Here is a 141,976-nt window from a genome sequence, read left to right on the forward strand (position 1 = left end):
GCAGAGCAGGTAGGCGAGGCGCAGGACACGGCTCCGGCTGTGTGCACTGAGTAGTTTGGGACTTGGCTAAGCCAGGGGTCAGCCAGGCTAATGCTAAACTTGTGTGAAGACGCACCCAGGCTCAAAGGCTGGGAGTGTTTCATCCGCTACCAAAAGATGACATCAACTGGACCAAAATTACAAACAAACACTCCAGTTTGCCAGAGCCACGGATTACTAACAGGTCCGTTTAATAGTCAGTTAAACTATCATCTGGAGTTTTACATAGTGTTACAATGACTTTTGTTGTTGCTGTTGTTTAAAATCTTTTTTTTTTTTTTTTAAGTAATCCAGAAGGATTTTGTGTTTCTTGCCATGTAGCTATCTCACCCTAAAGCACCCTACTTTCAACCTACAGTAGTAAAACGTCACATTAGAGTTTTAATAGAACATCAAGGAACATGAATTGTAGCCATCTTTGTAAAGAAAAGGACCAAACCATCTTTATATGTTAAATAACTCCACAACAAGTAAAAGGCAGTAATGCTATTACAGGGGTACGGGTGCAGCAAAGAAAAGATAATGACCCAGAGGTTCATCTCAGGTGAATGATCGCTCATTAATTCAGAAATAAAACAAGAAGAGAGGGCAGGGTGCCAAGGGAGGTTGCGGAAACAGACTGAAAACAGTGTCTTCTCCAGCTGTGGTTGGCAGCATGGAAGAACCCGGAGCCCAAGAGAGCAAATACTGTGCAGACCCAACAGGAGGACCCCGCAGCAGACATGGGAAGGTGTCACCTCTGCAGGGAAGGGCACACCTCAAGGCTTGCCCACAGCTGTTTTGGGTGAGCAAGCCCCACGCAACACATCTCACCACGGCCAGGACTGCAACCATGGTGCAGACCTCCGCTCCAGTCTGGGCCTAGTCACAGCAGGCTGCTGGCACTTATCTGAGATGGGCTCATGTGTTTATTGAGGGATTTTTGGCAAGAAAATCCAAGTTTGGGCAAAATTCTGAGTTGCAAAGCCACAGCAAGGAAACGAAGAAGGAAGCCTTCACAAAGCCAGGGCCATCATGAAAACAGCCCCACAGACAGGCCATGCTGGCAGGACCTGACGGCACAGTGAGCGCGGCAACGCCGCGGCAGTCAACCAAGCGGAGCACAGCCCCACCAGCAGACTGCGTGGTCCATCTCAGGACAGGGGTGCCAAGTTCTGTCCAGCTGTGCAAGAGTGCTGCCAAAGAACCTTGGATGGGTGGCTTTCCCCTCACCCTCCAGCACGGTCCATCTCCCAGCCCATGGGGAAGCTGGGGCTGAGGGAGTAGAGTCCGGCCCAGCCGGTTGATGCCGATGTGGGGTTTTGGTTGACCACACAAGGGCTTTGAAACATGAGTGCAGAAGCAGAACAAAAATATCTGCAGAGGCCCAGCACAAATCTTGGGGACGAATGAAAAAGTAACGTAGGCAGGTGTGAATGTGTGGGGCATCCGGGGTTTTCCTGGCAGCGCCACGGCGAGTGGCTGGCAGACTGCCCCACTCTCGTCCTTCCCACTGCAACTAGCAGGCAATAAGAGAGGAGTCTGCTACCCAAAGGAAAACAGTCTGCGTTTCATATAAAGGCCACGTAAGCGGTATTACTTGGCAAGCAACCAACTTGCGTCTGGGCCAGAGCAGCCTTCGTTCAAGCATCCCTCCGAGGTGTTGAGCGGAGGTGCCCTTTGCCCATCCCTGGATGGCTGCCCTGCTGGAAGTTAAAATTTGTCTTAGCATCTGCTGGGAGAAGCAAGACGATAAACCAAAGTGTCTTGGCCAAGACTGCCCATGGCTGAAAGGAAAAGGAGCAATGGCTCAGTAGGGATCACCAGCCTGCGTGTACCTGCGCACAGAGACAGCGCTGGTCTTGCTCTGAGCCCCAAGCACTTGGCAGCATCAGGCACACCAAAATATAAGCAGAAACATGTAAGAAAAAGCCAAAAGGATCCAGCAGACTTCCTTCTTGCAAAGAGCAGGTGTTTGCCTGGTGACCCCTGCGAGACACATTGATTAGAGAAACGACACAGGGATGCCCAGGTGATAGTGACTGCTGGTGGCTGCTTCCAGCAGCTCCCCGGTCCAGGCCAGCTGCCCCTGGAGGAGAGGTCTGCCCACGAGAAGGGAAGAGCAAAGCACTGTGTGGTCCTGCAGCAAGATACTGAACTGCTGATGAGTAAATACTGTATTGCAGCGCTGTCAGCTGTGACCGGCTGCGGACCACAGCCGCCTCCCTCTCAGCACCACGCAAACACTCGAGCCGTGTCCTTGGCAGGTAGGAGGAGAAATGAGGCAGAAAATCATAAGAGACAGGCTGAAGATTGCGCCTGCCAAGACTGAAAAAATGAAAAGGAAATTTCTCTCTGAAGAAGCCTTGTAAAAATCCCGCTGTGGGGCTCCTGGCTTGCCCAGATCAAAGGTGCACAGCTGGCACATCCAGAGATGCCTCCTCTGCAAACCAGGCCGGAAGCTGAAGCTGAAGCTGAATGGAAGCTGTTTGCTGCCTCCAGAACTGTCAGTGGTAACAGGGTTTTGGAGAACAGTTTGCTCTGAACCAAGCCCAGTGTCCCAGGACACCCCCAGTTCTCTGGTTTGAAAAAAAAAAAAAAAAAAAAAAAAAGTCACCCATGAGAGCTGCGGATGTGATCCTGAACACAGATAAGACACACCACATCACTGAGCCCTCTCTGGGACCAGGACCTCCGGGACCATCCTGCACCACTGCGTCGGGGTACACTACGCCCCGCTCCCCTTGCCACGCAGAGCCCGGGCTATGCCACAGCTACATGGCAGCTGGTGCAGAAGGCAGCCTCATCCGTGCCCTCTCGTGCTGCTCTCTTGGCTGGGGCTCTCCTCAGCAGTAGTTTGACATTGCTTCCAAGTCTTTATTTTGAAGGGATGTATAAGTTGACTTCCTAGGAATGTGGTCCCACAAGAAGAAAACTCACAATGTCCAACTGACCACTGGCCCTGAGGCCAAGCTGCCTTTGCTCTGGAGGACTCTGCATCTTGGAGCAGACGTGGGCTTTGGCCATGACAGAAGAACCTGAGGAGATGGGCTTTCACCAATGCTCCTCTCTCCTCAACCCAGCTGGTGACACCATGCCAGGCCTGCCCTGTACTGGCACCATCGCTCGGCCAGGTCTCATCCAGACCTCACACTTTACAATTGTGGGGAGAAAAAAAAAAAAAAAAAAAAAAAAAAAAAAAATCCCAACCCAGTGGCTGGTTTTGCTCAGCCATAACCATTAGCATCTCAACATGACCTGCATACCCTACTTCCATTTTCCCAACCCTGCATCACCTGCTCTCCTGTCCTAGCAATGTCAGCGTGTTTCTCCTGTGATCAGTGTCCCGCACCCTCAGGGACAGTTCTCAAAGCCAGGGCAGGGATGGGGCAGGAGAGGGCTGTGCCTTCCCAATCTGCTCTCTCCATCGATGCTGAGGAACCTCGTGGCAAAATGAATAAAACAAATCCAAGAAAACTGGGTCCCACAAGACTTCTAACTAGAAAGGCTTTTGGCCAAGTCAAAGGAGAAACTAATACTGAGTCAGTCCTGCACAGAGCAGCTGGTTTCACTCCCCGGTCCAAATTTTTGCCTCCAGAAACATCAGCGACACCCTTCCCTCCCCATGGGTCCATCTACAAAACCCTCACGAATGCTCGTGGGAAGGCCAGCGTGAGAGTGGGCGCCTGCAACCCTCAGTAGTCCTTGTCACCATAGTCATTGTAAAGGACACTCAGCGTCTGCTCCTCGCATGTCTTCTTGAGGTCCCGGCTGAGCTCCAACCAGTCGAGCCCATAGGGCTTGATCTCGCTGTAGCGGCAGGCGAGGTACTTGAGGGACGAGCGCTGGAGGCTGATCTTGGGCTCTTGCAGGAGGCCGTTGCACCAGCTGCTGAGGTCCCCCAGCTGTGAGAGGATGAGGCCAGCCTTCCTGCAGTGAGGGTGGGCAAGGGGAGATGCCGGGGCGGACAGACAGCAAGAGGGCGGCAGAGGTGATGGAGACACCATGGTGGGGATGGTGGGAAGGGCAGGAGGAGTGTATGAGAAGAGAAAAGCAAAGTTGGTTAAGGACACTGTGGGAGCTCCTGGAGGGAGAAGAGATAACGCAAGAGTCAGGCAGTGTAGAGAGCAGCTGAGTGGAGCCTGATGCTGTCAGGATGAGGAGGGACGGTGGGGCTGGGGGGACACATCAGCCCCATGGCAGCACTGCAAACCTAAATGCATGTGAGAACAGCCCCTACCTGGGTCAGAGAAGCCCATGAGGGCACCCAGAGGTGCTGGACCTGCTGCACTGGTCTTACGACTCACCTTGCACTTCCCTGCCCTGTTTCCCCCATCATCTTTCACTTCATATCATCCTCACAACAAAGCTAGGTTTTCTGAGGGTTTATTGAGGGTTTATTTATTATTTATAAATATTATTTATTACACAGTCACAGGTGTAGCCGTGAAGCCCCCAGTACCCCTTGGGATGGACATCATCAACGACTCAAATGGCATCACCGGTCACTGCTGCTACTGGACGTCAGGTATAACAGGATGGGAAAGTGGGAGCAAAGAGCACTGCAGGCAGCAATGGAGAAGAAACGCACCGTACTGGGAGCCAGCATGCCGAGATATCACTGAGCATGAAGGAGATTTAGGAAAAAAACCTGCTCAAAAAATCATGCCTGGCTTGTGGAAGGCTGAAGGTGAGATAAAAATTATGATCCTCATAAGATGCAATATCACAGGATATAAGTACAATGAGTGACACCCCGGTACATGGCTTGTAATGTTTAGTAACAGCTTAGGAAACGTGTCCCACGGGACAGCGTGCAAACGAGAGGGAATATACTGAGGCATACAAAGAACGTTCAATCCAAAAAGCTCTGAGAGAGCAGGGGATGTGATGGAGCTCCCCAGTTCTTTGCATGTGCATTTTGCATCTTCCAATTGCAGAGAGCAAACCAAGGAAAGGCACGTCGCGGCAGCAGCACTTCGTAAAGAGCCGCAACCCAGCTAAGGAAGCCAGGAGAGAAGGTCAGGCGGCAGAGGGAGAGGAGGTCCAGCAGGAAGCCATCTTCTGCAGGAGACAAACACGCAGCACCCCCAGCGCAACACAACCTCGGTGCACGCTTGTTCTGGTAAGGGGAAGGTGCTAAGTTACTGACCCCACATGTCGGATGAGATATTGGAAGAGCGCAGAGGATCCTGGCCAAATATGACCTAAATTGTGCTCTCTTCTTTTTACATTTTTCCTCTTAAAAGTGTGCTTCTAATGCTTTTATCAAGAAAAAACAGTTTGTTCAGATAAAGCACATTATGTTCATTTTAAACTTGTCTAGCACTTTGGGTGATCTCCAGGGAATCTGGAAATGCAGAGGTAATGGATTCAAATGAGGCGTCTTGAAGGTGAGTATCGCATGTGCCTGGAAACCCAGACAAAAGTTTAAGAGTCTCAAGAGTTGGGATAAGTTTCCTACCCAGCTTCAAGGTCAGCCGGTGGGTTAGTACAGACAGGGAAGAGAAGATACATCCCCTTGGTAGCTTTAACTCAGCATCTGTTCAGCACAGAACAGGCATCAGAGGCACAGATAGTGATGCCAGGGGGAAAAACCCCTCTGTCACATTCTTACTTGGATAAGCAGGGACTGTGTGTGGAACACATGGCTGGTCTGACAGCTGAAGGGTATGTGTACCAACCATGGAGGAATATCCACAGTCCTTCCACACCTTCCTCCAGGCCAAGTGCACCACGGAAGAGCTGCTTGGAGAGGAATTAATTTACGCTAGACTAAATCAGAGCCAACTTTGGCTTTCCTGGAGAGGAAACCCTCAAGAGGTCCATCACAGAGGTGACTGCAGCTGTAAGGGGTCAGTCTGGAGTCACCAAGAGGCTGTCCAGCTCTGCAGCCATGTGACACCTGTAGCCCTGAGGCTCACGTCCAGAGTACAGCAGGGAGGTGAGGGTGCTTAGCATGGTGCTGGCTCTGGAGATAGCCAGCCCAGCCGGCCAGGTCTTCCAGCCATGAGAAGGTAGCCAACCTCTCACTTGTCTTTGTCCCCACATCTAGACACCTAAGCAAGGTGCTGTGACTGCCTCTGTTCCTCCAGCACCACAGGTCCCCTAACAGGAATGTTGAATGTGATCCCACAGATTTTGGCTTAAAGCCCATAGACACCACCAGCCTTCACATCAAATCCTGTTTTCACTTAGTAGCTGCTAGAAAACGACTTGCCTTTCCCTCCATTTCTTCTCCCTATGCAAAGTCCAGGGCTCTCCGCAGCCCTTCTCAGACTGGGCAGCAGCGACGCGCTTTCATAACCCCAGACAAGTTATCTGCACACACCCCCGCTTCCCGCGGTCCAGCAGCCAGCATCGCCGGGAAGGGAGATGAGTGCGCCCCAGGCGAGCAGAGCCAGCAGTCGGCATGGCCGCATGGAGGAGGAGGGACGTGGTAGAGTCAGTCGCGTGGGTCCGCATCCAGGACTTCAAAGGAGCATCAGCAACACTCAAACACTCTGTCTGCTGGCTAAATAATGTCATCTGCAAGTGATTTGTCCTGTCACCACCAGTCTGGATGCTTCGCCCTCGCAGACGATCAAACAAGAGGTCTGCTTTCCAAGATTTGTCATCACCAGAACCCACTGCAGCTGCCTAAATGTCTCCTTCTAAGTAGATCACGCTGCAAACACTTCATCAGCAACTTGCGTCATCCCATCCTAAGCACTCCAGCATTTCCAGAGGCTGGAATTAACCCTCTGGCTCATAGATTCACGCAGCAAAATGGAAACAGTGGCATTTCTGGCTGCTCCATGCCAATGCACCCCTGCCTCGTGGGGCTCAAGGAGGCAGCTTCCACCCCACGTTCTGGCTGGTCCTTGGTCTCCTCACTGAGGCAGCGGGCAGTGACGGTAACATTCAGCCTTGGTGATGGCAGTGCCTGTGTGATGACTTCAGCCTGTCACGTAAGGAATTTTATGTACTCCTCATGCAAACCATCACAACGGATGTCAGATGGTCTGCACAAACCAGGGCTGGATTTCACATCTGGAAATGGAGACAAAGCGGCATCACCGCAGCTGGGCTCGACACGAAGGTGAGACGTAAGTCCAAGCCTGCTGATCCCACTCGGTGTCATGGGAACGAAGCAACCCTGGGCAGAGGAGGTGGTGGGAGCCTCAGCCTTAACAAGATTCCACGCGCTGGGATGTTGCTACTGCGCTTGGAGGCTGTGTCTCAAAGAGCTCACTTTTCTTAGAAGATAAATGGGAAAAGGAGAAAGAGGAAAGATCTCAGCTTTGCCCCAGGGGTGGAGGAAGTCTTAGAAATTTCCCACCAAAGCTGACCTAGGAGACATGCCTAAGTGCAAGACAGCCATCAGCTATTTGCTGAGCCTTTCTGACCACCTAGCAGAGGTCTGGAGCACAGAGAAGTACGTGGAGGATCCCCAGTCCTCTGCCAGAAATCGAAAAGTGATCACCTGGAGAAGCAGGGCTGGAAGACACCTAGTGGCGAGATGAGCTGGGAGGTGTGGGGCAAGGAGTAAGGTGCAGGCCACGCATTTCATAGATAGGAGCTGTTGCTGATGTGCATTTGAAGTAGTCCTGCTTTCTGGATGGGTTCAAGGCTCTGGCTCTTTGGAGGCCAGATGCTATGAAACACCACTGCAGCCCACACAATCTCCCAGCCCAGCTTGCTAAACTGACTGGAAACATCCATGTTACTGGGAAACCACACAGACAAAAGCAGATATAGAAGGACATGGGGAGAAGGGAACATCTGTCTGCCTCTGCAAGCCCAGGGCATGAGGCACCCCATCCCCAGGAAGCTGGAGGGGCTGCAGTGACCTGGAGGAGCCTGGGAAGAAGACATAGTGCTCACTCAGGCGTGAAGGAACTGTTTCAGCCAGGAAGAGCTCAGGGAAACATCCTCCAAAACCTGCTGTGGCAGCTTAGCACTGCCTGGGCACCAAAACCACTCAGATCCCTGAGATCACCCCACACAACCACAGACATGGATAAAAACGGAGGGAAAATGTGCAATTCAGACCCAAAGTCAATCCACTGCCTGCTTTGGACCACAAGTGACAGTGAGTTCAACACACAGAGATGCATTCAACTCAAGCCAAAGCCCAGGAAAAGGAAAAAAGCCAAGTCTGTGTGTTTGCACGCACTTCATCCATCAGCTTCCACAACCAAGATCTTCTGTGTCACCTTCTCCAGCAGGCTTGAAGGTACAACCACCTCCTTGCACCTTCTTCCCTCTATTAGTGCCCAGGGCCCTGCTCTAGCAACACGCTCCGATCACACTCCCTCTCCTTCTCACCCGCAACAACCTCCATTCCTCAAAGGCACATTATTTTTAGAAGATCTGCCTTTTCACCTGTGGCAGCAGCTACTGAGGGAAAAATAGAATCCCATCCCTTTCCCATCCTGCATAGCCTGAATGGACTAGGCTAAACTCCATAGGCATTACAGGGCTGGTGGGACAGACAAGGATGATGGGCTGACAGTGGTCTACCCCCTTCCACCTTGTCCTGTGTTCATGGTCCTTCAAGGGAGATGGCTAGACCCCAAACATATGCACAGCATCCAGCAAAATAGGAACCCCACTGTGAGACTCTAAGCTTTATCATCACATTCATGAGATTTGCCAGAGAGCCACCTTCCTGGTGACTAACATCTACGAGGGATAGGCCTGCCTGCCTAGTCAACCCAGCTCCCAAGCCTACCTGGGCCCCAGCTCATCTTCACAGCGCCAGGTGAACTCCCCAAAGCTCTCGTAGTGCTGGTTGTAGTGGTAAAGGACTCGGTGCAGGCTGGGGGAACCCAGGTCCAGCAGAGTGTTGTAGGCTGTTTGCTGCTCCTTGCCACTGGTGTAGCCATTGAAAAGGTTGTAGATCTTGTCTGCTATTTCTGGGCAGAAGGAGAGGGGGTATTCAGTGGGGTGCAAGGAAAACCATGAACAAAGCCCATCATGCTAAAGCTCAGCTCTAGGGAAACCAAGACCAGAGCCAAGATTTGTCCCCTGAGTTACGATTTACATCATATCATGATAAGGTCTCAATGGAGGAGCAATAGAGTAGATGGCATTCCCCAGATGCAGTCCAGGTTAGGTTCCTGTAGATTGCTCCAATTAGGAAAAGAAATGGGTGGTGTCATCAGTCCGGTTAGCGAAATACCATTCATTTACAAGAAGGCACACAATTGGGGTTTCTTAAGCACAGCCACCACTTACACTACCAGTTGTTATCCGGGCAGTACAGACAGTCTTCTTGGCTATTTTGATATGGCCTGAATGCCTGCCCCCGCACCATCCTCCCACCTGAGGAGGGAGGGAGTGCCTCTGCATTTGTCAGTGGAGAGGATGTGTGCCACCTACTGCCCTCCACACCAACCCTCAACACCACGTGGCAGCACCTGGCCCACTATGAGTGAAGGAGATGTTACAGCCATGACACAAGTCGTGTGTGGGGACACGCTAGAAGAGGGAACTCCTTGTTGCTGGTCCCAAGAATCAGAATCCAGCAGCTCCCTCCATCTCACCTTGAGCTTTCACATCATCTACCACAGGACAGGGGGTTTTGACCGTCACATCACTGGATCTGGAGCGTCTTCCTGTGTTATCGACTCCCCAGAGCGTGAACCTGGCCGAGAAGGAAAAAGGTGAAGCTCTGGACTCCCAAGACCTCATGCAAACACAGGCAGGAGCACCACAGTGAGGGCAACAGCACTGCCATGGGCATGGCATCAGGGAGACAACTCACATGTAGGTGGTGTCAGGCTCCAGGCAGCGAATGATGAGGGAGATGGTGGAGGAGAGCCTGTCGGGCACTTGGGCGGGCATGGCACAGGGTGACTTGGCACCGGAGATGATGTCGTCCACAAAGCTCAGCACCGTCTCTAGGGAGAAAGGGGAGGACGCGCCGCGGGTGATGACACAGGTGTCCCTGGGTCTGTGGAGAGCCGCTGAGGTCTGTGCCCGCTACCACTCTGCCTGGTGCCAAGGGAGGACCAAGGCTCGTGCATGAGGTTGGTTCAGAGATGGACCCATTGCTTTGCCAGCAAGGCTCATCACCATGGCGTGGAGCTGCCACTTCTGCGGCTTGGTGGGCAGGAGAGGGGGCTGCTTTGTCTTCCACAGGATACTGGATATGTTGCAGGGATCCCCTTGCAAAGAGGGAGAGAGAGGCTCTCCTCAAATGTTTCCATCCCACCCTTCCCAGCAAGAACCAGTGGAGTCCCCACTCACCTGTCTCCACCTTGGAGTGGTCCATTCTGTCGGTCACTTTCTCTTGACGGAGGAGGTAGTCGACGATCTGCACCCCGATGGGGGGCTCCGAGTGCTCCCACTCCAGCACCACCAGTGTGCTGCTGGGCTCGTGAACGGTGGAGAGCCGCAAGCTGTGGGGCAATGCCAGCTGGTTAGTACCTCAGGAGGGCAAGGTCTGCCAGCTGTCCTCACCACCCACCCACGCTCACCCTCACCCATGTCCATCACCTTCTCACTGCTCCTCTGTGCCTTAAAAAGGCAGCAAAACTGACAGTACGAGAGAGCTGCCAAGGACAACTCCACCCAGTCCCCATGACTGGTGCAAAAGGCAGCATGAGTGTGTTTGCTGCGCTGCTCACTCTGCTGTGCAGACCATGTGCAAATGCACTAGAAATTAGTTGGGTTTATGTAGGGACTGTTTTTGCCTTACTCTCTCACCGCAGAAGAGCTTCAAAGCCATAAGCCCATGGGAGAGAGCAACCTCAGGAGAGAAGTGACTCCCCCATTCCTCCACCTTCTGGCTCTGGGCACGCTGGTCCAAAAGGCTCCTTCCCTGGGGTTGCTCTACCAGGATGGATCCAAAACCAGCTCCCCAGTCCTCAGCTGAATTTAGAAGACACTGCACCTCTGCACCCTCTGCCTGATTTCCAAGTCCTCCATTCACTTGCAAACTTGTCCCATAAAGCCACCCCAGCCCCACCACCTCCTGCCACCACACTGTTTGCCATCGCTGCCTCCTCCCAGACCCATCACACCAAGAGGCCAGGCTGGGCACACGTGGAGACCTACATGGGGTGTGGGAGAGGTGCGCAGGTGGGCAGCCCATCAGCCCCAAAGGCACTTGAGTCGCAGCGGCACCAGTCCTCAATGACGTCCCCACTGCCCGAGCACCATAGCGAGCTCATGGTGGCCTCCTGCAAGAGCTGGGAGAGAAGAGAAGGGACTGAGCACCATGCAGGTGAGCTTCTAACCCACCCCACTCGAGCCAGTGCTCACCCATCCCCCAGTGGCTTCAGCATGGTCCATCCACCCTGCAGAGCAGGTCTGGCCAACAGGCAAGGGCTGCTATGGCTTGGCATGATGCTACCAGGGTAAGCTGCCTGCAAAGACCACCCCGATGCTGTCCTGCCCATGCCCACCCCACCACCCTCAGTAAGTGGCTCCTCACCCTCTGGGTCTGGTTATTGGTGACCAGCTCATAGATGGGGGCCGCTTTGGTGACCTCCAGCAGGATGGGCTCAGCCGGCACGTCAGGACTGGAGGCGACGTGGCAAAGTGGGCAAGAGGAGGGGCAGCGCCCACGGCTCTGGCACTCCATCCGCACGCCGGCTGCCATACGCTTGGTACCTGACTCGGAGAGGCTGGCAATGTACTCGGGGAAGGTGAGCACCTTGGGGTCCCGCTCGCGCTCCTCTGACTCGTCTGAGGGGGAGTTGCCTGCAGAAGGGGGAAAAGAGGGGCACCAAGGTGGGCTCCAAGCCATCAACAAGGGGATGAGAGGGGGACAGAGCCTTGCCTTTGACCCAGGAGAGAGACAGTGCTGCCCAGAGACTGTCCTGTATCCTTAAGAGCTCCCCATTTACTTTGTAGGGATGAAATTCTCACTGGTCTTCAGAGGAGGAATCAGGACTGAAAAGTCCACCCTGGCCTCTACCATCGCAAAGGCTTTTGTCTCCTTGTGCCTCAGTTTCTCCAGCCCCAGCCCTTTGCCTTGCACTGAGATGGACCACTCTTGCAGCAGGTCCCCACAAGAGGGAGCCTCCTTCATGTGGCTGGAGACTTACAAAGGGCTTGCCTGGGCACCTTCACCCCACGCTGACACCCCACCAAAGTCCCCTGCCAAACTGCTTCCCTCCAAAAGCCCTCCTGGCCCAACAGCTGATTTCTTCGCTCAAGTCCCTTGATTCCCAAGGACCCCATCAAAGCTGACGTGACAGAACATGTTGGAGACCAGAGAGGATGAGTGTCAGACCAGGGTGCACAGCAACAATGCTGGCTCAGTGTCCCCTCCAAAGTAGTCAGCAGCACCGAAAAACTCAGAATGAGCAGGGAAGACTTGCCAGTGCCTCATGATGCCCAGAAAGCACTGTCATGGGGCATGATGGAGGTGGGCAAAGTTGCAGCTGGACAAGGAAATAGGGTCTCTTCCTAAGGGCTTAGTTTACAAAGCAGTGTCACAAAGCAAAAGAAAGTGGTGAGATGGAGTCAGATATGCTCCTCGGGACCCCAGACCCCCAGCTGGACTGTGACGAAGCTGAAGGCTCGTTTACCCTCTGCCCTGTCCACACGCGGGAATATCTGCAGGTCCTACCCTGCCAACCCTCAGGCAACTCCAGCCCAGCAGGCTTGAAAAAAAGAGACTTGCAGCAGGAAAGCACCGCTACAACCTATGCTTTTCCCAGCTCGGTGCAAAGGTGCCTGATGCTGGGTGCCCCACTGCACAGGGCAGCAAGCCAGACCCTGCACTTGGTGGGCTTTTCTGCAGCGCTCCCATAGCAGGGAATATTCCGAGACAAGGGGAAAAGCCCTGGCGCAGTAGTCAAGAAGGCAGGATCTGCCCATCACCGCTGTGCCCTGGCTAGCACTGCCCTGCCGCTGCAAGCCTTGTCCTACAGGGGAACGATGTTTTTCACCCCAAATCCCTGCAGAAGGATGTCCCTGGCTCTGCACCCAAGAAAGAAAGGCCCAGAGGGACCACTAACAATGGTCGCTGGGGTCGGAGGAGGCTGAAGGATGCCCAGGCAAAGCCTCGCCCCTCGACTCAGGGCATCACCAGAGAGCACGTCCACGGCTCAGTAGGAAGATCTTCCTATTGCGAGAGTTTGCTGAGAAAAGGGCCAGTGCTAGCCCATCCTCGAGACTCCTGTGAAGAAAACAAGGCTGTCAAACAAAACCCGGGATACAAGAGCATCACTTGGCTCCCCCAGCGAGCCAGAAATGGATCGCTTTGGGCTGGCTGTGAATTGCAGCTTAGCAGGCTCCAAGGGAAAGCAGAGGAGCCAGGGAATGATTTGTCTCTTGCAATTTCTCAATCAATATCCAGCTCCTGACGTTTGCAAACAAAAAGCAAAGGAGGGAAACTGGCAGGTGCCAGAGCGAAACCTAAATGTGATATTGTGGGTGGAAAGAGACTGCCAGACCTGAAAAGACTCCAAGCAGGAAAATCAAAGAGGAGGAAATTGCAGGAGGAAAAAAAAAAAAAAGTACTTGTAATCAAAAGATGCTACATCTGGAGACAGCCCACAGCAAAACAGCATCGGGTCTGTACTCTCGCAGGTGGGCTTGGGAAGAAGTCCAGGCTCCAGGAGGTCTGAGCCCACAGGATCCAGACTCAGGCTCAGAAAGAAGCCTTTCCCACACAAGAGCCCTAGAGAGAGAACAAATGTCTCCGTGGCCGGGGCACAGCAAGAGCAGCATGGAAGGCTGGTGCCAATACTGAGAATTACGGAATTTCATGATGGAAATGATGCAGTGGTCACGGTGAGCTCCAAGCTCACGCTGCCTGCACCAGGGAGCTCCTGTGCAGGGAGCAGCAAGCCAAGGTCACCTAAAACACAGCTCGGCATCCCCCGTGTCTGGCCTCGGGGGCTGGCTCTCATTCGCTGCCCAAGCCTGGGTGGTGACACCCAACGTCCCCAGTGCAGGCAGCAAAACGCCGGCAGGCAGCTTTCCAAAGGCCAGCACAAGAGGAGATGCTGCGGTCCTGCTGACAGCCGGCAGCAGGCAGGTGTTAGGCTCCCTCAGCTTTTGGAAAGCTGGTGTCCAAACCAGCCATCGCCCGCCTGCAAAACTCCTTCCACGGGGAAACTGTCACACTTCGCTGTGGCGAGGGTTCCAGAGGGGATACAGCAGTGCTGGATGCTCTCTGTGCCATGGTGAACCTCCCAATTCATAACGGAGCTCCAGACATTAAAAGCACAGCGCTGACAGCCTGGGAGAAGAAAGCACATTAGAGGGAGAAAAGTCTGGCCACGGGATGCAAGTGGAAGGGAGCAGATATGGCGGAGACAAAAGGAAGGAAGGAACAGGATTAAAGGCAAATAACAGTTCAGTCCAGAATCAGGCAGGATGGTTCGGTGGGATTAGTGCACTCTTCTTTCATCTCCCTGGGGATGAGGGTATTTATCTTCCTTTCTGGCCCACACTGATGCCTGCTGCAGTCCACGGGAGACCTTCGGCCGGCTTCAAAGGGAGCAAGAGAAGGGTGTAAACAAGAGGACAAGACGGGACGCAGCCCTGGCATGGGCCGAGCGCTTTTCCTGCTACGCCGAAAGCAAACTCAGCTTCCCACTCCCATGGGGTGGCTTTGGGGACCCTTCCTGGGGACTAGGGGGGCTCCTACCTTTGCTGATGTCCTCGTACTCCAGCCAGAGCTGCCGCTGGACCTGCCTGTTGGGATACCAGATGGAGCAGGACTCCTCAAAGCCGTACACGGCCTCTTGGATGTAGTGGTTACCAAACTGGTCCAGGAGTGCCACAAAATCTCCACGGGAGGTGGCCCCATCCAGAGAGTGGAGCGCGTTGCTGAAGGCTGGGGAAGAGACAGGAGAAGATGCTCAAATCCCAAGGGACCCCGAGCCCTTGCCACCCCTCCAACATGCTTGCAATGGGCAACCAACCTCTGAGCCCACCACCTGCCTCTGTGTCCTCTTGCCAGCCCTTTTTTCCCCCCAAGGCCCACATGCTTACACTGGGAGATGGTCAGCTGGTTGAGGCGGACATGGTACATGACGGACTGCACCTTCCAGTGCTGCAAGAGGGGGTACCCGGACACCTCGCTGAAGTTCACCATCCCTGTCAGAGAAAGAACACGGGGGCTCAGCGCCACTGCCCAGGGATGTCCCGCCGTGGGGATGGCTGCAGCCCCTCGTGCTGTGCCTGGGGCAATGCAGCCAGCGGGATGGGTAGAAGATGGGGAAAAGGGCCATGCACACACAGTGAACCCCCGGGGAGGCAGCAAGGCATTCAGAGCTGAGGGTCAGCTGCTCCCTGGCAATTAAAATCACAGCTTTGAAGGAAAACACATAGGCTCATTTCATCCTATCATCTGGGGCTCTGCGTCGGAAGATAACGAGCCTCCTCCTGCACCCCCTCCTGCTTCCTTCACAGCACCCGCTCCCAAGACATGCCCAGGTGTGCTAATGATTTCACTAATGAGAGTTATGCTTTTTAATGAGCTGTTTGCAGGCCTGGGAACGGTCACTGTCACACCACACGTACCCCGGTGCGGCCAACCAAGAGGGCCTGGGTCCCCTTCGGCTGGAATTGAGCCGAGTGGGGCATGTGCCTACAGTGGAACTCGCACATCCATCAACGCTCATGCTCCCTCAGGACATTAAGGCAACGCTGGGGTTGAACAGGAGCTGGGGTTTCTCCTTCTCCAGGCAAAGATGTCCTGTTCTCCAGCCATTTAACTGTGCGTTACAAGAGCCAGAAATTCACAGAGACCAGGGCTGGGTGGCCACTTCGTCCTGCCTAAGGCAGAAGCCAAGGCGCATAGCAGCTCTGCTTCCACGAGCAGAGGGACAGAGAGGCCACTAAGCCTTGGACAAAGCTCCAAAAAGGAAACTGAAGGGTGTTCACGGCTCTGATTTTGGTGACCGGAGCATCCCTAAGCGTGCCACAGCAGGATGCCGGGACACAGCCACCTCCTCCCTTGCGGCTCGGCTGCCGTACAGCCAACGCAGTGTGCCTCCACTCAGCAGCGAAGTGGCAAACTCTGCTGCTAAACAGCCACTCAGTAGGAGCTCAGGCGGATAACAACAGGCATCCCTCTCTTTGGAACAAGAAATGAAGGCGGAGGACAAGATCCTTTGCCTTCCAGTGCCTCTCCCTCCCGAGCTGACTGCTACCAACAGCTTCAAAGCCTTACTCTTCCCTGCAAAGTGTTTATGCAAAAACAGCCCTTCCTTACTCAGCAGCTCTGCCTCTCATGTATTCACAGCAACATCCAGATCTGCTTGCTGACAAGTGGAGAAGGAAGATTTTACTTCTTTTCCTTTTATTTTTTCTTTTTTGCCTTAATCAGCCACAAAGAGCCAGCAGAGCAGTAGGAAATGAATAGGATAATTTACTTGGCTTCTGCCTCCCCAGCATAATTGCCAGCAGAGTCCCAGCCCCACCGACCCCGTCGTGATGCTGAGGCCAGGGCAACACTGCCTTCGCTACAGAGCGCCCTGCAGACACCTTCCAAAACACCCAACTGTCCACCCCTCGTTTAGCAGCTGCCCGGTGACCTCAGCCATTCCAGCCACCTGCAACAAGCATCGAGGAAACAAAGGCTATTTAGGGGTGCTGGCAACTTGGTGGAAGAAAGGTAAATCCTTGAAAGTTGTCTAGGAATCCATGATAACCCCATCGCTCATGGCCCACAATGCTCTGGCAGGACAAACCCAAACATTTCAGTTTGGTCCCCTGGGCAGGTGCCAAAGCTGGGCACACCGGCAGCTGCCCCTTTGGGAGAGGCGTGGGTCTGACCGGACTCACTCACCAGTGAGGAACTCTGGGTCGGGCGTGGGGTCAGAGAGCTCCTCTTGGCACTGGTTCTCCAGGGGCACCGTGGCCACCACCACCCCATCCGGCAGCTGCTGCTCCAGGCCCCGGGCAAAGTTGTTCTGCCTGGAAGTTAATTGCAGAGGAGGGCAGGGCTGGAGGACAGGGGAACTGCCTGGGATCACCCCCACCAGCCAGTGACCCATCCCAAAACGTTACCCAGCACCAAGCCTTTCCTTTGGGCACAGCTTACAAAAGTGTCTACTCTCAATGGAAAACTTCAGATGTGCCCTCCCCACCAACCCTCCACCTCCTGAAAAGCTTGTCCAGATGTGGATGAACTAGGCAGTCTGCTAAAACCCAGCCCCAGGCCGCTTCCCACGGCTTATTCTTGGAGAGAACAGCAAGGTCTGACCCTGCTGGGGTCACCTTTCCACATCTCCAACTCACCTGAACGTTCCTTTGAGCACCTGCCCTGCAGCCACCTCCTTGGAGTGGTTGTTATAGCCATAGAAGATCTCCCCGAAGAGCGTCTGGTTCATGGGCAGCTCACGGGGCTCACCACAGTCCCCTGCCTCGGGGCAGGACTCCGAGATGAGCTGGCACGACCGCCCGTCCGTGCCCAGCTTGTAGTCCTCGATGCACCTGGGGAGCCACCATGGTGTCCACCATCAGCTGCAGCCCCCATCAGTGGGGACTGGGGCCACCAGGCCACCCCAGCAGCAACACTGGGAAGAGAGGAGACTCTCCCTTTCAACCTGTGAGCTCAGGGTGGCAGCGGCAAGGTACAGCAGTGCCTTGGGGGTGTCCCCATGGCTGGGGGGGTGATGGGGAACTCACCCACAGAACATGAGGATGTTGTAGAGCAGGGGATCCTCAGGCAGGGGGACCATCTGCTGCAGGCACAGCTGCTCACAGCCCCCGTTGAAGCCATCTGAGCAGTCCACTCCGACATGACGGTCATAGCAGCCTGTGCCGTCCTTCATGGGGCTCAGTCCCATCGGGCACTGGTGGGGCGGATGTGAGAGGTGAAGTCCCCAAGGAAGAAATCTGGCCCGGGGGGGGGTGAGACGGAGGGGAGGGCTCTGGCACTGCTCTGCATTGGAAATCGAAGCCCGAGTAACGCTCAGGGGCACACCCTTTCCCTTCCCACAGAAAAGTAGCTGTGGCAGTGACTGGGGACACGCGTGAGCAATGGGAGACCTCCCAGAGAGCCAGCAAGCAGACAGGCTCTCACTCTCTCCTGCGTGCGTGCAGCAAGGGCAGGGACAGAGGAGCTGCCAGCCCGAAAACACTTCTTCCTGCTGCAAAATCAACCCAAAAATATCCATCCCGGGGTGACGGGAAGGGAGGAAGGGTGCAGCCCTTCCCCTTCTGCCCTCCTGCTCCTCGCTCACACCAAAGGAGATCTGCAGGTCCCTGGGGGGCCACGCACCACACAGCCTGTTGAGTCCAGCTTGCGGTCCGAGATGCAGCGGAAGTTCTTGCTGCAGCCCCCGTTGTCGTGGGAGCAGTCACGGACGGGGCCAAAGGAGTCAAGGAGGACCTCCAGGCTGTCGAAGGAGGAGGAGGTCATCAGCTCTTCCCTGCGAGGAGGAGGAGGAACATCACTGCTGTGATGAGACGTCTCGAACATGTGCACGACCACGGCTGCCACGTGGGTTTTTCCAGAGCTCAGGTTTCCCTCAGGCTGACAGTGAACTCAACAGCAGCCAATCTTTTAGAGGGATGCAGGAGCTACTGAGATGATAAGAGCTACCTCTGAAGGCTCAGCTTTGCAGGCACTAATGAGGGGAGGTTAATGGACATACTAATAAAGGGAAGTACCTCCCTTGAGGGAGGTAGATTTAGATTAGATATTAGGAAAAAATTTTTTACAATGATGGTAGTAGAACACTGGAACAGGTTGCCCAGAGAGGTGGTGGATGCCCCGTCCCTGGAAACATTCAAGGCCAGGTTGAACAGGGCTTTGAGCAACCTGATCTGGTTGGAGATGTCCCTGCTCCTTGCAGGGGGGTTGGACTGGATGCATTTAAAGGTCCCTTCCAACCCTAACGATTCTATGATTCTAATCTCCACCTGCAAAATATTGGGTGGGGGTCCCAGCTCTCATCAACCCCCACATGCTTTGAGTCGGTCCTCTTGCTCCAGAGATGCACCACCAGCGTATTTGCTGAAACACCTCCTAAACGCCCTCACTCCACCATCACACCTACCTGACCTCCACCGCATCCTCCATCACCGTCATGTCAGTCTTGCACTTGGCCGAGGGGTTGATGGCCAGCTCGGCTGGCGGGATGACGAAGCTCTTGCTCAGCGGCAGCCACATGCCTTCTCCCAGGGTGTAGGTGAACCTGCCAGGCAGAGTGGTCAGGGCTAGCACGGGGGGAAACACCAAGCCCTGAGGGATGCCCCCTGCCCAAAATCCAGCCCTTGAACCTCCCCCTGCCCTGCAGGGATGCCAGCCCAAGCAAAGGCAGATGGGCATGGTAAAGTGGAGTGGCTCCTCTGAAAAGCCCCAAAAAGCATACGTAATTTAGGTAATTTAAAAAAAAAAAAAAAAAAAAAAGAAAAGGTACTTCCCTTTTCAGCAGAAATCCTCCTTCAGAGTTCCTCCTCACTCTCATCACGGATGGAGAGGAGGAACTGGCTGCTGGGCATCCAGCATCTCATCTGGCAGCTGTGGTAGGACCTTCCCAGCCATGCTCACATGTCCCCAGGAGGTGGCACAGGACAGCCGTGCTCAGCCCTGCTGGTGCAGGGACCAGCCTGCCTGTATGCCCTAAGTCAGATTTTTGAGACCCAAAATGTGCAGACTTCGCCTTTATCACTTACCGAAAAATCTTGTCGGATGGCTGCTCGCCCAGCACCAAGTCAAAACCGCGCTGGAAGATGGTGTACGGCCAAGGCCTGCAAGAGAAACCCAAGACTATCACACCAGCATCATGCTCCCACTGCCTCTCACAGCCCGAAATGCTTCCCCTGCTTCACCCCAGCTCACATGCCGTGGGGTCCTGGGATGAGATGGCTCAAACTGTGCCAGGACAAGGTGGTAAACAGCCCCACATCCATAGACTTAATTTTGGGGTTCCTACAACATCAGATCCTCACCTCAGACCCAACCTGCCCACAGGCCAGTGGCATATCACCTGCTTCATTTTGGGGTACGACTCGTTCCAGAGCCCCCTGCCCACCTGGCATCCATGAGCCTCACGCTTCTGCATGCTCACGTACTGCCTGCCCAGCTCCTGTTTTAGGAATTTGCGTCACAGCCATCAAGTTGCAAAAAAAAAAAAAAACAAAAAAACAAAAAAACAAACAACCTTCAAAATGCAGCTGAATCCTCTCTCTGCGAGGCTTTTGCAAGGGAGCATGTCAGGTCGGGGCCGCAGCTTCACCACCTGCCTTATTCCCTTTGGGCTCCACCGCTTCAGGAGGGGAACTGAGGAAGCTTCAGCCCCCACAGGACTTTGCAAAAGGGTTTGGAAGAGAAATTGGAAGTTTGGAACCTAGCAGGAGGCTGGAGAGCTGATGGCCCCATCTCCTCCACTCCTGCTGCCCTAGATAGCACGCGACACCGCGACACCTCGGGATGAGCATCCCCCACAGCACGGTCCCACTGGCGAAGCATCGCTCACAGAGCAAGGCTGACGAGGCAGAGACCCGACCGCAGTGGGCTTTTGCATCAGGCAACATGCACCCCGCTTCCAAACCCTAAAGCTCCAAATCTCCTTTGCAAGAACTCAGAGCTGGGGAAAAGAAAGAGATTTTCCACCCCGTCACATTGCTGCTGTTAAAATTCAGGGTGAGAGCGTCGGGTGCCGCCATCAAGCCCAAGGATTTTCTCCAGAGGCAATTACAGCTCTCCTGCACAAGTACTTTAATTTCTAATCTGAAGTTATTTCTGTAAAGATTAAAAAAAAAAAAAAAAAGAAAAAAAAAAAAAGAAAGAAAAAAAAATCCTGATTGCAGGATTACAGCACGCCGTCTCGTTTCCTCGCTGGGACACAATGCCACGCTCCCGTCTGGTTGGCTGGGAGTGGAGGATTACATTCAGCCCGCAGATCGGATTGCCCTGAATGGGGTCAGCTTGGGCTAGAAAGCGACGTGCTCCTTGTGTCTCACCAACCTCTTGAATGCTTCGCGCCTCCGCCCTTCCATCGCTCCCGCAGATGGGTTTTATTCTTGCTTCTCCGGAGCGCACCGGGCAGGGAACAAAAGCAGAGGCAAGGTATTGTTCCCCATCGGCTCAGGTGGAAAAACCGTTGTGAAGAGCCGCTCTTGGCTTGCAGCGGAGCTCGGCCGCGGGGCCGGCACTGTGGAGGTGCGGTGGCTACCAGATGGCACATCTGGCAGCCCACGGGTGCCGACATGGCCCGGGATACACAGCCAGCGCGCTTGGACCTGCCTGCGAGATGGAAATCGGCACCCGGGCCAGGTTGCATCCACCCAGGGTGCAATTTCCAAGTGTGGCTAAAATTCGTGTGATGGTGACTTTGAGCCGGGAAAGAGGTTTCCGTACTCCAGGAAGGGACCGTGTGGCATCTCCCCAGCCTGCCTTACTTTGCCTCTACTCGGGGTCAAAAAAGGCCTGTTAAAAGGAACATTCAGCCTTTAGCCTCGTCCCTACGTGGCAGGGGACAACCAACACCACGGGACACAACTGAGTCTGCGAGGACGCGGTACCTTCTGCAGGGAAGCCCTGGGACGGTCTCCACACAAGATGTCCAGCTCAACTTATCCATCCTCATCTCTGAGGGAAGCTCTCCAGGAGCTCAGCACTGACATTTCCACCATGCACCCCAGCTGACTCGTCCCTTCTGCTGCAGAAGAATGGCCAAGATCTCCTCCCCCAGGCATACCTCACCTCCTCCATCACTGCCTTTTGCCCCCTGCGCCTCCGCCACTGTTTCAACCACTCTTTCGTCTCCCGTGCACACAAGCACGTGCCCACACGGCTGCCTCCCTCTCTACTTTCTGTGATCACCAGAGATGCCTTGCTGCTCTGGATTTTATTGCTCTTGGCAGCTATTTTGGTTGCACAGTCTTCAGAGCTCACAAAGGAAAGTGGGACTGATCAGAAGCAGCTCTGTGCCTGATCGGGTTGGATTAAAATGACAGCTCCTGGCTCCCTGCAAGCCGTCGTGCTCAGGTAGGCGTCTGAAACAATAGAACAGGGGATCACCAGAGCAGCTGAGAACCAGCAAACTCCCCACACTCAGTCAGCAAAGTCCCACAGCCAAAGAGCTGCCAGTGCATCCCCAGGACAACTTTCAAGCATCTTTGCTTTTCCCAGCTGGACCATCAGCTACACTTTGCTCCAGATCTTGGCTTGAGTGGCAGCTCCCGAAATACCTGCTAAGTCCTGCAGACCTGGTGCTGCTGGTGATGCTCTGACCCACTCCAAAAGGACCCTGGCCACACTCAAATTGCAGCCCCAAGGCGATGAAGCCACACTGACTTCCAACATCAAGAACTGTGCTCCTCCCAGTCCTCATTCCCTGTAAAGCTCTGCTAGACAAGATGGGTAGGGTGAGGAATCAAAGCCCAGCGCCGGCAGGATACGGCCGCGATGAGCTAAGCTGGAGCAGCCAGTTTGAGGGGAGCTGGCAGGGAGGTCGGAGGGGCTGCAGGAGAGGGTCTCTGCAGAAGGCGCTGAGAAGCCGCTGCACTGACAGTGGCTGAAATGCCACTAAAGGAGAAGACGGATGGCTGGCATGCACTAAAATAGGTGATTTGACGCCTGGTTCCCTGACCCCCAGTGCTCCTGGGGTTTTCCACCCAGCGAGCTGTGCCGAAACCTCGTCATGGCAGCAAAGCACCACCCCAATTACGTACTGGAAGCAAGTAGCACGGGCCAAGATGCTCACTGCATCCCTTCGCTGACAGCTCAGGAGTTCAAGCCCAGGGTGAATGGACCAGAAGCATCCTCACAGCACCCACACGCCTCCTGCAGCCACGGGACCCACTTCCCCACGACAACCAAAGTGAGAACCCACGAGGACCCAATAACACCCTGATCAGGGGCGAGCAGAGAGCAGATGCAACATGAACACCGAGCTGCCAACTTCTCCCACCCGTGATGCCCGTCCTGGCTCCTTCTCAACTTTGCTTTGCAACAGCTTTGCTCAGGCTTCAGCTGCTGATTCCTCTCCCCTTCCCACCTCCCGACTCCCTGCCATCCCTTCCAAGCAGCTCTTTATTAAAAATGCTAATGCTGGCACTTTCTCCCCGGGCTGCCCGTAAATCTGCGAGGAGAATGGGGCGGGAGGAGGAGGCGGATGGGTGGTTTGGTGAAAGGATCTGAAAGAAAGAGGAGCTTTTTATCTGGCCGTCCTTCAAGCTCGCAAAGCTGAGGCACACAGCAGGGGATGGAGAGAGGCAGAGGGGAAAAAAAAAGATATAAAAAGGAGTGGGGGGTGGGGGGGGAGATTTTAAGCAGGAAAAGTGTTATCCTTGTCACTTCAGCGTATCCCCAGCTCCTCTGTGGGGTGGGGAGAGGAGGATGCATGCAGATGGGACAGGAGGAGCAGGTCTATGGCCAGGGAGGGGGATAACTGCCCACAGATGAGAAGCAGCATCATGGGGAGAGGAGGGGGGTGAGCAGGGCACCGGTTGTTGCCCTAATTTGGGTCCTGTGCTGTCCTTTGCTGTCCTGTGCTGCTCCTGAAAAAACAGCTGCAAGGCTCCAGGGTGGAGAAAGGGGCAACGTGCCCTGCATGGGAGCGCGGTTGAGGTGGTCCCCGCTTGCCAACTGCTAGAAGAGGATCATAGAATCATAGAATGGTTAGGGTTGGAAGGGACCTTCAAAGGTCATCTAGTCCAACCCCCCTGCAAGGAGCAGGGACATCCCCGACTAGATCAGGTTGCTCAGAGCCTCATCCAGCCTGGCCTTGAACGTTTCCAGAGATGGGGCCTCCACCACCTTTCTGGGCAACCTGTTCCAGTGTTCTATAACTCGCATCGTAAAAATTTTTTTCCTAATTTCTAATCTAAATCTACCCCCCTCTATTTTAAAACCATTACCTCTCATCCTATTGCAACAGGCCCTACTAAACAGCACCCAGCCAGATGCGTTCACCAAATTACCTTAAACTGGCCTAAAACCTCCCTGTGCCGGGGCAAAGCCCACTACAGGTTGAAAGGGCACATCGATAAAGACCTCTTAGATGCAGACTCTCTTAAATCTCATTGAGGTGTCTGAAAAGGGCACCCAGGCAAGAACAGCACGTGGGGATGGGCCATCGCATGATGGATCTAAGGGATGAGATGAAGTACAAATGTGGGCAGGTAACTGCTTATTAACCAAAGGCAGAAGAAGCTGATTTGACTTTTGCTCAAGTCATACCACAAAGTAATGGCAGGAATTTGGTTTGATGAGCAAAGACAAGGTAGGGTTGGTTGGATTGCTGGAAACTGCATCTTACCCAGGAAACGTTAGAGTAGGAGCCAAAAAGCAGTTAATTAACAATGCATATCAAAGCAGGAAGACAGACTGTGAACACAAAAACAGCACCAGCCAGATTTGTTTAAAACAGCTGAAGAGCAGCACAAAAAAAAAAAGAAGAAGCTGATCAAATGTATCTACTACCCATGATCAAAAAGATCCTATTTTTTAAAAACCTGATGAAGATTTAGGTACTGGATGCATTGGGTAAAAGATGTACCGCAGAGGCATGGATCACAGCGTGGTATCCAAGATACACACAACACACAAAGCCTCGCTGCCATCGCCAATAAAGTTCAAAGACGAGCTCGCCTTCATGAGCAAAATTAGATGCTGCTGAGCGAACAGACACCAAGTCACCCCGTAATCACTGTAAATAAAAACAAACCGATGGCAAACCTATCTAAACCAAAGGGTTGAAATGAGTTTTCAGATAAAAATGCCACCCTAGGAAAACAACAGAGGTCATAGACCAGATCGCTCCCAAGCATACCGAGGGATTTGGCAGAGCCCCCAGGTCCTGCTTTGCTGACCTCCCCTTTGCCGAGAGCCAACGTGGCTTCTCCAGGGATTGACTGGCCGCCTGGCTTGTGCTACCCGCAGCTGCAGCGCATCGCTCCAATATTGGAGGCATTAGGAGCATATTAGACAAACAATGGTCAGGAACAACTCAGGCACAGTTGATCTCGCCTTGAGATGGGGGGAGAGAGCAGAGGATTTGTAGACATCTCTTTCAGGTGAGCCTTTGGGCAATCTTGTTAGGCTAGAGCTGAGAGCGAGCTGATGAGCACAACAAAAGACAGCATGGCCTGGCAGCTCAACCTCAACCCCAAAAAATGTAAATACCAGGTTAAAGTTAGAAATAATTCCATTAAACTGGCTCTGACAAGATGGTTCTGCTGGACCAAAGAGTTCATCACAGACATGGCCCTCTGGAGGTGCAGGGTTCATAGGGATAGGTAGGCTCTACCTTGGATAGGTAGAAGAGATCTCTACTGTCACAAGCCCTTGCAGACAGAGCTGCACCAAGCAGCACCTGGACACCAGGAACAGATTGCAGAGCAGAAAAAAAAATCTTCATTAAACACCAAGCTGGCCTCAGCATAATGATGCTTAGTGTGGACACGCTTTCAAGAGCCCTTACAGACAGTGGAAGCTATAGGCAGGGATGGTTAAGTGTGGTTTCAGCTGCTACCGTTTTCTGAAACAAAAAAAATCTGACAAGTTCAAGGAAGAAACACAAAATGACCCGGTCTAGGGCTGTGTTGCACGTTGGGGAAAAAGAGATCTGCTAAGTTTCACTGTCCCAGACAGAAGAGTATGTTGGAAATGCTGCATATAATTTGCCACAGCCAACTTTGGGATGTAAGAAGAGACCCAAGACAACATGTATCCTGGCCAGGGGTGAGCACTGCTGCAGGAGGAAAGGCAGACACTCAAGCACAAGCATGGTGAAGGCTCCCGTGGGGGCATCAGGATGCAACTGGGTCTGGAAAGCGGCCCCAAATTCCCCAGAGGAATGGAGCAGGTCCTAAGCACCTTTCGGGTTGGCATTGCTGAGACTAAAGCTGGGTCTGGAGCTGTGAGCAGGTCCGGAGGGCTGCAGGAATGGATTTGTCCCTCCTGCCCTTGGCTTCTCTCCTGCTTGTCACTATCCATATTTTTTCCCCAATTTGCCTGTAAGCAGCTTTTCCTCCCCTTTCCATTTAGACGATGGAGCAGCTAGGTCGGAAAGAAGCTAGAGAAGAACAATGTGCAAGGAAGGAAAAGTGTGAAGGTGCAGTTCCACGCCCAGAAGCAACAGAAAAGCAGAGGGGAAGGAAGCAAATGCTTCTGCGCCAGTGCTTATCTATTTTAACTACCTGCCTCAATGGGCAAAGTGATTTGCTCCCTTGGTTTCTGCAAGGCGGTGGGTCCAGCACAATGCTGGTAGCTCTGACCAATGGGACAGGCTGGCACCAAAGCCATGGGTGGTTGTGGGTTGCCATGGGCTCTTTCCAACCCACTGTGAGACACTCCTAAACCCAACACATCCCAAAACAGGCATGTCCCTGGCAGTGGGAATACCTCCTCCCACGCCCCGGTCCCTGTCACTCAGTGCCTTTTATTAGACGAGCACAGAGGAGCTGGGGACATCCCTGTCGGATACTTGTCCCCTGGGGATGAACAGGGCAAGGAGCTGTGTTTCTGCCTGTATTTTCCCACCCCAGCAGCAGTACCGCACGGTGGTTTGGGGACCCTGACTGCACCACTCAGCACATCCCCAGCTGTCTCATGAGCATCACCCTGTCCCCAGCCTGGCTCAGGGCACTCACAACGACAGCCACCCTTGTCTCCCATGGCCAGTGCTCCACACTGGGTTTAATTGCTAAATTGCTTTAAAATGCAAATAACAGAGGGGGTTGGAGACAGAGCTGTGGTGCTCTCCCCAGGCCCCAGTTCAAAGGGACACAGCCGGGGCCGGCCAGCGCGGGCAGCCCCCCACGGTTGCCATCCTCCGGCGCAGCGGCACGGTGGGGGTGCCGCCAAGTCCAGTCTTTGATGATTTTCTCTTCCTGCTGTGAAGACTAATGACTTCAGAGAGGGTGTCCTGCCACATGCAGGGACGCCGGCATGCGGATCCAGCTGCAGCACAAGATGAGGGGAGGAAAACGGGGGTTGGAGGTGCTGGTGCATGTGGGGCCTCTACTTTTGAGGGTGTCTTGGCTTTCTGCACACTAACTCCAGCCATCCCTGGAAGTGCCCACCTGTACGTCAGAGACCCATGAGTGTTAAGGACCTGATGGAACATTCCCCAAGGGCCATGAAAAGATGGGACTGTTTGGGATCCCCCACCAAATTGCTGCCGAATCACCAGGAATATTTCCCTTTGCACTTCCAGGGGTGCAAAGCTGTGGAGCAGGCAGCAGCTTCTCTCTTCCCTCAGGCCATCGCATACAAGTATCCAAATTGCCTAATTTTCAATGGGGCGCCCCATCCCACAGCCTCTCTCCTCCGCCAAGGACCGCAGCCCAAAGTCAGCCCTCCTCTCGTGCCTCCACACCCAAACCGAAAGCCTCACAAAGCGTAGGATGCCAAGGAAAGCGCTCACAAGGGGAACAGGAGCAGCCTCTTCTCCAGGGGCTGTTTACTCTGAAACCTAGCAATGGCCTCTTCTACATCATCTCTGATTATTTCAAAGAACAGAAATCCTCGCCTCCCACAGACCTGCTGCAGAGCCCAGCTGCGCACTGACCTTATGATTCACCGAGATGCCTCTAACTGCCACCTCAGAGAATTTGCCACGGCCCTGCTACACTGCTGCTGAAGGCCAGCAGCTCACGTGAGGACAGTCCAAGCCTGGGCACATCGCGGCAAGCGCACTCACCCCTGGTTCGTTCCCCACTCGTTCCGGATGCAAAGGTGCTTGTGCACAGGGTCCTTCATGTAACCTTCATAGCAGAGACACTCACCTACGGAGAGAGGAGGGGACATGAGGACAAGGCTTTCCACGTGCACCCTTGCCAAACCCAGCCTGCACCCACCCAAGGGATGCAGCAGCTCCATTCACGCACGTGGAACAAGGCAAGAGAGCATCTTCCCACCAAAGCTGGTTTGAGCAGACACAGGTGAGCTCCCAAACCCACCCCAATCACTTGATCGCCTACCAGTCTCAGGGTCACACTGGTGCTCGCAGGGGTCGAGGAGGCGCCGGGCACAGAGGTCCAGGGCCCAGGGCCCGCTGGAGTTTTGCTGGGAGAAGAGGACGACCTGCGCCGGGTTTAGCCAGTCGCTGGCATCCAGCTGGCTCCCCTCCAGCAGGATGAACCGGCTCCCTGCCACCGAGAGGGGAGTCAGTGGCTGTGACCCACTGCTGTCCCCTCCTTCCCATGATGGTCCCCTGCATCCCATAATGGACTCCTCCACGCCATGACAGTCCCCTCCATTCTGAGACAGTGCCCTCTGTCCCACAATGAATCCCTCTGTCCTGTGCCCATCCCCTCTGCCCTATTACAGCCCACTGCATCCCATGCTTGTCTCCTCCATGCCATGACAGCCTCCTCTATCCTGCACCTTTCCCCTCTGTCCCACAACAGCTATCTCCATCCCACACCCATCCCCTCAGTCCCACACCTGTCACCTCTGTCCTACACCGGTGTCCCTCATTCCATGGTGGGTTCCATCCCATACCCATCCCCTCCCTCCCATGCCTGTCCCCCTCAGTCCTATCCCCATCCTGCATCCATCCTCTGTGTCCCATACTGGTCCCCTCTATCCCACACCTGTCCCCTCCATCCTGCAACCCATCACTTCTGTCACATGACAGCCATCTCTGTCCTGCATCTGTCTCCTCTGTCCTGCACCTATTCCCTCCATCCCACAACAGCCACCTCTGTCCTCCACCCATCCCCTCTGTCCTGTACCCATCCCCTCCATCCCACACCCATTCCCTCTGTCCTGCACTGCTACCTTCCGTCCCACACCCATCCCCTCCATCCTGCACCCATCCTGTCTCTCCTCTCCATCACTCCTTCCTCCCCTCCATTACAGCTTACAGAATAGGGCAGGATGGGGTGCGTAAGACTGTGGGGTGCTCACCATCAGCAATGAGGTGCTCAGGGACGTGGAGGGTGATCTTGACGACAAGGGGGCAGCTCATGTGGGAAGAGCACACCAGGCTGATGACGCAGCTCGTCACACTGATGAGGGTCAGTGTGGTCTTGTTCACAGGGCTGCGGGGGGACCCCACTGCAAAACATGACAGTATAGTCAAACCTGAGACCTGGAGCACTCAGGAAGATACTGGGGTGCAATCAGGGGATCTCAAGGTGCAGAGACCCTGCCCAGTGTCCTGGAAATCCAGCACCAATCCAACCAAATGGAGTTGCTTTGGATTTGCAAGAGCAGGAAGCAGCCTCTGCCACGGACGCTCTCTCCCGCCTGCTGCCCCCGGGCTCCCCCCGAGCCCCCGCAGCCCCAGCTCTCCCGCACTCCTGCACCGCAGCGTGCCAAGACCTTCACAGCAGCAGAACTTTAAAGCAGAGCAGAGACACTGAGGAGAAGGAAGGTAAAGGCAATATCCTCTTTTTTTTCCCTCCTCCTTCTCTTCTCTCGGCTTAATTTTGCCATAACAACAGCCTCCTGGATGCCTGTGAAAAAGCACTGGCGAGCCCTAACTGCCCAGGGCACACAGGTCTGTGACTTTTAATCTCTCGGCTGAAGACACTGAGCAGAGAAAGCTGGCTGGGGGATGAGTCATCCCCTGCAGAGACAAAGCCTGGACCAGCCACCCAGCACAGCTTCTGGGGATGAAGGCGATGGCTCCCAGTCCCACTACTCCCAGAAAAACAAGGCACCATCCAGCAAACTAGGCTTAATGAGAGAAAACAGACACAAACTCTCCTCCCCAGAGGAGAAAACCTCACAAACGGATGGTGCAGGGCAGTGGGGCGAGACTCCTGCCTGGAGACCAAGCCTGAACCCATCCTCTGTTGCACACCCAGCTTGCACGTGCGTGGCGCTGGAGCAAACTCGTGGCAGCACCGTGCCGAGCGGCGGCATGGGAGCTCACGGGCAGCCTTTGAAGCGTGTTACTCATTAATACACACCACAGCCCAGCAGAAGCCTCCAGCAAAAAAAAAAAATCAGAATATATTTCATCCTCTGCTGAGAAACTCCACTGGAGAGCAGCAGCAGCCCACTGCGGGAGCAGGGATCGGTGCGTGCCCACGGCAGCCTGGATCGCACCTGCGTTTCCATCTTTGCCGATGGAAAGTCTCTGAACCCAGAGAAGCGACAGCAAACAAGGCAAGAGGGTCTACGGCTTGCTGCGTGCCTCCACACCCACACCCACCTCGGCTTCGCCTCCGGCTGCGCGAGGGGTCCGTGTAGAAGGTCAGCTGGGGATCGGTGTCCGCCTCTGTCCCCGAGTCCCCCTCAGGGTTGAGAAACGCTGAGCCAGCTGCAGAGGACACCAAGTGTGGTCATGGCGGGGCTGGCACCCCAAGCCGCCACATCCTACATCACACCCCTTCAGGGCAGGCCTTGCCTTGAAGACCAGGAGCCTCGTCTGCCGGGCACAGCAGGGACAGCATCTTCTCTGATTCCCACCATGCACAGCCATGCCCGCTGCCACAGCTCCCATTACTTTGCGACCTTTCCCCATGGCTGTGCCACTATCATAAAATATTTACTGTGGCCAACGCCCTCTGCATCTTTGCAACCAACCAACCCAACATCATTTGTGTCCTTGCAGACCCTCCATCCAAACCCTCCTTTCCATGCTCGCGCCCAGTGCTGGCTCTATTTCTCCACCCCAGAAGTTGCTGCAGAGTTGGTGGGTGGGTGGAAGCCCAGAGCATCTCACTCTCCCCAGGGACCCCCCCTACCTCGCGCTTTGTTGTTGATGCGCTTGCGCTGGCTGCTGGAGGTGTGGGACAGCAGCGTGGCCTGCTGGTGGTTCGAGTCCACAGGGCTGGTGGCAATGATGTTGTCCTTGTACTTGTTCATCAGGGACAGCTTGGCATTATCGCTCCCTGAACAGGCAGAATTGAAGGCAAAATCTTTCAGGGATAAAGATTTTAAAGAAGGAGGGAGGAGAGAAAGAGAGAGATTTCCTTGGATTCATCTCCAGCATCTGCCTGAGGCGACCAGGGTGCTGTGGCCAATGGGCCAAGCTGCCCCCAATGCTCTCTCACCAGCTCCTCACAGCCTGAAGGGGACTGACACCTCCATCAAGCTACCCAAAAGCAGAGATTTAACATTCAGCCTCTCAGGGCACTTCTGTGTACTCAGGTTTGTAAAGAAAACCCCTGGAGAGCTTTAGGAACCACATCATGGTCTTCCCAAACCATGTCTCAGTTGAGAAGGCTCCAGTTGGATGGCTCAGATGGTAATACGGCCATCAAGCAAGTGTGTGACAAGCCTCAGAGAATCCCTGCTGGTGATGAGACGACAGCGTTAACTCTGAATCATATTGATGGCAAGCATAATTTTGCTATTAAAAAACTTCAGCTGCAGAAGACATTGGAAATCCTGGGATGCAGAAGGGAATTTTGGGGTAGGTCGGAGGGGACATCATTCTGGTTCTCCATTAGGCCATGGGAACCACAGCCCCTCCCCTCCAACCTCCTGCTCTCAACTGGCTGCAAGGACTCCCAGCAATGGAAGGGCCTTCAGAGTACCACCAACATCTCACATGCAACAAAAACCCACAGAAACGGGAAAAATGCTCAGATGAAAATACGTGCATGGAATGATGGAGAGAAGATGAGTTGGAAAGGGCCCAGCTCAGCCCATGCCCTTCCCTGTCCCATCCTCACCTGGCGTGAGGTCCATGCTGGCCTTCTCATTGCAGCCCTGCAGCGAGTCCAGGGTGCGGGTGACCTGGCTGGCAAAGTCCTCCCCGCCATTCATGCACTCGCGCTGGAGGTGGTGCCGCAGGTCGGTGATGTCGTACTCGTAGCCATCCAGGATGGGGGTCTCGCGGATGCTGAGCGTCCCACTGGAGTTGTGTCCTTGGACGCGGGCGTTGCGCAGGCTCTCCCGCCCGTGGCCGCCGATCAGCACCGAGGGGATGTAGTGAATCTCGTTGGCTGCCTCGGCGCTGGCGCTCTTCTGGGGCTGTGGCACCCGGCGCCGCTTGCACCACCGCCGGCGGGTGTAGAGGATCATCACCAGGCAGAGGATGGAGAGCAGCAAGGCGATCATCCCTCCCTACAGACACAAACGTGAGCGGGACTCAGCCAGGGACCAGTGCCAGCCACCCCCTGAGGACGCAAACGCCCCAGGGATACTCCAGGATGCCCAAAGCGAAGGCAATGGTGAGAGGAGCCCGGTCGCACCGATAAGAGAGTGCTGGCACAAGGAGCACCCAGGGCTGGCCAAGTGCTCCCAGCTGAAGCCTGCCTCAAGCTGGACCAGCTTTGAAGTTTCCACCCAGGCATGAAAAATCAGCACTTAAAGCAGAGCGTGTTTTGTTTCACTCTCCCGCAACACGCCTTTGAAAGCAGAGATCAGATTTATTCCAGGCAAACGCTCCTACGGGCAACTTCTTCTGACCCATTTCCAACTGGTTTCAGTGTTGTCACTCTCAATCTTGGAAGATTTTCCCAGGATATCCTGCAGAAATTGCAGCACGGATTAAAGGAGATCAAGGCTCAACACAGCCAGACAACTGAAGCGTTGTTTGGGGAATGTCCGGGGGGGGAAGAGACTGGAAAAGCTACTGTCCCGCAGGAATGGACCCCGAAACCGCACCCAGCCCTGCCACCTCATCACCTGTCTCCAAGGTCACCCTCCTGCAGAGACGTCGTCACCACGTACAGATAGAGGCAGCGAGATGAAAGCCCAGGCTGGCCCCTGACGTCTGGTCCGCCAAGGAGAATAATAATAACAACAATAAAAAGCGCACGGAGCCAGCTAAGAGCTCCGTGTCCATCCACAGCTCCGGTCCCCCTCCTCTTTTCTGTGCAGTAGGTGATCTTGCTAAAATAAAATAATAGTAATAATCTGCTCCATTAGGACAAAACATTAGGGGAATTATTGAATGAGAAGCAGGAGAGACAGTTGGAAAAGGAGCTCTAATGGCCATTACGGTTCAACCCTCTTTCATTCCCAGGATAATGGAGCGGAGAGGCACCCTCCAAGCCCTCCTTCCAAACTTTCTTCAAAAAAAAAAAAAGAAAGAAAAAAGAAAGAAACTTGAGTGGTTAAGGAAACAAGCAGTCCAGCAGAGGAGGAGGTGGCTGGCACGCGGCGTCTCTCCGGCCAGGAGTCTGCAGCCAGGAGGATGGGAAATCTCCTGCCGGGGCTGAGAACTGGCACTGGATTCCTGCTCAGCCATGCTCATCCCGAGTTTTCAGCGGTAAAGTCAGGGCCCAACTCTCTATCACCACTTTCAAACGGCTTTGAGTTCCCTTGGTCCGTAAATAAGCGGGGGCCACTGGAGATGGGCTCCCATGCCATAGCTCTCCGTTACCCAGGGAAGTGTCCAACTGCAGACGGGTGACAAGTAGGCAGGAGCAATACCAGGGCACTCCTGCCTTTCCTTCCCAGCCCTCTGTACACACATTACATCCCAAAACACCACAGCTCTGCCCCACACCAGTGCTGGTGAACAAGGGAGACCAAGCTGGAGCTCAAGTCAGGTGGGCGCCCATTTGTTTAGGACCGTGGCTGTGGGTTCTCAAAAAAGACCTGTTATTTAATCAAAATGGAATTTCTTCTGCCCTGATAGTCTGAGATCTCACACTATCCCTGAGGAAAAGCAGCCTGTGGCCATCAGAGATGTCAAGAGGCTCTGAAGGGAGGATGAAAACCAGCGCTGGAGTCCTCTGCACCCACTGCTCATTGGACAGGGTCAGGGCACCACCTCAGAGCTCCCGTTCCTATCCACAGGAGCACAGAAATCCTGTTCTGCCTTCATCCTGCCCCAACCCAGCACTCATACGACGGCTGCGAGAGGAGCCCTGAGCTGGACAGGCACAGGAGCGCTTCTCGCACATCCACGTGTGGACCGCTGTCATGATGGATACAGCCTCTCGCTCACACTTCTCCTGGCAACCACACCAGAAAGAAAGAAAATCAGCCTTGAAAACTCCACGTGATCCTGACTCCTGGCACAAAAGCCAACCTCTATTTGTCAGGGTGTAAGGATGCCGCCGGAGCAGAGCTGAGAGAGATGGGTAAGAAGGGGGAGAGGGAGGATTCAATCTGTATTTACGCATTTTGGTACGAGCGCGATGAGTTGCAGACATCGTTTTCAGCAGCTCAATAATAGGCACTCCTGTCTCCATTTTGGTATTCAGGGGTGCCCGTGAAAACCAAGATGACAGTGGCAGAGGGAGGCCAGCCTCTCCGGAGGCAACACACCCTCTTGGGAGCAGCTGGGAATGGACAATTAAAAAAAAATTTAAAAAATAAAAAGAAACAGTCTGAAATGGTTTTTTGGGAGTGGGTTCGCCAGTGGTTTGTTTTCTTTTTTCCTCGAGACTAATCAAGCACAAATGATGGAGGAGAAACCTGGCCTGGGGCTGCAATCTGGAAGAGCTATTGAGGCTCTCATTAGGGTAGGCACCATTAAACAGCCTGTTTGCAGCCTCGCAACACATTGTCTCCGGCTAATTATCTTCCAGTAGCACAAAAATTGTCAGATTCTTCAGATTTTTTCCAACATAAGAGAAAAAAAAAACAACCAACAAACCTCAGATCCACCTCCAACACACAGATCCCTGTCTCACCCTCCTTTCTCTGCCATCAAAACCTCGTCCCCGGGTTTCTGCAGGGAGGAGAGCCGAGCAGCCCCCGCGCATGGGATGCTCTCGCTTCCTGCACGCTGCGAAACCGCAGCCGCGGGGCTGCTGCGTTGATAGAAGTGGCGGTGACAGTGCCCGGTGGCACCGTGACACCCGCCGCGTGCCGGAGCAGCGGGCGCTGGGCACCATCCACGGGGCAAAGGGCTTCTGACAGAGTCAATGTGAATTAACCCTGGGTTACGGTGGTTGAGACCTTCAAAGCCCAGCACTCCCCTGGGGATAAAGGCAAACATATTTGCAAAGCGATGCAAGCTAAGGGAGAGGATTAAAGCAGCATCGTTCAGAGAGGACATCTTAACTAGCCCCCAAAGGTGGGCTCAGTTCCCCATCCTAGGGCAGCTGGAGCCAAATGGGGAAATAAATGGCTTTTCAAAAAACATTTCCGAAAACCCGTATTTTCTATAAGCTTCTGGACACCTAAACGGGGGCTGCCCTCCCATCACATACCATGACAGAGATGTGGAGGATCCTCAGCTCCTCCTCTGCCGACTCGGTCTGGGGCTCTTCCGTGGGGTCGAAGCCGGGCAGGTTGGGGGCCCCGTCTTGGTGGTGGATGTGGAAGAGCAACGTGCCGTTCTCCAGCCACTGCTGCCGCCAGCGCACCAGTGGGATGTCGTCCGTGTTGCCCGAGATCTCTGCAAAAGCAAAGCCAGTCATGCAGGAAACGTGGAGGAGAGGGGTGATGGGGAACACTTCAGGCACTTCGGGCCTCTTCCCAAAAAATCAGTGGAGAGATCAAGGGATGTATGCAGCAGGCTCCCTCCGGTAACCTTCTGCCAGCACCATGGCTGCCCCTACACAACCTACAGCCTGAAGGGTTAAAGCAGAGTAAAATCATATTTGTGGGTAAAATCCAGATGCGAGCCCCTCCAAAAATCCAGACGTGGTGCAGGAACAGAACACTTACTGACAGCATCTCGAGGTCAGAGCCAGGGAACCCGGCAGCGTCCTTCCACCTCTAATTTGGACGGGTTTCACCCACGTGCTTCATGTTAAAAACAGCTCCAGCCGTGCAGAGCAGAGGATACAGGACAACTTCTCAGCGGCACTAATGGGATTACTGGGACCATGTCGCAAATTATTGTGGGCAGAAAATATTTCCTGTGCCTTGCGAATGGAGAAACACGCACACGGCTGTGATTGCACCTGCAGCTCTGGTTCGGATTGAGGTGCTTTCAGAGGTGTTCAGTCTTCAACCACTTTTTACAGCTCACATGATTCAGCCCTTCCTGCACCTTCTGCCCAAACACCCCAACTTTCCCTAAGTGCCTAAAACTTCAGGATTTAGGGGCAGTGGGACAAATGAGCAGAGCTGGGCTGAGGAGCGATGGCAGCAGAGGACACCCGAGCAGGAGGAGCAGCTGAGGACAGGGACAAGACACATGCTGCAGGGCACTAAACATCAAATCAAACCAAATTCACCTGGCTGACTTCAAAATTTCAGGGCGGGGTCTTAGCAAAACAGAGGGTGACACCAGCACATCCCTAGGAGAGATGGACGCTGTTTTAGCCACCACCTCCATCTCAGATGAGAGCACCTTGATCACCGTCTCAGATCACCTTGATCTCAGCCATCAGCTCAAGCCTGCCATTTGCCCATTAGTTATTTTTCCTGAAAATATAAACTTTAACTGCATTTGCTGGAACGACCATTTAAAACGTGATGAGCTTCCCAGCGAGACGCAGCTTTGCCCGCTGTCTCTGCCCCGTGGGAACGGTCCGGCCAGATCCATCCACTCCATCCCTTTTGTAGCCATGCGTTTGGATAGCAATGGGAAAAAGCCGGCTCACTTTTCAAATTGTCATCTTTATTTTGCTTGTTTCATGCTGCCTTCAAATGAAAACTGGAATTCAATTACAGTGCCGAAAAACAACATTTTAAATTTACCGTTAATTAATTTCATTAGGCTGCCTTAAGTGAGCTAGCTACCGGGGAAGGGGGGGCAAAACCTGCATCAGGAACCAGGTTCATCCTCCCAAACTGATTTGATTAATCAAAAGAAACATTAGCCGCGGTGAGTGAACTGGCAGATTGCTTCTGCTCAGCACCGGCCGCGTTGCTGGCAGTAATCAGCGCGCTTCGAGTGTCCCAAGCAGAGAGATGCTGAGCTCCCCTTGACACCACCAGGAAGCAAAACTGAGAGGAGTTAAAGCACCTCGGAAGCTAAAAGCACTTTTGAAATTCCCCCTATCCACTGAGCCGCGTGTTCAGGCACACAGAGCCCCTTTGAAAAGCCGGTGCCGGGAGGGTTTGGAAAAGCGCATCTCCTCCTCTCCCACCTGCTCTTTATTCATGGGCTGAAAGGGGAAAACAAGCCTTCCTGCTTCCCCAACTCCCCATGGCTTCTCAGCTTCACATGAACCAGCTCAAATGGAAGCAAATACTCTCCTTGCACCTGCCTGCTAACGTGAAATTAGTAGTAATTAAGGCAAGAGCTTTTATGCACAACAGGAACTCAAAGTACTGACATTTGGAAAAATGAAAATACTAGCATTTGTTCCATTGTAAAGAGTGAAAATAATAGATACCAAGCATATGACATTGTGACATTTAGAAAACTAGAGTTAAAGATGTTTTCCCCCAATCTGACACATAATTGAAAAAGCAGCACCCTTCAGCTCGTTAATATTTAAGGAGGACTCCTTGATGGAAGTTATTTAAATGATTAATAGATTATAGTAAATTTAAGCCTTAAAATAGGTTGTCATAACTTCAAATTTATTTAAACAGGCTTATTTTCAAAATGAAAAATATATTTCAATAAAAAATGGATTCTTGTTCAAAAAGAACACAATCCAGCCACAGAGCCTGAGCACGCTATCTTCTTCCATCAGACATCACGACGCGCCCCTGCGGCTGCGTCGCACACGAGTCCTAAGTGCTAGAAACAGATGAAAACATCCCAGAAATCAACCGCCATCCCCCCAAACCAGCAGGCTCTGACCCCTCCATCACACCACAGGACAAGGCTGCTCTGCTGCCTCTGCTCCCGCCCTGGGCAGAGGCTCTTGAGGCAGCGCCTGGATGAGAGAACTTCATCCTTGGACCTCCTCTCCTGGAGGGCCTCAGCAACACTCCAGCTGCCCCTATCCCATGCCATTTCTACTTGAAAAAATTATACATATAAATGCTTTTCAGTGCCTGTGAAGTTCTCTCAAAGTTTGGTTCAAACAGGACCAAGACCAAGACCAAGACCAAGCTTCTTCCATAACACAACATCTCTTCTCCCAGTCCAATGCATTCCATATTTATCTTTGTCTCGCTCTCCAAGCAGACACCTCATCACCTGATGGGAGACACTACAGTGACCCATGTAGCCAACCAGGGCCATTTATCTGGGTGCCATAGGGGCTCAGCTCTGCCGTGGAGCTGACAAGTGCCAACACTGCCAGCCAGCTTCTACCACAGGGCTGGGAGACCCCAGAGGAGGTGGGAAGGTGAGAAGAAAGCCAAAAAGAAAAGGCAAGGGGGAGAGGATAATTTCAAGTTCAAAGTTTGAAAGATATTGATGATAGGCCTGGTCCCTGCATGGCTTTCATTAAGGCCTTGGATATGAAGCCATTAGCACTGGTATTAACTTCTTGCACCTCTGTTAAAAAATAGCCTGCCTGAGTCAGGGGTTAATAACAGTAGGAGACCACTAATTAGGCTGTACCGCATTTGCCTGGTATCAAACGTGGCCCAGGTCCTTCATATCTACAGGAGCAGCCGCCTCCAAAGACCCCAGCTGATGCTTTCAACATAACGGCCGCGGCTGCTCCCCTCCCAGACCATCTGCGAGGGGAGAGAGGGTGAAAGGAAAGGTTGCAGAGGAGCAAACCAAGGAGAGGGGATGAGGAAAGTCCAGATGAAGTTGCTGGAGGTGAGTGGATTTATACCTGCTTCGCTATTGACCATCCCGAATAACTCCATTTCCCTGCGGATAGCCATCCAACTGAAAGCAAATCCAGTCCTTCTGAGGGCAACACCTCCGTCACAGCCCAATTCTGCACTCGAGCTGGTGCAATATCGAAACTGTGGCCCCCGATTTCAACGCCAACACGGACCCATTCTGGCGTCCTTATACTCCCACCAAGACCCAGCACCACGGCAGGAGGGAAAAAACACACAAAGAGAGCAACTCTGCTTAAAAATGCATGCCAACATTTTGATGGAAGAAAAAAAAAAAAGGGCAAAACAATTTTCCCTTCCATTTGGAAGCGTTTTGCACTAATAGACACCTCCGATTAGTCAAATGAACTCTGCCATAACGGCAGTCTCTGCAGACTCATTTCATACAGCAGAGCGCAGATTTTGACTTGGGCTTATATTTCCTCGTTAACATTTAAACCTGGCTTATTTTCCATCCGGAACCTGACTGTGTTTTTATTTAAGTTCCCCATTAGCTAAGGCTTTTGCTCTGTGTTTAAACCTCACTTTAAAGGGCTTTAAAAGGGCTCTGACGCAGCTAAGGCAAGCCCTGGCCTTGCACTCCTCCAAGGGTCTCCAACATCTGAAGTAACTCAGGAGACCTTCCCGCCATGAGCCACTCGCACTCTCCGTTGGGACCTCAGGACTCGATTGCTATCAATTCAGATGTCAAAATGCATATCCTGATATTTAACTTGTTTTTACTTCCAAGATTTTAGTGACACATCTTTCACAGGATAACATTCGTGGTTTTATGGGCCCGTTTAAAAAAAAAAAAAAATCACATTAATCACTCACTATCTATATTTTATTGGCAATTTTTTTTCTGTCTTACATCTGAGGTAGGAAAACCAGCTCATTCTCTAGGTCATTCTGCCTTTTCAAGACAATCCAGCTTTTCCATACCACCAAACACAAACCTCACTTTATCTATCAGGAACCCATTTCACGGGAGAGGGCGCCTCGTCCAAAATTTCCGAAAGACCCACAGACATGGGAGAGCCTAAAGGGCTCAAGGAAAAGGTGCCCGCTGTACCTGGAGCCACTCTCTGGCTAGGTCAGAGAAATCACCCCACCACGACATCTGCACGCAGGGCTGGTACACGTGAAGCCATTAGTTGTCATAGCAAGGCTGACAGCTAACGAGGTTTCTCCTTGAAATGTAGGGTGCCTTTGCTTTTGGGAAGGTCATCAAGGAGTTCATTTCAAAGCTGTAGCCACACTTTAGCCTTGAACAGGGATTTTTGTCTCAAATATGCCATGGCCCTAATTCATCCCTTCCTTTAACAACAAAACCCTCCACTACTCTGGGAGTGACATTGTGCCACGCAGCCATTTGCAGAGCGAAGGACACTGATTCATCATTAATGGGTCTGAGTTGACCGGTTTGCTCTGCAGCTGCTGACCTTACAACGTGACATGCCCCATTGCCCCGCTTCTCTCTGCAGACCCAAGGATGTGCCCAACTGCACCTGTGCAATGTCCCCTCCAGGGTTATTTTTCCATCACGTTTATCAATTTTGACCAAAAGCTAAGAAAAACAACACGCAGACCGGGACATTTGCTGGCGTTGCTCCCATCTGCCATAACCGTGGCAGAGGAGATGTGGGAAGAGAGACAAATCCACATTCTGGACCAACACTCAGGAGACATGGTCATGTGAAAAAAAAAAAAAAAAAAAAACAACCCCAAAGCCCCACATCACAATGGTGAGCAAAAGCAAAAATAAAGAGGATGTGTGACAACCTACAAAATGCAAGACTGATTTGGGTTATATAAGCCCCAGAAAGGACCACATCTGTAGCTAGTTAATATCCCACCCTGCAATGCCAGCACATCACCTCTTCCAGAGGAAAGCCCATGTCTCCACAGAAAGAGCCCAAATGATAGAGGAACTCGCAATCAGCCATGGAAAGTTACTGCCCTGGCTAAAGCACCTCCTAGCAAACTGGTGAGATGGAGAGCACGAACCCCTCAGCCCAGATGGTCCTCACCTATGAGCAGCGAAAGAGGTCAGCTGATAAACTCCACCAACACACCAGCCGTCACTCAGAAAGGGTCAGCAACTGGAGGAGCAAAACTTGGCAGAGGAGACCCCAATCTCTTAAAAAAGCTCTTGTGCATCATGGAAATTACAGATCAGTAAATCCTACTTCTGCCCTGGACAGCTTGTTAGAGGAACCGGTAGGTGTGTAGGTAAATATGGGTCACTCAACACTGTAAGCCAGTAGATAAGGGTGATCCAGTTTGATGGACTCGTTTCAAAGAGTTCTTGTCAAAATCCACCCTCAAAGTTTCCCAAAGTGCCGAAGCGGGGTTGGGATGAGATGGGAAGTCCTCTTGAAGCCCACCAGGAAGGGGAAGAATAAGAGGTTAGTCTTCACAATGAAAGGAAGTTACCAAGGAGGCCCACCGAGATCTTTGTCAGGACCTCGGTTGCTCAGAAACGCTCTGGAAGAGGAGGTGAATGACAAAGTTGGTCCCCAACGCTAAATTTAGTCTCCACACAGCCAAAGCTGCGAAGTGCTGGAGGAAAGTGGGCAAGAAAGTGGGCAGGTGAAATTTAACTTTGGTGAACACAAGCTGATCTCAAATCCTGCAAGTGGTATTCAGGTCAGCTGTCTTGTAACGGAGGAGGCAAAGCTTGGAAAGTTTGGAGGAGGGGTACAAGGAACACGAGATGTCGTGAACCGCTTTGTGGAGAGATGAAACCAACAGCATTAGGACTCCTCAGCAAGGAAAACAAACAACTGAACAGGGACATGATAAAAGCCTATAAAATCATGAAGCCAATGGAGCCGTGGGAAAGGCAATGATAATTCACTATTTCTGACTTTGCAAGAATTAAAGTGTAAAAACTAAACAAAAGGCTCTGATTCATCCACCGTAAAGTACAAAAGCACTGAGAAAGGAACCGAATTCAGGGAAGACAGAGCCACCAGCAGCAATCAAGTCAGAGAGGCCAGCGGCAAATCCCAGCTTGATAAATCCCTGTGGCACAGACCTCAGCAGCAGGGGAAGGACCACGATATGTATGTTGCTTTTTTTACATTTTTTTCCCCCAAGTATCAGCTACTTGCCATGGCTGGAGATACTGAGGGACCACAACTCCCCTCTTCCCTACACTTCCCAGTGTCTTGGGGATAGAGGGTGGCTGCAAAGCCAGCTAGGTGCTACCCAAGCCACCCTTCAAGGATGCAACCCATCCCAACGTGTCCCTTCAGGAGTGGCTGAGATGCTCTGCTCCTCCAGACACTGCCTTGTTGCGGGAAGGAGACTTCCAAGGCATGTCCCGTGCATTGAGACAGCCTCTGACCACCCAGCCAGCAACTCCCCCCCTCCAAACCCCAGCCCTCCGTGCCGTAAGATCCTACAGACCCGACACGCCTGCCAAGATTACCTTCAGCTTTCCAAGTCAGCCAGCGATTTTCGTGGCGAGGCAAAGGGCTATTTATATCCATCGCGGGCTGGCAGGGAACGTAATAGCCGGCCACTCCAGCCCATCTGCCAGGCACTTAGCAAGACATCGGAGCACATCGTACAGGAGAGGTCAGGCAGCGGCGGTGGTGGGACAGGCGGCCGGGCGGGGGGTGCATTACAGCGACGACGTGAACTTCACTTCAAGGGTAAACTTCAGCCCACTCCTGCAGACTAATTTGTTTAAGTGCTTATTGCACCGAGGCCAAGAGGTCGGGCAAATGAGATGTCATTTTGGCGTTCTCATCCTCGGCACAGGAAACAAGCACAGCCACTTGTTCCTCCTCTTCTGGGGAAAGCCAGGACCTGCCTGTCTCCTGGGGCATGTGAGAGATGAGGCGGCCCTCCCAGAGGGCAAAAGAACTGAAATAACTGTCCTGCCAACAGCGAGCCGAATAGTTTTTCCAAGAGGTGGTCTTCCTCTTCCTTCCACGTCCCCTGGAGGGATCAGTGCTGGTCTTGAGGGCAGGACAAATACTCACTGGTGGCCCCATACCAGGATGAAGAATGCAGGCATGGGCTACTGCCAACTGCAGCTTAATGTCATAAGATCTTCAGTGCTTAGGAGCTCTTGCCCAGTTTCAAGCTCCATTTTCAAGTTTGTGGAGAGGCTTTGAAAGATAATGGGGAGAAAGAAAAGAAAAAAAAAGAAGGAAGAAAGATGTAGAAGGGGAACAAGTTGACTGTGCATCTTGAATTTATCACTCTTGAAAGAAGAGCTTGTCAAGAGGGCCAGAGACCAGCCAGTGCACAGTGATCAATGGCAGGACTTTTGGGTCTAGTCAAGCTTGTTTCAGATTTACAGGAACTGAATAGAGGCATAAATCTGTCGCTGCCTGACGAAAATGGAGGTAATTAAATCTGCAGGTGTATATAATTGTCATATTGATGATCTATATAAATCAGTGGAGCCAGTAGAGGCACAAAGCACCGCGTTGAGCACGGAGCCTCGCTCACCTCACCCGCACGGATCTGCCCGTCACCGACCCCCAGCCACTTCCAATGGATGCAATTACCTGTGGTCTTGTCCTGGCTACTGCCAAATTTCCCTGTGACTTCAGGAGGATGAAGACGGGACCCCAGATGTTGAGATGCCCAACTGTGGTCATCATGGGGGGCTCTTTGCAGCCACTTTGAAGCTCCGAGCCTGAGTGCAAGTGGGGCACTGACTTGATCTTGTAGCAGCTTTCCTTTTTTTTTTTTAATTTATTTTAACCTTTGTTATTTCAGGAACTTTGAAGCCTAAGCTGCTCCGAGGCAGCTGCCTTTGTAGGAAAGACAGAAAGTGCAGAGCGGGGATTTGAAAGAGGGGGAGAAATAGGGAGGGGAAGAAACGGTGCTTCACAGCTGAGGTCTACAGCAGCTCCTTCATTGTTTTTCCCACATCCCAACAAACCCACCCCGGGAGGCACCCGGGGCTCTTTTACCAACAGCTACACGAAATCTGGATGCAAAACAACCACGGTGTCTTCCATTTATCTAACACTGCGACCCAGAGGAACCTCCAAGACCTTTGCAGACCTTCATGTCTTCTCTCACCGCCCAAGAGGACACCCCTTGGTCCCTGGGGTGGCTGCAGAGCATCCTTCCCAGCTGCTGCAGCTCAGCCCTGCTCCTGCCAGGCATGCCAGTGCCATGGGGAGACATTTCTTCCCATCATGCCAAGAGGGAGAGGAACACGAGGGAAGCCTTTCCCACCATCTCTGCCAGCCAGGCCCCCTCACACGTGCCCACAAGCCAACCTCACTTCCCAGGTCAAGCGCTACATACGTGCAGCAATTGGATAATTAAAAATTAAGCAAGCACTTCTGCATTGCAGTCCAAATTATGTAACGCCGCTCTTCGGTTTCAGCGCCCATCAGCTTTACTGTGATCACACATCAGCATGGCCCTGCCTGTATCTACTTGCCTGTCTTCTAGGGAGGGCTCACGCCCTCGGCAGGGAAAAGGGAACCTCAATGTCATAAATGCGAGTGGAAAGCTCCCTCGCATTTGCATGGGGGAGAAAAAAAGGAGGAAAATCAACTTATTTTCTTAGTCCAGTGCTGAAATCTCACATGGGCAGAAAAAGGGGATGGAGCTGGGATGCTCCAGCCCAGCAAAGTGCCGAGGTTTGCCTGGGCCAGCGCAGGTCCTCCATGACCAGGCAGGTTTCTGAGCGAGGAGCTGCCGCCTCTTGCTCTTCCCGCACCAAAGAGAAGCAGCATTCTGTGTTAGTAAATACGCAGCATTTCTGTAAGCAAACAAAATTACATCAAGACGAGGAGTGAGCTGCATTTTCAGTATCTCAGGAGCAAAGAGCCCTGCCACACTGAGCACCAGGTAACTGCAAACTCCTGCACCTGTGACCACATCTTTGCTTTATCCCCATGGGCTCTGGCCTTACTTGACAAGCAAGAAAGGGGGAAAACATGATAATAAAGAGCAGTGGAAGCCAGCCCAGGTCCCAGGTGGACTAAGCGGGCTCGACGCATGTGATGTGGCCCCCTCCCTGGCTCACAGGTATTTCTACCACCCACCGAGGGGGCTGCACTTCTTCTCCTGCCCACCCAGTCTGAGCGTGCCAGGAGCACCGCATACCTGGCAAGTGACCATCTCCTGCTGAAGAGTTAATAAAAGTGGTTTGATTTTTCCCTGGAAGGATGTTTCAGGCACTGTCTTGCTTTTGGATGCTCAGACACACATCCTAACCCAGCTAAAGCTGTGCCTTGGTGTGGGCTGGGATGAGATGCCTGTAGGTCCCATCTCACGGTTGGGGAGATGCAGCTCTGGGACGGGAAAACAGCTCTGCACCAGCACAACCACCACCGGGAAAGCAGCACCCAGAGGAGCTCGGGGCCAGCCTGGGGCAGTGGGAGGCACAGCGAGCTCTCCAGTCCAAACCTGACATTTCCAGACTTCCCAGCAGCTGCGGACACTAGGGACATCATTAGGGGAGAGGAAGGGCTGAAAACATGGCAGCAATTTAAAGTCTGCGCTGAGCCGGACTTAGCCCCCTTGGGACTCTGTGGCCACGTCTGCAAGGCAGACGTTGGCAAGAAAATTTGGGAGCGTGATGTCTCCTTTCCCAGGCATCTCCCCTTCCCCACTGAAGCTGGCCAGCGCAATCAATCCCCACAGAAGCCCCGCTGCCACAACGCTGCCCCTCTTAGCAGGAGGAAGGGCACCATCTCCTGATGCCACACAAGTAAAGACAAATCACCCCGACCTGTGCTGAGCCACCAACGCTGGAGCTGTGTCCCGCCATCATTTCCCATCTCCTCATCCTCCTGCAGCACCCTGAACCGTTCACTCGTACCAAAACTCCCCCAAACCCTACACCTACACAGCTAGGAAGGGATTTTTTTAAGCCTTGAGCCATCTTTTCTGAAAAAAAAAAAAACAACAAAACCACCCGGCTGCTTCATCCATGGTGGAGAAACCCCATTACAGGAGGACATGTGCTGGCTGCAGGGCGGTGGCACCGGGCAGGATTGGGAGCCCACCGGCCTGGGCAGCGGGTTCCCAGCACTGTGCCCTCCCTCTCACGCTCCCCTTGGGATGCTCAAATTAATTGCCTTGTCTCCGGGAGCTTTTAGCTGGAACAAATAAAAGGAAAAGGGGGGGTTGCCAAAACCCATAATAAGGTCTGCAGTTCCTCTGAGCTACAAGAGCTGCTTTAAATTTTGGGATTTTTTCCTTCTTTTTTTTTTTATTTGAAGGAGGTTTCCATGGTAACTGTCTCCCATCACACAAGAGCCTGTCCCTGGGATATTTCGGGTTTGCTAATATCTGCTTTCCCAGGCAGCCGCTGTGTTGTGACGGTGACATCGTGGCCAGGGTTTTTTGGCAGGGAAAGAGGGTAGGGGTGCAGGAGAGAGGAATACGAGGTGTCGCTCCCAAAAACCAAGGTCAAGGTCCTGCCTGTACCTGATTTCCCCTGCCCACCAGGCAGACCTCCATCCCAAAGGGCTCTGGCAGCCAGGCAATGGTTTCGCTTGGACCATGGACCTTATTCGGGGAGCACTCCTGAGGCAACACAGCCCTCGCCAGCCCAAGCAGAAGCAAGGGCACGGGCAGGCTGTCCTTAACATCTCCTGCCGCCTTCTCCAACCTCCTTCCTCTGCCAGGTTAGTTTTCAGCTGGATCAGCTCCCTGCGGGAGCAAAGCCAGCTCTCTGCATCCTCCATAGCTGCTTGCTCTGCTACGCTTGTTAGTCATCCTAATTACAGAAATGTCTCAGAGCCGGCTGCGAAAGGGACCGTGTCTCTCTTGCATCAGGGCCATGGACCTCAAACTTCTGTGATCGATGTGCCACCACCAGACAGGGAGTGTCTCAAGGACCCTTTATCCCCTCCTTCAATTATAAATGGTGAAAAAAAGCCCCTGCCCATTCCCCAGCAGATCTTAGGCTCTGCAGACAGCACACAGCGGAGGGGACAAGCTCAGATCCCTGCCTGCGCCCGTCACCAGCAAATGAGGCCCTGCAGCAAAGCAAAGCATGGGGTCAGTTTAGACCACGTCCTAAACCAGACCCCTAAAGAGCCCAGCACAGTGCTGCAGGGTGAGCATCCACCCCGAGCCTCCCCCCGGCTGGAAAGCAGCAAACCAGGATCAGAAATACCAACACGGCAGGAGGGAGCGGAGGATGCTCTCCTCTGGGCACATTCTTAGCACTAAACCGTAGCGGGGCAACCAAAACTTGGCAAACAAAAATCTTCCCTTATCTAGACAAATCCCCCAGTCTCCAGAGCGCTGCTGCTTGGGGTGAGCTGCTGGCCACAGCCAGGCTGGATGCAGAGAAGCCAGAACCCAGCAATTTGCAAGTAAAAGGACAACCAGGCTTAAATGACAGAGCCACCACCGTCCAGACGCTGCCTTAATCCCACCGGGCAAAAATTCCTTCATTTGAAGGACTGCTCTGCAGCAAGACTCCAAGACAGATGATTTCACAGCCTCTATTTAGCTGGCTAAGCAACCATTAAAAAAAAAAAAAAAAAAAAAAAAAAAAAAAAAAAAAAAGGTAGAAAACAGGATGTGGCCCAGGAGCAAATGCCATTGGCAAGGGGAGAGCAGGGCAGAGGTCAGACAGTGGCATCAGGGAGGCCTGCAGCTCCTGTGGGTCCCCTCCGCTGCGTGGACCACAGCCAGTTCCTGTGGGTAAATCACGCCTGCAAAGCTTTGGGGGCCTTCGAGGAGCACCCGTGCAGGCAGCCCGGACCCCAAAACTGGGACAGGTTTTGGTACAGGAACAGGAGAGAGCTTGAGCATCCCTGCCAGGATGCGGTCTGAGAAATTAAGGCTGGGGGTGATTAAAGGGAGCTGGGAGCACAGCTCTGCATATCGAGCCAAAACAGGGGGCCAGGCCCCCGCAGCCCCCTCGTCTGAGCGCTGGTCCCCCGCCAGGCCCTGATACCCCCCGGCAAAATGCCAAGAGCCCCACAGCCCGCTCCCACCACTGCTTTCTGGGTCAGCGAGATCCCCTCCCAGCCCCGCTGCCGCTGGAGCCGGCTGGATGCACGGTTGCTGTGGCAACGGGTTCCCAGAGATGAAATCCCTATTTCTTACTCTTTTTTTCCTTGGTTAAGAAAAAAATGTAAAAGAGGGCCTCTACATCCGCTGTGCCACCAAAACCTCTGTTCCCAGTACAAGAGCAGGTCAGTGATGGGCATGGCGCGGGGATGAGGCATCCGTAAGGATGGGGACACGCACCTATGCCTCCTTTCTGAGCTCCCATCACTCCCAGTTTGCCCATGGGGGACCTCCAGCTGAGACAGCCATGCTCCTCCCCGGGATACTGCCCACTTTCCTGTGGCGTTTTCCACCCCGGCCGCTGGGCTTTAAGGGCTGCCCCTGCTCGTAGCTGAAGCTGGTGCTGCGCTCCATCACCTGGAGGAGGGTGTCTGACCAGGCATGAGGGCACGCTTGGTGCTTCGGTGGCTCTGAGCAAGTCACCTCGCCCACTCTGGCCTCATCCTTCACCTGGAAAAGGGATATGCAGAGGTCAGGTTTACAACTGCACAGCCAAGAGCAAGGGAAGGAACTGGTTCTCACCAGCGGTTTGCACCCAAACCCTACTTAGATGAGCCCGTCCTGTACCACTGGGTGCTCCAGGGCAGGATGCATCCCCCCAGCAGGTCCCACTCTGCTTTGCCAAAAGCTCTGCAAGCCCCCAAGTCTTAGTGGCAAGCATTTCGCATAGCAGACCAGGCAGCCAGCAGCACTCTGGATGCTACGGACAACATCCCACCACCAGCTCCAACCACCCCAGGAGGGCATAGGAAGAAGGTGGCAGCCCTAGATTTGCTGGAGATGTAAATCCCACCTCAAATTCACCCCACGGCAATGGGAACCAGGGTTAGGACCCTAGCCAGGCAATCAATTGCTGGCAGCAGAAGGGAATTAAGCGCATCCTGCTGCCAGGGTGGGTTTTGCCAAGGGAGGGCTGCCAAAAAGGGGGCATTTCAGGGTCCCTTTCTCACCGCAGGTCCTGGGGTGGGTGGGTGGGTTGGGACCCCCCTCTCAGTGAACCCCCTGGCCACCCTCCAAGTCGGCCAGTGGGGAGGTGCCAGCAGCCACCCCCTCGGTTGGGCACGCGGGACCATAGATCATACCACCGGGTTTCAGTGCATGCGACAGTGTCCAGGATCAAAGCCAAGTTCAATTAATGGCTCACAATCTTATTAGAGAAATTATTTCAGGATCTTGAGTAAAAGTCCGATATATCCACTCCATTCCATTAGTCAGGCTCATTTAGTAATTCAATCAATCTAAGGAAGGCAATTGAGCTCCTCTGGTATAATTTAACTCGGTTATTCTCTAGGTACTTAAGAATTTCTTAATATTTTCTCCATTATTTCACCATTACACCTATTGCCAGGTGCAAGGTTCGCACCAGAGCAATGCTGTGGGTCCCGCAGTGGGATGGGGCTGTGTGATGAGGAATGGGAGCTCCAGTACTGATACGAGGGTGCTCTCACTTCCCCTAGAAATGAGTTGAGCTGGAGACCAGCACCGTGAGACCCTGAGACTTCCTTTCCCACTGGGGAGAGCTGGGAACAAAGAGCTGCCCTGCGTGCCACCAGCTTTGGGACCCATCACCAGGGCCCAGACCCAAGCGAGAGGAACGAGGCCAAGCAACCCCCAACCAAAACCCAACAGGATGCTCACCTCACTTGACAAAAAATTGAAGAGAAAAAAAAAAAAAAAGCATAACAGGATAACATAACCCTGCTGTCCCTTGGCTCCTGCTTCTCTCCTCCAGGGCCATTTAGGAGCCAGGGGTCGAGGGCAGATGTGGGGGTGACACCACCTCCTGCAGTCCGCTGCGGCAGGGAGACGGGTGGGATGCGGATGAGAGCCGACGGGTGTCACATCCCGCCGCCTCTCCGTGCGGCCTGGAAGGAGAGCCGGGGCGGGCAGGAGCACCGGCAGCCCGTCACCTCGATTAGCGACAGCCCGCATCCCTGCGGTGGTCTGTCTCGCATCCCCATGACCCCTCGTGCTATCCCTCCATCATTAACCCAGGGAAGTCATGGTCAGAGCATTCACCGGCACAGCCAAGAGCTTAGCAGAGATTTAACGAAAAAAATCGATTAGATATTTCGGGGAGATATTCAAGAGCAGTTAAATATGCCCAACTCATCGGTGCCTTTGAAAAATCTCACCCCTCTAAAAAATTAGAATTGATTTTGTATTTAAAAAGGAATCTATTTAATTTAAAAGTAAGATAATTTCAAATCATGACAGCTTGTATTAAGGCCTGAGTTTATGATAATCTATTAAAGTCATTGAAGTTAAGAACCTTCTCCCATCCTCCGCTGCCGAGGCTCCCGTGAGGGCAACAGGGAGCGGGGGAAGCCGGGGAGCGAGGGGCTGGGCTGGCCCCGTTTCAAAGCAGAGCAGCTGGGCTGGAAACCGAGGAGGCAGAAAAAGCTCCTTCAGCTCTTCCACACTCAGGAGAAAAAAAAAAAAAAAAAAAAGAAAAACAAAACCAGGACACAAGAAACCATCCACTGTTTCAAGATCTTGAATTATCCAGCATCCAGAAAGCACAGGTTCAACTCATCGGCTCTGCTTTCTCGTTCCTCAAGTCGATTTTACACAGAAAAAGGCATTTCAAGACTTCCCCTTTCAAATATCTAGTGCGTTACAGAGAAGGCAAAGGAGGCAAAGACGCCGTCTTTCACGCGTTTTTAATTGTGTTGCAAATCTCCGCTGAGCCCAAGGGGCCACGGAAAGCCAGGATGCAAATAAATATCCCGCTCACCGGTTTATAACCTGTGAAGGATAGGGCCCCAAAAAATTAGCAGCCCAGAGGGGTGTGAATCCGGTTAATGTTATATCACATGTGGCTGGATGCTGCCGAGCCAAGCGTCGAGGAAGAAAGGGGTGTGAAGGTTAGCGGAAAAGGAATATTGAGCTGCAAATTAGCATTTCTTAATGCCACCAACCAGCAAGGCTCAGCCTCCCTTCAGGAAAAAATACAACTAATCCAACAAACACAGAACGAGATGAAAGGCAACAATTTCAAATTGAGGTTTCCTTGATTTAAAGCAGGATGGAACCTCATGCTTGTAAATGCAGGCAGCCCAGTACAGACCAGTGAGCAGCCCCATCCCTGCTCCCACACCCTCGTGGCTTGCCAAAAATTCCGGAGGTGGGGAAAGAAAAAACCCTTGCAGCAAAACGGGCGGGAATGGTGTGGGAGTCCCTTTGAGGACGTGCATGTAAAACCATGCGGGGTTTTAACGGGTAGGAGCACGAACGGTGATGCACGTGGGGACCACGTGCTGCCGAGCTGCTGCTGAGCGGACGCGGGCAGCGAGGCCATACACGCACAAGCAGCCGGCCAGCGCAATTAAAACATGCTCTGTTCTTTAGCAAAGGGAGCTACAACGCAGCTGAAAACTCCGCTCAAGCGCCTCCCCTCCTCATAAACCAGGGGTAATAATTCCCAAACTATCCCTCTGCTTTTGCAGGAATGCGGGAGCAGCCACGGGGTCCCCAGGTTTGGGAGGGCTGAGAACCAATGCACTCGACACACCTATCTCTGGCACCTGAATGGCTGCAGTGGCGGGAAGAGACCCAAAAATCTGGCATGGAGAGCAGGCAGCAAGCGATGCCTCACCCTCTCAAGCAAAGACAAACTTAAAGTGAAAGCCGCGGGGCAGCAAAGCAAGCGCATCCTCCCAAGCCCCACGCCGAGCCACAGCTTGCCACTGCCCACAGCGGGGAGAAGCAAACGCAGGGAGGGGATGGATGCCAGTCCGCACGCACGACTTTCCCACTGCCCCCCTGCAGACTCCCCAGCTCAGGCAGACAGCCCCAGGGTCCCCATAGTCCCTGCTGGCACAGGCGAGCCCCAGCAGAGCTTGGCTTGGGAGAAGGGGGGTCCATCAAAGTCCCCGCCACACCACCCACCAGCAGCGAGGAGATGGCCACAATCTCCGCGTTCATTATTAAGCTGATCATGTTACCGGAGCATCTCGCCAGGAGTGACAGCCATTTTTGGGGTGTCCACGTCAACACAGACCCCTGGCACCTTTATTTTTAGCAAGCAATGTACATGGCTCTCCAAAGACCCCAGCACATCTCTCGCTGGGGGAAAAAATCTTGACCCATGTGCCCATCAGTGGGATGCCCAGTTGGGTCACCAAGGCAGGGGAAAGCCCGAACACCAGTATCCATGAACACCAGCCAAGCTTGAAAGCACTTGAGTTATTTAGGGAGGGGACAGCCAGGACCAGAGAGGGATGGCACCTGGCCACGCTTGGGCTGCTTGATCCTGATCCTTTTCTGGCTGCTCCCCCTCCCACAGCCCCACCCTGCCACAGCCACCTCCCTGCATGCTCCCATCTTCTTCGCCGGGAAAGTGAGACACAGAGCAACCGTGAAGGAGTTGCTCGAGAGCCCATGTGACAGAGCCCAGGTGAGCGACTGCCACTGCCAGGCTCACCTGTGCAGCATCACCTGCTCCAAGCCCGCCCTCAGGCCCTCCCTGGCCTGAGGGTAGCACCCTGGGGTCCGGCCCAAGCCCCTGACAGCTGGCAGGGCAGCTCCCCTCCCCTCGGGGACCCCTTCCCTGTGCACAGGCCCTGGATCCAAAAACCACCAAGAGGACAAGGAGCACTCGCCCAGCTCCCTTCCCAGTAGAGAAACCCCGAACCCGACCTGGCTCAGAGGCACAGAGGTGGGTGTGGGGATTATCCACCGCTCCGACACATCATTGTCCGTTCAAACGCAACAAGGTGGGGACAATTAACGGGTCTGGGGTTTGCCAGGGACGGCGCAGTCAGCCCTGCGTGAAGCCAGGTTCCCGAATGGGTGCTCAAACACACCCTCCAGCCCGTGCACGAGGGCTTGCGGAAACACAAACAGCCCCCGACATCGGTTCCACGTATCAACCCAACGCAGCCACCTCCCCACTGAGTGCACAGTGCCGGCAGCGATGCTCTGGGGTTTCCCAGGCTGGGGGCTCTCCAGCTCCAGAGGATGCAGCCTCTGAGTCACCCAGTCCTGGTCTTGCAAGACCTCTCCGCACTTCAGGACTTCTGCCACGCAAACCCAGTGCCCAGGCTAATAACAATAATAATAATAATAATAATGACAATAACAACGACAACACCCCCCACACATGGCAAAGCAGCACAACAATACCTACACACAGCAAAGTGGCCACGCCAGCTTCGAAACCAGCCCTTCTCTCCCGGGAGGGAGGGAGACGTCACATGGCATCTCCCAGGAGTCACCAAACCCTGGCAAACAGGGGGCCTGCGAGATGCCCCTCCTGCCAGCACAGTCCCAACACTCCAAGGGGGACCTGTACTGGGACCGCTTCTGCGTCTCCGTAGCCCCAAAGCCCTGCGTGCTGGGGGCTGTATTTGACTGGTGGCAGTAAGCCTGACATCAGACTCTTGCCTGGTATCACCAGTGCAAGCCCTAGGTGCAGCAGGACTATTAGGGCAGGTGGGTCTTGCCCTTCTCAGCGTGTGGCACCTCATGGATTTGAAAAATCCCAGTGGAAATCCCTGAAATACCAGCCAGGGGTCATGCCCAGGGACCTCTGCCCAATCCAAGCCACACATCCCTGTCCAGATGCTCTCCGCTGGCAGCATCCCAGCCCCCCGGGGCCCATCGGGGTGCAGCTCCCTGGGAGCAGGTCCAAGAGGGGCAGGGGACAAGCACCCGTGCAGCCTTTGGGGTGTGAAGGTGGCACGGGGCTGGCGGCCATGCCTGCGCATCCCCTGTATCCACTGTGCTGCTGCCTCGTTGCCACAGCAACGCTCTCCGGTCTCCGCCACAGCATCCCGCTGCACAGGGCTTGGACCAGGAACCAGGGAGGGTAGCACATCCCGCTGCCCCCTCCCTGAAGGACCTCCAGCCTCGGAAAAATCATCCCTGGGTGTCCCCACACACCCCCCCCGCCTCATGGCATCAACAGCCCCCCATTGGCCTCTGCCGTTCTCACGGAGAAGCAGGATGCCCATGCAGCGATGAGCATTGTCCTGAGCCCGCACAGCACCAGGACCGAGGGCTTTTTTGCACACAAAAAGGTCTGGGGGCCAGGGAGCTGATGAAGTGCTGGAGAGAAAAAAAAAACAGTTTGGAGCCACCGTTACGCTCTGCCTGCACACAAGGGTGGCACAGAGGAGCAATGCCATACAAAATGACACACCAGTGTCTCATTTTTGGGACAACATCCAGAAAGGGTGGCATTTTATAAATTTCACAGCGCACCATTTTATGAATTTCACAGGGCACCCAAGGTGCTGCTGGCGCAGCGACGGATGGACGAGGCTTGCAGGAGGCGCGCACGGCCCTAGGAAAGCAACGGCGGTGTTTGTCTGGTGCAGGGGGTTATGTGCAGGCAGCGGTCGGAAACTGCTATTCTGCACAAATATCACTAAAAATTAAAAATGTCGGTGACTTGTTCCCAGTGGCGCGAAGGGAAGCAGGTCCCTGCGCCCAAGTGGCAGAGGCCTTGTTCTCATCCCAGCATGAACGAAGGAGGGTTTTTTGGTGGATCAAAACTGAAGAAGCCCATCAGATTTGGGCAGGTGCGCCTCACGCAGCAGGCGAAGCACGGAGGCCGGGCTAGCACGGGCGGGACCACCCGGGCCACACGAGTAGGCCAAAGCCTAAAACCTGCGGGCAGGAGTACTGGAGACAGCACGCATAGGCGGGATGGGAAATGCTGGGCACCAGAGTATTTTTCCACCGGGCTGCAGGAAAGGTGACTCTGCTTGGGGGCAGACAAAGCAGAAACCCTCACCTCCAGCCAGCCATGCTGGAAGCACACTGCGGGCCTCCTGCCAGCGCAAGCCACGGGTGACTGTACACCGAGCTGGAGACAAGCCTTGCGGATGACAACCCGGGGATGCACTGAGCACCCCAGGCCTGCGGCATCTCCACAGCATCCAGCCCGGTGCCGAGATGCTGCAGTGGGGTGAACTGGTACTGGGGCTGGAATGCTGCAGCGAGGTGAACTGGTACCGGTGTTGGGATGCTGCAGTGGGGTGAACCGGTACCGGTGTCGGGATGTTGCAGCCGGCTGAAGCGGTACCGGGGCCGGGATGCTGCAGGGTACCCGCCCGCCGGTGCCGCAGGGAGGAGCCCCGCGGCCGGGGATGCTCGGGCCCCGCTGCCGGGAGGGGAGGGGACCCGCCGCGTACCGGCGCTGCCCGCGGGCTCACCCAGCACGAAGTACGGCAGCTCCGTGTTCTCCAGGTCATCCACCACCACCATCTCGCCGGGGAAATCGTTGCGTACGGAGAAGAGCAGCTTGGGCTCGGCGGCCGAAGGGCCGTGCATGATGCTGAGGTCGTTTTCCCGCAGGAAGGGCAGCGCCGACACCGTGATGCTCTTCAGCTTGCACTCCAGCTCCTTGGCCGCCGCCTCCGCCGCCGCCGCCGCCTCGCCGGTGCCGCCGCCCGCAGCCCAGCAGCAGCCGGCGAGGAGGGCGCAGAGCCCGGCCACAGCCATCCCGCAGCAGCCCCGCGCCATCCCGCAGCCCCGCGCCGCCATCCCAGCGCCGGGCGGGCGGCGGCGGCGAGGGGCGGGGACGCGGGGCCCGGCGCCTCCCCGTGCGGCTCGGGTCCGGTCGGATCGGATCGGCTCGGCTCGGTTTCCCCGGCCCCGCGCCTCCCCCCGCTCCTCCGCTTCCACCGTGGTGGGGTTGCTGGTTTTTTTTTTTAACCCGCATCCCTGGAAAACCGGGAGGGATGCAGGTGAGGCCCCGGCTGCCTTTGGCTCCTTCTGCACCGAGAATGACTTGCAGGTAACCCCTCCAACCCAGGAGAAATCCCAGACCGCTGAAATCTCAGACTTCCAAAATCCCAGCGGAAGCCCCAGGAAAAGTCACGAACCTCCAAAAAATACCAGAAGTCCCAAACCTCCAAAGCTCCAGTCCTCCAAAACCCCAGAAGAAATCATGGACCTCCAAAATCTCAGACATCTCAAACTTTCAAAGCTTCAGACCTCCAAAATCCCAGCAGAAGTTATGGACCTCCAAAAATCCCAGACCTCAAAAAATTTCAGGAGAATTCACAGACCTCCAAAGTCCCAGAAGTCTCAAACCTCCAAATCCCCAGACCTCCAAAATTCCAGAAGCCATGGACCTCCAAAGCCTCAGGAAAAGTCATGGACCTCCGAAAATCCCAGATCTCAAAAATCTCAGAAGTCCCAGAAGTCCCAAACTTCCAAAGCCCCACACCTCCAAAATCCCAGCAGTCATGGACCTCCAAAGCCCCCAAGGCTGTGTGCTTTGAAACAAACAAACAAACAAAATCTTGGGAGCATAAAGCCAACACCAAACCTGCCGGTTCTTTTTGTAGCAGATGCTTTTTATTTTTGCTCTCAAGAGAGCTCAGAGCAGCACCCAAGGCTTGCCTGGCCGTCAAACCTTCCTCCCAAACCAGGCACCCATGGTTCTGCAGCCAAAATGTCCTCCTCTCCCAGAGTGGGGTGAAAGGCTTGGGCCCCATACTGGTACCTGACAGAACCAGGAACGCACGGGCACGCAGATTTGGGTTTGTCCCTTGGAGGATGATGCCCACAGAGCAGAGGGGTGCGGAGGCATTGCTGCCCTGGAAGCGCAGCTCCCATCCCTCCGCCTTGGAGGCACAGCTCCATCCCACCTCCAAAGAAAACCACAAATGGCAGCTGTGTGTTACTCAAAAAAAAATATCTTGCACTTTTTTTTTTTTTTTTTGGCAGAGATTTCCCCCTCACCTTGCAGCAGCTGCAGGGATTTCCCCAAATTTCTCCTGCATTGATGCCAGCTATGAGCTTAATGTGCCCCAGCGTGGGCAGCGTGAGGGAACACCACTGTGCCCCAAAAACACCGGGCAGAGGAGCAACACTGGGCACTTTTCCCCAGACCAGTTTCTGATTTATAACAACCCTCTCAGTTACCCACTGCATTTTGGGGAGAAAAAGCCGCGCTCACCAGAAATGATCCGTTTTCCACACCGGCCTCATTAACGATCAGAGCCGAGCACTCAACTCCTAACGGCGAGGCTGTTTTCAGCAGCCAGCGCGTTCCCGCAGCACCGTCCCCCACCAACACCAGCCAGCCGCAGCTGTCAGCAGAAACAGCAAAAAAAAATGGGGAAAAAAAGCCTGGGAAAACGAGCAGCAGTGTTTTGTAGGAGGGGACATTGCCCTCCTTTTGGGGGAGGCACAGGGAAATTCCCTTGCAGGGCCTCTGCCAGGCCCCTTCACTGCTCCTTGTTCACCGGGCAGCACAAACTCCTTAAAAAGAGGGGTTTTCCTAAAAAAAAAATCAGTGCAATTGTGCTACTCAGCAGGGGCAGCTGAGAAGGTCCCTTCAGCCCCTGTTTGAAAGCGAGGCACAATCCAAAAGCAGTGCCCCTGTACCACCCAAAGGAGAAGCGAACCGGGGGCTTCGCAGGAGGCATGAATGACGCAGACAGAGCAATAAAACATTTTCTGAGAAAACACCAGAGAACGGCAAATCTGGCGTTGCCCACGGCGTCCTCCCAACGCCCCCACCCCAAAACCTCGCTAACGACTGTCTAGTACTGACGGCCTAACCTGGCACAACCCGGCTTCCTTCTCGGGCCGGACGAAGCCGGGGCCAGCGCGACACGGGCGGGGTCCTCGAGGCAGCGATCCCACCCTGCCACCTCCACCGTGGAGCACCCACGCACGCATCCTGCGGGGCCAGACGGCCTCGGGGCCGGTGGGGGGGAAGGGTGAGGGGCGCCCTCGAGAGCCCCCCACGGTCCGGTGACCGGGCTGAGCCCCCACCAGCCGCCCCCGCCTCGTCGCGCCGGCCCACGCGTGTCCCCTGCCGCCAGCGCCCCGCCCCGCAGGCACCGTTACCAATGGGAAGGCGCGGGGAGGCCGGCGGAGCCTTTTATTGGCTGCCGCCCTTGCCTATATTATCGCTCGGCGGCGGCGCCCGCGGAGCGCGGCGGGACCGGACACCGGCAGCCGCGACCGCCCCGGGATGGTGGCGGGGTCGCCGGGGGCCGCCTGCCCGCCGGGCCATGGGGCGGTGCGGGGGGGCCGGGACGTGGAGAAAGCGGTGGCGATGGCGGCGGCGGGACAAGGCCCGGGATCGCTGACGGGGAGCGGAGCGGGACGAAACGGGACGGAGAGGCGACCAGTGCCCCGCCGGCGCTGAGCTGGAGCGTGGGGTAAGTTTGTGGGGTCGGGAGTGGAGGCGAAGGGGAGGGGGTGAGCCAGCGTGGGACGGGATGGGGAGAGGGAGCGGTGCGGGAGGAGCCCCGGTACCACACGGCGGGGATCCCCGGTACCGCCGGGCTCGCTCGGTGACCTTGGCCAAGTTGCCCCCTTGCTCCGGGCAACGAGGGGGGGAGAGGAGGGGCACAGGAAGACGACCCAGCAGCTCCGGGGGTGGGGGGTGCTGGGTGAGCGAGATGCCCGGGGGGGCAGGAAACACCGCTACCGGTGGGAGACGCCCGCGGGGGCTGGGGGAGATGCCCCCTGAGATGCTCCAGCAAGGTGCCAGTGCCAACAGCCCCCAGGAGATGGGGGGGGGGGGGGTATCCCGGCTGCGAGGCTCATTTCCCTTCACTCGACCCCGATTTACTTATTTATTTCAATAGGAAACAAAACTCTGAATCTTTTCAGCACCCAGCTCGCAGCACAGCGATGCCCACCCTCCCCTGCCCCTTCTTGCGGGGGTGACACCCGCACGCCGCTGCCCTGGAGCAGGGCCGGTGGGTACCGAGGCCGCCCCCCACCCCGCACCCCCGTGGCCGGGCAGGGGGAGCCCGGGTGGGAGCTGCCGGCAGGTGTCAGTGTCCCCTCGCTGTCAGCAGCCCGGAGGGTCCCTGCACCCCGGAGATGCTGCAAGATGCCCCCTGCACTTTTTATTTTTCCTGGCTTTGGTGGAGGTTCAGTGACAGCTTTGAGACCTGGGGAGCAGCGGGGTGCTGAGAAAGGGGGGGGTGGCCCCACTCTGCCACCCCAAATCTCCTCCTGGTTCTCTGCCCAGCACCAGTCACCCACTGCCGCCTTTACCCTGTGCCGCTAACAGTGAGCTGCCGCCGTGCATCACTGCCCACCCGTGACACTTGTCACCAGTGCGAAGGCAAAGGAGGGATAAGAGGGAGTGGTCCTCACCTTGCACATCCCTCTGCATCGCATCAGACCGGTGCTTGGCTTGCTCTGACAGCGGGGTCCATCGCAGGGGAAGGAGCCATCCTCTCTGGGGAGGGGGCTGCAGGGATGCTCTTCCCCAGCCCCAAAACCCGCTCTGCAAGGATGCTTCGAGCTGAGAGCTCAGCACCAGGCAGGGGGAAGCCAGCACCGCTGCTGCTGTCATTACCACGCTGGGGTGAGGGGGAAGAGTGTTATTTTGCACATCACTCTTTCAAGAGGCTTTCTGCCTGGGGGTGTGGAAGTCTCGGGTGAGTGAAGCCAGAGGGCAGAACACATGGCACTGGAGCAACACGCTGCACGCAGCTGCCATCTCCCCTGACAGTAGCCCAGGCTTCATTGCATTTGATGTCTTATGCAAATCCTTAGCTCCCCGAGTCCTGGGATTTTCTGCTATTTTCCTTTACTCTCATCTTCAAGTGTCTTGCTCTGAAGAAAAGCTAATAAAAGGAACCCAACTCATTGAGTCTTGTGGATTTTTAAACCAGTCTCATGAGCTTGGAGGGGAAGCGGTGACTTAAAGTCACTTGGCAATAGCGACTGAACAGGCTACGCGGGGCGGTTGGTAGCAGCCTAGCGAGAATGGGTTTGCAGCCACTGTTGTGATCTTTAACGCCGCTGCTCGGGCAGGGATGGCAGGCTCCACGGTGGCTGTCCCTGTGCTCACTCCCCAGAGCAGCGTCTCCGCAGGCTGGCTGCCAGCATCCTGTTGTGCCCGCTTTGCCAGCGATTACTGGGCTGCTGTCACTCTGGCGGTGCCTGGCTCGCTCCCTTAATTACCCCAGCAGATCAATGAGGCCCCGGTGCTTCCTTGGGAGCGCGTGGATGCGAGCCTGGTGGCTGCAGCTCATTTTAAACCGCGGCGGAGGCAGCGGTGCAGGCAGGGCTGGGTGCAAGGCAGCTGGGTCCCACGAAGCCCCGAGCGAGCTCGGTGGCTCTGGAGCAATGGGCTGAGCACCCTGCAGCACTGGGTCCTTTGGAGTCAAAGGTGCCCTGGGTGCCCCTGTGAACTCACACAGGCGCAGCTCAGCTGAGTCAATCCATTTCAGAAACTAAACCGCACTTAGCCTCTGCCCAGGCTCTCTTAAGTGGCCTTAATTTGATAAAGCTTTCACATGTTTAATGAGAAGGTGACTCAGTCACTATGTTTGACATTCATTCCCACTAAAAAGCATCTGCAGAGAGCTCAGGACCCGTCCCGGTCATTCCCTGCTCCCGCATGGATGCACCTTTGCTCCTGCCATGCCCCTGTGCCTGGGCACATCCCACAGCTCTGCCACCACCACGTATCGCTCTGCCTGGCACAGACATCGCGCGCTGCTTTCGCGCCGGGCTTCGGCTCGGCACTTCCAGGGGGTAGTGCCGGAGTCTGTCCCGTGCTGCCCCACAGCACCCAGCAAATTCCACCGCAGCCTCTCCCCAGCATGCGCTTCCCAGCTCGTGTATCTCCAGATCCGCTCCTGCGGCATGAAAGGGCAGAAATCAATGTTAATGTCCCTGACAATTAGCTCACATCTTAATTATCGAACTCGGCCTGATTAGCAGTGGAGCGCACGGCTCTGGAGATACCGTCGGCACGGAAGCAAGCAGGACCTTGGCATAACTCTGCAGGATGCTGCCGCTGTCCCCGTCAGCTCCAAGGACGGGAGAGAACGGCTTTTGCAGCTCACCCGTCCCCACCCACACCTCACACCATCCTGCCCTGCTCTCTCGAGCCATTTTGGAGAGAGGCACCCACCCTAGAAGCGATGCTGTTGCCATCTCAAGCCTAAGCCTAAGGGTGGGAGGGCACCTCAAGAAATTGCAACAAGCCTTTTTTTTAAGAAGCAGTTCATGATGAGCGAGAGTGTGGGCCTTGTGTCGGCCATCGTCAGAGGGACACGAGGGTGTTCTGCTGCCAGCAGCGGGGACACAGAGGGCTGCAACGAGAGCAGGAGGACTTGGCCAGGAAGGTTGTGGTCCTGGGAAAGTTTGCCAAGAGTGTTTGCATTGGCACTCTCTTCTTCCTTCGCTTTAAGGTTTTTATGGAAGGGAGAGAGAAGGAAAAAAAAAAATTATCAAGCTGGAAGTTTTCCAACTTTTGTGATGCAAAACCCTACATAAGAGAAAAAAAAAAAAAAGTAGTCAGATGCTTCTCATCAAATCTTCATTCTTTGGGATCAAGGAATAGTGATTAGAAAGTTATTTCCAGCTCTAAGAGTAAGGTCAAGGGGGTTGCTCATTTCCAAAAGAGCGTCACTCTCCCCGGCATCCCAGGAGGATGCTGGTGTGAGTGGGCGGAGGGGCACCCCGATAAGCATTGCCCCCAGCCCTGCAGCAGCAGCAGCCCCCCAGCAAAACCAGAGCCCCCCACAAGCTGCATGGACTAGGGACTATACAGAGCTGTAGCAATTTCTGCATGTACTTATTTCAGATGATCCCTGACTGAGAAGAGCAAATAAATTAGCCCAGCCAAGGATGGTGCGGAAACGCTGCTCCTCAGGGATAAGCTTGCTGCGTAACCTGGTACGGCCCCCGTGCCGGCTCTCCTGCCCGCTGTGGCTCGCCCGTTCCTGCCTGACTTGGTTGGGGCTTCAGGTTTCTGTTGGCAAGGATACTCACGTGCGTCAGCGCCCGTCCCCGAGCAAGAGCTGGGCTCAGAGGTGCCAGCACGCACGGTGTAAATGAGACCTCGTTTGGCAAGGCTGGAAAGTTTGCTGCGTTTAAGGGACTCTGCACACCAGGAGGGGACCTTTGCTGGATTTGCACCAACCAAGCGCTAGAAATACCCAATTCTGACTATTTTTGCTGTTCTGCAGTAAAACATGAGATGGCCATGGGGAAACACCCCGTGCTCAGCCTTGAGTCCCAGAACAAGCTCCCCAGGGAAGGCAGCAGAGCAAGCTGAAATGGTTTCTAGCTGGTCTGGGGACATGAGCGCAAGAGAAGAGGTGGCCCAAGGTGGCTCAGTCCCTAATATCTGTGCCCCCCCGCAATCAAAAGAGGTTTGCTGCTTTGAGCTGTGGTGCTGAGAGGGTTTTGGAGGGGAAGGGCAGCACAGGGAGCCACTCTCAGGGAAGGCGTGGGGACCACGCCCATGGTGGTGGTGGGAAGGGGCTGGTCAGTGCTGGTGGGAAGCGGTGAGCACCCAGGATGGTTTACTGGAAGAGACAGTGCTCTGCCTGGTACCCTCAAAAAAAAAAATGCCCTCTGTGCTTTCAAATCCAAGGGAGGATGCTCCCACATCCTCCTGATTTACACCAAGACTTGGGGAGGGCAGTGGGGTGACCCATGCGTGATGGTCCGTACCAGTTTGTGGTGCTGTGAAGTGGCGATGGATGAGGCCAGTCTCACACAGTGCTCGTGGAAAGGCATCCCTTTGGCTGTACGGACCCAGGCAGAGGGAGAGGGGAGCAGGAGCCACCTAAAACCACAGGCAATGACAGAGGCCAAGGAGATGGGCAGTGCCAAGCCCGTTTGTGGTGCGACAGGCAGGCTACCCAGCACGCCGGCTATTTCAGCAAGGTGTTTTGCTGGCACAGCCGTATTTAGTTCTACAAGCAGAGCGTTTCCATGAGCAGGGTTTAGAAAGATGCTGCTCGCAGGAGTGCTCTCGCCTCGGGAGCGCTGCTTTCCTCCCTGTCACTGCATCCACAGGTTTTGCTGCCAGTCCCTGGCTCCCACCATGCTGACCCGGGCACGGCAGCTTGTCCCGGCTTCCCAGGTCACCCCACACAGTGCGGCAGGGGGCCGAGAGGGTTTAATCCCGAGCCTCACATGCTCCTTCAGTCCCCAGGCCACCTCAGTTTTAATGGCATCTGCAGATACTGCTGGCGAGGGGGGCAAAGCAGCATCCCTGCTTCGGACTGCCATGGCATCCCAGCTGCCTGCTTCCCCCCAGCCCAGCTTTGGTTGTGGGCAGGGAAGCAGGCAGGGAGGATTTCTGAGCAGCCGAAGCGCCTCAGCAGCTCAGCCATCACCCACACGTGGCAGCACACGAGCAGCTCCGTGAGCAGCCAGCGTCGGGTCCTGCCATGTTTCGGGAGGGGATGCTCACCCCAGCCCTCGAGGCGTGAAGCGACGAAACCAGCCTGATGTTACCGGTCTCAAAACCCTTGCCCACCCCGGCATGGGGGCCCAGGATTTGGCCACATTATGGCCCTGGAGGACTCCACATACCGGGAGGAGGAGGCGATGACCAGGGCGTTGTGCAGTTGCCTGCAAGGCTGGGAGAAACCATGGTGACACGTGGAAAGATAGCGTAGGTGGGACAGTAAAAAAAACCCTGCCTGCTCCTGCCCACCCCGCTGCCCCAGCACCCATGATCTGGTGATGTGAAAATCTCAGCTTTTGTTTAAAATTAACAGGGTCCTGGCCTCAAGGGCTGAGCGAGAAGCTGAGAAAGCGTAATCAAAGTGTACCCTCAAGGGTTTAAAAATAGAAGAGAGGGAGGAAAAAAAATTTTTAAAAATAATAATACATGTTAAAGCGCAGTGATTCATCCAGCAAAGCCCTGTTTGGGAGAGCGTGGGGCTGATGTTTGGGTGCTGGGCTCCCACCAGCCATCTTCCCCACAGCCTAGGGGAATAAAATCACCTCCCCTGGAAGGACTGCAGTGATGGGGACCCTACTTTTAGGCAAACAGCTCTTGCTGCCCGGCAGGACACCTTGCCTTCCCCCAAGCTCTGCCCAACCTTTCAGCTCCCCATCTCCCACCTTCACCTGCAAATTCGGGCTCTGGCTGCAGGGCCGCTGCTCCCAGCGAAGCTCCCTTGGTGCTCCTGCAGATAGAGCCACACTGAGCTGAGACCAGAAGGGTCTTGTCTTGAGATACGTGCTGATTGTGTTCAAAACACCACTGTGGTCAGCCCAGCCAGCCTTGGGGTGGACCTCATCCATCCATCCCTCATCTCAGCCACTGGCAGGATGCAAAGGACAATCCAACATCAACTGCACGCAACCCCACCCAAACCTGGAGAAGCTCATTTTTTTCCAGTTCCCTATGCTTACTATTTTTCACTCCCCACCCCAAAACAAGCTGCACATGCTAATGATGAGCATCCCCAAAGTGGGGAGCACAGAGGCTCCCCACCACACAGGCACCCTGTAGCAGCAGGCTTGGCTTACTGGGCTGATGCACAGCAGAGAAAAACATACAGAGAAAGCCAGAAATGTCTCAAACAGCCACAAGTTTTAATTTAACTTCAGCAGCACCCCTAAACCCATCAACTCTTACCTCCTGCAGCACGACCAGTCCATGCCCAACACGTGGCTTTCCCCAGAGCATGGCCTTCCCTTCACCAGTGGCGTCCCCAGAGCAAACCCCACTTTCTCTCACCCCATGGTCGCACCTGGTTTATATCCATGCCAAATCCGCCCCACCTGGCACCTCGCCCGGTGCTGCCAGCCTCACAGGCTCCCTGCTTTGTGCGGTGCCGTTGCAGGGCAGGGCCATCCCAGAGGATCGCTGCGAGGTGAGAGAATGAAGAAGCCGGCCGGGCAGCAGCAGGATGGGGCAGCAGGACCTCCCACGCGCTGACGGGCCCTCGCCAATGCTCCCGTGGCCACTGGCCCTCCTGGCCCTGAGCGCGTGCTGCCGCTGGGGGGTGGCCGGTGGGGCGGGTGGCACGGCGCCCCAGCAGCATGCCGCTCCCGCGACCCCTTCCTCTTCCTCCTCATCCTCCTCTTCCTCCGGCCGGGCACCCCTCGACTGGCTCCTCACCGACCGGGGTCCCTTCTACCGAGCCCAGGAGTACGTGGACTTCATGGAGCGCTACCGGCAAGGTTTCACCACCAGGTACAGGATCTACAGGTGAGAGGCAGCGCCGGGGGACAGCCCTTTGGCGGGCTCCCTGGGAGTGGGCTGTGGTGCGGGGGGGTGTGGGGGGCACAGCGGAGCAAAGTGGGACCCACTTGAACCTGCACGAGCGGACCCCTGCCTACGGGAGGAGTCTGCCCATCGGCAGAGACAGCGGGTGGATGTACGTGACATGCTGCTTTCCTGGGGAATATAACAGCAGCTCCCCCCAGGATGCTCATGGCATGGCTGGGATGGGCTCCGGGCAGGATTTGCCCCGAGCTGGCAGTGATTTGGTGCGCAGGCTGAGCTGGGATCAGCCCTTAGGGTGGGAGGTGCAGGGGGATGCTCCTGTGTCCCTTTGCCATGCACAAAGACATCTCTGTGCCGAATTACTGAGCCTGTCTGGACCGCCAGCCAACTGGGGCAGGGATGCTGCTGGGGCTCACGAAAAGCCGACCCAACTGACCCCCTGGCACGTCCCCGGTACCATTGCCCCATAGGCGGCAGTGGGATGCTGCATGCACGGAGACCAATGCTGGAGGGGGGGTCTTGCCAGTAGAGAACCAGATTTGGCAGCAGTGGGGTCCAGTGACCCCAGCAAAGCCCAATCCCAGTGTTGGAAACCCACTCCACCGCCTCCTGGCACTACCTGGGGCTGTCACCTCCTGCTAATGAGCCTTTTTCCCTTCCTGTCCTTGCTGGTACCCAGCCCCGGGGGTTTCCAGCAGCGGAGCAAAGCCCGGCTGCTGCCTCCCGGGAGAGCTGACGTGGGAGCCTTGTTACGCAGCCCAGCACCCCCAGAGAGCTCCTCTCCCCCCTCGCCCCTTTCCTACACGCTGACGCTGCCATGCCCGGGGACCCGTGTCCTCCAGGGATGCTGCTGGTGACGGTGGTGGGACGGGAAGTTGCAGCCGGAGGAACGGCGGCCAACTTACGCGTCCTCCGAGGCAGAGAACAGCAGTCTTCAGGGCTCGCTTTGCTTGCGGGACGGGATGGGGGGACCCAGCGCAGGGCTCCTGGCGCCCCAGCATCAAATGCCCCAGCACCCAGGGACCATGCGTGCAAGGGGAGAGGCAGCATCCCTCCTCCCCTCCCTCACCTGTAGCTCCACTCCTGGCCCCGACATCCCACTTTCTGGGCCCAAAAGTCATGGTGGGAGGCAACCTGGTGTCCGCTGAACCCTTTGGCTGCTTTGCACCCATCCACCCTTCCCTTGTCCTCCCTCTCCCTCCTTTCCCACCAGCCCTAATTAAACTGTCTGAAAGCAGTTTAATTAGAGCAAAATGCCGAACATTAGGCTGGAATCGGCTGCTGGTTGGTTACAGGGCCGTTGGAAGTTCAAGGGGCAGCAGGCTGGTGGCTCCCCACCGGGGCCGGGCGACGCTGAGGGGCCGGTGTGGCCATGGGAGGGCACGTTCACAGCCTCCAGGGCTACGAGGGGACCCACCGCCAACCCCACCACCTCCCGACGCCTCCAGCTTCCTACAAAATGCTGCCGATACTTAAAACCGTTAAACCCCCAGATGTCGGATTTTCACCTAGATCCGTAGGGATGGGGATGGATGAGGCCCATCCAGCCCGGTGGGCTGGAAAAGGCTCTGGCCCTGCCCTGGGCTGTCATTAATGCCTGCCAGAGGTGCCTGATTAATCAATGTCAGACATCTCCACTGCTTGTAGCTCGTTATCGCCGTCGATGGCTTAGGGAGGGGACGACACTGGATCTATAGCTGGCGAGCGTGCGCTGTGGGTCCTTCACCTCCACCACGGTGACGGGGAGGTTGGGATGGTCCCAATGGGATTTTTCCCACCTGCTGATGCCCTGCCCCAAGGTGAGCATCGGGGACAACGTGCACATGGCACACACGGACCAGCTTCAAACCTATAGCTGCTCTCCTCCTGCAGAGAGTTTGCTCGCTGGAAGGTGAATAATTTGGCCTTGGAGAGGAAAGACTTCTTCAGCCTGCCGCTCCCTCTGGCCCCCGAGTTCATCCGCAACATCCGGCTGCTGGGACGCCGGCCCAGCCCCCAGCAGATCACCGACAACCTCATCAAAAAGTATGGGACCCACTTCTTGCTCGCTGCCACACTGGGAGGTGAGTGCTGGTGGGCACTTGCTCCCCGCCCGTTTCCCGTGCGCAAAGCGGCGCACGGAGGAGGGAGAGTGGGGAAATAAGCACCGCAGTAAAAGATGACCGAGAAGGGGAACGGGGGGAGCTCATCAGCCCCGCTAAGTATTGTCTGTCCCCCCCCCCAGGAGAAGAGTCCCTGACCATTTTTGTGGACAAGCGCAAGCTGAGCCGGAGGGCAGAGCCCACCGGGGGGGCTGGGAACAGCTCGGGGGTCTCGCTGGAGACCCTGCACCAGCTGGCAGCCTCCTACTTCATCGACCGGGAGAGCACGCTGCGCCGGCTCCACCACATCCAGATCGCCACGGCTGCCATCAAGGTAGGCAAGGGTGTGAGGGAGAGGGCAGCGCGGGGAGACAGCAGCCCACCAAAGCTGGCCAAATCCCTAAAGCAGCATCACACCCCGGGGAGGGGAGACAGAGGGGAGAGCAGGCAAAGTTAGCACATTCCTGTTATTTATGGGAAATTGGGCACGCTAATGAAGGCACATTTTTCAGCGGGCTGCAGGCAGGGCTGTCGCCTGTCAACGCACCAATTAGCAGGCAATTAGTTATCCTTTCCAAGAATCACCTTGCTCAAGCCTGGCCAGGGGTTATTTGCAGCACTTTTGGCGGGGTGGCATGTGTCCCGGGTCCCCTCCTGTGCCTCTGACAGCCTGCGGGTCCCCCGCTTAGGTGACCGAAACGCGGACGGGGCCGCTCGGCTGCAGCAACTACGACAACCTGGACTCGGTGAGCTCGGTCCTGGTGCAGAGCCCTGAGAACAAAGTGCAGCTCCAAGGTAGGACCGGGCTGGTGAGGACGTGGTGACGGACGAGTGCCACCACGGGATGCTGGTGGGCGCACAGGGGGCCGCAGGGGAGAATGCTGGCTCGAGATGCTGCTTTTAATTTAAGGGCTGGGGAGGAGGGAGGATGAAAATAATCAAAGTTGGGCAGGATGAGGTTGTTCCTTGTCTGCCAAGAGGAGCCAAGATCGATGAAGAGCCCAGACAAGCGGCTCCACAGCAAATTGATATGAAAATCACGCAAGGGCGGGAGCCCGGGGAGGGAGAAGGCTTGCTCCCTCCTCTCTCGGGTGATGTTTTCGAGGAGCTTTGCGCATGCCCTGACGCTCTCGGGGCTGCCTCCCGCTCGCAGGGCTGCAGACGGTGCTCCCCTCCTACCTGCGGGAGCGGTTCGTGGCGGCCGCCCTCAGCTACATCGCCTGCGGCTCGGCCGGGGAGCTGGTGTGCCGCCGGAGCGACTGCCGCTGCCAGTGCCAGCCCGCCTTCCCTCGCTGCAACTGCCCCGAGGCCGACATCCAGGCGCTGGAGAGCAGCCTGGCCCAGCTCCGACGAGCCTGGGAGAGCCACCACGGCCAGTTCGAGGAGTCAGGTGAGATTAGAGAGACCCCACCAAGCGTCTCCTTCCCTGCAACCCCTCCTTTGGGAACAGCCCGGGCTGGGCGGAGGGGCTCCAGGGCAGGATCCAGGGTGGTCATCTCACCGTGAAGACCTGAGAGCCCAGGTGGAAGGAGGCTGCCTCCAGCCCTACCTTCACCGCTTGCTCTCCTGTGTCTGCTGACGCCACCTCTCTCCCCCCACAGAGGAGTTTCAGGCCCTGGTGAAGAGGCTCCCTGGGGACCGTTTCCTAAACAGGACGGCCATCTCCCACTTCTGGGCCATGGACCTGGATGTCCAGCATCGCTACCAGCAGCTGGGCACCAGCCTGAAGCTGCTTTCCAGGAAAACCCACCGACTCATCCGGCGGCTCTTCAACCTCAGCAAACGCTGCCACCGACAACCTCGATTCAAGCTGCCGAAGGAGAGGTAGGGTGCCATGGCATGCCCATCCCACACTGGGGACACTGCTCAGAGCCCTGAGTGGGGCTCAGACCCATGGCCCACCTCCCCGTGGCTGGGACTGGAGGAGCTCCTGCCTTGCTGGAGGGATGCCCAGGGGTGAGCAGACAGCGGGGGCAGCCATGCTACCCTGGGATGTGGCCCTGAGAGGTTGGGTCCAAGCCTGGAGATGGAAAATAGGGCTTGGTTCATGGGAGGCCACCAGCCGTGCAGAATAATAAACACAAGGTGGGCAGCTCTTCCATTCCAAGGGAAGGTTGGTCGGATGCCTAAAGATGCCATGTAAGCATCTCTCCTCCTGCATCTCTTCTCCACCAGGTCCCTCCCTTACTGGTGGAGCCGTGCGCAGTCGCTCCTGTACTGCAGCGAGACCACCGTACCTGGGACCTTCCTGGAAGAAAGCCACAGCTGCACGTGTCCCTCCGACCAGCCCTCCTGCCAGGGGTCCATACCATGTGCCTTGGGCGAAGGGCAAGCCTGCGCCAGCTGTGCCGAGGACAACAGCACCCGCTGCGGGACCTGCAACCACGGCTACGTGCTCACCCAGGGCTTCTGCCGCCCCGAGGTGGCCGACTCACTGGAGCACTACCTGGGGTTGGAGACAGACCTGCAGGACTTGGAGCTCAAGTATCTCCTACAGAAACGGGACAGCCGCATCGAGGTGCACTCCATCTTCATCAGCAACGACATGCGCCTGGGGAGCTGGTTCGACCCCTCCTGGAGAAAGCGCATGCTCTTGACCCTGAAGAGCAACAAGTACAAGCCTGGGCTGGTTCACGTGATGCTGGCTCTCTCCCTGCAGATCTGCCTCACCAAGAACAGCACGCTGGAGCCTGTCATGGCCATCTACGTCAACCCCTTTGGGGGAAGCCACTCAGAGAGCTGGTTCATGCCCGTCAATGAGGGCAACTTCCCAGATTGGGAAAGGACTAACGTAGATGCTTCTGCCCAGTGCCAAAACTGGACACTCACCTTGGGCAACAAGTGGAAAACTTTCTTCGAAACGGTCCACGTCTACTTGCGGAGCCGCATCAAGTCTCTGGATGACAGCTCCAACGAGACAATCTACTACGAACCCTTGGAGATGACAGATCCCTCCAAGAACCTGGGGTACATGAAAATCAACAGCTTGCAAGTCTTTGGCTACAGCCTGCCCTTTGAACCGGACTCTATCCGTGACCTGATCCTTCAGCTGGACTACCCCTATACCCAGGGCTCACAGGACTCAGCCATGCTCCAGCTGTTGGAGATCAGGGACCGGGTGAACCAGTTGTCACCCCCTGGCAAAACCCGCCTTGACCTCTTCACTTGCTTGCTGCGCCACAGGCTCAAATTGGCCAACAACGAGGTGGCAAGGATCCAGTCCTCCCTGAGGGCCTTCAATGCCAAGCTGCCCAACGCAGTGGAGCAGGAGACAGGCAAGCTGTGCAGCTAATGGCTGGGGCTGCTCACATCTTGGAGCAAGGGGGCCAGGAGAAAGGACTCCCTGGGATGGGGGGAAAATATAACCACCCTAAAAAGTTAAATCAAGGCCTTACCTTAGTGCCAACCACGTGCTTCCATGGTACACTCAGCAACTGGCCAAAGAGACGCAGGGCTTGAGCAGACGGAGTACACCAGCGGGACTACGGAGGAGGGATGGCCGACACAGAGCAGACCGGCTTCGAGTGTGGGGATGATGCCAGTACAGCTGCCCCATCGGGGGCCGGAGGGACATGCTGGTGGCCAGAGGGGAATGTGGCTCGGCCAGAGGCAGCTGCTGGTCCTGCCAGAGCAGATGCGCAACCCGCCATGAGGATCCTCCAGTGGTGGCCTTCTCAGCGCCTCAACTTTTGTAGTCTTTTTAAAGAGAAGCACCTACCAGCGCCTTCACTTCCGCGTCCCCCCGATCCTTCCTGCAGCTGTGCCCTCGCACACGGCGCAGGGAGGGGGAACCAGACCGCAGGCCCCCGAGACCCAGCAGATCTCCCCTGGGGCCTTTCCATGAGCATCTCACACCTGCTGCGGTACCGAGGCATCGTCACCCTTTGCGTGGGAAGGACCTGGCACCTGCCCTGTGGACACTGCCATCACAGACACTGGTGGAGTCCTCTGGGCCACGATTCCGTACAAAAAAAAAAAGAAAGAAACGTAAAACAAAAGAAAGGAAGAACAAGAAAAAAACCAAGTTTTATTTATGTATTTATTTATTTGTTTTGTTTGGGAGGAGTTTTTTTAAGCCTCTTTATTTGGAGAGTGTAATTTCTTGTCGGTGGCTCCAGCCCAGAGACATCTTAGTAAAATGTATCTGTTTAATATATTTTTTAAATAATGCCTTTTTTGAGCAAAAGAACCACCAAAACCAACTGAGATTAAAAAAAGAAAAAGAGAACAGTTACTGTCATCTCTGGCCCTGGGTTTTCCCTTGCTGCGTGGCAGAAGGGGATGGCGAGGAGTCTCCCGTGCGTGTCCAGCTGCCGTGTCTGCCCCGTGCCTCCACACCGTCCTGCTCTCTGGATTGTAGCCGAGCCTCCTGAGGAGGGGAGATGCCACCACATGGGCTGGCCATCTGTCTCCTGTCCATGTCTTCATTAACTCACAGGGACAGGGCTCTGAGGTGGCCCATTAAGACCATCGGACGTGCCTGGAGGCAGGGAGGGATCCTGCTCACACCCGGAGCCGGCAGCTCCTGCCTTTTCCCCGCTGGCTCTCGCCTTTGCTCCCAGCAAGGTGCCTGGAGCAGATGCTCCCCGAGCTGGTGGGACAGGCCTGTGTGGCATCAGCCACATCTCATGTCCCACCTCCGCCTGGTCCCATGTAAACATCCACCCAGCCTCTGGGTGAGCAATGCTGCGGCTCAATTGCCCGCTATGGCACATGCCACCTCTTTGGGCATGTCAAACGTGGCACTTGGGAGCTGCACTTGGTGACCCTTAGCTCTTGTATGGGAAGAGATGGGGGATGTCTGACCCTCGGCCACCCTCTCTGGCCAGTGACAATTGTACAGACACAGGCATGACAGTCATCTCTGTGTCCTACCTCTGTTGCTTGGTCCATATACGTAGGTTGCTCCATACTTCTGGTATCTTCATTGACCTGCTCAAGGCCTTCTCATTTATCACCTCCTTAGAAAGGACCCCAAATCAGGCACAACCCATCCTGGACACCTCCCTCTGCTACACCTCGTGCAGGCATCAAGGGGCAGCGGGTTTCCCAGAAACCAGCAGCCCCACTGCCGGGGAGCCAGTGGCATCTCCAGCGCCTGCCACCTCAGCCCAGCGAGCCGGGGTGAAGAGCCAGCCAGCGAGGGCAGGCGAGCTGGCGGCTGACGGCTCAGTGGAGCTGGGCTCCCCTCCCTCCTTCCCCGGCGCTGCCACACTCGGTGCCTGACCAGAATATCAAGCAGCAGCACTGCCCGGCTGTCAGATGGAAACGCTGGGTATCCAGACAAGCGGAGCTCACCGCTTCGGTGGCTGCCCTAATTTCTTGGCCGAGGACAGGCTAGAGAGACGAAGGAGCCCACCCTGCGACCCACAGCGTCCCCAAAGCAGGGGATGCAGGCAGAGGGGATGGGCAGGGTGCGGGGACGAGGAGAGGGAGGGGGAAGAAAGTGTATCAGTGTGCAGATCTGAGTCTGCTTCCTAATCCTCCCCAGCTGGCAAAACTTGCCTGCTTGGATGCTGCAAAAGCGGCGGTAACCCAAACTCATCCATCCTGCTTCTGTCACCCGCCGGTTGGTTCTCCCCTTTCCTCCATCCTCGGGCTGGACAGATAAAGAGATAAGCGGGAGGAAAATAACACCAGGAGAGATAAAGAGATAGGTAAGAGGAAAATAAAATGGAGGGTAGATAAACCGTGATTGCTATTTATATTCCCTGTCTAATCTATCAATCCATCAGGCAGGCTACTGCGGTTATAGCATCCCTCAATCTGTCACCTGGACTTCTGCGTACATCTGTCTTCCTTTGCCCACATCTCCTCCTTGTCTCCCAGTCCTAAAGGAAAAAAAAAATAATCAAGCAATTAAAAACACCAGGAGGAAACGAGAAGTCAAAGCCATCATCTCAGCTCCCCGGGGGGAGCCAGCAGACATCTGCCTGGGGATGAGGAGGATACAGGCGGGAGTGCCGGCAGGGCTGCTGGCTCCTGAGCAGGGCTGCCAGGAGGATTCCCAGCTAGAAAGGCCATTTCAACTTCTGCTGCACATCTTCCTGGGCCGTCACATCACCACTTCTCCCCATCATTAAGTGGGCCGTGCACCAGGCTAACGTTCCTCAGCTCCATCCTCTGTCTCCCCCAGACAGAGCATTTCCTACTGTGCTTTTCAGTGCCTTTAACCAGTCACACATCCTAAAGCCACCCAAACATGAATGCAAGAGTTGTCGGGTCGTCTGGCAGTATCTTGAGGAGCCGCTGGCGAAGACGTGTTGCAGCAGCTTCCACCTGGCAGGGTGGGTTCTCCACCCCAGTGCTGGCTCCAGAGGTGCGCAGGTGATGCCCTGAGAGTGCTGGTCCCACATGCGGGGACGGAGGCGGATGAAGGCTGTTTACTTTCAATTTAACGCAAAAAAAGGCAAAAAGGGGCAGACAGGCATCTGGAGAGACATGCCATCCACTCTTTGCATCCTCGGTGGTTGCCCCCCAGGTTGGCAGCACTGCAGCCCCCCAGAAAGATTTCATCCAGTATTGCCCAAAAGCACCAAGTTTGGCCCAAATCACTGATTCCCATCAGGAATGAGGCTGGTGTGAGGCATTCCTGGCCTGGCAGCCAGCACGGCACCTTCTCAGCAGAGCACCCCATCGGGCAACACCGGGGCCGGCTGACACGGAGTGACAGCAATGCTGAGCGCATCCCTGGCCACCGGCCCCCCACGCCGTGGAGCTGCTCCACCTCTTTAACTGAGTGCAGGAAAAAAATAAGGGTGGTAGTTCCCTGAATTTTGCTGATAAATTGCTGTATTTTGGGAGAGAACCACTTCCACCAGTGAGTTAAGGGAAGATGGGTCCCAGGAGGGGACTGCCAGGCTGCACATTAATCGCAGGTGGAAGCAGCCAGGTCCTCCCATCCCTGTTCAGCAATTAAGCAGCTCAGTGGAGGTCATTAAGAAGACGAGGTTAATAACTGGAGGTCAGCATTTGATTACCTTGCAGCGCTTTCGCCTGCAAAGCGCGCCGACAGCAGCACAGCTGGCCGGAGAGCTGCTGCCATGCGGCACTGGCAGAATCTGGCCTCTGGATGCAAAAATGCCACCCCAAACCAGGGACTCAGTGTCAAACCCATTTGCTTTTAAAAACCAGTATGTTTGGGGTTATCCTTACCTGGGCTATGGTTTGCAAGCCCCTGCATTTATACAACATTTTTTGCAGCGTGAAAGCCAGAAAGCTGCCTCTTAAATAACGAGCTGAGCTCCGCGCTCGCTTGATTGCAGACACTCCGGTTCCCTCCGGTCACGTTTCTTTAGCAGCTCTGCCAGGGAAAAGGCTGTTTTGCCCCCAGCCCCGGCAGCAGGACAGGATTATCCACAGCTCTCTCCCCCAGCATCCCTGCTCAGGGCTCCCAGGTGCAGGCTGGTCCCACCTCCATTTCCCAGCCCTGAGACCACCGGTGATGGGCTGTGATCAGCTTCACCTGAACTGAGCAGCTCGCAGCTCCCACTATCTAACCTATGCTCTTTTTCCCCTCCTGTGTATTCACCCATTTCCCGCAGCACTGGCTGAGCCTCCAGCCCTGCGTGCCTTTTGCCTCATGGCCAACAGCATTCCCACGTCAAGCTGTGCCGAAATAGCAAGGACAGTTTTGGCATGAAGAGCCAGCATGGAGAGAGGCGGTAGGGCTAAATCTGCATCCCTGCCTCAGTTTCCCCCCTCAGAACTCCCAGCTGATGCTGCGCCAGCCATGGGGAAGCACGTGGGATGCACAGGGGGTGAAATATCTCCAAGGGGAGGAGGGAGGGCTGAGGGGGGGCTCCAGAAAACACACTTTGCTGGCAGATACTTTTTCTTTGCATGCAAACAGCATGCTGGTGCAGATTTCGCTTGAAACTCCTCCCCACGGTCTCTGCCCTCCTGGTTTGGGCTGCAGGACGGGCAAGAAGTGGAAAACAGCCATTTCGCTTGGCGGGAGGCTTCACGCCGTGCATTTTGCTCAGGGCTCCTCCGGCTTCGTTAGCCGCACGTAACCACCAGGCAGCTGCCAACAGAGCTGTTTTGCTGTTTGACAGCGTTTCTGGGGGAGGCAGGCGATGGCAAGCTGCCTGCGGACATCTCCGCCCCAGCACCGGGCTGCTCCGGCTTCTTCCGTACAACACGGTTTCGCCGCAGGTACCAGAGATGCTCCAGAGCGCGCGTGGGATCACCATTTACTCTCCCAACCAACCACACAGACCGTGGGATGTGATCCCTGGGAAACCAGGATCCCCAGGACAAGTAGCGCTGTGGCCTGGAGCTGCTCTGCCAACACGAGCCCATGGAGACTTGTCATTGTCCTCTTCCCACTCCAGGCACGTGGGTGGGGAGGTTCACCACCGGCCCCCCTTGCTCCCCACTGCCTCTCCAAAGCCCAGCAATATCTGCGTAGCCAAGAGGCAAGCTGAAACCTCGCAGTCTCTTTTTCAGCCTCGGCTTTTTCATTTTTTTTTTCCCCCTCCTTCTTCTGACAAGCTCAGAAGTGCAGTCAAGGTGGCAAATTAGCACCAGAGCCTCATTAATTGGCAGGCAGGAACCTTCTCCTGCTGTTTGGGTTGTCATCAGCTGCTTCAGCACATTTTCAGTTTCTCTCTGTTTTGGTCTGTTTTCTCCCTTCGCCAACGGCTGGCTGGGTTTCTCTCTGCACTAGCTTTCTGCTGTCTCTCTCAAAGCCACTGAGGGCTCTCATCCTCCCATGCCGCGCACCCTGGGGTTCGCTCTCCAGAGAGGATTTACAGGGCCTGCGGTAAATGGCCACTTCTTAGGGAGCATGGGAGGACGATGAACAGGCTCTTGAAACAATGACGACCTCGGCTTCTTCCTCCTTCCTCCTCCTCAGCTCCTGCTGTGGCCTCTGGAGAAGGCAGAAGAAGCTGCCAAGAGGAGGCAGGGTGAGGTTGCTGGCAGCCCAGCCACCCTCCTGTGTCCCCACGAAGAGGAAGCAATTTGCCATCACCGTCCCCGGTCCCCTTGGTGAGGAGCTGGGATGACCCAAGCTGGTGGGGACCTCGGGAGGCTCCAGTCCCAGCTCCTCAGGTCCCTGCTTCCCTCCCCACCAACCCCCTCCATAAGCAAAGATGGAAAATCATAACCTCACCCAGCCCTTAGCTCCCACCCAACCCCAGCGCCTGCACCTACCCTTGACCTCCCTGAGAGCCCCTGAGCTGCTCCCAGCTCTCAAGGAAAACTTGACAACCTCTTTAGGCACCGCCAAATAACGTCTCTTCACAGAGTCCCATTCCGGCAGCGGAGAAACTCACAGTGGACCAGGGATGCTGATGGCAAATCGCTTTCTCCTCCCTGATCTCAGGGCTGTGAGCTCCTGCCAGCAGCGCTACCCTCATGTGTTAAATACGGGTGCCCTGCCCTGTCGTGCCCCCGCAGCCAGCGTAAATCAGCAGCGCGAGGGCCAGGGGCATCACTGATTCATGGCCAGGAGCCCGGCCAGAGGACTTACCTCATCGGGCCAGACCCTGACCCCCCCGACCCGGCTGCCCCCAGGACAGGGCTCCCAGGGGACCTCTTGGCTCTGCTCCTGGGCCCAGTGGGGTTGAGATGGTTGGTGAATTTTGGAGGGATCACCCTGGAGGGCAAAGATCTGGGGGGGGGTGAAACAAAAACAACAAAAAAACCCAGACAAAGCTGTGAGCCAGATCTTTCTTTCCCACTTCGCGTGCTGGGAGCAGAGCCCAGCTGGATGGAAAGAAAGGAGAGAAATCAGTCAAATTATTTTTAAAAATGCTCTCCCAGCGTACAGGCAGCCTCTGCTCCCTGTGAGGATACACAAACCCTCCCGGCCACCCTGCCTCAGAATCAGCGGTGGTTACTACATCAGCCGCCACCTTCCAGCTTTTCCTTTAATATGATTCCCCACGGCAGTTCCTTGCCTTTTCCTTGCCCCTGGCATTATCGATCCATGCAGGGAGATGGGAACTGAAGGAGAAAAGGATCTCAGGGACCTATTTCTCCACCAGTAGCCCATTTCATTCCGGAGAGAGCCCACGCCACCAAGGATTTATCTCCTGCATTGCTTTCCCAAATTAGTTCCTATGGTTGTTTCACCAAAATAACAGTAAAAAAATACAGCGTATAAACCACCCCAAAGAGTGCCCAGGAATGTGAAATACTATAAATCCCAGGAGGCTGCTGGGAGAAGAGTGATGTCTGCTCCATCCAGGCAATCACCTCATTGGCCATAAATCAGGGGGCTCCCCTGAAGCCCACGAAACTCAGTTAAAAAGAGATTTCCTTCTCTCCTGAGCCTCGGCAGTGGTGTTGGGAGCAGTGCTCTCAGAAAGGCTCCTGGGGGAACAGAATCAGCGATTATTCGAATTAGTTTCTAATAGCTTTTATCTCCTAATTTCTACTTTGTCAAGTACTAAAATCCATTAATAATCAAGAGACCATGTGGAAAAACATTTAACATCCCAGCTGCCAAGAGCTCCCACCCTGTCACACTCCAAGCAAAGTTAAAGGAGAGGGGAAAAAAACGTCGCCCCTCTCTTAATCACGCGTTTGAGCAGTTTAATAGGCTTCTACCAAAATACTGCATTTCTAAAGCCCCCCCAACCCCATGATGGAATGGGGAATGGCCCACTGGATGGCCAGAGAAGCCAGAGGGGTGCATGCAACGGCTGCATGGCAGCGCCCGTGGCTTTCTCTCCGTGACCGGGCTGCTTCCCCAGCAGCAGCAGCTTGGAGAGAGGAGAGAAGTAAAACCCCGCATCCAACCCAGAGGTTGTTGCCCGAGCAACGGCAGAGGTGGGCGCAGGGATCCAGGCAGCGCAGCCAGAGGTGAGCTTCAGACAGCGTTGCCAGTGGGTCTGGGAAAAAAAAAGCAGGAGTAAGGAAGGAATGGGGATGCTGCAGCTTGAATCAACGGCTGTGGTATTTGCTGGGAGCTGGGGGGAGGACGGGAGAGGACGGGCAGGTGGAGCGGGGGTCAGTGGCTGCGGCATCCTGCATCCCAGCTGGGCTGCTATGGGGGCTGCGATGGGTGGGCACTTTCCCGGTATTGGGGTGGATGTGGGACAGCCCTGTGTAAAGAACACTCTTGTCCAAGGTGTCCTCACCTCCCCGCACATTTCTCCTTTCCCCTCTTGCCAAGGGGATGGCAGTCTGGAGAAAGCGACTGAGATTTTTTTCTTTTCAGTTTAACCATTGCCCCAAGGCAGGATCGAGAGCTAATGTCCCAGTACAGCAAACCCAGTATCCCCATAGAACCAGCAAGTTCTCAACCCCACATGACTGGGAGTCCATCAGTCTGTCCAAGGCTAGCGGGTCACAGGCAAATCCTGCTCTCAGCGAGGCTCCAAGTCTGATTATGGATTTATTTACAAGTTGCTGTTGGCTCAAACATCGCTAAAAAGCTGCTGTGATGCTGGCGCGGGAGCCTCAGGCTTCGGGCGCTCGCAAGCCATAAATTGACTGACACGCTATGTGCAAACCCGTACAGGGGGTTAACGGACGCGGCTCCCACCGGATGCCAGGCACCATGGCAATCCCTGCCCCTGGGGACGTGACAGGCGGGTGTCCCTGGGGATGCTCAGCATCCTCCCAGAGCAAACCCCTGGGCAGGCTTTCTGCAGCCAACGCGTGTCAGGGGCTGCTCCAGCATCCACGCCACCTCCTAATCGCAGGGAGACGGGATGCTGGGATGGGATTCAGTGCCGCGGATGCTTTCCAGGGTTTTGCTCCTAACCAAGAGAGATTTAGTTGCTGAGGGGGGTGTAAGTAAGGTCACAAACCAAAATATATCCAGATATATACAGTACATAAAACTACAGTCTGTTCCCCTCTAATTGGTAATAAATGTAAATGTTTAGTTATGCCTGGCTTGGGAGCTATGAAAAACACATCTGGCTGGCTGGTTTTTCTGCCTGCCATCTGTAGCCGAAACTAAAGGCGAGAGTGTGCGCACCTGAGGAAGGCGACAGCAGGAGAAGAGGGAGCCGGAGCAGGATCGGATGGGGAGGAGGAGGATTGCTGGAGAGAGGAAGGTCGGTGCTGGAGGGCGCTTTTTGGCCAGAGCTTTCGCCCTCTCATGGGGACCTCCAGGTTCTGCATCTCTGCTCTGCCCTCTGCTCCCATCCCTCAACCCGCAGAGGAAGGGCCCGTGCCGGCTGGAGCTGCTGACGCAGTATTCCTGCGTGCACCAGTGGGGGAAACAAAGCCGATGAGCCCCTGGAGGTCTCCTCCTGGCCATTAATTAGCATTAACCAAAAGCTCTGATCTGATCAAACCTAGAGCTTTGTCTACACCTCCCTTCATCGAGCACAAAGAGCTCACTGCTGGCAAGGAGGGGATGCTGTTTCCCCGAGGTGGGAAACCCCTCTGCTCCTGTCCCAGAGCTGTCCTGTCCTCCCCTCCTCCGTGCCTGCCCTGCAGCAGCATCCCCACCAGTTAAAGACTGGGAGGAAACCACCGACCCAGGGAAGCAAATATGGCCCCTTCTCAGCTCAGGAAACTTTCTTGGCCCCGGGTCCCCGGGGCTAGGGAAGGAGGGGAAGCCAAAAAGCCAATGCTCAGAGAAAACCAGGTTTGCAGCAGAATTAAGGGTAGGAGGAGGCGTAGGCTGGCCCTCCCCACCATGCCTCCCAAGCTGTGGTTTCCTGCCCTCACCCAGCAGCACCTCCAGCCCCACGGCAATGCCACCATCACCATCCCTGCCGGACCCACACCTGTCCCAGCCCAGCCATGGCCATGGAAACCAGGTAGCCTTCCTCCTGCTCCTCCTCCTCCACCCGCCTCGTTCACTCTTATTCTGACAGCACCGCCTCTTACTTTGAAGCAGTTTTTTTCTTGGAGAATGAGCTTCATTTTCCAGACCGTCCCCAAAGAGCCTGCGAGTCCTCGCTCTCGTCCCTCCCCCTGCCTTGATCAAGGCTGAGGGCTGCAATCCAAGTGCGTTGATCAAAGCAGTTTCCTTGGGTGAGATTTACTGGTGAGGAAAAGCAACAGTCATTGGGGAGCTGGTCCAAGGGGCCGGCGGTTCCTCACCAGGGACAAGATGGTAGCTGCGGGTAGGAGGTGTGACGGACCTCACAGTGCCCAGGGCAGCAAAGAAAAGTGATTTTCAGCAACCGGTGAGGTTGTAGGTGCCACAGGTGAGAGGGATGCTGCCTGCTCCTGAACCATTCGGGTGCCAGCAGCAGCCAGGTGCCCTGCTCCTGAGCTCTCCTAGGGAAAGATGCAGCTTCACGCACGACTGGAACAGAGACCAGCGACGCCTGGGCACCATGTGCCGTGTCCAAGGTCTTTTGCCTTCAGACAACAGCCTCCTGTTCCTAGAGGGCAGCTTTAAACCAGCCCAGGCTCCACCAAACCCCTTGAAGAGCTGTGGGCTGGCAAGCCCAGGCAGCAGCCCCCTGGCTCGGTGCTGAGCGATGGGGCCGGGTGCCAGCTGCTCATGCCAAGGTGAAAGCGGAAAAAGCGGGCAGCCAGATGGCATCTTCCCACAGAAACATCCCATCGCTCATCTGCAAGTCGGGGCTAACGCTAAAGCCGGGCCCCATGCGCCCAGCGGCTGCCCCGAGGGGAAACACGCTGCTGCCCAGGCGGAGAGGGGGCAGCAGGAGAAAGGGTAGAGCCAGCAGCAGGGGTAGGCAGGGAGCCGGTGCCATCGCCCATGTTTCTCACGATCATCCGGAGTCTGGCTGGCTACACTTTTAAGCGCGAGCCATGCCCTTACACCTGGCTTAAAGCGTAACCCAGCCGAGCCCAGCTGCACCCTTCGAGATACCGGGGGGCAGGCCGCCCCAGAAGTCACACAGCTGCTGGGGGCGCTCGTCTTGCCCACCCCTGCCAAGCCAGCCGAGATCAGCCCCAGGGCCACCCTACCTTATTCCCGCTGGAGGTGACCCCCGCTAGCTCACGCTTTCAGAGCTAGTGAGTCCGGATCTGCGAGGTCGGGCCATCGGCTGGTGCAAAAGCTCAGTGACCTTGGGGAGAGTGACACCAGCTGCCAGGTCCGGCCATCCCAGGGAGAGGGTGAGATGCGGCCGGCGCAGGAGGAAAGGCCAGCAGCGACATTTGCATGCCGCTCCTGGCAGCCTCCAAGCAGCCGCACCAGCTGCCTTTGAGCACTTTTCATCTAATTCAATGAAAATGAGATGTTCGAGTGAATGAAGATAATTTAATAATGAATAGCTCCAACTTATCCGAGAAGCTTTCCATCCCTGCCTGACAGTCACAACCTCTAAGTGCAGTTTAATAAGGGAATCACCATCACTCAGCCCTGTGGTAGGAAATCAACACTTTGCTACCCAGGGAAAAGGCTCTGCGCCTTCCTAAGAGCTGAAGCTATTTCTCAAGGAGCATAAGATCTGCTGGTTTTTAAAAGGGAAAAAAAAAAAAAAAAAAAGAGCAAGGGGGAAAAAACAGAAAGAACTAGCAAAGCAGCCCATCTTCAGAGGCAAAATGTAATTAAAAATAAAAGCCAGCTTGAAGAAGGCTGTACGTCCTCACAAGCAGCAGCCGAAGCTGCAAGCGAAAGCGATGAGGCAGGAGGACATCTCAGCGCGGTGTGTCAATGCACTAAAGTGCTCCACCGCATGCCACCAGCCCCAGCCGGGGGATGTGCTGCCTGGGATCAGAGCGAGCCCTCTCCTTTGCTGGGATGGGGCATTATCGCTCAGTCACCCGCGCCCAGCCACCCGGGGCACCCCTGTAGTGGCTGTGCCAGCCCCGGCGGGGAACGCGCTCCCAGTGTTCCACACTGCAGAGACGCGCTGACGAGCCGTTTCCACCCAAAATGCCTCCCTGTACGGCGAGGATGGGAAACGCCTGCAGAACATCCTTGGCAGGGATCGGTAGAGCCGGGAAGTGCCATTGTGATGCTAACCAGGGACAATCACAGGTCCCCATGGCCGGGCAGGCAGCATGCAGCCACCACCCCGCGGTCCCAGCAGCAGGCAGCCGTCATCCACGCTGTGGAAACACCACCAGCAAGTTATTTCTTCACGGCGTGAATCTGCATCCTGGATCCCAGTATTGATCCAGGCAGCGATGGGCTGCATCCTGCCCGGCGCTGCCGGCTCCCACACAGGCAGAGGGAGGTGTTGAAGCGGGGGATGCCAAGCCCCACGGATTCCTGCTGACACCTGCCAGCACCAGGTGCTTAATTATTAATTGCATTTCCAGTAGCAATTGTTGCTTGTGCCGAAGGAGTCGGACTAGACATCACAAGCAATTAGCAGACCCCTCCGCTGGCGTTCGGTCGGTACTTGCTTAATGCTCCGCTCACGTCCTCTGCGAGTGGCTGCAGAGGGAAGGAGGAACCCATCTACATCTTCTCTGCTCGTAGCCGCTGGCAGGGTCTGCTGTACGCCTGGCCCATGCGTGGTGGCCGTGGGCAGTGACGCCGCCTCCGACTGCGGGCCAGCACTGCCGCGGCACTGGAATTGTCCCCTCCCGTGTCCGTGTGGTGGATGTGGGGCAGGACACATGGGGCACCAGCTGCTGTCCATCCTCGTGCAGCCCTTGGAGGCACTGGGGTCTCAGGCGGGTCCCTTGGGCCGGCAAAGCCACGAGCAGGAGCGGTGGGAGCTGCGGCAGAGGAGGCAGCCCCGAGCCCCGTCCCGAGCAGTGCTATCTCAAGGGCCAAACGTCTACTCTGCCACAGCTCAGGTGTTTGACCAAATTAATTTTTATCATAACCAAAGTGACTGGTCAGTGGAATCCAACCGGGCTTTTCCTAGTCATCGAGACCGTTTCATAGTGAGAGCAATTTTGGGAGCTTATTTTCCACTTCATTGAGTGCCATGTTACTGCAAATGAATATATTCCTTGGTTGGTGTGATGGAAAATACAGCTGTAAATGCTTTCTGCTTCATTTGGGTAAAGAGCTCCAGATAGGACTAAATATAAAGAGAATTTAAATGCTCTCCTTCATTAAAAAAGTTGTTTCCCATTCTCTTTCTTCCTGAAAATACAGGGCTGCTAGCAGAGAGAGCAAAAGAAGGATTTAAATTTACATCAGTGTCACGCTAACCCAGCTGATCAATCCTCACCCATGACTGATGGTGAACGTCTGCCAGCAGCGTGCTCTCTGGAGGTTCAGAGAGGTGGGAAGCTGCAGGCTGAGGACAGGATGCCCAACACCGGAGCCCAGGGCGATGGCATGTCCATCTGCTTACCTCTGCGCCAGCGTACATAATCACCTTCAGCTGGTGGCTCAGCCTTGCAGGGCAGCAGGACAAGTTAGCAAAGGCACAAACAGGATGCCCGAGAGGCGGTGGGTGCCCCACCCCTGGAAACAGGGCCAGGTGGTTAGTAGCACTGGTGCTACTTCCTGCAGCCATAAGGAAATCTCCTGGCTTCTTGTCTCTCCTGGTTTACCCTCTCCAGGAGGGCAATAAACCCCCGGGACAGTGTTTCATTTCCTGATCCAGTTCTCAACAAGGAGACAACGATCCTTACTGACTTCATGGTGGTTAAGATCATGTCCACACTCTGACATCAGCTCCAAGGCAGCTCCAAGATCCAGCCTTGGTGGAAGGCTGCTCTGAACCAGCTCATCACTGCTTCTGGGAGAAGACTAAAATCCCATCTTTGAAAGGAGGGGCACAGCCAGATTGGGTTGCCATGTCCTTCTGGGGCTCCTTCTTAACATTCAAGAGTCACAACCTTCTCTGCATAGCACCAGATGCTACCACACAGCTCCCTCCCCACCACACGCATCCAGGAGAGGTGGGATCCCTCTCCAAGCTACGCAGCAGCCTCGCAGACCCCCCTCCACTATCTCACTGAGGCCTCCTGCTCTGGCTGGGGCTGGAAACCAAAGTCACCCAGAGCAATCCCATTTCATGCAACATGTAAACTGATTTCTTCACCAGAAGTAAAGGGTCACTGCAGTTCAGGGAGGCACCTTCCTCATCTTTAGCCTTACAAATCCCCTTGGACCAGGATGTCAGGTTGCGCTTCACTCTTACTCGATATCGACAAAGTGAGGGGAAGCTTTCATCTCTGCTAAATCCAATTACAACCCAGGAAGCAATACGTTCTAGGCTCACGGGGCTTACAGATAAACTGATCATCTCCGAAGGGCCACGGCAGAATGGGGTGGGATGAGTGATAGGCAGCGGGCTCACGTTTGACTGGAGGGTAAATAGGGTTCACTTGACTCTAAAATAACCACCTATTGCAATTTTGCTAAATTTTAAATTGCAACTTCTCCCGGCCTCAAAGATTTAAGTGGAATTGATAGGAGTGAGTCCCATAGAACACATAATCTTCATAGAAATAATTGAAGCTAATTCAGCCTTACATTTGAGTGGAGGAGCCAGGAGCAAAGTGACACCCATGGCTCTGTCCCTTACCTCCAGCACAGGGGTTTGGCCATTCAGCTGCTTTTTGTAGACCCGACAAACCAGAGGGACCCAGACCTAACAATACCATGGATATGAAGAATGAGCTGCAGCAGTCTCTTTTCAAAGACTTCCCTTCCCTTTCTCCTCCACTGAGCATGAAGTTTCATGAAGTTCATCACTCAGTTTGCCAGCAAAGGCAGTTTATGAAGGTGTTAAATGGCACTATCTCGATCTTCAAGGCATGGGGACAACCCAGATGTGCAAGGGCAGGACAGGGAACCTCCCATCCATCATCCAGCCCCAGACAGAGGCACTGATTCACATGTGGCCAGGAGGGTCCTCCACCAGAGAACGGGTGCCAGAGAGGTGTCCCAGGTCCCATCTCCACACAGCCCTATACCTTCTCCCCCTTTTTCAGACCATCCCAATGGAGAAGCTGAAGGAGCTCTGGGGTGGCCTGGGAATGGTGCTGGGACTGGGACTAGCACAACAGCAAAGAGCAGTGACAAAACTACACCAGGGGGCCAGCACCAGTCTCCCACGCCCAGCACGTTACCCAGCTGGGACCACACCACCCACCATGCCACCACCCTTCCCTTACATCTACTTAAATGGCTGGCAGCAGGTTTGAACAATTACCACTCAAAACCTGGATCAAGGACAACGTGATGTAATTATTACCTTAATGGCATTTCAAGGCTATCACCACCGGCTGGAAGTAAAACTTCTGTTGAGCGAGTTTAATAAGCGTATCTCCTAATACAATAGGCGCATGGAGGGGCAGGGTGGCTTTAGGAAGGATTACGGTAGCTTTGCAGCTTTGCGTAGCTTTACATGGGATATTTCACATACAACAGATAAAGCAGGATGAGCCCACGATAACTGAAAACCCAGATAGCAGCAGCAGCCTGTAATGCTACCTCCCATCTTCTGTTAAGTAGGAGATTACAAGCTTACCACGTGCACAGAGACTGGGCGGCACTGGATCCGTGCTCTGGTGGCCTCCACCACGATGGTGGCAACCAGCAGGGTCTCCACCCTCATGGCCACTGCCAGCTACTACCTGGGCATTTCCCAGGTGGCCAGCTGAGTCCTGATGAAGGTATCACACCAGTGCATTGATCTCCATCAGCCCACAGCAGGCTCTGGACCTGCCTGGGTAAAGCCCCACAGGGAGCAGATCCAATCTCCTTGGCAATGCTCTCACCATCCTTGTCCACACTCTGCAGAAGCCGGACAGGAGCTGGTCCCACAGGGGTCTGGGACTGGGTTAACTGGGCTAGGGAGAGCCCAGCTCTATGTGCGTCAGCTCCACATGGCACGGTGCGTCCACATTCCCCCTCCGCCTGGTGCCCTCCCCAGCCCAGGAGCCTTCACACCCTCAGACCGAATGGCTTGCACCTCCAGAAGCAAACGGGCACCTCAAGGCTCTTGTTTCCAGCATGAATTATTGCCAAGGGAGCCACGGGCAAGGAGTCACCAGGGATTTCCAGCTAGCCCCGCTGGCTAACACACCCACAGGGACGTAAATCAAAGCAAAGGGAGGGTGCGCGACTGCACCACAGCTCAAGGGATATATTGCACACGTCTAACCCCCGCAACTCCACACAAGGCACCAGGAATGTTAAGTTGGCTTTTTTTCAGGTTCAGAGACTTTCCTAATCCTAACAGATAGCCACAACTATTCTTTATGAAGGACTAAAAAACAGACAAGAGCTCTGCAAGAGCAAGAGGTGCGTGTCCTCTGAAATTCCGGACGGGTTCTCCGACACAGCAGGTGCTCCAGCCAGCCCACCGGGCCTTAGGGAATGTCCTACGTACAGCACTCGCATCCGCACGCTGCCCTGGCAGCCTAACGCACGCGTCGGGTTTTGCTCAGCTTTTGAACCATCGGGTTGCCTTGTTGTTAATTAATGCATCGCTAAAATTATGTTTGGGGGCTACTAAGGTTTATTGGGTAGAAAATTATTTCAAATACAGAGAGCAGGCAGTAAAGATGGGAAATATGTTTTCAAGTATAAAGCTAATTGCTACAGGGAATCCCTCTGGGATCCATTTGGAGCCCTTGCTTTTTTATTTCCTTCCTCCATTAATGACCCAGCCAAGGTTTGTAAAACAGCAAATGCACAACTGCGTGCTGACGATGTGACACCCTGCACGCCAGCAGCTGGCGTGAGGTGGGATCCCCTATGTCTTCACAGTGGTAGTGGCCAGAGTGGTCCTCAGCCACACGCCCTGTCACAGCAAACTGGGGCAGCCTGGCAATGGCGGTGACCGCACTGGGTCCAGCTTTAGTCTCAGCTGTGGGGCTGCTCACCATCCTTCCACCATCTGCAGGAGTCCTCTGAGCCAGAGGAGAAGACCATGCCATCTCCACCCTCCTGCTGATGTGGGCAATTCTGGAGAGGAACATCAAGAGAGGGCTCTGCTGCTCCCAGGAGAGCCTTGTGCACGTCCCACAGCCGCACCGGTGTTGGCAACCATGCTGGAGGTCACCATGGGTCCAGGAGCAAGGCTGTGTACATGTAGCCGTGAAATTAAGACTGGCCTAAGGCTAGGCCTGTGACCAAAGGACTTTGCTTTTACATCCCAGCAACCCAAAAGTACCTGTAGTTCTGAGAAAAGATGTCCTGCCTCAGGGTGACATCCTGCCGGCCTCCAGTCATACCAGTAGGAAGGAGCAAGTCCTCACTTCCAGCAAGGTTTTGATTTCTCACAGCAGGGTCTCTTGATTAAGGAACAAAAATTAAAATACAGTAACTTCCCAGCCCAGGCTCAGACACGATCAGATCAGGAATCACTTGCAGAGGATCTCATGAGGATGCTGTGAAGGCAGGGGTTAAGAGCAAGGTCCTCCCTGGCTCCACGCCGTGACGCCTGGCTCCCGATGCTGACAGCAGAGCCGCTGCTGACCTGCCCCGGGCGAGGATGCCACACGCTGCCGCCCGGGGAGGCGTTCATGCACGCTTAAGTGCTTTTCTGGACCACAGCCCATGTGAACTGAGGTGTTTTGAGTGGCACAGATGGGATTTTTCTTCTTGCTCTTTTTTTTTTTTTTTTTTTTTTTTTTGCCCTGACAGTGCTCTCCGAGATGTAAATAACTGCACACTGGTGACCCCGACAGGTGACTGACCTGGACAAACACAGGAGAACAGTTTTCTTCATAAAACCTATCTTGCTCCCCACTCAGGTTGGTGATGGGGGGAACATTAAGCTGTCTAATTTGCTATTTCCAGCCACCACCTTGCTCTAGTTTATTTTGCATCCTGGAGGAAGCGTCTCCCCCTACAACTGCTCCTCCTTCCAGCCCCTTTGAGGCATGTAAGGTTTCAACACAAGCCAGGCACCAGGATCCTGCTCCCGGTCTCGGCTCTGAGGGTCTGGATGTCAGCAGGGCTGCCGAGGAATCCAGAGGTCTGCTCGCCCATTGCCTGGGGACACGTGCAAACCAAGCTGGTCACAACCCCATGCCGGGCAGGACAGGCTGGAGTTACTCAGAAATTGGGATTTGCTGACATTCCCTCTTGCCCCAGTGAAACAGATGCCCTGGAAGCACGACAGCAGCCAGCAGTGCTGGGGAGAAGATGCTCCATCTCCCACTGAGTTGGCCAATGCAGAAAAATGAAAATTGTGCCACGTTGCCCGAAATCACCCACCCTCTGCAATTTCTCCTTCCAGAAAATACAAAAAAAAAAATCACAACCAAAAACAACTCCCCCTCCCCTTTTTTTTTTTTTAAAGAATCTGTATTCAGTGAAGGCGACCACCTTGTCCAGTGACCGTGGCCAGGCTGGAGCTCTGGCCACATCCAGTTGTTCCTGCCTCAATCCTTGCTATAACTGGAAGACAAACCAAATCATTTCATCACTGACAGATTTTCTTTCACATCCTACTCCTACGGCTGCCTCTCCTGCCTGGACCAAAGGCTTTTTAAGGTAGGACCTGGCTGTCCATAGGAGGACCTCCTAGCGCTGGCATGGCCAGCCCTGCTCCAGCAGCAGGGACATTTCTGTCATTAGCAGCCAGGTGAGGGACCAAAGCCTGGTTTCAAGACATCATCACCTGACGCAGCGTGTGTTAAGCAGGCATCACCTCCTATGCTCAGCACCGCGCAATTAGCGTGGGGTTATAAAGCTTTCCCTTAACCATGCCCCGAATGTGGAGCTGGCAGTTAGGGGCTCCCAGAGACCGTAGTTCAAATAGCTTCATCTCTCCGCCTCGGCAGCAGGCGGGCACACACATCCGCTCCCTGCACGCTTACAGAAACAACGCTCTTTGAAATGCAGATCCTGCCCTGCTTTGTTCCCCCGAATCTTTGTAGGTGCTGGATTTACAACACCCTCGGGCCTTGATCACTGGCCTTACACCAAGGCCCGCTGTACCGGCTGCGTATGCAGAGCTCTTGTTAGCATTCGGGACTGCGCAAACCCTGGGAGCCTTTTACCTCCCTCGGCTTCTCCTAACGGATGCTCGGGCAGGGAGATGCGGCGGTGCAAAGCCCAGGGTCAACGACAGCCGGCCAGATCACAGGATGCTTTTCAAGATCAAGTCCTTGGTTCAGAAAGCTGCTCAGAGGAGCAGTTATTCATGTGTCTGTCCTGGTGCCAACAAGGGGGAGACCACGAATGCATGAGCAGTAATTTGCTCTCAACGGCAGCTGGAAACACCAGTTCCCCTCTTGGCATGGGCAACCACTGTGCAACAGGGAGCTGCCTCCAGAGAGCTTCAGATGGAGATGGATTTGGGATCCCCACGATGCTGAGGCTGCTCGCGTCCCGCCAGCGCAGGTGTCCGCCTCAGCCTGTCTCCCCTGTCCTCCACCAGCGAGCTCAAGCTGCCAAGGGGAAGGTGGCTCACAGTCTGCTGGCAGCCGCCCCATCCTTTTCAATTACACGCAGTCCAATTCCCATCACGAGGAGGCGAGCCAGGAGGAAATGCCACCGAAGTCAGCGGAGTCGTGCTGCATAGTCTGGAGCAAACGGGAGGAGACGCTGAGCCTGGCCTACACGCATCATCTGGACTTCTTATGCCTGTCCCATGCTGGCTCAAATCTTCGTTTAAATTTATGACATCCATTGCCAAACTGGCAAGACATGTTTACAATTAATAAGAAGGACATGGGGACATATGTCCTTTTTTTCTTCAAAGACAAATATCAGACACTGTACCAGCCACTGCTCCCTGCCAACGGAAAGCCTGCTCTGAGATCCAGTCCCCTGCGGTGAGCCAAAAAGCCAAACCACACAGCCTGGTCCCTGTCCCCAGATGTGTTTCCAGCTGCGGCCACTTTCCAGTGCCTCAGAGAAACAGGAGTTCCACCAAACTCAGGAGCCAAATTAGGCATTAGTGCAGACAAGGATTCTACTCTGGACCCCATGGAGGACAGCAGATGCCCTGAGGCACGAGATTAACATAAGCTAAAGACAAAGATCAATCCAGTCTCACTTCAACACACCAGGGACTCTCCCCTCTGGAAAGGCTGTGAATGAATAATCCTTCCCATGAACACTGGGAGCTGTCTTGAAACAGTGGCTGTCCCTTCCCACCCACCATCCTGTTTGAAGGCCACTCCAGAATGATCTCTTTCAAGCCTCAGAAATTGCTTCTAAAATCCCATCTAAATTTATTTATGACTAGCTTACCACACAGGGATGCATCTTTCTCAGAGTCCTTACAAAAGCCACCACATTAACAACTGGATGTCTTTTAAACCCTACTGGGAGTTAAATCTAATCCCACTTACTACAGAAAGTCTGCGATGCAGCCAGAGCATTCACCCTGTCCTGAGGCAAGGACCCTTCGTAGGACCCCCAGCCCTCTCCTTCCTCCATCTTCTTGGGAGGAGCAGGGAGGGAGAGTGACTGAACTTCTTGAAGTCTGCTTCAATGCCTCAAAAGATGTATTTATAGACTCTGTGGCCAGAACGCCATAAATTTTTACTTCTGCTCTGCAAAGGCTATTTTGGGCTCATCTGCCATGGAGACCAGGTCAGCAGCAAGCAGAACCTGGCCATTCCCTTGCACAGCAGTTGATACCAAGCAAGGAGAAACATGCCCATCCAGACACCTGGGGTGGGAGGAGGTCCCAGTCATCAGCGGGACTATGTCGCAGCCTTTCCAGCCTGTAGTCCAGGGGCTAAGGCCGTTCTCCAAACTCCTTGCCACTTTCTAAGTGATTGCTACCTCCCATTTCACACCAGCAGGGACCATCATGCTGCTGAGACCTTTTGGAAACTTAAAGAGTCAGAAACTATCAAAAGATTTGCAGCTGTGAGAGCCAGTGCTGGAGGCAAACACTAACCATCTCCAGGAGTAGACACTGAGGGGCTGAAAACCAGTGTCAAACCTCTGGGACCTCCTGGAGATACGCTGAGTGCCAGGGCTGGCTGGGGACCTGGCCTCCAGAAGAACACCGCAGACAAGCAGCACGCCTGGACCATCTTTTATAAAGCCATGGGCATTCAGAGGGTCCTTCCACCTCAGTAAAAGTTCGGGATTTAGATGCTCAGCGATACGGTTGGAACAATTTCTTTGATCTTTTATTGCCCTGGTAAATAATTTATTGGGACAGCCATTTTTAAAAATCCCATAAAAGACCCATAAAACATATTTATCACACAAAACCCCCCGCTCCTTGGCTCCAACCAACAAACTGAAAACTTGTTTGTATACTTCACTGCACATAAACTAACCAATGCTTTGTGACAGCTCTAAGCTTTTTAACAGCTCTCTCCCTGCTGCTCTTTATTTCCATTTTTTTCTATGTGACTTCAGAAGGAAAAATAAAAGAACTCGCTGCAACAGGAGAGCTTTCTGCTTTTGGACAAGATGTTGACAATCGGGAACTGCCCCCCAGTCTTCCCGACACCCGGTAACTTTACCAAATGATGCTGCTTTTGTCTGGAAAGCACAACTCTGTGGTTATTCGTGGCACATGGGGACACCGGGGCTGGCAGCCATACAGAGGGATGGATGCACATGTAACCGAGGTGCCAGCAGTACAGGCATCAACCAACATCTCTGTGCCTTAGTTTCCCTCCTGAGATCAGCAGCACCCATAAGGCACTTCTGTCTTCTGCTGCCAGAGGGCAGGGTCCTTTTTTCATCCAAGACTGAAACGGAGAATCTAAAAAGAGGGCTGAAGAATGTGTTTTCCCACCCAAAACATGCACGAGCCATGAGCACCAAAGGCTTTTGTCTCTCCCTTGGACTCCAGAGGACCTGGTCGGATGAAGCCTGGCCAGCAGGATGAGACCTCAGCCCGCTGTCAAAGCAGAAAACCAGAACCCAAACCACATTTATTGCTGCGAGCGGGATGTCTGGTGCCAGGCAGTCGCCCAGCCTCCAAAATCAGACTAACTCACATCCCCCTGCACTGTGCCCACAAACCCAGATGTCATCAAGGACAGCTTTGCCCAGCAAAATGCCAAGAGATGCAGATGACCTGGCGCAGGGCAACCAACCTTCACAGGCAGGGATAGGCTGAGGTGGGCTTCTCCTTCTCACAGGAGCAAGGGGAGATGTGGGAACAGCCATGAGGCTGGATCGAGCCTGGAGCCTCTCTGCCATGATGCAGAGTGGACCTACCAACCATGCAGAGAAGGACTCTGAGGGGGAGCACAGCCCTCCCACGCTGGGTCAGCAGAGCCGGCCATCGGAGGGCTGCCAAAGCACAGACACCCAGGTGTGCACAAAGCCTCCTCCAGATGGCATCTGCCAGAGACAGCCAGGAGCTGTCTCAGTCAGAGCGCTCCTCATGCACAATTTGGCTCTCCCCCATTCCCAAACATCTCCAAACCCCCTCATCTCAGTCCTGGTTCCAAGACAGGAGTGATGTCATCCACTAAAACACCTTTCAGGACTTTCAACACTTTTCAGCTTCCCCTCTGTCTTCACAAAGCCCACAGCAGGTACTTGAGCTACAGTTGCTTTCATACCCACATGAGCCAAAACGCTCCAGTCCACACTGGCTGGTTCTCCATAACAGCTGCTGTCTGCCTCCACCACTTGCTCTACAGAGAGATCAGAAGTTCAGAGGGAATTCAAGTGGCCACTGTGGCCCTATGATGAAGAACAAACTATGAAAAGAAGGTCAGTGGTTAAAGTAAGCTAGGGCTGGGGTCTCTGCATACTGGGATCACTTCTAGGTACCCTTCAGGGAACTATAAGCCAATCTCAGAGCAGGTTAAAGCCTAGCAGAGCGTCATGGAGGCTGGGATGGAGAGTGTGGATGCAGGAAGAACCTTTATCAAATCCCCAGTGTTGTCACTTCTCTCTCTCACTTCATCCCCTTCTCCTTCAACTGCTCCCTTGTTATTTCTCCTTAATATCTCCTCCCAGTCCTGTAATGACCTCCCTCTAGCTCCAGCAAGACCTCAGAGGATCCCAGTTGGTCTGGTCAACCCATATGCCCACCACCCTGTGCATCTCAGCCCTGGTCCCAGCAGCACATGCTGTCCTGGGTTGAGGCCAGCAAGGATGCATCGCCCACAGCAGCCGAGCAGGGCCAGCAGGTTTCCATCCCTCCTTGGGGGAGCTTCGTCATTACCATCAAAGGAAGGAAGCAAAATGGACACTATGAGCTACAGTATGGGTTAGATCTCCTGGAACAGAGATGCAGCCCACTGCTGAAGACCTGAACAGATCTTTATGGCCAGGGACCAGACCCCAGGCTCAACTCTGGGGCTTCTCCCACCTTCACCAAGTCCCACAGCTTCTTCAGTTGCCGCATCCAAACTGATGAGCACATTAGCAGTTAACTCCATTTGCAGATTTAAAAGTCAAACCCTGCCACAGGAAATTAAAAGATAATGCAAGGAATTATTTAAAAAATTAATCTTTATTACTCTCCACTCCCAAGATGCTAATAAAAAAGTGTGTTCCTCATGCAGTCTCTATAAAAACAGGTTATAAAGCAGAGGAAGAGAAGAAAGCAGATGCTTTAAAAAGCCATCTTTCATCCCTCCGCCCTGCCTGCCTGTCATAGCCGTTCATCTGCACCTGCGTGTCAGCTCCCAGCAGTTCCCAACCCAGTCAGCCCCTTTTTGCCTTGCTAGGTAATTATTCCCTGTTTCAATCTCATCCCCTTTGTCCTCCCTGTTTTACGTCTCCAGGAGATCAGCAACCCCGGCCCAGAGAGCAGCGTAGAAGGTGGTTTAATAGCGCACCTTCCTTGCTCCAGGTATCTCTGCGCGCTGTAGACACCAGGATGAATTATAGCTCATTACAGAAGGGCAGGCATTTGGGAAGTAAACAAAGCAGCTATTACAGAAGCCAGCAATAGCTCCACAACACCGCAGCACGGCTGATACATGCAGAAAACCATGCCTGAAAGAGAGGTCAAGGATCCTTGGCAGCTCTGAGAAGCCAGTAGAAGAGGCTGAGAGGCAGGTGGCAATTGCACGGGTTTATGCAGAAGATGCTTCTGTCTAAGGATGTGCTCAAGCAAGAAGCACAGTCCTTGGTTCTAGCTGGTGCTTGAGCCCATGGAGCCAGAAATGGGACAGCACACCACTTCTGTGTCATGACAGCCGCCATCAGTTAGCCAGGCTTTGGTAAGTCCAAGAGCCACCACAACTGAGCAAGAGCACCCAATCTAGCACACCAGAGAGATGGAGAAGCAAGAGGCATCAAACCCAGCAGCTGCATCCACGCTGCAGGAGAAGAAACAGCCAGAAGCACAGATCCATGTCCTACCAGAACTGCTGGCCAGCTTAGGGGTATATCTGGCCTGGGCCTGCTCAGGAGGACACCCACCAGTAGTGCTCCCACCAAAGAGATGTCTCTGGGTCTAGTGGAAACACAGCCAGGCCTAGAAGGAGCAGAGGACTTCAGAAAAGGAGAAACTGAGAGACCAAGCTGCTTCGCACCACCAGCCCGGCATGCAAGACGGCTCCCTTAGCTGCACCACACCCAGAGCTGGGGCTGGAGTGATGGTACCAGCAATCCCCACTACTACAGAAGCAGCCTCAAGAGAGCTGTAAAGTCTGACATCCACATCCCCAGATGAGCACTACAGGCACCAAAACCACCCCTGTCCCTCCCCCAGGCAGCATGCAAGGGTTTTTATCCCAGGACAGGCAGCTCCACACCTTCTCCTCATCAGGCAAAACTGTAATTGGCCTTTTTCGACTCCAAGAATGGGAGACGCAGCCTGGAAATAAAGCATCAGCGAGGAACAGGTGCCAGGGGTGGAGGAAGGCGAAAGACAAACACAAGCAGGCTCAAACACAATGAAGAGGAAACCCCCCGGGAGAGAACGCGCCTGCGGACGCTGCTGGCCAGACACCTGCGGTCCCCAGCCAGAGGCAGCAGCGGAGGGGAGACATCGCAGTATGGCAAGGCAGGAGGTGGCTTTCGGAGAGGAGGCTGACGATGATTGATGGCACTGCTCTGTTCTCAGTGATGTAGAAAATTGGAGAGAGATCGCTTCAGATATCGGCCCATCCAAGACACTTGTTGCGTCCATCTCCTGTACACAGGCACCTCTCCCAGGAGGCCTCCCTCCAGCTTGTAGGCTCATTATTCAGAGTGTTGAACTGGGAAAAGCAATGTTATTTTATTTTATTTTTTCCCCCTCCCAACTACTTGATTTTATTATTCTTGGAAATGCGTAAGGCACTGATTTCCTCACTCAGCTACTTGAGGGAAAGTTTGTTTGATTCTCCTCAGCTAGGAAAAAGTAGCCCTTCACTTTTTTCTTTCTCTCCTCAACCAAGATGGGGAAGAGGCTATAGAAAAGATAGGAGCCATTTTTTTTCAGATGGAAATAGCTCCCTAAAAAACAGTGAGTCATGCTCCACCCCAGGATGGATCTGATAGTTGGGAACCACAGTGAGCAACACTGATGTGCTAACGTAACCTTGTGCTAATGTCCCCCTGGCAGGATGGTCCCCTCCTGGCTTCCTATCCCTTTGCCATTTAACCAGCTGCTGTTCACTTTATCATGGCTGTTTTTGTCCCTTCACTGCCTCTCTGCTAGATGGCAAAATGGTTTTAAATGGCCTTTAAGCAGTCTTAAAAAAATCCATGTATGCTTCCATATGAATTTATGAAGCCAACAGTCTAGATCAGCACAGTAGCAGGCAACCAATTTCTTCCCAGCCAGGCACGGGATCCAAGCTCACGCCCTTTTAGTCCCAAAGTTTCCAAGCAGGTCTAGGAATTGTAGAGGAACCACTCTGACTGTTGCCAACACAATCCCAAACAGGCCCTACACTCCCACCACAACCAGTCACCTCCGTTCAAACTCCCCAGGAGCTCCCAGGCAACTCCCAGTCTGGGGAGCAGCGCAGGTTGCTCCGCTTGGTGAGCATGGCTAGAGGAGACGACCAAGAGGTCGGATGTGGGATCTCCCACCTCTGCAAAGGGCAGGGAGATGGCTCAGTTTCCTTCATGACTCCAAATTCAGCCACTGGTTTCTCCTGACAGCTCTCCAGCTTGGGGCAGCTGAGCTTGTTCCCATGCCAAAGGGCAAGTTTCTTTTTTTGCTCTTGGGTATCCCAAGAATGACTTCAAAATTTCCCTGCTTTGAAAGTCCATTGCCCAATATGGATATCCAGGCTCCTTTGTTAAAAGGATGACCGTGCCACCAGCTGCAGCCTTGCCAGTGCTCTAAGCATCCCCTGGGTCACAACACACCAAGGGCTGGCAACAAGCAGCAGACACCAAATTCAAGCCAAAGCCTGAAGCACTTCAGAAATCCCTACAGGAAGACAACCTGGAACAAAGCATCCCTCTCCCTCCCTCCCACATCCACCAGAGACGGACCCCAGCACCTGCTCCCAGTTTTCCCAGTGGTGGTTAATCATCTGCCCTCTGGAAGTCCCTTCTGGAGGTGCAGAACAATCCCCTTCTCCATCTGCTGACAGCTCCCCTCCACCCATGCTGAGCTTCCCCCAGCCTGAGCCAATGGTAGGAAATCAGCACTAAACCGAAAGCTTGCTATTAGCGGTGCCTCAGCTCCCTGTCATGCTCCAGGAACAGCAAATGACAGACTGCGATTTCCCTGCCGCGACGCAAGGGAAAGGGAGCAACGGCAGCCAGAAGCGCTGAAGTTGCCCAAAGAAAGTTTTAGGCTCATCTCTTCCACCCCAGCAGCCCCTTCCCTTCGCCATCCCCGTCGTGCTCATCCACCGCACAAGCAATCCTGCGAACAGATGGCACCTGGGCAGGAAAGCAGACAAATTGGCTCCCACCTGCAGGAGCACTAAGAGCTTTCAAAGCAGACGAGTGCTTGCTCGCCAAGAGCCCTGCGGTGTGGAGACACCAGAGGAATCTGCCATCGCTCGCCTTCCTCTCTCCTCGCTGCTCAACGGCTCCTGCTCCACCCTTGCCTGGTTGCAAGCACGGGTTGCCTCCCAGGAGCAGGTGGCAGGAGGGGATGGTCACTGGTCCCCAAATCAGGCACCTGAAAGAGGTAATTCAGGCTGAGCATCAATGGAGTGATGCTTTTTTTCGTGTCAGCACAACACTTTGGTTTGGAGGGCTCACAGCTAGCCTGAAGCGAGAGAGTTTTCTTGGGCCCCCACTGAACATCCATCTGCTTATCAAAAAAACAGCTCAGCTCAAGCTGCCTGCTCACTCCTCCTGCCAAAGCGGGGGTCCACCCTCCCAGAAACTTCCCTTCCTTGACCAGAGAGCTGTGGTGAGAGCATGGAGTCTCATTTCATTTTCCGCCTGCCTGCTCCTCTGAGCCCACCTGGCTGAAAGCTTCTTAGTACATTGAAGCCAGGGAAGCAGCTCGTGTACCAGACTGCAGGAAACCAAGAGGCAGGAGGAAGGTGAAGAAATCCATGGGCGTCAAGGCAGGCTGTCATCTCCTTTTGGATGGCCCTGCAGAGTTACAGCATCTGAGCATCTCATCGCTGGTGCATTCCTCCTTGCAGAGCCCCATAGCTCTGGTCACCTACAGCAGGGAAAGGGGACAGAGAGGCTGAGACGCACAGGAGCAGCTTGGGTGCTTTCAGCACATCTTAGGTGCAGTCACACACAACTTCCATTCAAAATTACAGTTTAAGCCTCTTGGGTAAGGTCAAACAAGCTCCTCCCCTCTACCTCATCCTTACATCTCTTAAAAATTACCTGCACCAGGAAATGAAAGCAAAAGTCCTCAAGCCCCAGCCTGCTGACTGCCTTGTAAAGGGCCTGGGATGTAGGATGGAAAAGGAGGGTAGGAAAAAGCAGGGTAAAGCAGTTACCCCTTCCTCAGCATTCCCATCAGCAGCTGAGATGTGAGAGCGAGCAGAGGACTTGTCTGATGATGGATGGCAGAGAACTGATCCTTGGCAGGGCGGAACAGGAGCAGAAGGAAGCACTGCTCCCAAAGGTGATTCTCACTCCTCCTTGGGATAAGAAAAACCACCATCAGAGGCAGCAGCAGCGGAGGAAGGGAACACACACTTCTCCCTGCACGTTTGGTGTTCGTCTCTGGCCTGTCAGAGGGGGCCACGATCCAACCATATATTTGTATATTCACTGAGCTGTACACCCGGCTCGGCGGACTCCTGACAGATGCAGATGGCAAAGACATTTTTCATAAGGTGAGGGAAAAAGGGAAAAGGGAAAAAAAAAAAAAAAAAAACGAAAGGCAAAGACAGGCTAAGGCATCAGCTGGAAAAGATGCAAGACAGGATCAGGGCTAATAGACAACCAGAATCAGATTAAACTCTTGGATCTTTAGGTGCACAAAGAGGCCCATCCCCTGCCGCTGTTTTCTAGCACAGCCTGGCAGCAGCAGCTGCCTTCATTCTCTCCTCCGTAACCAGCTGGAAAACAAAAGCTGGACCCAGAACAGCACTAAGGCTTTGCTGAACTGGCCCTCGAGGACAAAATGCTGGCAAGAAGGGCTGCTGGAGCTGTGTGGGCACAGGCTCTCTTCTATGAGATTAGCTCCCGTTCAGAGGAGGCGAGAGACAGCCTGCAGAGAACATGAACCACTAACACATGTCTGCCCCTCAGACCCTGACTTAGTTCAGGCCTGGCCGCCGGGGCTCTGAAGGGACATCCTTTGGCAGACCTCCTGCTACTACGAGGGTGCCAGACGGCAAAGGACCACTCTGTGCTGTGCTCCCCACGACAGCAAACATGGCAGCTCCCAATGGCCCTGATTTGACTCAGGCAGCGACAAGGGTTCACCCTCTGCACAAGGGTCATCACGCAGCAAAGAGGCATCAGTGACACAGAGCTGCTTATCGACACAGCAAAAGCGATGCTCAGCACAGTACACATCATCCCTTGGGCAGCATGTATGCACACCCTGCTTGGCACTGGGAGCCAGTGGTTCTTGATGTAAGCCAAGGGGAAGGGAAAGGAAGAAGTATTCTCATGGAGGGAAAGATTTCACCTCTGCCAGTGGCATTCTGTTATTGTCACCGCCAGCCACAACATCACCCTCTAGATGTGAAATCTAAGTTGACAGTGATACAGGAAAGGACCGGAGAGGGTGGAAAACTCTGCCCAGCCCTCTTTGCAACCTGAAATCTCCCCTGGTTTCCAGCCTCCACATGAAGCAGAGCCAGTACCTCATCACCAGGTTACTAAGCAAGTAGATCTTCCTTTTCCAAGCCTTCCTCGCAGTTATCCATCCTTCTGGGCAACTCCGAGGAGGATTTCATTTTGATCTCTGTTGTACCCTCTTCATTTCTGAAATGAGAAACAGATGCAGAAGCCAACACCACCCTCGCAAAACAACACACACATCCATAAGCTGAAGTCACCGAAGCCTGAAGAGTTTCTGGTGTGAAAGTCCATGTGCTTTCAGACTCATCGGAGGTGCATCGAGCACCATCGAGCCCCGCTGCCTGCAGCATTTCCAGCTGACATTTGCTCCCCTTGCCCCGGGAACAGGCAAGTGCAGGGCTGGGCAGCGAGGCTTGGCGAAGGTTACTGCTGGGACCTGGTAGAAATGTCATCCAGCAACACACGCTTCAAGAAAGATTCATTTCCAAGCAGCCTGGCTCCATAATAAAAGTGTCAGAACAGCTGACTTGCCTCTCCCCCAATCTCATTGCCTGCAGATTTATCCTGTCTCAGGTCTCTCTCCCTCTGTAAGCCAGCACGTGCCTTTCCTTTCAATAGGCCGGCACTGAAACTCAGCCAGCTGAGATTGTAGAAGAAAAAGGAAAATAAGGCAGCTGAAGGGTTCAGGAGAGAAAAACTCAGGAGCCAGGCTTTCCTGTAATTCTGGTTGCTCTCAGTTCTGAAAGGGAGGACGGGTAAGTGAGAGATACCTTAACGTGAGAATGTTCCACAACCAGAAGGCACCTGATTTTGCGTCCCAAACCAATGCCCTACCTGCCAGGCTGCGTCACCTCCTCCTCAGGAAGCTCAAATCACATTCCTGACAAAACCCACCCCAGAAGACAGGAACATCTCTAAGCCTGTCATCCTCCCGGCCTGGGAGCCTCTTCTCAGAGGGCTGTGCAGGTGGTGGGCACCCAGAGAGCAAGGAGAGGAGATGAGGCTCTCTGCCAGTCAGAGCCTTGTGGGGTGCTGAGCAGCAGCTTACCTTCACCCCAGAGATGTGACATTAACGCAGTAAAGCAGGAAGCGCCAAAGGGAGAAGTGTCTTCAGGAAGATGGGGAGAAAAAGGAAAAAAAAAGAAAAAAGAGAGAAAGAGATGTTAATGGCCCTTTGCAAAGAGCTAAAAATACCCAGAATGGCCACAGTTTCCTGGATTTTCTTTTGTTTGTTTTTTTTTTTTCACCCTTCACAAAGGAATGTGCACACAAATTAAAACAATTTTCCTCCAACCTGCAAGACAGGACCAGGCAAGGCATCCTTCAGCTCTGAGTGAAAGCCACTGCGCCTGCCTTTGTCAGGAGCACACCAGCCCCAGGGAGATGAGATGGGGGACGGCAGATGCCGACTGCAGGGATCCTGCTGGCTAATTCCCAGTAACCGGGACAGACAGGTCCGTGCCAGGCGCCCAGCTGGGGTGCAGGGTGTGTTTCTCTAATACAACGGAGAGAGATCCTGGGCATCTCGATTGCTCTGGGGGCATGCAGACTACGAGCAGGTGCCTTCGACAGTGGGCTGGGGGTTGTGGAACAGCTTTCCATGGAGCAGAGAAAGCCTCCACTAGCAGAAAGGCAATCCTGTTACGTTTGCAAAATGTGTTGCAGGAGGCAGAACCCATGATAACTCCTGGACCTATGGCCCTTACCACCCAAGGACATCTTTTTCTGGCCCATTCAGGTAGGCGGCTCACAACCTAGCACCCATTTCCTCCATTCAATTAATGGCATGGAGAGTGCTGGTTTGCTTCCAGCAGTGAGCGCTCATCAATAGGCAGGAGAAAAACCAGCACCACACTTACCTTAGGCCCCCCCTCCCTAAACAAAACCACAACATTGGCTATAAAAACACTGCTTGGCTGTGTCACAGCTGTTTCTCACATCTGGATGCAGACAGCTCTTGAAGTGTGGCAGCTGGCACCAGCTCCTTGGTTAGCATTCCCCCGTCCTGTTAACGCCAGGCAGGGGAGAGGTCCGACAGTCGAGGTGAAGGGGCACTTCATCTCTGTCAGGTTCTCCCCTGCTAATGAAAATGTTTCTCCAGTGTATCCTCAGGAAGGTTTCCTTCAGCTCCAGCCCCCGTGTGATTGAAGGCTAATCTCTGTTACTCTTGGCTGAATGGCAGCCCACAAGGAAGGTGATGTATTGTTTCCCTTCAACTCAACATTAAACAGTGCTGGTAAAAGAAGAAAAAACACCACGTTTCCAGATTGTTAGTGAAATCCTCCCATAACGTGGACAGAGGTCAGGGCAGGAACAGGGGCCTCAAGGACTGGGACCAGAGCACAGCTCTATAAATGCAATGCCACTTCAAAGGGCCACTTCACATGCCAGCCTGCCTCTCTCCCAGAGGCAGCCCAGCTGGTCACACATGAGCACAGGAGGCAACATGTCCTGCAGCTACTCTGGGGAAAAATGACCGGCCTCCAACGAGCGCCCCATCATCAGTCTGGTCAGTGTGGGGGCCTGGGAGAAAGGCCAAGGTCTGGAGTGCAGAATATTTGAGGCCAGGGAGGAGAACATGTGACAGGGGTTTGGCACTCACAGGTGGTGGTCTTGGCTCCTCTGGCTGGCTTTGAACTCGTCTCTGAAGCCTCAATATGTGAAGTTTTCTAATCCACGGTGTTAGCTTCCTTTTAAAATGCTTGGATACTATAGATAAAGAATGCAGAGAAAAAATTAGGACTACAGTCCTCTTGCTGGTGTGCTGCTCATGCTCAAGGAGATGCCTGGCTCCATAAGACATCAATCATTCTCCTCTGCTCCAGAGCCACAGCTCTGCAAACACACTCCAGACCATCCCTGCCAACTGTTGCTCTCCTGCTGTTTCTGCCCTCACTGGAACAACCCAATCTCCCATCATGGCACTCTCTGCACCTTCCACCTGCAAAGCTTTGTAACTTTTCTCCTCTTTTTTCCCCCTACAAAACCACCAGCATTGTTAAGGACACCACAACACAACCTCTCTTGTTTGCTTTGCTTTCTCCTCCTCCTCCTCTTCCTATCTTCCCCCAGCCCTGCCTTCCACTGGTACTGGACGTGGGGTGCTTACCACGGACCAGACCAAATGCATCCTCCAACAGCTAAACCTAGAGGAGAAGAAGAAGAAATTAAGAAAACAGACAGAAGGAAAAAGAAAAAAAAACCCCTCCAATTACTGGCAATTAGCTCTACTTAATGCTCACCCACTGTGTGCCAGACACAATCACTCTAGTAGGTGAGCACCCGGAGTGGCACACCACGTACCTGCACACACAGTGCACAGGTGAGCACACAGGGGCTTATTGAAGATATTTTAACCTGTTGGGTCACCTGTTTGGGCACAAACGGCCACAACCCTTTTGGGGGCCTCTTGTATGACAGTCAAATCAAGGACGGTGCTTATCTCTGCTCCCACGAGCTGCGGCCCAAGGCCTGGTGCAGAGGCAAAGGCACTTGCTCAGAGCTGAAGCCCAGCACGAGAAATTACCCAAGGGGTGTCCATCCTCATTCCCAGACCCATCTGCCTGGGTCATCTGGCTGGTTTTTCTTCCCAGGAGGGATGCCAGCTCCAGACAGCACCACAGACTGCCTGTTGACGCAGCTGCAGACGGCGCAGCTCTTGCCGGCAGAGGCGCCTTCCCCTGCACAGGACACACTTTGCTCCCAGCCAGAGGGAAGGCAGCGGCACCCAGCACACGGCTGCAGTGGAGGAGGCACTCAGCCAGCCACTAATGCTTCCTCCTGTCTTGCAGCAACAGGATGAATTAGCTTTTATTAGCTCTTACGAAGAGCACATCACTCTCGCAAGGCTCATCCACAGACTCAGCTGCGCTGCAAGTGAAGCAGAACCAACTCGCCTCCATGCCAGCGGCCACAGACTCCTATTGGGTCTTGTATAAATCTTAAATTTTAGACAAGCTGGGAGTTCAGAGAGAGCAATCCTCTTAAGAGTGCTGCAGGCCCCTGGCTGCCCAAAAGTACTTTAAAAAAGACGAATGCTTGGCTTTTACGTCCAAATCTCTCATGTGACACCACACATGGCCCCAAGGAGGGGATGGTCTCCAAGCCAGCAAAGCCAGAGCCACTGCGCAGTCCCTACTGCTGACACCTGAACTCAGGACTCGTATTTGGGGGGGTGGTCTGTTGTTTCCTGCTGAGTGCTCCTGCCACATGATGTATCCCTGATGCCCAGCACCCAGCCATCAGCATGGCTGAGGGATGGTGCTGCTCCAGAGAAGTCTCTCTCAAGTCGCTCTGGGGCTTGTTAGTGGGGTGATAAAGGGGATGAATGGTCTCAGAGAAACGCTCTGTCTCCTGCTGTGGCATTCATTATCCTTTAGCCTTAGCGGGCAATTCTTCACACCAGCCAGGAGCTCTGGGCTTGCTCATTTATCGTCCTCAGGGGCTGCTTTCCACAAGAGGCCAGGCTCTGCACTTGCACTCATCGTCCCAGGCAGCTCAAACACGTCTGAAGAGCCAGCAGCCCGCTCAAGATGACTCCGGGCAGAGCAGTTCCTCTCCTGGGTAGTCTCTGAGCTCATCGCCTTCCTCCCACACAACCAGCTTGCTTTCCCACACTCATAATTCGGTGATCTGAGCCACAGCTATCCCCCTTAGATCTGCAGGAAACAGAGCTGGGCACATCTTCAGCCTAATTTCCTAAGGTAGTACAAAGCATATGCAATCCTGCTGCAGCAATCTGTCCTCTGCCCGCTCCTCAGCAACTTCTGACACTGCAAACAGATTTCAACCTGATCTGACAGAGAGACAGAGGTCTTGGAGACAGTCAGAGTCTATAAATTTCACAGGAACAGACTGTCAAACAGAGGAGAGACATTATTAGCACCTTCCAAACTGTAGTGTATCATCCCTTATTAGACATCAGACAATCTGCGTGGGAGAGAGAGATGCTATAAATATCCCAGTAAGGGGAGATGCTCCCTTCAGCACAAGCAGCTTACTAGACACCAAAGAATCCAAAACCAAGCTATATATCCACAGGAGACAAGACTTCATGGATCTCAATGCACACAGTACTAATAAAAGAAGGGTTCAAGTGTACTTGGCTGACAGGAGAGCCAGCCAGCTAAGATGGCACACTAGCCTTTGGAAAGCCTCTGAAAATGGACTGTGTGCTCTTCCCTTGCTGTTCTTCCAGTGACCAAGCTGAAGTCCCACTTACATGTCCAGCCTGAACTGCCATCCCAGGGTATGGATGAGTTCACCTGCTCCCTGAAATGGAAGAGAGATGCCCAGCTCCAAGGGGGAACACTGATGGGCAGAGCAGCTCCCTTGCCCTGCAACCCTCCCATCGTCTCTCCGCCACATGGACGGAGATTCCACCTTCCAGCAAGATGTTTCGTCCATAGGCTGCTGCCAGCAAACACCAGGAAAGTAGTCTGGAATCTGAGCAGCCACCTAGGGAGCTCACAGCAGTATCACTTACACATCAAGCTACCCATTAGCAGGTTCACTGATTAGTGGCACTGGTTGTTGTAAGCAAGAGCGAGCCCATGCCTCTACACACAGACCCTTCCTGCAGCCCAGACCCACTCACTAGCTTCAGTATAGACCTGCAAGATGGTGTCAGCATGAAGCTGGGAGGCACCAGCACAGGTGCAAATCTCAGCCTTCCTCTGGCAGGACAGAGGGAGTGCCAGTGACTCTTCCTCTTCAAGGCTGAAGGGGACACAACAGCCTCTTGGTTCTCCTTCAGAGTCAATTAAACAGTTCACGTGTTGCACAGTGCGATATGGCCTTCGGAGAGCAGCACCAAGAAGCCATTTACTAGAGCCGCTGGCTGGCCTTCCTTGCTCACCTCCTTTCAGTGACCCAATTAGGACATCCTCATTAGGCTGTTCCAGGGTGGCACCTGGAGTCGCTTTTGCCAGGAACTGCCGTCACTCATCACCGCTCTCCAGTAAGGGAACAATTAGCTGGAAGCATACGGTACAGGGCAAGGCAGTGAAGGTGATCGGAGCTTGATAAGGCTGAGCCCAGCATTTCAGTGCCGCCTGACCTCTCTGCAAGAATGCCAAACCCCATATGCAGTTTGGGGACAGAGCGAAGCAACCCCTGCCCTCATTCAGGGTCTGCACCAACCCGGTCGCTATCTGTTCAGTGTCACTTCCAGTCTCAGGCATCACTGGAAATAATTGAGAAGTGGGAAATAGCCTTTTTCCCCTCCAGCTCGTATGTGACGATGGCCCAGACGCATTTTGAGATTTCTCCGATTCACCCGGTAAAGGCCAAGTCCCAGAAGGTGCCGTCAGCCTGGTGGATCACATATCACATGTACCTATGGGGCTTCAGCTTCACAAAAAGATAATTTAAGCGTGTGCTACAGCACCTCCTTTATTCCAAAAAAGGATTTGCACTTCAGGGGTGCTTGACTCCCCGTTCTGCCCAACAAAAGGCGTGATGGGGACTGAATCCAGGCTTGTGTTCATTAAAAAGATAATAATAAACCAGAAATCCAGTCACGCTATCCTAATTGTTCTGATCCAACATTTCACAGCATTGCATTGAGCTAAAGGGCTGCACCTGAAAGTATGCCAAGAGCGGCATGAAATGTTAATGTTGCAATTAAAACAATATGAATATTGCAGCACTGCTCTGCCGCTCCCCATCCACTGAGCAATTCTCATTCAATGGAAGTCAAGTTACATTTGAGGAAATAATGAGGTCTGCTAATTAAGTCTGGCCTAGGAAGACAGCAGTCTTAAAAGGAAAAAAAAAAAATTCAGATCTCCCCAAAATGTGTACATTTGCTGCTTATTACCTGCAAAGGGAAATCATTAATGCTGCACAATGCCAGGATCACAGGTCAGTGGCATTGTCTTATTGCACATATCTAGAGGAAATTATCTTTTTAATGATAAAACGCGTAAGTCATGACCTGCTTGGTCCCTAGGACCTGAGCAGAAAATGCCGGGCTGACACTTTCCACGAATGCAGAAACCGGGCACTGGACAGTGAATTCCAAATCCAGGCTGGGATAGCAAGAGGCAGGCAGGGGCTCCAGGAGGCCGAAGCCGGCAGGTTGTTTTCAGCCAACACAAGACGGATCCCAGCTTGCACACAGTGAAGGGATTTGTCCTCCTCAGTCACTGGGAGATGGTGACACCAGCTCGAGCTGGTGGAATCCATGGGGAAAAGATCACTGGGTCAGTCCTGGGGGGATGAAGAGTGGTCAGGATCGTCACATGTTTTAACTCTAACAAGAGGCAGCAGAGGAAGACCCTCTTCCTGCCCCTTCCTGCATCCATCAGCTGCTGCCCCGACACACAAATGTGTGTTATAATAACATAAGGACACAGGAACAGCCTAGAAACCAGAAATACCACGTCCAGGGGTCCCCAAGGAAATCTACACCAAACACACTACACACATAGCTTCCCCACATTCTTGTCTTTCACTATCCTCCCACATTTCTTTATCCTTGACAGTAGTTGGTGCTGCCACCAGGTCTCTCATGTTCTCCCCAGCCCAAATAAACTGCAGAGAGAGCTTGGGGCAGGGAGGGTCTGGCACTGCGCGTATTTCATGGGAAGAGCAGAAAGCTAGGAACAGGCACATCACGTCTTTCTGCTGATTTGGCTGCCTTTTCTCTCTGTCAGAGTTTCAGGGGCACACAAGACCTACCCATCCTCCAAGCCTGAACTTTGCCACTAGATCAAATCTCATTGACTAGCGTGGAGTTGTCTAGGGGCCACAGAGCAGCTTGTTGTCTAAAGAGCAGGCTATGGCAGTCCAAATCTCTACTGCCACTGGAGCAACACCCTTCCCTAACCTACCTCCCAATTCTGCAGAAGAAAATTCATCCAATAGAGGGGTGAGGGAGGGCACTGGAGTCCTGGCTCATTCCTTGACCACTGCTGACACTCTAACTTTAGCCTGTCTAATATAGACAGCATTCCTGGTAAGATCCAGACAGAGATTGAGACACACTGACCAGACTTGGAAAGACAAAGATCCAAATGAGGGGGAGCTCAAACCATCAGGAAAGAAACACTTCATTTGAAAGAGGAGAAAAATCCAGATTAAAAGCTCAGAAAGGAGCTTCCAGGTCCTAGATTGTCATAAGGGACTCAGATACCATTTCTACCCATCTGTAGCCTCCTGAGATGGAAGAGAAATAAGCCTATTTGGTCAGCAAGGTCCACCCAGGAGGATGCCCCCACTCCATCCCCACCACCAGCAGCTCACTGTTTTGTGGTTGACTAGGTGGTCTCTTCCCTCCAGCCCACTTCTTGCTGTATTTCCAGACGCACCAGCTCTTGCCGCTACCAAGTGTCTGTTCTGCGATAAAGAGCAATAAACATGCCAGAGTAATTAATGTCTTAACAACTTATTACAATCCTCAGATAATTAATCACAAAAGCTAAACATGCTGTCTCACCCTCCTAATGTGTTAATGCTCTAATTATTATGCCTCAATTAAGGGGAAGTCAGTGCTCCTTGCTTAGAAGTGCATGTTTAATAAGGGTGCTTGAATGCAGGCAAGTTGAAGTGGGAAGGGAGGGGGTGACGGGGGTTAAGGAAGAGGACACCATTTTTAATGAGGTTTCACGGGCGGCTCGAGGCAAGGAATTGACAGCCCCTGTCTGGGATCTCACACACGACTGCACGTGGAACTGGGGGCCATCTGCGGTGGCTCTGTGCTCCGCTTCCCACCAGGCTATTTATAGGAGAAGCAGCATGTTGGGCATAGGGAAGGCAGGGACTGGAGATGAGCAGTTACACCATGGATCTGGCCAGCACTAGACAGCAGAGCAGTCAGCAACAGGAGTAGGTGGTCTCTATCCAGCCCACTTCTTGCTGTAATTCCAGACACACAGGCCCTTGCCATCGCTGCTGTCCCATGTGAAGCACCCCTGTTGCCCAAGCCTCTGCGGCACAGTCCTGTTTCCATGATGCATCTTGCCTCCAATCAAGCTAGCTCTGGGACATCCCATGGAGATAAGAGCAGCCCCTAAACCTCATGATTGCTCTTGGGATGTGACAGATCAGCTCATCTGATTTCAGCCATGGCCTGGTGGTGTTCCACAACTCCTTCTATGAGGGAACAAGCAGCTGTGTCTCAAAGAGCACACCATTAAAATATGCTTGTTTTATAGGTATGGAAACTGAAGGCCAAAGAGAGATATTCTGCAGGGGACTTTGTGGTGGTTACTGCCACTGAATCTGCCTTTCTGGTGCCTGGCTCTGAACCTCGCTGGATGTTGGGAAACCTCAGAAAGAGGTTCTTGGTGGTGAGGAGCTTGAGCAGACTACAACAATGAAGGTGAGACCTGGACCCCACACCGTGCGACACCAGGAGGTCCTTGCTGCACTCAAGACACAGCTCTGCAGCCATATGATCCTCTTCTTGAGGAAGACTTTTGGTACAAAGTATAGTCAAAGCAAAACCAGCATCATCTCCATTCCACCCTGCAGAAGTGGTGACCCTGGAGAGCAAAGAGCTCAAGACATAGGACTTGGTGAGCGGTGGCACAGCTCTGCAATGCAGCAGGCCAGCAGGCATGGGAAGGTGAGACCGGGATGGCCAGGCTCCAGATCTTGGTACTATGCAAGAAGCTGCAACAGAAGAATGGCTGGAGCCCAAGACGCCCAAACAAAGCCTACAAAAATTTTCTTTTTCCAATAAAAAGTTTTTGAAACAACTCCCTCATTCAAACACAAGAAAGCTTTCCCTGAACCAGCCTGGTTTCTGTTCCATGCAAGCTTTTTTTGAATTTCTCAGATAAATGAATCACTAGAAGCATTTCCAGCCTAAGTTCGACTGGAAAACAATTGCATTTCCTCGAGAAATAACACACTGTGTAGGTTTGGATGGTTCCCTCTGAGGAATAAGGGAGAGGGAATAAGAAACAAAGCAAAACAAAGCAACCTGGAGGGGACATGAATTTTAAAACCCATGAACAGTTTTGATTTTCAAATAATCAAAATGAAAAAATATTTCACATAGTCACTTCCACAAAAATAATTCTGTCACTCCGACTCTTTGGTGCAAGCTCTCCACCTCTGCCCACCTCACCTACAGTACCTCTGAGACAGCAACTTTCTGGCAGTTTGACTGGAGAAAAGGGGTTGATGTCTCCCCATCCAGGCAGCCTGTGGAGTCCCCTGGGGATGAGGGCTCCAAAGGGAGACTTATGCATTTGACCTCCCTCTATGCTGCTTGCCATTCCAACAACAGTCTTGACCTGCCATTGATGAGAATGACTTTAGACATCCAGCTCTACTTCCCTGTGCTCAGCTGGAGACATCTAGCACAGCACTATCTCAGTAGCTTCACTTCTCTCTGCAAGTTGCTACATGGAGACTCCACTAGAACCCAACCTGTCCTGCAAAACCTGGCCATCCAGGACAGGGTCATCAACATCACTGCCAACTGGGCAAACACAACCCACTAGGGAGATACAAGATATAGCTTGTACTCAGGAGCAGATTTTTGGAGCAAGTCACTGCCCCAACAGGCTGAGATCTGCTCCCAAGTATGCTCACACAAAACACCTGCAGTCAGCAACCACATGTGGGCATGTTCCCAGAACTCTAGAGCAGGGCCTGAACTTTGAGGGCAGCCTCCGGAGGAGAGCAGATAACCGTTACACGAACAAACATGAGATGTAGGGACCATCAGACAATACAGCATCACTGATTCCCAGAAAAAGACAGTAAGCCTGCACGGATTAAAGTGCTGGATCACGAAGCTGGTGCCAGTGAAGCCCAGATGCCCCCAACCCCAACCTCACAGCCCACTCCAACAAGAGCTTTCTGAGCTCAGATCACCCCTTCTCTCCGCCTGCTGCCTTAAAGACAGCGTGCAGCACGACAGCTGGGAAACCCAATCTGGTCCAAATTTTGTTACAACCCTGCTGGTTTTTATCCTTGTTTACCAGCATTAATTTTAATGGCTTCCCCTACATTAACTTTGTCCTGAACCAGTCAGAGGAAAATTCCTGCTCACTTGCCTTCTGGAGAACAGCCTGGGTAATTTTCCCTTGTCACATAACAGCCTGTCTGGGCTCCTCAGGAGCGACAGCCTCACTGTGTACTTTGTTGAGGGCAATAAACTTCCCAAAGCTGGGGGAGGAGGATTTACATATCCCCAAATACACTGTCTGTTCTTTGTTCTGTTTGTGTCTTGGCTTGTGCTGGTGCAACAGGTGGAAATTTCTTCCTCCTGTTCAGCATGGAACTGAACTACTGAGCCTGCAGCAAGGAAATTCAGTGCTTCCAGGTGAAGTGGGAACCTCCTCAAGTCTAGGCAGCTTTGGGTTGGGTTCATCACTAGCCTCATCCACATCTTGTTTTCCCCTGGAATCACTAAAAACACCTGTAAAACAGGTCCTGAAAGACAGAGAGAAAAAAGATAAATGTGCTAGAATATGCATGGAGAATGTTTCAGAGAACTGGGGAGCAGGAAGAGACGATGTCATATTCTCAGTACCAGCCCTCTGCTCTGTGATGTTCAACTCTGCCCACGCTGGCAGAGTTGGGCATTGCCCCTACTTGTGCTGTCCCATGTGTCCCACACACCTTTATTCACAGGATGAGGTAATGCCTGAGCCACTCTTCTCTCTCCTGTCCATTCTCCCTCTTCTCATGTCCAGCTCTTTCCAGCCACCATCCTGGCTTCCTGAAGGAGACATCGCAGCTCCATCTAGGTCGAGCTCTGCAGGACAGAAAAAGATTGTTCTTCCCTTTGCTCACCTGATGCTGTGAGCTGTGGTCCCTCTCCTTTCTTCACCTGACAGAAAGGTGTGACAACTCAGGCCATGGGAAGGAAGAGAAACACTCAGGACTCTTTCAGCACCTGTCCAAAAAAAAAAAAAAAACAGGACAACAGCTCTTTCCACCAAAGAAATGCAAGGGTTCAATTCAGGCACGTTTCCAAAGTTTTCTGTCCCTGATAGCATAAAAAAAGGAATACAGTTACACCAAGGAAAGCTGTTTGATGTATCACATTATGCCCATACTTTAAAAATACAGATGTTCCCTCGGTGCTCCAAGGGCCGATTTGGAAGACAGAGGGCTCAAGAAATCCCACTATATCCAGACACAAGCACCTGGGCTGCTGTAGAGAGAGTGTTGCCATGGAAAGATGAGGGAGGCAGCAGTTAGATGGCTGGAGTGTTCCTACCAATTAACATGAAGAATTTTGACTGCTCTACTGTGTTTTCTGCAAGAGCCTAGCAACCACCTTAAAAGTGTTATTCACACATCTCAGAAGTGTTTAGCAGGGTCACATGCCTAGTAAGCTATGCGAGCAGGGAGGGATAGCTCTCCAGGAGGCCCCTTGAGCATGGGCACACAACATGTAAGCAGCTTGGACACCTCAACTCCTGCTCCAGGAGGCTCACACACTAAGTGCAGGCCATCATTGGATCACATGGGACACCAGAGCAAGACCAGAGGGCGAGGGAGGGGATGACATGCAGAAGGCAAAGCCACAGCTGCAGGGAGAAGACGACTTGAAGCAGGAACTAGATGTCCTACCGTCATGGGGCAAAACAGGGCAGCTCATCATTGCTCTGTTCAGAGGTCCTGGCTGGAGAATCCTCATCGCCAGCAATCCCTTCTGCCTACAAGCAAACTTGCAGCCTGCTGCATGGGTTCACTTCAAATGTGGTGTTTCCACAAAGACTCCTGCTATTCTGCTCTAATAAAACAGAAGAAGAGACAAAACCTCCAAGATGCTTTGCAACATCTCTACTAGACATCCAAGAGTGACCCAGAGTAAGAGGCCACAGCATCCTACATTCTTCCACCTCCCTGAAGTAAAGAAAAGGCAGATGCTCCACATGTGCCATTCTAGCCTCTTCCGCAAAAGGTGCACTACAAACTGACAAAGAATAGCTTCTGCCCATTCATTAAGCTCTTGGCATTAGTTGATTTCTCTCCAACCAAGCCATAAAACCCAAAGCTGCATGCAAGCAGCATCCTAAAATATTCTTGTAAATCTCAGCCACCACATTCATTAATTACAACCCAGTGATAGCTCAGCCCATTAGTTCTGGATGGTAACTTCATTTATTCCCATGTTAATGCTTGATGTCGGTGGTTATCTTATTACCACTCTATTACTTACCTACTTAATCCATCATTGCAACCCAGGCCAGAAGGGAGGAGCAGAGTCTGCCCTGCATCTGTAGGAAGACAATGCATCAAGTGTAGAGCACCTAGGAATCACAAACAAAACACTTCTCTAATCTGTAGCTGAGGATATATCTGCTAAGAAGAGCAAATGACACAGATGAGTGTTGTTAGGAACACAAACATATTCCAACATTGAAAAATTGTGTATATTGAGAATTAAGTTTCCTATTAAATCAGAACCAAAAGCTTTGGCAGGAATGGAAATGTGTATTAGTAGTCATACCAAAAAAAAACCCAAACAAACTTAAAATTCTGCCCCCCTCCTCCTTGGACTCTCCTTCCTCCAAACCTCAGGTCAAATTGAGTTTCTGCCTTTTTCTCACTAAACATTTTGAAAAGGCAACCAAAGTATGGGCACTGGGAGCTGCTACCTGCTGAACGCTCCAGAAAACATGCAGGCAGCCTTACAGATACCACTAGCCCCAAGCACTAGTGAAAATACACCTAAAGCCATGTAAAGATACAATAGTTATCAGCATTTCAACATGCATCTAGCTGGAGTTGCTCTTGTTTGGTGAGCAGGCGCTTCCAAAAACGTGCTTTATCGCATTCACCACACTCCTGCCTGTCCCAGGACTTACTCCACTCGCTGATCCAGCCCCACGGCCTGATTAGGGTGTTTCAGCACAGTGAAACCAGCAACCTTCCCTGTCTCATTGCCTCCTCCTTGCCCAACATAGTCTTGGCGGAGACAGCATTTCAACCTTCCCCTGCTTGACTGAGAAAAAGGGAAACAGGCTGTGAAACCAAGATATGAGCTGGGGAAAGGGTTCAAAGGAACACCTCCCTTGCAGTAAGGCAGGTTCTCTTAAGAGCAAGCAAAGTGCCTCTGCTCTGCCCAGATATGATGCCCACACAATAGGGCAGGTGACTGGTTTTTACTGCTTATAAGCAACGTGGTATGGAAGGACTGAAATCCCCTAATGTGGAAGAAGCTGATGCCACAAAAGCAGGGTAGAGAGAAGAGACAGCCCCAGGATGGTATCAGGAGTGAAATATCAATGTTTTCCTCTGTGACCAGTAAACCTCCAGCTAACATGCCTATGCTGCAAAAGTGGGCTCTAAATGGTGCTGTGCCAGAACAAGTGACAGGGCAAGCCTGCAAGATGCCACAATCAGATGTAATTAAAATACCTTTGCTGCCCTGCTTTCCATCCCCTCAGCAATGAAATCCATTACAGAGTGTGGAAAGAAAATTGTTTAAAATGTCCCTGAGGCTAAGTTGTTGATACCAGCATAGACAGATGGATTTTGATACAGCCTTGATTAAACAGCTTTCTGCAGAAGGCAGAGAGCAAGCAAGGAGCTGGGTGACGAGCCAGAGGACCGTTCTAGAAAGAGTGGCTGTCACTGAGGGAAAGCAAGTGCTACAGCATCGGAAAGCTGCCTACCCCACCAACCAGCCAGAGGCTAAAACAGCCTCATCCTCCTGGGAAGCAGGTTTCAACCCTCTGCTCCAAATCAGGTGCCTGTCCCTGAGCTCTCTGCTCCGAGTCAGGCCAGCAACACCACACGCATCGCTGCTTTCAGCTTCTGGTGAAAGGCTGTGGTGAAAGAAAGCAACAGAAAGACTCAGAGTGCTCATCCAGTAGCAGAGCCAGCAGTATTTCCATTTTCCGTAGAGTTAGACATCATGGGGGGATTCTCCAGGATGCAGTAGGATACTGGCTTCAAGCACAGTTTTCCCAATAGGCATTCATAACATCTCTCTCTTCCTCATTCTCTCACACACAGATGCTCTCGGACTGATAAAGATTGAACTCCCTTAGTGGAGAGGGGCACAGATAAAGTCTTCTCCCTGGCCATCTATTTATATCAAGCTGGTAGGAACGTGCTATCTTTAAGATCTCTGGCACGCACAGCTGCTATCAGCCATCAGGCTGGAAAGTTGTTAGGGGTGGGCAAAAAAGAGCCAAAACCACATTAACCCTGTTTTTTCAGGGAAGCAGGGAAGAAGGAAGGGTGTTACAGTGGGGTGTGGGCAGCTGACCTAACTCCTGGAGGGTCAGTCTTGGCCCAGGAACTAAGAGCACCGCATGAAGATACCTACTGCACCCAGAGCCGAGGGTAAATACCTTCAGTGAGCACACAGGCTCCACAACCGAGGGTGCTGCAGGCGTAGGTGCGGGTCATGGAGCTGTACAAATGAGTGACCACTGTTTACCAGCCCTGTTCCTGTGTAATTCTGGCCCAGTGTGGTGGCCATCAGCTCTGCAGTTGCTGTTAACTGGTAGAGAAGGCCTGCAGGCATGCCCGTCAAGAAAAGGGGTGTTTCCATCAAATATTTCTCAGGCTTTATATACAAAGATATTTGATAGAAGATTCCAGATCAGAAAGGAATGATAAATCTGAAAGTGTAAGACACTCGGTATCAGCAGCTCCTGCAGTAGTAAAGCCCCTGTTTTTTTTTCACAACAATCATCTCTCATTCCTAATCTACTTTAGATGGTTCAAAGAGAGGCTTGACATTTTCAGTTCCCCTGCTCTCTTCCATGGCCTGAAAGAAACTGAGGCAAGCAGCAAGAATCCCATACCTAGCATCCACCTTATTATTTTTCTGGGGCTTGCCTGCAAATGCCCTGTACAAACTTGAGCCTTGGGAACCCTCAGCTGCTTGTTTTTACATGCACTTGGAGACCGAGGTGGCTTTCCGTCCCAGCTCTGCTCAATGCAATACTGAGAGTCCTGGTTCATAATCACAGTACCGCTGATCTTTAGATCTGCAAATAGCTGAGGGGCAGCCGAGCTCCCTTCTGAGTCATCAGAAATCCAACGCCGTGCTAACAAACGAGCGGCCCAGCCAGCCGCAGAGCGCACCGCGTCTCTACTTTCCCTGCAGCGGTTTAGTCCGGGTAAGTATAATTGCGTCTCCAACAAGAAAGCAGGTGTTTTAAAAAATGTGTTCACCACTGCATTTCAATTAACAATGTTTTTAAGCACCATTTCACGCTCAATCCAAATGAAAAATACAGTAGCATCTCAGACAGAGAGAAGTGCCCTTCCACGGGGGATCACAGCCACTTGTAGCCCCCATTTTTGCACCTGGGAAAGGATTGGTGGAGGAGTGGGGAAAGCACCTTTATCCTAAGGCTGCCTTAAGCAAAGCCTCACATCTTTTAAAATAGGGCAAGGAGGTCACATTTACTGCTTAGCAACTTTTCTCTCTCAGAAAGTCATCGCTCAAAACTTACCTTGGCTATACGTGTGTGGCCACCTGCTCACAAAGACGAAGAAGCAGGTGGTCCTTGCCTTGGTCTCTGATAGTGTGTTTAGAAGCTGACATTTGAGCATTTTATTCCCCCTGCAAAGAAAACGTATCAGTTGAGCACTCCCAGGGAAGTAGTAAGACCAGAGCAAATTCCCAGAAAGAGCCTTGGCAGCGTTCCCTCCGCTCTGCGGCTCCGAGCAAGACGGAGTAACAGAGCACAACACATGGAGCAACAGAAGCTGAACGACGCACGTGTTGCTGCAAGGAAAATTAACAATATTAGGGGAGAGGGGGAAGGGAAAGCACTGGCTAACAAATACTTATTAAAACACAACCTTATCCTCATCTGACCCTAATTCTGATTAAAGAAAACTGGACAGACTGGCATCGCTGTTGGGGCATTCAGGCGATATCGCTGACCATCCATGTATATAATTACCCAGGAGGTCCCACAACAACCCTCTCACCTTTCCTCCAGCGATCTTAGATGTGTCAGTTTAAGTCACCAGTATTTTTAAGGCCACTCAGCCCCACTCTCCAGGCTCCCAGAGTCCTCTGACATAGTCAAAGCATCTTCCAGTCACCCCAGAGAGACTCCCAGACCAGCTAGCTCATTGTGTATCTTCTTGACCGTTGCCCATCTTGAACACAAAAGGACACTCTAGTCACAAGTCCTACAACCCCCCTAGAAGATCTTCTTCCACACATCTTTAACAAAGATGACCAGGGGATGTTCTTCCTATCCAAGACAGCCCATTGAGCAAGCTCATGTGCTTCATAAACAGGAGAGAGAAATCTACTGCCCCCAATAGGGTTGGAGGCTTCAAAAGCCAGCTAGCTCAGCACCCAAGTATGCCTGCCCAACCAGTACACCTCTACTTCAAAGGAGCACAAGGAAGACCAGATTTTATTGAGTTTATGGACCACAACACATAAGAAATCTTGGCAAAGCTAGACACGTGCCGAGTGGTTTGACAGACTCTTAGAAAAGGTCACCACTGCTGACCGCCCAGCAAGGAGAGGGCTTGGTGCAGCATCCCTATCAATCACTGGCCATCAAGCCTAATCACATGGCATAATAAAATTCCTTAAATATGTTTCACATTTTAAAAAGAATGAAGAACCAGGGGAAAAAATGCTGTGATGGAAAGGGAGAGTTGAAGTTCAACCACTGTAAGAAACCCTAAAGACAAATGCACATTTCACACTTTGAAATCTGTAAGAGTTTATTTGCTGCTCCTCAGCTTCAATCACCTCTTTGCTAGTGAGATTTAGCACTAGCCTAGGTCTCCTGAGGAAACAGAGGCAAGGATTTTCCAAGGGATTTGTCACCCACATCTCCTCCGCAACACCCCCTTGGGGATTTTCTACTGAGTGAGGTTCTCCTTTGAAAAAAAAAAAATCTGCCTTTAAAAGACAGGGCCATGGCCACGAGAAACCCAAGAGCAATACTTCTAACTCAGACCTAGCTCCAAGCCCAGGGTTCGTGTGCAAGTCCTGTTGCCCCCCACCTGTTTAAGGAGGATATTTTCATTATTGTCCAGTTTGCAATGAGTTTAGCTTCACGTCCTTCATTGGATTATTTTTGTATTTAATGTCCTCTCCTCTCCTACTCTTCTTTTTATAGACTGGTAATCCAAGTCCCTTGGTAAGGTTGAGTAATCTTGATCAGATTTTAATCAAAGTAAGCCAGATCCTCAGCTGCCAGTATTGATGCATCTGCCTTTAAATATTTGAACGACGCCGATTTACCCCGGCAAGGAGCTGGCGCCATTCCTTCAGAAAATTTAAATTCCTTTCTATGCATCAAGCTAAAACAACAAGACAGAACAAGCAACCTGCTGCGAAGGGGTTTTAGTTTATAAAACCAATACCCAGGATTTCAGAACTAAATTAAAATCTGAGATAATCCCTCCCCAAATCCAGCCTGGGAAAAGCACTCTGGACAGATCAGTATCAAGTAACTTCTTAAAACACACTTTTTTCTCTTGTGAAAACTACCATCGAGTCAGCGTCAAAAGGAAATTACCCACAATGCCTCACTCCTTGACATGACCCAGAGAATTCACATTTTCTGCCTGTATAGAAAATGCATATTTTACCCATGGAGGCTTCTCCAGGATGGACTGGCTTCTGCTTTGTTCAGCAATGACTCTCATGTCACTGCCAAACCCCAGCATCCAAAATCAGCATATTAGTTGGAAAATAATGAGATTTCTGGAATACAAAACATTGGCTTTAAAGATGACATCTGCTGGCTTCCCTCCACAGATCAGAAAGATAAAGAAAAAGCACTTAGATGAAAGAGAGTCTCATCTAATCGCCTGACTCCAGGAGACAAGTCTGCGGTGGAGATGGGGGCTGTCCCACAGAACTTGTATTTGGACTGCAAACAGCACCCAGTTGAAGCCAGAAATAGATTATTGCCTACAAGACTCTGGTAAAGGCAAGCCAAGCCAGTTACACTGATTTACTTCCACATTTGGGGGTACACTCTTGAGAAACACTAGGAATTTTACAGGTCTCTTTGGTCATTTCCACTGAGACAGACGCTAAATCAAGGGAAGTATGTCTTCTACTTACAACAAGCATCACCTGAGGAGTTGCACCAGCACATCACAATACATCTATGTTTCCATCCTTAGTGCCAGGAGGTGGTAAGGTCTCCAGAGTTTGTCAGAACTGTGCTCTAGTTTAGGCTCAGTCCTTAAAAGCAGGAGAACAACTTGAGGATCTCAGTCCCTCCTTCCCTCAGGAGGCTGAGGTTTCCTACACAACTCTTCCAGCCACTGGCTGGATCTGCCCTCCCTTCTGCCTCTGGCTGAGTTCGCTAATAAGCCAACGAGCAGGCAGGCTGGGATCAAATCTTCTCCTGCTCACAACTGTTACCACCATCTGCTCCACAACCAGATGTCTCAGTTTTGCTCTCCATGCCCCAAAGTCAAGCTGGAGGAAATACAATCACCCTCCTGCAAGAGCCCGAGACATAGCCCAGCCCCTGAACTGCATTTGGATCTGTACCATGTGCTTCATACAAGTCCAGTAAAACCAGCAACCCATTCAACTGGACAAATACTACAGGATTAGATGCTGCCCTACCAGGGACAAAGCCCCAGGAGCATCATTAGATGTTATTACTCATTAAGGGGACCGAAGTAGGGCTGGGCATAAAAAAAAACCCCATGAGTCAGCTGATGGCTGTAAAGAGAAATCACAAAAAGGCAAAGAGCTAGGGATGAGGAAAGAGCAAGGACGTGTCTCTTTCCCCATGGTTCCTCCACAGCCTTGTGAGTAGAAGGCTGCTCCAGTGGACACAACTCCACCAATTTCTTCCCATGCGGAAAGAACACAAAACAGGCAGCAAAGCCCTGGTGTCATGCCCAGGGACTGACCCCAAACCCTGCAGGGGTCTGAGGGGTTGTCCATGCAGAGCTCACAAATTACTTTTCCCCACTCACCACCATGCCAGAATTGATTTTTGGGAAAGCACGGATATGCAGTTAGCCTCTGTGGCTTGGGAGGAGTCAAAGGCCACCAGTAAGCATCAAGCTGACAGCACAGAGTCTGCATGAGCGAAGAAAGCAGGAGGGAAGCACGGATAAAGGATCACTTGCCGACTCTCCTGGTCCTAGCAAAAGGGAAGTGAGAGGCACCACGCATTCAACAACAAGGGTTAAATCCAAGTCACTGGTTGCTCTTCCAGGCTCTAGACTTGCCAGACAAGCAACCCACATGGCATCAACCCAGCTGCAAGCAGACACTTGGGAAAGCTACAGCAAATCAGCTAAGGTGAGACTCAACACAGGTTGCATATTAATAGGCTTCGCACACATATTAAACCACCCTGTAAATAGTCTCATGAAGGAGCCTATACAGAGAGCATCTGCAGGGGGGCTAACGAGCTTCAGTTCCTGCAAGCAGACCACATCTTTTGTCCTTTCATATTAGCTCACTCAAGCATCCTTGAGTCGAGACACAGGTTCCTACAACAGATGGTCATCTTAGTGTCTGTGTGTAGTGATGAGGAGACAACAGGTGGCCTAGACAGTAATGGAGACACTTCACCCCACTTGCCCCAAAACAGGTTCAAGATCACACCAAGGGCAACCAGGATCAAAGTAGAAAAAGATGCCCTGCATAAGTGGTCTGAATTATCCTCACAGGCCTTCTTCACTGTTAAAATCTCAGCTGGAACACGTTGTCCAGTTTGGGATGCTGATCTCCAAGATGGTATGAACAATTGGAGACAGTCCAAAGGAGACAGACAGCAGTGACTGGAAATCTATAGGAGATGGCTGGCAAAAAGAGACAGAAAGCATTTGTGATGCTCAGTCTAGAGAGGATGGAGACACAGTTACAGTCTTCAGACAAGCAAAAAGGAAAAGCAAAATGGAATAGGGGGGGGAAAAAAAAAGAAAAAAAAAAACAAACCAACCCTGTTCCCAGCTCTGCTGTGTAAAGGACAAGAAATCCTAGGCTTCATTTAAAACAAGGGACCTTTCAGTCAAATATTAGGAAAAACTTTCCAGGCATATGGACAGCAAAAGCACTGGACAGTTGTCTGATCTCCACTGCTTTCTTCAAAACATCCACAGTTAAATTAAGCCCTTTGGGCTACACTACAGAAGACCTCATAACTCATCCATGAGGCAGTCAAGAGAGTTATGAGCTCATTCTGCACTATGACGTGAGGAACAGATAGTCCAATGCCAGTGAAAAATAAATTAATTTCCAACTCATCATAAAAAATATCAAAAAACCAAAAAGCCATACAGCAGCTGCTGCTTAGAGGGACCTTTAAAAACCCTTCCAGTGTGAAAAGGTCAGCAGGGGAGGGAGCGGATGCGTGCTTTGAGGGCTGGCAGGAGCCAGGGGAATGGAGAGGAAAAAACCACAGCAAAGCCTGGTCTGCTAGGGTTGTAGCAGGTGATCTCTCCTCTAGCACACACAGGCCTTGCTCTTAGCTGGTGGTTCCATCATTCACCTGTGCTGAGACAGCCCTGTCTCCAGGTCAGGCCATTTCCATGCTGTAACTCAGGACTGAGCCCTCAGGCTGACTCTAGCTCTTCATGGGTGCCAACGCTAGGCAGGAGCACGTGGTTGGGTACTCTCAGCAATCAGAGGAGAAAGTTTTGGGATGTCCATGTTTCTGTCCATGTCCAACCAAATAAAACAATACATACATTTATACACATCTAACCAGATTAAATATATATTTTCAAATACTCAACCAAATAATTCACAAGTACAGAAGCTCCTCAAGCCTGAGTGAAACCTGGGTGCCCCCAAACTCTCCTGAACTTTACTTCCCTTGGAACATGGGCAGGAGCCTGGGATTCACACTGTCCTCCTTCGATTTTTGTCCTGGCTGCGTGCTGATCTCTTGTGTGAGTGAAAAATACAGACATTTTGTTGGCTACCTCACCATGGGCCTGCCCTATTCCAGACACATCGGCTGGAGCTAATTCCTGCATCATGTCTCCAAATTCCTCCAAGCCAAAACTACTACTTGTGCTCTGTGGCCCAAACCTCCCTAGATCAGAGCTCTTCATATATTTTTGGCTGTATCTGGACTTCAGGGATCTGAGAGATGTTTGGAGAAACCAAACTCTGCCTATTTGCCTCAGTACTTATTGGAAAACACAGCTTGATACAGATCCATGATAAAGCCTAACCATCTGATACAGAGTCCCCTAGTGACACAGACAAGGTTTGCAGCAGGTTTCAGTCCAGATCTAGCCATTCCTGCATGCCAGACCTAAACTGTAAGCCCAGAAACATTCCTCTCCTCCCACACTGACTTCTGTTTGTGTGATGGCTCAGACCATCACACTCACTGTATTTGTAAGACTAAGTGCGGCCAAAATCAGCTTACCTGAGAAGAAACTTCTTGACCTCTTCCACCACTCCTTTCCCTGCATGCATCATGGAGAGACCATGAGACATGTCTGCAGTGAACTATTATCCTCTGCCTCCTGCTTTGTTTACAGAGTTTAGGGAGATTTGTGGGCCTGGTGATGAATTATAGGGAGGAAGACAAACATATTTTACTGTTCTGGGCAAGGAGTGCTGGAATCCCACGGACATCTGGAGGAATTATTTGCAGAAAATTAACATTGTTTGTCATTTGCATGATGAACTTCTGGATCTCAAATGAATGATAGGAAGAAACTGGTGGGAGATGTTCATTATCCCTGACAGAGTGAAGCCCCTTGACACGATGCTAAGGTCGCCATGATCTATGGACGTGCTGACTGACAACTCCGAGTGCTCTGGAATTGAACACACAATATAACCGGGGGTGTAAGCGCTCTGCCACATTAAGTGCTGAGGCATTAATAATTGTTTCTTGCCTCTGATTGCCAGAGTTTGGGATGCACTCACTCTGGCTGTCTTATGGCGCATGCACGTTAACTCCTTCCTGACCAATTTCAGAGGACACAAAATTCAGCCAGAGGCACCTGCAGGTACGCAGGCAGCCTCACAGATTAAAGCTTCCGGGCTTTCTTGTTTATCTCTCAATGTGCCTTTCGGGAACGTGCTCTCAGCAGCTCCCTGACACAGATTCCCCACCTCTGCCTCAGTAGCAGTTACACATCCCAGGCAGCAGCAGATGACGTGCCTTCACCAGCCCTGCAAGGGGGACAATCAAATTCACCGCACGACAGAGGAGCTCTCAAAGTTTTCCCAGTACCACAGTGCAGCACAGCTTGTTCCTCTGTACGTTCATGTTTGCCACTTGGGAGCTAACTTCAGGTTTTTTCCTTGCGGCTCTAACACCTACCGATGCCAGGGAGCAGCTTTTCTCGAGAGCTGGGAGCACCACTTGCTGCAGGGCAGAGTGGCAGGCACTCAGAAGAATTGTGTCTGAGAAACACCATCTTGCTTAGGACACGGCTCTTGGTCTCTCAGCATCTCAGTTTCTTCCTTTGAAAAGCTGAAACAGTCTTTGATCTGCTTCTGAATTGTTGTTCTTCAGTCCCCCAGGTCAGTGTTTCCCAAACTGAGGAGTGAGGTCCCCTCTCTGCTACGCAAGGAAAGAGGCACCACTGAGCCACAGAAGGGATGTGAGGTCGCTCCAGAGGAGCCGTGTGGGTGCATCAGGTTTGGCAGCCTTATTAGAGCGGGAGGCAAGAAGAGCAGAGGGCACCTGGGCCCAGATAGAATTCACTTAGAGAAGCACTGCCTCAAGTGCTTTTGCAAGCTCCTCTAAATTCACTTCCCAGTACTTTCACCCCCCTACCTCTGAGCAGAAAGAGCAGCACTCCCCTTCCTGCTGCAAAGACAAATTCACAAACATTTCAGAAGCAAGAAAGCAGGATGATGTATAGCTGCTAAAACCCCAAATGTTGGCTCAGAACAGCACCAGAACCTCTCCAGCATCACCACATGATGAAGAAAGCAAGGCAAGTCCTTTGCTGTGGACCACAGCCTCCCCAGGAGTGAGAGCGGGTAGGGATCTGAGGGGAGATAATTATACTGACAATATTCTCTGTGCGAAGGTACTACAGAAACACACTGACACCTTTTCTTATATCAAATGAAGCACGACACTGATTAACATAGGCAGAAAAATTCAGCCCCTGCCTTTCCGAAACATCTCGAGGCCATGACGCAATGAACAAGTGGATGGGACGACACAGTTCGATGTCACCTGGGAGACAGGGGGATGAGAGCACCCTGTACATTTGGGGCAGGCATAGGAGAACCAGCACAATACCCATCAGCACTCTTTGAACGATTGCAGCTCAGGAGATGGCTTCACACCAAACGCTGTCCCCCCTTACTGGGACGGGAGCTGAGACATGGAAGAAAAATGAGCATCTGGAAGTCCATATGAATAAGCTAATGCCGCAGGGCTGTCAGTCATGTGCTAATACCCTTAGCTAAGGAAGCATATTGATCCTGATTGCCTGGAATTGCACTTGAAAAGGGCTGGGTGACATTTCCAAGGAGACACGAGCTACTTTCAAGTCTATTAGCAGCATCGGAGGATTCATGCTGAGGGGACGCGCTCACCTCGGAGGAATGCCAGAGAGAATGAGAATTGAATTAAGCCTTTTTGTACACCGAGAAACAAATCCTTTAATGGCCTGTAACAGCTGATGAGACACCCAGGGTCGCCAAAAGCATGCTGGTAGCAGCTAGGTGAAGAAGTTTCCCCGTGATAAAGCTGAGGACTGCAGAGCAGCTGAATCTTTGCTAAGGGCCCAGGAGGGCATGCAGAGCTGCACAGGGTAATCCTCTAGACAAGGGAGCAGAAGGAAGAGAAGTTTAAGTTCCATGTCAACAATGCATGTAAAGCTCTTCATTCCTCTCCAGGTACCTGACCTCCCTTGGGGCTCAACAGGAACACTACAGCCAGCAGCATCTCACGTACGATTGAGCAGCATGTGACCCATGTGGAACAGGCATTTAGACAAGGTCTTTTGCCTGCTGCCTTCCCCTGAAAATTCCTTCCTCAGATGGATCCCAAAGACTCCTTCAGAGCCTAAGATCCCAGGCAGGTTTGAAACCAGCACAGCAAATCTGAAGGCAGAGAAATTTGGGTAACACTGCAATCCCTCTGATTTTTTTTACTTGCAGGTGCTCTGACCCATATTTCGTTGCCATGGTTCCTTTTATGTTCCTATAAACATGAGGTTTGTACCTGAATTCAAGGCTTTCTGGACAGCTTTACAGAGATGATTTCCTACTCTCTCACAGCAACTGCGGTCATTCTGTCACACAGGCCAAGGAATGCAACGCTTCAATCCCTGCGCAGAATGCAAGGAGCTCCAGTGAAAAGGCTTTCACTCCATTCTGCAAGGTGACAGTGACCCCATCAGCTACAGAGTGACCGAGAAGCCTTAGACGTGAACAGGTCTCAGGAGTATTTGAATCTTCCTGCCTATGGCATAGGGGAAAAAAAAAAAAAAACAAAAAAAAAAGAATGAAAATGGAAAGAGAAGCCAGCCCACCTGTTTTCTCCAGCCTCAGTTCTGCAATGAGCTCTGCAAACTCCCAGAGTTTCCTTGTGATAGCATCTCTCAGTCATGAGCCCCAAGCCATCTTCAACATACCGGTGACATTCAGAGGCCCCAGAAATGTGCGCGTGTTCTTCTAAGAGTTACACCAGCCCAGGGAAAGCTGCCCCTTGTCCCCGTCTTCCAAAGACAAGTAGTTCAGCCTAAGACTAAGTGCCAAACAACATCCTCAGCCCCTTCCTCATCCACCCACCTACACCAGGGATGGATGCTGCAGCAGGAGCTCTAACGGGGCTAATGCTTCCGGCAGGAAACCACTGCTGCTGCAGACCAAGTTTTACTGGGCGTGTAATCACAAGACCCTCTCAGTGCTCTCCTGGCTTCCTCCCCTCCCCACTACTACAGTCCTGAACTGAGGAATAGAGACAACCAGCTCCAGTCCCAAAGGAAATCAAATGAAAGTTGTTCCTTTCAACTCAGCTGAAGAAAAGAGCCCATGTTTATAAACCTGCAGGCTTCGAGTAGAATAAATGAATCTCCTAACAACCCCTGCAGACAGAAGGAGACTTGGGAAATCGATTCTCCCATGGGTTCACCATGGAGCGTCCCTCTGAGTTTTTAACCAAGCATTTCCTCATCAAAGATCCTCTCACGGCCAGTGATTTTCCAGAGCAGAAAATGAAAGCAGAATTCCGACACACATCCAACAAGTTCTGCAGAGCCAGTGCCCCCATTCTTTTACTGACAGAGATTACACACACCTCGGACCACGAATGCTTATCTAAAGAACAGCCAAAAAGCTTAAGGAAAACATTTTCATTAGAACACCACAGTGCAGGGTGTCAGGCTCGTTTTGCAAGGACTGGTAAGAGCCTGGATCTCAATTAAAGCTAGCAGGGCTCAGAACAGCCCTTTGCAGTATTTCCAGCCTGTAACACAAAGCACGGGTCGTATTACCGAAACCACCCGAGAAACACAAACATCTGAGGCTCAGCTTCAACGCGACCCTTGTTTCAACACCCGCATGTTTTCCTTTGTAGATGGAACATGGTTAAAAGTGACACATGCCTACCATTGAATGCTAAAGAAGCCAAGCAGACCACACTGATGCAGACAGAGGCTGTGCTTACAGGTAGACAGCAGATGCACAGAGGTTATTTGTCCAAGGCTATACAGTAAATCCAAAGCACGACAGAGACTTAACACCAGGTCTTCTGAACTCCCTCCCTTTTTCTCCCAAACCATTGCAGTTTTATTTCTGCTTGCTGTTAAAAGCCAACTGAAGGGATACAGCATGGCTGCATGGACATGCTCGGCAACCAGTCCTCTAGAGAGGAGCACAGCCGAGAAACTGAATCCACTCCCTTTGTGAGATGGCAAGAAAGTGGAGGGGAACAGCAGGGTGCTCCTGACAAGATGAGAAGGAAAGCAAAGGGGTTTTATTTTTTGTCTTCACTGTGAAGCGATGTCTGCATTTTCCTTACTAACAGCAAGGCTCAGCCCTAGCAAAACAGCAGGAGAGCCTAAAAAATGCGGGTCTTTCAAAGCACTGTTTCTCTGTAAATATCAAGCATCAACTGTTGCCCAAGAGAGAAGCCCATTATGTTTCTGGGGCTCTCTCACTTAGCCATGCAGAAAGCCAAACTGGTTGGCTTAATGACCCTTTCTGGGTTTCAAACAAAGCAACACCATCCCCCTTCACCACCAGCAGCCCAGAAGGACCTACTAAGGTACAAAGCCAGTGTAAAACATGGGACAAAGTCAACTTTGATTGTTCCAGGGTCTGTGCGAGCAGAGGGGAGAGTTCAGCTCACTTCCAGGCCTGAAGGACCATCAACTCCTCTGTATAGAGATACACCATGCGTGCTAGTGTATTTTATCACTCTCTAATAAAAAGAAAAGTAGTTCCCTCTGCAGGAGGGGCTGACCCAACTGCCCTTAGCTCCAGAAAGGAGTCTGTCATGATGCCTATATGGTAACGGATGCTGTAGAAAGGGCATGGGGACAGAGGCACCAGAGGTGGATGGCTTAACTGGCCAAATGATGAGCCACTGAGTTAATGGTGGGCTCTATGCTGGGTGCATGGAAAAGGAGTGAGCAGGTGCCTGAGAAAGCTGGAGGGATGGGAGAGGGGGAGGACCTGCACTGAGTTTTAAAGCTGTTTGCTGTGGCCTTAGTTGCCATTATCAATTTCCTTTGCAAAGAAGATGCAAAAACCAACCTAGTATGAAGTTGGAAGAGGACTTAGGTCATTTTTTTTTTTCTCCACAGACAGCTTCAATTCTCTTCAAATCCCAGTTCACCCCAGCAATCCCCATTGCAGCAGCCTCAGCAAACCAAACAAACTCAGAAGCCCACATCCCCACACCACAAAAGTGCTTAAATACACACACACACCCTCCAGGGTGGGGATCTTCCCTCTACCTTCTCGTATCTAGACCTGGGGGCTCAGCTGTGTCTTCTTACATAGATATTTTTATGGAAGCAAGGGAATTAAGTTTTATTAAAATAAGGGCTGTGATTCTCTCTGTCACATGCTCCCACTGCACGGGAGTTCAACTGTATCAGCAGAAGGGCTACCAGTAAAACTTCAAGAACTAGCAACCAAAAGACCTAGGTTCAGGCCAGAGGCAAAGACAAAACACAACATGACAAGGGGCTGAACATCTTGTATTGCTCTCACATCTGTCCTCAGGTCAGGTGTGGAGCAGAGACCGTGAGGCAAGGCAGCAATGAAACAATGCTGATTGTGTTTTCCTCGCCCTGTGCCATTCATACTCTAAGGCTGTTACAGCTGCAGCCACGTGTTCCTCACACAGCTACAGACAGAGCAGATTTTACTTGCTCTCTAAATTGAAATCTCTCATCCAAAAATGATGGATAAAAACCTATGGATAAAAACCAGGGTTGGGAAAGGAAGCCACGTTCAGCTTTCACCACCAAAAAACTGGCTGCGCAACAGCCTGGGTGCCAATAGGACAGAGATAACGATACTGATGTGGATAAAATCAATTGTTCTGTAAAAGCTTTTTGGGACCATTACTTAATTAAGCTGCCAACAGATAAAGGTCTATGTAAAAAGCTCTGATCACCTTCAACACCTAAGATTAAAGAAGAGGAGTGGGTTTTGCTGCTCACCCCCTGCCTACCTGCAAAATACAAACCTATTCTTTCTCTGCATGCTCTCTACTTTCACAGAGCAGCAAGAGTTAAAAACAAATCCACACTCCTTCTGCAAAGGCAAAGACGCTGCCAAGTACTCCAACACAAGGGAGAAGGCGAGCACAAGCCCGCGGCTTGCAAGCTGCCCAGCTTTATTATTTCTTGAAACAAAGACATCACTTAGTGTAAGGATATTTCAAGAGGTGCAAGAGATGCAAGAGATGCAATACCTGCAATGAGCCCCTTCTGGATCCATCATCCTCTTGGGAGCATCATTCGGAAGATGAACAGCGGCTTTTTGCTTTGCCTATCCTCAGCCCACCAGTAGACACATCCCAGCTTTCCCCAGAGACGAAGTGGCCTCTTCCTCTCATTCTCACCCAAGGAACAGTGGACCTACCCCATCTGTGCTGCGCTCCCGTGGCCTCAGCAGAGTTAAACCCAGGCAGGGTCTTTCTAGAGAGTGCTCTGCTCCACAAGGTGAACTGAAAAGGAAAAAGGGATTTGGAAGCCCAAGAATGGATGGCAACAAAGAGAGACTGTTCTCTAAAGGCCTTCTCATGAAAACCAGAGAGCATCATGACGCCTTGGCAAACAGAAAAGCCAAAGACTGCAATTACCTGTCTGAATACCCTTGAATATGCTACAGGACTAAGCAGGGCTTTCCTCAAACCTCGCCCTTCCAAAAGCGATGGCTTCCCAGCATACCTTTACCCTGCTGGTGCCCCACAGAGTCCTTGCAACCACATTCCCATCCTTACGTTTAAATCTCACTCAGGAGCAGAAGCCAGAAGTTAAGTGGTTTACACACTTCTGCTGAGATGAGTAGTACCATCTTCTCCTGGCTCCCCACGTGAATTACAGCCCCCTCTGGGCCAGTGCAGAATTGCTTTTAAAGAGCAGCTAGAAACACTTCAGCACTTTCTGAACAGATAAAAGGAGAGCTGTCAAATCCAGTACATTCTGGGGAAGAGAGAGATTTTGCTTCCCGAAGGCTGTTTACAGCGCTATCCCAGCCCTGGCTGGGATACCATTATCCGTGGCTGGGATAGCAGTCCTGGGACAGCATTAACCACTGTCACGCTCCAGCAAAGTTACCATCACCACCCCACATTTGTATTTGCCATAGGAAAGAGCAGAGCATTACTCCAACAGCTTCTGGTAAAGACATAAATCCCAGCAAACTCGTACACCTCCTGCTGCCATCCAGCTTTCCTGAGGCTCTGACTCCCAGTGCACTCGGGTCAGAGCCGGGACCTGTTCTCACAGTCAGTTGGAGGGCAGAAGCTGCAACAGCTGTAAAGAGGAGCTCTGGTGGGATGACACAGGAACAACCCAGCACTTCTCTAAAACACAGCAGTGGGCCGGGTTCCTGGTACATCACAAGAGCATGGCACAGACGCAGAGCAGCGCACCAGTATGTCCCTGCCTGGGCTAGTGGAACCCCAAAACCAGCAATGGGACTGAACAGTAGCATTTTATCCCTCCTCCCTCTGCGTCATGCTTATCTTAATCTCACAAGGCCTTCCAGCAACACACAGCTCAGGAACATCTTTCATTCCTTTCTTTAAACGTTTTCCAAACCCATTTAATCTTCAGCATCCATAGTATCCTGTAGTAATGCGTTCCACAGTTTGCCTAGACACTGCAGCAAGCCAGCTTCTCCTTTAGGAGCATGCACAAAGTCATTTCACTGCAGATGCTGAACAAGATGAAAAAGTAGGAGGCAGTCTGCAGAAGACAAAATAAAACCATCACAGCTTTAGGAAGAAGAACTGGCAAAGAAAGGTTAAATGAACTAGGTTCATTCAGCCTAGAAGAAAAAAAAAAAAAAAAAAAAAAAAAAGAGAAGACTAAGGCACAGAGGCATAACAATCTTCCAGTAGCTAGCAGGTTATTAAGACAGCAGTCGATTGTTCTCTGTGTTCACAGTGGCAGGAGAAGAAGAAATAATTTAACCTGGAGCAAAGAAAGCTTAAGTTTAGACATTAAAAAAACCCTTCTTACTAGAACAGATACCAGGGAAGTTGCAGAATTTTTCACTGGAGACACCTACAGAAAGGTTAAACAAACACCTGTGCGAAGGGGAAAGGTGTAATTGATCTTGCTTAATGCCAGTGTACAGAGGCTCATTCCAGCCCTCTGCTCTGTGATACCAACAACAAACTTTCAAAATGCTTTCTTCATGCATTTTTAATTGTGTTTTAATTTTTGTCCTCGTATAGCTTGAGACAAGTGTAAAAAAAAGCAGTGTCTAATAAATCAGAAGTTACATGGTTCCATTCCTTCAATGTAATAAAAAGATGTAAAATTTCCAAATCAGAATAGAATGTAGAACCATAGAACAGTCTGGGTTGCAAGGGACCTTCAAAGGCCATCCAGTCTAACCCCCCTGCAAGGAGCAGGGGCATCTCCAACCAGATCAGGTTGCTCAGAGCCTCATCCAACCTGGCCTTGAATGTTTCCAGGGATGGGGCATCAACCATCTCTCTGGGCAACCCAGGCCAGTGTTCTACCACCCTCATGGTAAAAAATTTCTTCCTTATGTCCAGTCTGAATCTACCTCCCTCTAGTTTAAAACCATTACCCCTTGTCCTATCACAACAGGCCCTGCTGAAGAGTTTCTCCCTGTCTTTCTCCTAAGCCCCCTTTAGGTACTGGAAGGCCTCAGTAAGGTCTCCCCAGAGCCTCCTCTTCTCCAGGCTGAACAGCCCCAACTCTCTCAGCCTGTCCTCACAGGAGAGGTGCTCCAGCCCTCTCATTGTCTTCATGGCCTCCTCTGGACTCACTCCAACAGATCCATGTCCTTATGTTGGGGGCTCCAGAACTGGATGTAGCAGTACAAGTGGGGTCTCGCAAGAGATGTTCTATAGTTACACGTTAAGCTATAGTGTCGTGCCAATAAATATGTATGGATGTCGCATCCCCTTCTGCTTTGCCAAAAATAGTACCAAATTATGCCAACCAATGAGAAACTATGTTTCATTAGGAAATGAACTTTAAAATACAAGATTAAACGTGTTTTTTAAATCAAGATTTCCTGCTTGTTGATTTAAATCATGATTAAAATGGGTGATTTAAATCAACCATCCTGAACAAAACATCCAGCTTTCTCAAATCTTTAGAGTGGGGACAACAGTGGTACCCTGAAGATCAGTCAGGTAATTCTAGTTTGTACAGCTCTGCTTTTTCTCCAGCTAAGCAGTCCTACCGCATTCACCTTCTCTAAAGAAAAAGCAATTTCTATACCCGAACCTGACACCCCTAGTCCCTTTCGTTACCCTTCTGTGGACCTCGTTCCTGCACAGTTCTCCTGCCCAAGGAGCATCATCAAGAAATTTCAAGCTGACACAGAATCAGTCTCAAACAAACTTCCCTGCGACAATTATAATCAGATCCTCCCTGGATGCAAATAGTGTTTCTGAGCGTGGGCTCCAATCACAGCTCGTGAATAATTACGACAGGATTTCAAAAGCCGCCCTCAAGAAAAAGTGGAATGGGGAATCAACACGCCTTCTCGCAGAGCTGGAAGTACACAGGCAAGAAAGGAACTGCCTGCCGGCGAGAAACGGAGCAGAGAGCCCCAAAGACCTCGTTACAAACTGATATTTCATCCCAGAGTTGGACCTGTGGCTCGTGTGAGGGATGCACTGCACCGTCACCAGACCCTAGCCACTTCCAGCACAATGTCAAACATTTCAGCCAGGGGTAGCTGAGTGTCTTGTCTAAGCCTTCTGTCTTCCTGTTCTCCTCCCAGCAGGTGTCCTCTTTGCTTCCTGGTGGACAGGGCAGCCTGACACTTATTAGACACGGAGTGGAGTTGCTCTGAGTGAACTTCAGTATGTGCCCAAAGGAGCCATGAGGTTTATGGGAGCTATAGCCATACCTCATGTGTTTGGTGGCACATGCCAAAGCCAGTGTCCGGCTCCAGACACAGTCAGGTACTTTCATCTGCGGCTCAGCCCCACTAAGCAAGAGGAAAGTCATGGTCAAACACAGCAAAAGGGCACCTCCAGCCATCATATTCCCCAGCCATGGACTAGAGCATCATGGTGCCATTGAAGGTGGTGGCTCTACTCTTCTGCAGACTGTTTTGGTCCAGGGATGAGCAGGCCGTGTATCCAAGGTTGTGTCACAGGCTTCACTTAGAAGCAGCTCCTCCAGAGCCCTGAAGAGAGCTCCAGACTCCAGAGCCCATTTGATTCTCAGGCTACTCTGCCAAGACCACCACCAGAGGTGCAAATCGCTGGTGTTCCAGCATGCATTTGTCTGTGAGAGCTAGGCTGAACACCAGTTCATTTCCTTGGGGCCATGGACACAGAAGGGACTGAGAGAAATCAAAGCCCAAAGCGTACCTCCATGGCCAGGACACCTCCCAGCTTTTTCTTTCTTCTCCTCCAAACCAAAGATCAATCTGTGGTTTTGAAGATTCCTCAAATAGCTCCAGTCATTTTTATTTATTTAAGTGATCTGTGAGCTACAGAGGAACAGAAAGCTAGGAAGGAAATAGAGCTTCAGTTATTGCAAAGCCAGAATGAGTCTCCAGTCAAGACAGGTAGAGATCCAGCCTACCTGACCAACCTCCATGGGCTATGTGGAATATCCCAGTGGCAAAATCTGCCTTTTCATACATAAGAAGTGGAGGGAAGTACCCTGAGCTGAACAAAGAAAAATTGCCAGCAACAATGTGTGAAACGAAGGCAACTTGGTCTGCCTGAGACAATAGATCTGGCAATCGCAAAGACCTCAACCCCAATTAGTCCATCCATGAAGGAAACACCTCATTTTAACTGTCTTCATGGTGGCAATTTTAGTGGAACAGCAGTAGAAGAAAGGCATCAGCAAGGATAGAGGTGGAAAGGTGAAACAAAGACAAATCTTAAGAAATAACTAGACCTCTAAGAGGGAGGAGACAGCCCAGAATCAACTTGAAATTTTCACAGTGCATGCTGAGATTTCATCAGAAAAAAAAATAATTCCACCAAATGACATTTCAGCAGGAATCCAGCAAAATGAAAATGAAAATTCAGGATTTTACTGCCACAAACTAATTTTCTCTGGTTTGGCTTGTAAGAGGAAAAAAAAAAAAGTACCCAAGATTTTGAATGCTTTTTTCTTCTTTCTTTTTATCCTTGCTATCAAATGAAACAGAACGAATGGCACCCAGGCAGGATTCACCTTCCTTTCCCTTCTCACCTATTCTAACTTGCCAAGACTTCCTTCTTTTTTAAACAAAACATAAAGAGCCTATGAAAGGAAAAGCTAACTTATATTAAAAACTGCATTTCCAAAAAAACCAAGGAATCTTAGTATATAAGTACAGAATAAAAACCAAAGACAACAAAAACATTACTAAAGATCTGTTTTAAGCCTCCCATTGAGAGATGTCCTCCTTCTGTTCAGTACAATGGAACTCTTGGCATTTTTTTCTTTAAATTGATTGCTGTGTTGTTCTGTTTGGGTTTGTTTGTTTTTTTTTTTTTTACCAGTTTAATATTTTCCTTCTGGATTAAGTTGGAGAGCACAACAGGGCACTGAGCAGGTCAGGCTCAGGATTTCCAGCTTTGGCTCAAAAGCCTAAATCTGTTGTTGGTCTCTTGAGTAGAACAGCAGAGCAAGGCCAGAGTGAGCTTTAAAAACAAACTCAACACCTTCCACAGACTGAGAGGCATCTCTTTCTGTCTGTTGTCCCAACCTTGCAGCATGAGAAGCAGGCCAACACCTGAGCATATTTTGCAGATCCTCCTGTGATTTACAAACTCACCTCCATGACGAGAGAAAGCGTCAACAAGCTACGGTCTAGACTGCCTCTCCTGCTCTCAGCAAGCAAACCGACTGCCTGGCCCCGGTTTCTGTCATCAGAGACAGGAGTCGTTAAGAATTCATGCCCGCTGCCAACACTGCATTTTTTGGAGAGGTCCTGCACTCAGGCAGAACTAATGAGCAGGCAAAGCAAGAGAACGGCAGTTAAAGCGGAAAACATGCACACAAATATAGCCAAAATGAGAATGCAGACTTATCTTCAGGCCTTCTCCCCTCCGAGGTACTTCAGCAACATCGCATAATGAAATGTTTACCCAGGGGACAGGATGATTGTCATACCTGTTATACGGATGGGGAGGCTGAGGTGGGAAGGATCTAACTGTACCCAGACGTACTGGAGGGCCATGTTCGAACTGGGGCTGGATTTGAAAGGACCGATCCTGACATATTCATTCAGCCGAGGAGATCACAAGGCGAAGACAGCCCCATCACCCAGATGGCTCCGAAGGCTGCAAATTCTCAGCTGTAAAAATAGGCCAGATAATACCTGTCTGAAGGGGATTTACCCTGCCATACTTGCAAAATACTTCGCAGTCATTGGACAAAGGATTTTATCAAAATACAGCCAGAGGCTGGATGAGATATTAACCTCCCCTTCTTCCAGCTACTGAAAAAAAAAAAAAAAAGACAAAACACTTCCTGCTGGTTTCTGGGAGCAGAAAGCAGCGCTTCTTCCCGCATTTCTGTGCGTAACAGCCATCCCGTGGAGCATGTGCTTACCACTAATAAGAACCTTAACTGCAATGGAAGAGCAGAGAACTGAATTACACATAGAAACAGGACATGCAGAGAGAGGATTCACAGAGGGACAGGCTCCCTTCACTTCGTTACATAACGAAGGATGCTCTTCAATGTATACATTTCCATGCACAACTCTACTGAACTGTGGCTGCTGGAGAATCGTAACTAAAGCATTTCTCACTCGCATCTGTTTACGTTGTAAGCCCTAATGTTACAGTAGCCTTTATTCCTTCTCCCCTTTCTCTTTCCTTGCTTGCTTTTTTCCCCAAGCATCCAATTTTTTAGGCCTGTAACCCTGAAAATTATGAAAGTCTCCCATTGATTTCAATTGGCTTTTGTTTAAGGGCTTGATAGCAGCGACAAAAATTGAATGATCATTCATTGAATGAGACAGATTTGGCCGAGTTCCCCAGCTGGTGTAAATCAGCATGAGCCCACAGAGCTCAGAGGCTCCCTGCCCTCTGCTGATGACTTAGCCCACTTTTGCGCACACAAGGAATTTTAATAATGCTGCCCTGCCTTTACAGCATGTGGATCGAGCGTGCAGCTTCAGAGGCTGCTCAGCAGCTCCAGCTCAGGACACTGCACGCTCCACCTCATTCACCTTCAGAGCATCCCACACCATGGGCTGGAAGACAGCACTGAAGCTGCCAGGGTCCTTCCCTGGGGCACAAGCCTTTCCACTGCCACGAGGTACCCCAGTCAACTGGATCTTCACTTCTAGCAAAAAGTAGAGCGCCCTACCCATCCCAGTGTTCAAACCAGGCTGCTCTAGATAAGTTGCACTGATACTGCAGTATAGGAAGAGTGAGGGACAGGGACATATTTATGTATTTATTTTGCCTCCCTGCCTCTCCTTACCAGAGTGAGCTAGCCTACCTGAGACCTTGAGAGGAGGCAGCCTGCGCAAGGTAAGAAGTCACAGGGAGGATTTGCAGCAACACATGCCTGAGGCAAGACAAGAGGCATACCAAGCACAACTCCTAAGCCATGCTGCTGCTGGAAATCCCCTGGAATTAGCTTCCCTTCCCTTCATATCCCCTGGTATTCCTTCCCTCCATAGTTCACCTGCAGGCCTGGCCAACCCAAGCAGGGTGCTGCTGAGAGGGGTAGGAGGTGGCCAGGAGAGGATATGGTACACCACAGCACTGCCACCTCAGGGCTAGCAGTAGGTTTGGGGTCTGGAGTGAGGAGACAGAAGCCAGGGCCAAACCTCCGCCAAAACGTGTTTTCCCATGAGTTCTCACTTACCTGATTAGAGACATACTACAAGAGACAGCCTGGAGAAGCAAGAATCATTTGTCTACAGCCTCCAGCACTGATCAGCTGGATCTTTCTTTCCCCACAGAGAAGATTGCTACAGTAGTCCAGGAAAGGAAGGGAAAAGCCAAAGCAAAAAAAAATGATCAAGCTAACAAGAGGAAAATCTCCTCTGGCTGGCATGTCTCTTGCTCACCTTGATTAGCCGAGCAGGATATAGACATAAAATTACAATTGCTTCCTCCATTCCCCCTTGCCCCCTCCTTTGTGTAGGGAAGATGTTAAAAACGTCAGGCTTGATTTACCCTGACACTCTGACTGACTCACGACAGCTATAAATCCTCCCCACGAAACACAACCTCCTCTTTACCTGCTGAACGGCTGCAGAAAGCAGGAGGAGGAGGTGGGGAACCACAGTCTCCCCCGTCACTGTGCACATCAAGCCCAATAACTTCTTTCACCCACCTCAAAAGAGGAGACAGGCAGCTCTTGTTTAGGTTGCTCACGCTTTTGTGTGAGTGTGTTTTAAACAAAGCCATGCAATATCTCTCTCACTTTGCAGCCATCTGTGTTCATTTTTATTGATGCAGGAATCTGGATATGTGCTGGAGCACACACGTTCAGCTCAATCTGACCACTGCCAACGGCATTACAGCTCAATTTCACTAGGGTGATTAGCTCTAAAAGGAGAAAGGGAGGGAAAAAAAAAGCCCACCTATCCTTGTGCAAACTTCCAGCAAGAGAATCGCAGAACGCAATAGCTAAAGTGTGTTTTGGCTAGAATAGCAGTAGAAAGCTCTAGTCAGGAGGGAAGGAAAAGGGGTGGATAAAAGGAGAGAGGAAAAGATCTAATAGGAGAAGCAGATACAGTGCAACCTGGGATACAGTACTGGCACATCTCCAGAGGCCGAAGCAGTTCCTACAGGATGGAGGTTTTCTTTTAAAAATACTAATGGGCTCGTGTGCAGTGCCGCCTGGCTCCCAGGTCTCCCACGGAAACTACTCCTCAAACATCATTAACATGTGCGCACTGCTGAGAAAGCCTTCCAAATATGACCCTGCAGCCACGCTGCCTGACTGCGGCAGCCGATTCAAACAGCACCTAAAGGAGAGATGAAAGGATCTGCCTTCCCCTTGCCCAGCCATCACACACCATCCTCACACGCCAGTGTTTGCTGCAGCACTGTCGTGTCCCATAAGCAGGATAAGATTCACAAACTCAGCTCTTACCTCTCAAGCCCACCGCTGGACCTCAGACTCATGGGCTTGTCATGCCCTCCCACCTCTCCAAACTCAGATGTTTCTGGTCAGGATCACACTGTAGCCCAGCAGCACCACAGCCCTAATTTCACCACGCTTTCTCATCCAGTACACAAGGTCTTGCATGGCGGAAGAAGACTCTGAGGAGATCCATCCCTGAGGAAAGAAAGCACTGTCAGTCGAACCGCAGCAGCTACATCCTCCAGCGCTCAGCCCCTTAGCCCATTTCAACACAAGAGGACATAGCGGGCAGAAGAACACAGCCACGGTCTTGACAAGGGGAAGAACGAGGAAGCAAATAAGCAATGGGATATCTGTGGCCCTTTCCTTGCTGCAAACCCTTTGGTTACATTCACCATCCCCTTAGACCTGCCTTCCGTGAGGATCCAGTCCTGCTTCACATCTATTTTTTTGGACTCCACAGCAGCACATGGCGATAAAATATGTATGTAATTAAGCACTTCAGAAAAATGAACTTTCATTTGCTTTAACCCTTCTGCTTAACGAGATCACTGGGTAACCCCCAGAACTTGAACCACAAGACGCTGCAAACAATCATCTGTGCCACCTCTTCTACTCTGGACTACAGGTGGCTTGATCATACCCCTTTCAGCTGCCTCCTTACTCAACCAACGCATCTCAATCTTCTTAATCTCTCCTTGCGTGGAAGCTCCCTTGTACCTTTGATCACAGTCTGTATCTTTTTCATGTTTCTTATATCCTTCCCAAGAGACAGTGGTCACAACTCCAGCTGTGGCAATTTTAGAGAGAGAACTTAATTCTCACCCTCCTGGTAACATGTTTATTCCTGTTTAGACCACCACGGAACACCGGTGAGACATCTAAAACCCGTGTCAACACAGGCAGAGAGCTGGCTGCCATGCAGAGTTATTGACGGAGCCCAGCAACCCCTTGCCACGACTATTCCAGCTTCAACAGGGTCAACAAAATTTTTCCTGTTGTGCTTTCAGGAGGTTGCTGGAAGGATACTTTGTCAAATTACTGGAGGGACCAACAAGATGTATTCTAGAGCCTGGGGCTACTTGTATTTACTAGCAGAACCAGGACCAAGTTTGTATCTTATCTACAAAACCAAACCCAGAAACCTCTCCATCCCAAGAGGGGAAGAAACACCATTTGCAGAGTACAATACAGCACAACAATTCTCAGTGACATTGGCACGCTGAGCTCCCTTTTGCAATCTCCTGGTTAAGAAGAGCTCCCAAAAACATGTGTTGTGTGATAAACAAAAGCAGCACTGCTGGAACTCCTGTGATATGGAAGCCTGTTTCTCTGTAGTTATTTATAAACTCTTCTTTCCAATAGTCGGTAGCTTCATAAACTAGAGCAGATCAATACACCTGAAAAGTTAGAAGCAGATCAGAGGGAATTAGATGACATTGGTATGTGCATCTTTAGAAATCAGAAGAGCTGATCAAAACGTGTAGGTCAAAAAAGCCTTTTTTTTAACTGATCAGGCATTTCCTCCATTTCCAAATAAATTTTTCTAGGTGTTTGACACAAAAAAAGAAAAGCCTATTTTGCCTATTTTTTTTTTCTCATCCCCAAACCCAAGTAATTTCTGATCTTTCCCACTGAAAAATGCCAGGAATCAAATTTATCATGGTTTGCAGCAAGGAGGGGGACAGGAAAAATCTGACATGGGTTATTTTACCTCCAGTATTATTTTCACTAATTTTTCACTCAAATCCAATCACTGCTTTTTTAAGCTGTTCATAAAAAAAAAAAAAAAAAAAAGCAAAAGCATTCTGTTCTCAGCGGAAGCACTGCAACTTTTGGACAGATATAGTTATTCTTCATGTGCGAAAAACTTACAGGCTCCAGGCTGCTGAGACAGACCGGAGATCACCCCCAGCCATGGGAATGCAAACGCAGCATCACGGTTTCTCCTCTGCGAGTCTAGAAACTGAGTCCAACTCTCCAAGTTGCCTCTGAGCCACTTCCCCAGGCTGTCTGCAATCCAAATCAAATCACATCTGACTTGGGGCCAGGTTCAGGAAACTTGATTATCTTTCTCCGCCTATCCGATGGGAGATGGCAGGTTGAGGGGAAAGAGAACAGAGGAGTGAAAAATTAACACAAGCACTTAAGATGTTATGAAACTGCAATATGCATCTCGAGCCTGCCCCCTGGTCCTCAAGCCCATACATTATTTAACAGAAAAGAAAGCATAAATGAGCCAGAACAATAGCTAGAGGGAGGGAGAGGAATATATGTGTATATATATTTAATTCCTTAAACCATGCCCAATAGTTTTGTTTCTTATTTAGGATACTGCATTAATCATGCTAATATTTTACAGCCGGGCTGTACACTTTAGCCATTACTTTAATCAAACCCATCAGCGTACCCAAGAACACGCTACCAGGTGGGAATAGCTGCTACCGCTTGCTGTTAATTACTTTGCATTTTACAGCAATCAGCAGCAGGGGCTGAGATCATAATAAATTCATGACTTATGGGTCCATAAAATCATTACCGTAGGAAAATATGTTTTATCAGGCATTCGTCGGGCTGCTGCTCAGAGAGAGATTTCTTGAAGGAAATGACACCCATGAAATTAAACCAATCCCTGCAGTCAGCAGAAATGCTAATGTGGGCACAAACAGAGCCGAGCCTTGTGTGGAGCGGAGGAGTGGGGGGAGTAGAGGGAGGAGAAGATGGAGGAGGACTTGGCCAACCTGTAAGGAGGGGAGGCACCGGGGGGAAGCCAGCTCCCCCAAGACAGGCAGGACAGGGGGAATACAGGACACTGGAGGTAAAGGGAAGAACCCAGAGCAGGACACAGGGCTGCTAAGGGGTCTCAGCACCATCAGTGCCACAGCCTGAACCTGCAGGAACATTGCTCCATGAGGTGCCTAAGCATAGGGACAAAGAGGGAAAAGTTACTCTCACCCTTCTAACGGGAAGGATCCTTCCAGCTAAAGACGCACTGATGAGCTAATGTGCAGCAGCCTCAAAAGCTTGAGCTGTATTCCCTCTCCGATGGCTGTCTTCCAGAAGGGAACACAATACATTCATGACTAATCACAAAATCTCTTCACTTAAATGACACGCCTGTGGCTTTGCTCATAGGTAATGTCAGCTCAGCCTGAACTTCTTATCCCCAGCTAGGGTCATCTGAATCCAGAAGTTGTAATTCAATCACCTGAAAGCCCACATGGATTACATGGGATGTTACAGACGTGATCAGTGCAGGACACACCCCGCATCGAGCACGGCAATGCCATCACAGTAAAATCGAGAGCGACAGGGAAATCAAGCAGTGTCAAATTGACATAAAGCAGCAATAAAGAAGCCTCAGGATTGGAGAAGCATGAAAGGAGCCTAAACGAACTTGCTGAATATTTTTAAGTCTTTTCTGCACTCCCATAAAATCCCATGGCACTTCCAGAGTTATTAGTCCTGCCAGTTCCTAAAAAAACAAATAAGTTAACTTTTAATTTTTTTCTTTTTTTTTCTTCCCAATCTAAGAAAAACTGAGTTTTCTTTGGCAAGAAGCCACTGGCTCTTTAAGGCTCTTGTGTTTCTTGGCCTGTGAAAATGAAAAAGCAGAATGCCAACTAGAAGATACCCTCAAAGTGTTAAATTGGCCAAGCCCTTGTTTTTTACTGTTTGTTTCAGTTCGAAAATACTAAGCTCAGTCATAGCTGGTTTGTTTGGTTTATTTACCTCTTCCAATTATACTGTGCAAACAGGGAACGTTATTTAGTGTTATTTAAGCATAAAATTATAACAGATCATTTTAAATATCAAGATCCTAAAAATAAATCTTTCTATCAAGGCACAGCAGGTCTGGATCTACTAGCTTGTTAACATCCACCGGGGTGGGCAGATGGCAGGAAAACCATGGTGGAGAGCTCATTGCGTACAAGATTTGTTGCTTCTCTTTCCAGGGGATCGTGAGAACCTTGGCAGCTCAGCTCTAGGACCACACTCCGGGGGAGGATATCGGCAGGAACATGGGAGCAGAGCCAGCAGCACGGCCAGAGCAAGCCTGATGTCCCTGAGAACATCATCCCATCCAGTGCCCTGGGCTCTTCCACTTCTACACAGCCCAGAGGAGCAACATCAGCCAGAAGTCACCTGTGATCCCCAGGGAAGATCTTTCTTGGTCTCACCTCCGTGAGACATGGGATATAAGAGGGGTTTTGTTATTCCTTCACCCTGGGAGGTGATCCTACAGGAAAGGTGTGCCTGCAGCACCCAAGCAGCAATGTGGGGTACCTACATCCCCATTCCATGGAGAATGGGAATCCCCACACCCTTACAAGTTGAGAAACAAGACTCTTGGCCAGATCACACCATGGCTCCCTCACCAGGCATTGCACCTGGATTTCTTTCCTTCAAAATCTAGGGAGACATGGGAAAACACAGAAACAGATTGGCCTATGCTAGCCAAAAGGAGAAGGCATGGGCCTGCACCATAGGAGATGCTCCTAGGTCTAGTTTAAGATTATCAGAGATTTCAACACTATAGTCCAATTAGCCAACACCATGCAGAAGTAATAGCGCCAGGACTATGTTAGCCTGACATCAACCTTCATCCAGCTTCCAGCTACCTTATGAGACATCAAAACATCTTCAGAGCAAGCCACGTGGCTCAGGTTGAAGAAATGCTTATGCCTAAAGCTCCTGTGCAGCCACACAAGACAACCATAACCCCATTCCCCAGCCCCAGCCTCACACGGTGAGCTCCCCGCAGGCTGCAGCTACTCTGTGTAGGACAAGCCATGGGCAAGAGTGGGTTGCGGCGGAGCTCGGCTGTCCCCAGACACACTGCTTTTTCTTTGCAAGCTGTCTTTACCTTAAGAAACCCCAATCACTCTAATCCCTGGGAGTAAACTGCTCCAACCACAGCCGAGACAGCTGCTCACTGCTCAGCATCACTGGCCTGGCTTCAGTCCTGGCTGAGAGGGAGCAAGGAAAAACCAAGACCTGCAGCCGGATGCTCCATCAGCCCCTCAGGAGCTCCTAACCACACAGGGCAAGCAAGCGACAGCCTCTCTGTATGAAAAGCTATTTTTCTTTGGATTCAACATCTCTAGTTAACCCCTTCCCTGGCTCCCAAAGGGACAAGAATGACCCAGACCACACTTCAAGATCTCTCTGTATCGCACTCCCTAAGATTCAGAAGGGCAATAAAGCACAACGAGCCATAAAGAAAATACCATGTTCCAGCTGAGTCTACCTTTATCCTCAAGGAATTAGGCCAAATTTTCTGGGCTAGATCCCTTCCTGTGTGGCCCAGGGATGGATCCTCACCTTTTTGCTTCCCTGCAGCGTGTTCCAGGTTGGCAGTTACTATTGGGGCCATAAGTAACCTCATCTGACAGGTACTGCAGCCTGGAGATTTCTCCGTCGTGGTCCTACCCGGCTATAAATATCCCTTTCTTCTTCAGGGAAAGAGCATCTGACCCGAAGTGTATGAAGCTTCCTGACAGGCTGGGAAAAGAGAATAGAAGAGGTTTAAATGTCAGCTAAAACAATCTTCATTTTCTTTTCTAAATTTGCGAAGCTCCCCGAGTCACCGGAGTAAGGCATTTGCCTGTTTGAAGTTCAGCCTGAAAATCCTTTTGCAAAATATTTGCTGAAACACAATAATGTTAGAATTGGAGGGGATTAAAACAGCTTCTGTCCTTGCCCCATCACCCCAAAGCCCCTCTTTAAGACGGTTTCAGTAGAGGCAAGGACTTAGGTCCCTAGGTCTTGAAGGCACAACACAAAAGAGAGGGAAAGAAATGAAAACGTAAAGCTCCTAACATCACTATTATTGAAATGCCTCATTTGACATTTTGACTGTTTCAATTAGCTAACAAGGAACGCTTCACTTAATCCACCCTCAGATGCTGAAAGAAACTAAGTCTTTCCCTTCCCCCATCCCAGATCCTGCCTGGCAGCTACTTCCCAGCCTCCGGAGAAATCCCAGCTGGGGTGATGGCTCCTGCCCCGGGGGAGCCGTCAAGCCAGAGCCTACCCAGACCAATGCCGGCTGACATCAGAGAGCATCATTCCCCCAAACCCTACGTGCCTTTCAGATGCACCATCAGAAAGTCCGAGGAGGAAGAAAAAGGGCACCCCAAAAAAACCAGCCAGTGCCTTTTTTCCATTTCAGGAAACACAAC

At 52.5% G+C, this 141,976-nt stretch overlaps 2 protein-coding genes across 5 annotated transcripts; one reads left to right on the forward strand and one right to left on the reverse strand.

Moving 5' to 3' along the window:
- Window positions 1–213: 213 nt before the first annotated feature.
- On the reverse strand, window positions 214–54,859 carry ASTN1 (astrotactin 1). Of its 4 annotated transcripts, none has more exons than XM_086753388.1 (23): window positions 54,571–54,859; window positions 34,957–35,144; window positions 31,516–31,909; window positions 30,583–30,729; window positions 30,048–30,155; window positions 28,793–28,942; window positions 27,862–28,029; window positions 27,582–27,666; window positions 19,603–19,677; window positions 18,984–19,121; window positions 18,203–18,353; window positions 17,608–17,774; window positions 17,218–17,412; window positions 16,766–16,893; window positions 14,965–15,069; window positions 14,618–14,806; window positions 11,444–11,712; window positions 11,065–11,198; window positions 10,255–10,406; window positions 9,770–9,905; window positions 9,549–9,649; window positions 8,735–8,918; window positions 214–3,948 (listed from the first exon to the last, which is right to left on the reverse strand). In XM_086753388.1, exons 1-23 carry the CDS (start codon window positions 54,857–54,859, stop codon window positions 3,714–3,716), a joined length of 3,888 nt encoding a protein of 1,295 aa, XP_086609514.1. In that variant the 3' UTR covers window positions 214–3,713. The 4 variants fall into 4 exon arrangements, with proteins under 4 accessions (XP_086609514.1, XP_086609513.1, XP_086609515.1 ...); XM_086753387.1 differs by having other exon boundaries at window positions 30,583–30,756; XM_086753389.1 differs by lacking the exon at window positions 214–3,948 and adding an exon at window positions 4,389–5,140.
- A 2,462-nt stretch (window positions 54,860–57,321) lies between these two features.
- On the forward strand, window positions 57,322–70,658 carry BRINP2 (BMP/retinoic acid inducible neural specific 2). Its single transcript, XM_086753965.1, has 8 exons — window positions 57,322–57,540; window positions 63,952–64,319; window positions 66,210–66,400; window positions 66,562–66,752; window positions 67,108–67,213; window positions 67,572–67,808; window positions 68,020–68,242; window positions 68,594–70,658. Exons 2-8 carry the CDS (start codon window positions 64,018–64,020, stop codon window positions 69,708–69,710), a joined length of 2,367 nt encoding a protein of 788 aa, XP_086610091.1. The 5' UTR covers window positions 57,322–57,540; window positions 63,952–64,017; the 3' UTR covers window positions 69,711–70,658.
- Window positions 70,659–141,976: the final 71,318 nt, after the last annotated feature.

The sequence above is a fragment of the Chlamydotis macqueenii genome, chromosome 8 (assembly GCF_036417535.1).
Source record: "Chlamydotis macqueenii isolate bChlMac1 chromosome 8, bChlMac1.mat, whole genome shotgun sequence".
Lineage (NCBI taxonomy): Eukaryota > Metazoa > Chordata > Aves > Otidiformes > Otididae > Chlamydotis > Chlamydotis macqueenii.

Bases quoted from the DNA above. Each gene is read 5' to 3' on its own strand.
- BRINP2 (XM_086753965.1), top strand. From the start codon at position 64,018: ATGGGGCAGCAGGACCTCCCACGCGCTGACGGGCCCTCGCCAATGCTC. The intron at 64,320-66,209 runs GTGAGAGGCAGC...CTCCTCCTGCAG, and splicing joins ACCAGGTACAGGATCTACAG to AGAGTTTGCTCGCTGGAAGG. The intron at 67,809-68,019 runs GTGAGATTAGAG...CTCCCCCCACAG, and splicing joins CGGCCAGTTCGAGGAGTCAG to AGGAGTTTCAGGCCCTGGTG.
- ASTN1 (XM_086753387.1), bottom strand. From the start codon at position 54,859: ATGGCTGTGGCCGGGCTCTGCGCCCTCCTCGCCGGCTGCTGCTGGGCT. The intron at 17,775-18,202 runs GTGCGTGGCCCC...CCGCCCCACCAG, and splicing joins TGGACTCAACAGGCTGTGTG to TGCCCGATGGGACTGAGCCC. The intron at 16,894-17,217 runs GTGAGTTGGAGA...ATTAACTTCCAG, and splicing joins GTGCTCAAAGGAACGTTCAG to GCAGAACAACTTTGCCCGGG.